Raw genomic sequence first — 137,368 nt, forward strand, 5'->3', positions numbered from 1 at the left:
AGTTCCTAAGCGAATGGTTGTTCAGTCAAGGACTACCTGTATTGTAGCCCTCTTTAAAACAGGGGCTCTCCAACCGTGGCCGCTTTAAGCCTGGCGGACTTCAACTCCCAGAATTCCCCAGCCAGCAAAGCCAACTCCCACAATTTCTCCAGCCTGGAATTCTGGGAGTTGGAAGTCCGCCAGGTTTCAAGTGGCCAAGGTTGGAGACCCCTGCTTTTAAGGGGGGGAGGGGGTCCCGATACCCAACAAGCAGCACCCCCTTTCTACCAGGGGTCTCCTTCTTTGCCTCTCATCTCCATCTTGGCCGGGGTTGGGGTGGGGGGCTTTCAATGGCCTGACGAGGGGGCAGGGGCCCGTTTTCCTCCTGCCCCACAGATCGGGCATTCGGCAGGGGAGGGAGGGAGGAGGAGGAAGAGGAGGAGGAGGAGGAGGATGAGCTGGAGGCTCCTTCCCCGGCCGCCTCCTCACCCACCTGGAAGTCTCCTCCCAGGTCCGCTTCAGCCGGTGCAAAGACGTGGACTGCAGGGCGGAGACCACGGCATAGAGCGAGGAGAAGTTGCGGTGGAGGAGACACTCCTGAGAGAGGGAGAGAAAGAGAAAGAGAGAGAAAGAGGTTGTGAGGGGTTTCCCGATCCCAGGAGGCCGTTTCCGGGAAGGGCTGAACGGGGACCCACCTCAGCCACGCAGATCCACTTCTCCAAAAGCCGGGCCCGCTGGGCGGCACGTAGCCCCGTGTCCCACAGGCAGGAAAACATGACGGCGTTGGCCACGAGGTTAAACTGAGTCACGGTGGCCCGGACGGTGGGGCAGTCTTCCTCGTGGCCCTTCTTGTCCCGCTGAGACCAGGCAGAGCCGAGGCACTCGTGGGGCACTAGGCGGAGGAAGAGGTCCTGGGAGGGTGGGGAAGAAACGGAGAGAGAGGAGTCACCGGAGACCGGAAGCGTCTCTCTCTCCACTGCAACCGCACTCGTTCTTTTTTTTTATATATATATATAAAAAAATATTTTTATTTTAACAACAAGACAACATAGACATACCACCTAAAACATAAAAATATCCTCCTTCTTCATGAATTTACAAACAGTGCATCGATTGGTTTACCACTTTTTTTGGTGTGTGCATCCATTTCCTAGTCACTGATATAATTATATTACACAATAGCTCATATTATCAATCCATAATTGTATAACCTAATGTCATCGCTAAAAAAATCATTTATCTATAATTTTGTTAATTCATATTTTAACGAGATAACTATAGTTTAGTTAGTTTATTTTGCAATAAATCGTAAGATCATACCAAATCTATCTTGGTAATGTTTTATAAAGATAATATCAAGAAAAAAAATTTTTTTTATGCTAAATCTGAATCTTCTATTATTATGTTTTATTATCTAACCATTGATAAAAAATGATCCCAAACTTCATAAAATTGTTTATCTTCTTGTTCTCTGATTTCAAATGTCAATTTACTCATTTCAGCACAATCCAATATTTCCTTAATAATTTCTTCCTCTGATGGAGTTTTCTCACTCTTCCAAACAGCACTCGTTCGGACCCAAGCCTATCAAACCAACTCAAAACGGAGATAGAAGCAAAACCTTTTTAAAGGTTTTAAAAACCTTTCTCCGTGAATTCCGTTCATTCACAGTTAAAAAAGGCTGTTAAAACGAATCGTCTCGGATGAGAACGAGCCTTGCCGAGGTTGTGCAAGGCTGCCAAGAAGGCTAGATTAAATTGCAAGATCGAAACGTGCGGTAATGGTATAATGTATTATAATGGATTCAATGGGATTGAGTAAGAAAATGAATATAATCTAAATAAAGATCAAATATATTCTTGAAAGACAATGCTTATAACGTTAATGATAATGTAACAGTTGATAAGTGTGATACAAAAATGGATTAGAACGATTACAAATATAAACCAGTAAGAAATGTACGATATTATGATTATGAGCACAAGAGATATGTACCCAACCGACACACCGTTGAATGGAATGATGGTTTTATTTGTTTGGCTTTGGCTTTGTTACAAAATAAAAAACTTTTTTTTAAAAAAAAAAACATTAAATTGCAAGGAAATACCAAGGACAACCCCACCCCCACCCCAGACAGAAGCTGAGCCACGCGGTAAGAGGCAGGACTGTGCAGTGAGCCGCGTGCAGATCTGAACGCGGGGGAAACGAAACAGCCGCTTCCCCAAAACGCCTGGCGCAAGAGAGGAGAACCAACCCATCGGGACCAGATTCATCTGCATTTAAAGGGCAAAGGACGCAATCTGGACCGAGAGGTTCGAAAGAGGCAACTGGACTTTCTGGTTCTTCATTTGAAGACCTTTCGCTTCTCATCCCAGAAGCTTCTTCGTCTCCGACAGGATAGTGCGGGGGGAGAATGGAAGGATTGATACTCCTTGCGGGCAGCTGGTCATTTGCGTCCTTTTTAGGGGGTCGTTGAGGCCACTTGGAGGAGGTCTCACTTGGAAAGGGCTGTTCAACGTTGACGTGGATGGTCTCTCTCAACAGAGGGGAGGGATACGACCTCATCAATCTCCAGCCGGCAGCGCAGCTCCTTTCCGCAGTTCCAAGGAGCCTCCACGTCTACTTGCACCACTGAGGACACAGAGGAAACCTCCGGGTGGCCTCAGCGACCCTCGAAAAGGACACAAACGACCAGCTGCCTGCAAGGAGTATCAATCCTTCCATTTCCCCGCTATCCTTTCGGAGATGAAGCCGCTTCTGGGATGAGGAATGGAAGGGGAACGGAAGCATTCATTCATCCAGTCAGAGCCGAAGAAGCTTCTTGGATGAGAAGCGAAACGTCTTAAAAAGAAAAAAAAAAAAAACCAGAAAATCCAGTCGCCTCTTGGAAACGCCGCACCTTTGGGAGAGTCCCAGGTAAGAAAAGAACCACTGAAGTCGGCGGCTAATTTTTCAATCCCCGAAGTCCCTTGGTAGGTTCTTCCAACGCAAATATAGTAACTGGAGTCTCAACACAGAGAGGGGATGTCAGTCATCCAGGAGGAAGAGACAAATAGGAAAGACTGCCTGCTACTAGTACAATTCAAGGATGTTTCGCTAGTTTAACCACGGGGGAAATCATTGACCATGCTGTTTGGGGGATACATGAAAAAGACAAACCAACAATAGGGACACCATGGTGGTGCAGGGATTACAATGCAGTATTGCAGACCGACTTTGCTCACTGCTAAGAGTTCGATGCTGACTGCATCAAGGTTGACTCGGCTCTTCATCCTTCCAAGGTCAGTAAAACGAGGACCCAAATAGTTGGGGGGAGGGCAATAGGTTGGCTCTGTAAACCGCTTAGAAAGGGCTGTCAAGCTCCGTATCATAACAGAGGCCACAATTTCTTTCGCCCAAAATTGGAAGCAGGCTATGACTCCCCCAAAAGGCACAATTATTAATAAGATACCTCAATGAGCAGAGATGGATAGATTAACAAATTATCGAAGGACAAAGGAGGAGGAGAATATCACAAAATATGGGATGTCTGGTACGAATGGATAAGAATGAGGCGCAAAGGCGTCAAATGATCTACGCAATACTATAAAACTATAAAACAGTAAGGTTTTCGTGTAAATAAATGTAAATAAAAATGTATATATGTATAAAATGCCTAGAATGATGACGAATCAAATACATGTTAATAGAAGATATTTACAAAGTAAATGCTAATATAGTAACGTTGAAGAATCAAATTCATGTTAATAGAAGATATTTACAATGTAAACGCTACTATAGTAACATTGAAGAATCAAATACATGTTAATAGAAGATATTTACAATGTAAACGCTACTATAGTAACGTTGTAAAGTGCGGAAATTTGTTTTTAAATGTTAAAATGTTGAATAAATAATTTTTTTTATTTATTTTTAAAACGGGGGGCTGTAAAGCACCATGAAGCGGTATAAAAGCGTAAGTGCTACTAACTACTATTAAAAATTTCATACTCTACATATATGACCTCTGTGATCACATCAAGAGCAACTGCGTTCTCTTCGCTGATGATGAAAACACCGCAGACAATACTGCTACCCTTCAAAAAGATCTTGACTATATGTCAGAATGGTCAATCAAATGGCAACTTCAAATCTCAACAAATAAATGTTCTCTTACATATTGGCAAAAAAAATATATCAGAAAATAAAATACAAGCTGAATAGTCAAGACCTTGTTGATGATCCAAGCTCTCTCGAGGACCTTGGAGTACTCATCTCAAATGATCTAAGTGCTAGAGCCCACTGTAACTACATAGCCCAAAAGGCATTAAGAGTTGTTAACCTAATCCTACGTAGCTTTTTCTCTGGTAATATCACACGACTAACTAGAGCATACAAAACATTTTCTAGACCAATACTCGAATACAGCTCATCGGTCTGGAACCCACATTACGTATCTGATATTAGCACAGTTGAGAAAGTCCAGAAATATTTTACAAGAAGAGTTCTCTATTCCTCTACTCGTTGTAGAAGACCTTATGCCACCAGACTCGAAATTCTAGACCTAACAAACCTTGAATTACTCCGTCTTCGGTCCGATCGAAGTATAGTATATAAAATCCTACATTGCAATGTCCTACCTGTCAATGAATGCTTCAGCTTCAACCATAACAACACAAGAGCACACAATAGATACAAACTCAGGGTTAACCGCACCAAACTTGATTGCGGGAAATACAACTTCAGCCACAAAGTGGTCAATGTCTGGAATCCTCTACCTGACTCTGAGGTTTCTTCCCCAAACCCCAAAAACTTTAACCTTAGACTGTCTACTATTGACCTCACCCCTTTCCTAAGAGGTCGGTAGGGGGTGTGCATAAGCGCACCAATGTGCCTACCGTCCCTGTCCTATTGTTTCTTTTTATTTTTCTTATATATATCCATGTATTCATAACTATGTTTATACTTATACCGACCCTGTCATATTGTTTCTTTTATTTTTCTTATATATATCCATGTATTCATAACTATGTTTATACTTATACCGACCCTGTCCTATTGTTTCTTTTATTTTTCTTATATGCATCCATGGATTCATAACTACGTTTTTTACTTATATACCTATTCTCTTGCAAGCAATTGACAAAAGTAAATAAATAAAATTAAAAAAACCCGCCAAGCCGACAGGCAGCCTCTGAGGAGCCTGCAATGGCGGCGCACAACCTCCAGGTGGCGCACTGCAGGAAAATATTGGTGCACTGCAGGAAAAAAAAATATATCACTTTCTGGTATTTATTCCATGCAGGAAAAAAATTAAAAGGGGGGCAGCTCAGCCCTCCAAGCCGGGGTGCAAACCCCATATAAGGCATTTCCCATTTGGCAGGAAGCTCCCCAAAACCGTCCCCCCAACTCCGTGGCCAGGGGAGCAGGGAGAGAAGACGCCACAGCTGGGAGGGGAGGGGGCAGGTCCCGGCCCGGCCCTCCGCACTCACCCCGTCCTGCGCCGTGAGGTGGGCGGCCACCTCCTCCGCCTGCAGCCCCAGGATGTAGTGGGGATCGGGATCTCCGTCTTGGCCGGGACTGTCCTCTTGTCCGTGCTCAACCGCCGGCGGGCCTCGGCTGCTGGGGGCGTCCGGCAGGCTCTTCTCAAGCCCCGGGCTGCTTCCGCAGGCCCAGTGCAGCCAGCTGACCAGCTGTTCGCGCAGGTGGGGCTCCAGCCCCAGGAAGTCCTGGGGGTAGCCGTCCAGCCAGGAGCAGAGGAGCGAGGCCAGGGCTCTGCAGGGCAGGGTTGGGGGGGAGAAGACGGAGATGCCATCAGGGCTGGACCGGTGTGTGTGTGTGTGTGTGTGTGTGTGTGCTATTCGACCGGTTTGGCCTGGTTCGGCCGAGCCGGTAGCGCCGACAAGAAGCAGAGATCGAACCGGTTGTCTGCCGTTGGGCGCACCTGGGCTTTTATACTCAACTCGATTCCCTGCTTTTGGAGCGCAGCTGCGTTGCGTGGTCTAGCCGATTGCCGCGCAAGGCAGCTGCTGAAGCGACAGGGAGGGTGCAGACGGGCAGCAGGGGCGTCGAAAGGCCTCTGCGCCGGTGCCGCGCCCACCAAACGGGGGAGGGTAAAAATATTTGAAGGGCACCAACTGGGCTGGAAACACCCCCTCTCTCCCATCTGCCCCAGCCAGGAGCAATGGCGCAAACTCTCCCAGGCCAGAAGCTCCTCCTCCCCCACGAGGGATGAGCTCGCTGGCCAACCAGCAGGGCCCTGGTATTTGGAGATGGACTGCTGCTGGTGCTGGAGGTTCTGCAGAGCCCTCCGACAAACAGCCCTCTCTGCTGCCTTGGTCCAGACCAGTTTGAAGGCCCATCGGATCCTGCTAAGTTTGAGTAGCTGCAAGGAAAGGGAGGGGGGGGGCAGGCTGTCTTCCCTCCCCTCCTCTCCTCCCCCCCCTCGCTCAGGCCAGGTGCCCCACCCAGGGTGGAGACCAGCAACCCCAAGGCTGACCAGCTGCAGGGGCGGGGGGAGGGATGCACGGATGTGGCTGAGGGGTCTCTGAGCATGGCAGGATGCAGCCCATCGTCCACCAAGGGAGGAGAAGGTCCCATGTCACCAGCAAGGGGGGGGGAGGGCAGTGGGGAGGGAGGGAGGGAGGGAGGAGGGGCAGACTCACCGCTGCAGGTCCTCCGTCTTTGGGGGGTTGCGAGCATTGGAGCCGGTCACTGCCTGGAGCCTTGGGGAAGAAGGGGGGGGGGAGAGAAAGGGAGCAGCTTGAAAAGCCAGAAGGATGACTCTTCCCCCCCCCCCACCACAGAAGAAAAAGTGGTCCAGTCTTAGCTTCCCAGCAGCCCTGCGAGGTGGGTCGGGCGGAGAAAGGCGGGGCCCCAAGGGAGGTGCAGGGCCGCCCAGCCTGGCTCTTTAAGGCCCACTCCCTGCAGGCAGCCCCTGGGGCAGAGGTCTCCAAACTTGGCCGCTTTAAGACTGGCGGACTTCAACTCCCAGAATTCCAGGCTGGAGAATTGTGGGAGTTGGCTTTGCTGGCTGGAGAATTCTGGGAGTTGAAGTCCGCCAGGCTTAAAGCGGCCACGTTCGCTGGCTGGTGGATTCTGGGAGTTGAAGTCCGCCGGTCTTAAAGCGGCCCAAGTTTGCTGGCTGGAGGATTCTGGGAGTTGAAGTCCGCCGGTCTTAAAGCAGCCACGTTTGCTGACTGGAGGATTCTGGGAGTTGAAGTCCGCCTGTCTTAAAAGGCCACGTTTGCTGACTGGAGGATTCTGGGAGTTGAAGTCCACCAGTCTTAAGCAGCCCAAGTTTGCTGGCTGGAGGATTCTGGGAGTTGAAGTCCACCGGTCTTAAGCGCTATGTTTGCTGGCTGGAAAAGTTGAAGCACCTATCTTTTGCCATGTTTGCTGGCTGGAGGATTCTGGGAGTTGAAGTCCGCCTGTCTTAAAGCGGCCCATGTTTGCTGGCTGGAGGATTCTGGGAGTTGAAGTCCACCGGTCTTAAAGCGGCCAAGTTTGCTGGCTGGAGGATTCTGGGAGTTGAAGTCCACCAGTCTTAAAGCAGCCACATTTGCTGGCTGGAGGATTCTGGGAGTTGAAGTCCACCGGTCTTAAAGGAGCCATATTTGCTGGCTGGAGGATTCTGGGAGTTGAAGTCCACCTCCCCCCCCCCACACACACCCCTTCCCCAGGCCTCCCGCGTCCCCCGCCCACCTCTCCAGGAGCAACCCCAGCACGACGGCCGGCCGGGCGAAGCCGCGATAGGTGGCCAGGAAGGCCGGCCTGTAGCCCGCGTCGCCGAGAGCCGGAGCGTCCAGCAGGTGCCGCACCAGGCGGGGCAGCGAGCCGGCCTTCAGCGCCCGGGACTGCGAGGAGGAGGATGCGGCGGCGGCGGCGGCGGCTCCCTCGACCTGCAAGGAGAGGAAAAAGGCGGGAAAAAGCCGCGGCCTGAGGCCCACCCACCGCCCCCTGTTCATCCTCGACGGGGCCGGCCGCCTCATTTACCTCACCGCCGGCGCCCCGCGCGCTGACCGTGTAGACGGCGCCTTCCTCCGCCTCCTCCCACGACGTCGGCGGGGCCTGTGAGGGGAAGAAGACGGTCCCTCAGCCGCCTTGGAGGCCCGCCCGCCCGGCCCCGGCCTTGCCGGGCTCCCCTCAGCCTCGACCCACCTTGGCGGGCCGGCAGTACCAGCGCGTGCGGGAAAGCGGCGGCGGCGGCGGCGGCCCCTCGGCGCCCGGCTCCAGGCAGCCCCCAGGCGGAGGAGGCCCTTCATGTGGGGAAGGGGAGAGCCGCCGGCCCTCCCTCGCCCCGACGCCGCCGCCGGGCCTCGCCAACCTGCTGCGCGCCTCAGCCTCCTCCTCAGCCGCCGCCCCGCGCCGCCACTTCCCCAAACAGGCCGGGCCGCATTCCAGCAGCTCCGGGGACGCCCAAGCCGCGGCGCCTCCTCGCCCGCCTTGAGGGGAAGGGAAAGACCCTCCTCACCGGCACCGGCACCGGCGGCGGTTCCTCCCGGACCTCGGGGCTGCGGCTGCGGACGGCCCGGAGCCTCACCCCCGCCGCCTCGGCCTCGCCTTCGCCGGGCAGCCGGAGGGAGCGAAGGGAGCGGTTGCTCAGCATCCGGACCGCCCCGTCGTCTTCGCCCGGGCGGTTCTAGCCGTCTAGGGGCATCGCGGGAGCGGGAGGAGGCTGCGGCCTGGGCCCGTCCCGACGAACGAACCAACGACAGCGGCGCTTCCTTCCTGGGCGGGCGGGCGGGGACGACGACGACGAAGCGCGGCTGGAAACGGGAAGCCGCCGCTCGGAAAGAGCTCGGAAAGGCCCCGCTTGGGCCCCGCGCCAAAGCCTACGGCGGGGAAGCGGATCCGGCTTGAAAAAAAGGCGAGGCCGGTTGGTTTATCCGGCCCGCTTCGGCTTACACAGGCGGGGCGGGCCCCGAGCGGCCGCCGGGTGAGGCGAAACGACGCCGCCGCCGCCGCCGCCTTGGCTCGCTCGGCTTTAAAGGGCCGCGGGGGATGGGAGCTGGAGTCCCGGTGCTTGGGGTGTGGGGACTTCATTGCACCCACCCGCCAAGGCCACTTAAACAGATAACCGGGCTTGGGAGGGACCTTGGAGGTCATCTAGTCGACCCACCACCACCACCCTAAGGAGGCGGCCCTTGCTGACAAAGAGGGCAGTCCGATCTCTTTCTTGGAAAGGGAGCTTCATCCCTTGAGGCTGGACTGTCAGGAACGGTGCAGGGTCTCTCCTGCTTGGGCTGGTGGGTTGGTCTAGATGACCTCCAAGGTCCACCCAAGGAGGAGGCCCTTTCTGACAAAGAGGGCAGTCCGGGTCTCTTTCTTGGAAAGGGAGCTTCATCCCTTGAGGCTGGACTGTCAGGAACGGTGCAGGGTCTCTCCTGCTTGGGCTGGTGGGTTGGTCTAGATGACCTCCGAGGTCCACCCAAGGAGGTGGCCCTTTCTGACAAAGAGGGCAGTCCGGGTCTCTTTCTTGGAAAGGGAGCTTCATCCCTTGAGGCTGGACTGTCAGGAACGGTGTGGGGTCTCTCCGGCTTGGTCTTGTGGGTTGGTCTAGATGACCTCCAAGGTCCACCCAAGGAGGAGGCCCTTTCTGACAAAGAGGGCAGTCCGGGTCTCTTTCTTGGAAAGGGAGCTTCATCCCTTGAGGCTGGACTGTCAGGAACGGTGCAGGGTCTCTCCTGCTTGGGCTGGTGGGTTGGTCTAGATGACCTCCGAGGTCCACCCTAAGGAGGAGGCCCTTTCTGACAAAGAGGGCAGTCCGGGTCTCTTTCTTGGAAAGGAGCTTCATCCCTTGAGGCTGGACTGTCAGGAACGATGCAGGGTCTCTCCTGCTTGGGCTGGTGGGTTGGTCTAGATGACCTCCGAGGTCCACCCTAAGGAGGAGGCCCTTTCTGAAAAAGAGGGCAGTCCGGGTCTCTTTCTTGGAAAGGGAGCTTCATCCCTTGAGGCTGGACTGTCAGGAACGGTGCGGGGTTTCTGCTGCTTGGGCTGGTGGGTTGGTCTAGATGACCTCCAAGGTCCACCCAAGGAGGAGGCCCTTTCTGACAAAGAGGGCAGTCCGGGTCTCTTTCTTGGAAAGGGAGCTTCATCCCTTGAGGCTGGACTGTCAGGAATGGTGCGGGGGTCTCTCCTGCTTGGGCTGGTGGGTTGGTCTAGATGCCCTCCGAGATCCACCCTAAGGAGGAGGCCCTTTCTGACAAAGAGGGCAGTCCGGGTCTCTTTCTGGAAAGGGAGCTTCATCCCTTGAGGCTGGACTGTCAGGAATGGTGCGGGGGTCTCTCCTGCTTGGGCTGGTGGGTTGGTCTAGATGCCCTCCGAGGTCCACCCTAAGGAGGAGGCCCTTTCTGACAAAGAGGGCAGTCCGGGTCTCTTTCTGGAAAGGGAGCTTCATCCCTTGAGGCTGGACTGTCAGGAACGGTGCAGGGTCTCTCCTGCTTGGGCTGGTGGGTTGGTCTACATGACCTCCGGGGTCCCTTCCAACTCTTGGTATTCTATATTCAGTGGAGGAGAAGTTGCCGTCCGAAGTTGTGGGAGCGCCATCCCTGGAGGCTTTCCAGAAGAGACTTGGACTGCCCTCGGGTCAAAAATGGTGCAGGATCTCTCTTGGGCAGGAGGGGTGGGGGGGTTGGACTAGATGACCTATAAGGTCCCTTCCAACTCTGATTATGTTCCCAAGAGGGCGACTTCTGTTCCACTTGGGAACTGGCTGCCCCTCCCCATCAGGAAAGGGTCCAAGGGGGCTGGAAGGAGGGACCTGCGGGTGGGTATCAGGTGGACCCTCCTGGTTGCCCCCTTTTGCCAATCCAACCCGCCCCCCCATGCCAGCTTCTCCCCTCCTTCCACCCCCCTCCCCAACATCTACAAACAAGCCCTGGGGGGCTCATTTGAACCCCAATCAGTCAGGCCAACCCAGCCATTTCGGGAACCAGGGCCTGGCAAGGGGTCCCACAGGTGTGGTCAAAGCCCCCACCGCCACCGGAATAGAATAGAATACAATAGAATCACCTTTATGGTCATTGCATTCCACGAATACAATGAAACTCCAAACACCCCATCTCACCAAAACATTACAGCTTTAAAAATTAAAGTAATTATAATAATAGGACTAAAATCACAAATGCACTGTTCGATTCAAGACAAAACCGAAGGATATGGCGGCGGCGGCTTTTCGCTCTGGTTCGGTATGTGTTTGGCGATATATGTGTCTGATTGTTATTATTTTAATTATTTTCATTTTTAAATACTCGTAGCGTGATGGCGATGGGGTGTTTGGGGCGCTGTGCTGGAGTGGCTTTCAAATTTCCTTGTATTTGTGGAATGCAAGGACAATAAAGGTAAAATTCAACAATTCAAATTACTGCCTCGGAAAAGAAACTTTTCTCAGCCGATTAGTCCTCATTTTAAGACACCTATAATGACAGGGCAAAGAGCCGCTTAGCCCGCAGGAACCAGAGAACAATTCCTGTCACACACCCCCCTATCCAATTGGACTTCAGCAACCCTCATCCCCATCCAGGCCACCTGCATCAGAGCCAGGCAGTTTATTTTATGGCCCCGGGCGAAGGTGACATTCGAGCTCTTTCTTGCGTCTAGTGTCCACGGGAGGCTGTCGGACATTAGAAATCGATGTAAAGTGGAATAGATAATATGTGATGTGATGTGAAACTGGATTAAGGGAGATGAAAGGGTCATTAGGGGAATTATGGAGGTAGGTTAAAATCTGGAATCAGGTGGTTTAAAGAATAAAAATAAATTTAAAAAATTTGGTTTTTTTTTTTAAAAAAAACCAATAAAATTGTTTAAAAAATAAGGGGGAGGAATTAGAAATCAATGTAAATAAACCACACACACACACACACACACACACACACACACCAGGCAACCGTGTTGGATTCCGCTCGAAAGGGACGAGATCTCAACCATGACGATGAGAAAAACCGACGAAATCGGGGATCTACCTATGAAAAGAACTAGAAGAATACGGGGCGGTAGCAGGATTAAAAAAACGAATAAGAGACAAAACGAAAATAATAAGCAACCGTTTGACAAAAAGTCAGACAGAAGAATTGGAAGAGAAACTGGGACGACAAAAGCGTTCAAAAGTGGAAATATCTAGGAATTTGGCTCACAGGAAGATAGATGCTCTTGCGTAAAAGAGGACAATGACGTGCAATATATATTTTTTTTTACAGAGAAAGATTTGATCGAATGGGAGAAATGAACAATTCGCACGATTGGGCCGGATTGCGGCTATAAAAGGGGCGGTTTTTTCTTCAATCTCTGTTGTGCGTATAAGTGTGTGTGTCTTTGTGTGTGTGTGCGCCCAAATCCCTTCACAACCCTCTTGGTTCGGCCCTCCACCACAGCCCCAGCTTCCCGTGTGGCCCCTGGGGAAAATGAATGGTCCACAACCGCCCAGGCCTCCTCTCTCCGCTCTGGATGGGAGGCCACCCGGAAGCCCCAGGCCGCTGCCCCTCTGCCCCATCCCCAAGGAGGAGAGAACGGGGAGACAGCTGGGAGTAGAAAGTTTTTATTAGCACAAAAGTGTTTGTAGTTTTTTACTTCTTCTTGGAGACGCCCACGGTTCTGCCGCGGCGGCCGGTGGTCTTGGTGTGCTGGCCCCGGACACGGAGGCTGGGGAAAGGAAGGGAGCAACGAAGACATCAGGGAGGGGAGGGGAACCCCCCGAGGCCATCCACTCTACCTTCTCCCACTCACTCCAGGAGCCTAGAGTGCGCCCCTCTCCCCGGCCGGCCTCCCTCCCTCCCTCCGACTTCTCTACTCACCCCCAGAAGTGACGCAGGCCCCGGTGGGCCCGGATCTTCTTCAGGCGCTCCAAATCCTCGCGTAGCTTGTTGTCCAGCCCGTTGGCCAAGACCTGTCGGCAGGAAAATGGACCTCAGCCCAGGCTCTGCTGCCCACTAAGTCCCCCCACCCCCAAACGTCACCCCCTAAGCCAGAGGTGGGCAAACTTTCTGGCTCGGGGGCCACGTTGACTTTCAAAATTTGACAGACGGGCCGGGTCAGCGTAAGATTTTGGAGGGAATTGCCCCCCTTCTTCTCCTCCTCCCCTTCCCACGGAGGACCCCAGAGTCAGGAGTTGCTATCGCCGGCGCGGCTCCAGTCCCGCGTTGCCTCAGGAAGGGAAAGGCAAAAAGGGAGAGCCGCGGCGGTGCTTAGCAGCGGCACCGAAGGCTCAGCGGCTCCTGGTTTCGCCTTTCCCTTCCCGAGGCAACGCGGGACTGGAGCCGCGCGGTAGCAACTCCTGACAGCCCCCGCCGGACCCCTGAGCGGAGCCCGGGCGGAGGGAAAGGAGTGGGCGTTCCCTGGGCGGCGACCTCGGCCCTGCCACCAGGGAAGCGGCTGCCCAAGCTCTGTGTTGTGTGTGTGATTTTATGGCGCGGGGTCTCTTTTGGCCGGCCCCATTTTTTTTTTTTCAGAGGCGGGCCGTATTAAAATGACCCACGGGCCAGATGTGGCCCGCGGGCTGTAGTTTGCCCACCCCTGCCCTAGGCCCTCTGGCTGCCAGTTCCAACCCCCCCAAAAAACAAGGAAAGCATCCAACCAACCCACCCCCGGCGGGACTCACCTGGCTGTACTTGCCGTCTTTGACATCTTTCTGCCTGTTGAGGAACCAGTCGGGGATCTTGTACTGTCGGGGGTTCTGCATGATGGTGATAACCCGCTCGACCTGGGGAGACCGAGAGGTCAAGTGGGGTCAGGTGGGGGGTCCCGACTGGGCAGGGTATGAGGCCAGTGGATGGTCCGGCCTGGGATGTATCTCCCACCAGATCAAGGCTCTCCAACCGTGGGCCACTTTATGACTTGTTTTTTTCTGGAAATAGCAGAAGTGATGAAACAGGCCTAGTTTTCGGCCTGCAGAAGCCGCCTGGGAGTTGGAAGTCCACAAGTCGTCAAGTGGCCAAGGTCGGAAAGCCCTGCGCCGGATGGATGCCATTTGGGTTCACTGACAACACCCCCCCAACACATCTCTCCCCGCCCCCCCAGCTGCCAACGAGCCTCTGCTCCCCCACTGGACACCCCCCTGGTGCCTGCTGGATAACCAGCCCAGTAGCTGCCCAGAAGAAAGGCCCGGGCTGGAACGATTCCCGCCTCGGTTCCCGGGGAAGAGACCAGGCCCTACTTTGTGGGCTCCAGGCCCTCACCCCTCGGGGGGGGCAGGGATTGCCAAGGAGGGGATGGGGGTAAAATCAGAGGAGGAGGACCTAAAAGGTCCTCCAATCCCCTGCACCGTTCAGGATAGAGCGTTATTCCACCTCCGGGGAGGGGGTGGAATCACGGTTCTAGGTTTCCCTGCTTGGGCCAATCCAGGGTTTTCCCAAGGACTCCCCACCCCCACTCCCAAAATCCAGACCCGCCCAGCTCTCCTCACCTCATCCTCCGTCAGCTCCCCGGCCCGCTTGGTCAGGTCGATGTCGGCTTTCCGCAACACCACGTGAGCGTAGCGCCTGCCCACCCCCTGTGGAGGCAAGGAGGAGCCGCTCAGAGGAGGGGAGGCCAGATAGAAGCCCCCTGTCCTTGGGGGCGGTCTGATCCAATTGCTCGCGCCACCAGGACCAGCACGATACACCCCGCCGCCAGCATCCCCAAGGCGCCTTGTTCTGACCCAACCGGGCTCCCAAAGAGCCGACACAGACAAAGGCGGCAGCTCCCACCTTTTAAGGTTTCATAATAACAAAATTATATTACATAATAACTCATATTATCAATCAATAATTGTATAACCCAATATCATCACTAAGAAATCGTTTATCATTTTATTAACTCATACTTTACCGAGATAACTATAATTTACTTAATTTATTTTGCAATAAATAAATAAATAAGATCATACCAAATCTATCTTAATAAAGTTTTATAAAAATAATATCAAAAAAAAAAATTATATCCTAAATCTAAGTGTTCTATTATTATGTTTTATTATCTAACCATCTAAAGGCTGCTTTCCATCGATTTGCTCGGACAAGAAAGTTTGTCAAGGCTGCCCCAAAACCCCAAGAGATAAGAACTCATTGACAAGGTTCTCCAAACACGAACTAAGATGTCCGCCAGTTGAGCTTCAGAGCTTCTTTGCTGTCTGCAAAGCACGCTTTCCCAAACCTGGCTTTGATCCGCTTGAAGGAGGGAGGGGCCATGACCTTGCAGCCTTACTCCCGCGTCGCCTGAGCTGCTGTAACTGTTCTTTCCTCCGAGCAATCCTTTGTGCGCGCGCACTTGGCACAGGCTCCTCAGGAACCTCCTCGTCGCTGCTGCCAGCCCCCACAATCCCGGAAGGCAGCAGCCCACTCCCGGATGGTCCCGGCCCCTCGTGGGAGTCCTCGCTCTCCTCAGCCATCCGCCCCTGCTGCCGGCTAACCACAACACTCCCCCCGCTCTCTTGCAGCAGATCCGGTGGTCGATGTCCTGGCGGCGGCACAGCAGAATCCCGAGGGGGTCCGGAAGACGTCGGGCTTCTGCCCGCAGAAGCGTACGGGGTCCGGGATGGGCACGGCCTTCCGGATATCCAGGCGGGCCCAGATCAGTGCCCCAACATGGCAGCTAAAGATACGGGCGAGGGGTGTGTGCGTGTGGGTCATGTTGTCAGAACAGAACAATAAAAAAAAAAGGAGGGGGGGGCTTCCATTGCTTTTCTCTCTCCCCTGCCCCTGCATTCAAAGCAAACACTGCATGGAAGTTGAGCCAATCCATCCAATAGGATAAAGCTGATTTTTAACCGATTGGTGTCGTACAGCAGTGGTCCCCAACATTTTTTGTGCCGCGGCCCGGTACCAGCATCACAAAATCATCCGCGGCCCGGTACCAGCATCAGCATGCATGGCAAGGTGAGCCGAGCGACCGACCAGCCAGCCGTCCCCCGCTTCTCCCCGCCACCTTCAACTCCTCCTTTGTACCTGTGTCAACGGCTTTGGGACGGTCGCTCAGCTAACCTTGCCTTGGGTGCTGAAAGAATCCTTGCGCCTTAGTTTTGTTCGAAGCCGCCCCCCCCCGATGAAACTAAGGCGCGAGGATTCCTTCAGCACCCAAACGCCACTTTCTACCCGGAAAAGCTCACCGGAAGCACTTTTTCATCAAAACAAGATGGCGGCACCCAGCAAAGCGGCAGCCCGGTAAAAATTGTTCCATGGACCGGTACCGGTCCCCGGACCGGTGGTTGGGGACCCCTGTCGTACAGCCCAGAATTCCAGACTCCATGGGGGATTTTTGGGGGGGCTACTGACCCAACAAGGATCTTTGTTCAGGTGGAGAGAACTGGAACACACACACAGACACACTGGAGGCCCAGGGGTGGCATTCAAGACCCTAGACCCTGGCTCGGCTCTTGGTCTCAAGGAGACCCGCCTGGCCCGAACAGAAGCGGCCTCAAGGGAAGCATCGGCCGGCTATTGTTTAGCCTTATTGGGTTTCTAAGGTTATGCAGTCAAATGCCTTTTCTGAGGCATTAAGGTTCGCTAAGTTTTGTAGTTTGCCAGCAGCAGGTGAGGACGGCTGAGGTCTCGAAGAGCGAGGACTCAGAGGAGGGGCCTTGCGTGTGATGTGGGGATGGGGCCCGGACCATCAGGGAGCGGAGTGCTGCCTTCGGAGGTTGTGGAGGCTAGCAGCACTGAGGAAGAGGCCCCCAAGGAGCCTGTGCCCAGTGCAGGGCTGCTCAAAGGAAAGAGCAACTGCACCAGAAAGGCTGCAAGGTGATGGCCCCCTCCCCTTAAGGGATAAAAGCCAGCCTGAGAGACCGGAGTTCTTGGCAGGAAGCAAAGAAGCGTTTGCACTCAAGCCTTGTGGACGTTCCGACTATCTTGCTTGGTGTTTGGAGACTCTCTTGTGTTTGAAATATTTCCTGGTAACTTTATCTCGTGTTCTTGGCAGCCTTGCCACCACCTTGGCAAAGCTCATTAGACAATTCGTTTGAACGAGAAAGAACAGCATTCGTAAAGATTCCTTAAAGATTCCTTTTATCTCTATTTAGTGGTGTTTGGAACAAGGTTTGGGTGACACCACTAAGGCAGACTCCGTAGGGACCCTGCGCATACAGGCCGTCCTCAACATACAACGCGTCACTTAGTAATGTCGGATTTTAAATTAGATCCTGTACTTGAATGCTTTCTATGAGGAATCACGTCAAAAAAATACAATTAAGGATGAGCTATATTTGATTATATCTATGATTACTGCGGCAAGGTTAGCCTTTGCCCAGAAGTGGGAAGAGACAGGCATGTCGAGCGAAAACAAAGTAATAAACAAAATCCTGATATGGCCTGAAATGGACAAGCTAAACTTTACAGGTGAGAGAGAAAGACGAGTCGGCATATATTATGCAATTTGGGATCGATTCCATCGCTGGTGGGGGCAGAGAGGAAGTTGGGAATGGAGTCACTGAGAGAGTAAATGAAAGGATGAGATGAAAAGAGGACCAATGAGGTTGGAAAATATAATATATGAGCAAACCAATTTATATATCCTTATATTTGAATAATCGTATATAGGAAAACATATATATCTACGTGATACCGACCAAAAATTATGTCAAACCGACTTCACTACGTTCAGTGTTTTTAATTGTTTTGTTCAATAAAATATTTCACTTACTGACCGCTCGAAGTTACAACAGCACTGAAAAAGGGGACTTGGGACCGTCGTTCACACTTACGACCATTGTGACACTCCTGTGGCCATGCAAACAATTTGATTGTTTGGCAAATGACTCGTGTTTACGACGGTCAAAGGGCCCCAAGGAGTCCCCTTTTGCAACCTTGCTCGAATCCGCTTAACAACCAAGATAACAAATGCGATGATTCCACTTAAACAACGGCGGCGAGAAAAAGTCGTAAAACGGGGCACAACTCATGTAGCAAATGTCTCATTTACCAACAGGAAATTGCTAAATTTCTGGCTCCGTTGGGGTTGTAACCCACAAACTACCTATACGCGCCGTTAGGGGCTCCAAAGAGACCTTGGCAAGAGCTGCAGGGAAGATGCCGGATTCTGACCAGGCCCACCGGCGCCACGCAGGGTTCGGCCCAGCAAAGGCATCACTGCTTCTCCATCCTGTTGCCCAGCTGAAGGGCCACCCCCCCACCCCCCGAGCCCCTCTGGCCATCATACAGTAGCCCCACAGCCCTCCCCTCCCCATCAGGACGGCCGCAGCTGCCCGGCGGTTTCTCACCCACCTTGATGGCGGTGATGGCGAAAGCGATCTTGCGCCGCCCATCGATATTGGTGTTCAGGACACGCAGGATGTGCTGGAACTTCTCTGGGATCACGAGAGACTTGTGGGGAGAAGGAAAGGCAGAGGGCGTGAGTCTCCTGGGACGCAGCTTGGCTCACTGGCGCGAGATGCCTGCAGCTCCCCCACCCCTTGTGTGACCGCTGCAGGACAGGAGGGCCCCCACCAGGCACCAGGACCAGATTCAATATTTATTTAGCCCAGAGGCCTCCAAACTTGGCCGCTTTAAGACTTGGGGACTTCAACTCCCAGGATTCCTCAGCTGGCAGACCAGGGGTCCCCCACCTGGGCCGCTTTAAGACTTGAGGACTTCAACTCCCAGCATTCTTCAGCTGGCATGCCAGGGGTCTCCCATCTGGGCCGCTTTAAGACTTGGGGACTTCAACTCCCAGCATTCCTCAGCTGGCAGACCACCTGGGCTGCTTTAAGACTTGGGGACTTCAACTCCCAGCATTCCTCAGCTGGCAGACCAGGGGTCCCCCACCTGGGCCACTTTTAAGACTTGGGGACTTCAACTCCCAGCATTCCTCAGCTGGCAGACCAGGGCTGAGGAATGCTGGGAGTTGAAGTCCCCAAGTCTTAAAGTGGCCAAGTTTGGGGGGAGGGGGGCTCATTTTAGCCCATGGCATCCACAGAAGTCATGCAAACACGGATACACCATGCTAATAATCTACATTACAGAGTTCTCCAGTTACAGTGACCGGTCAAAGTCACATGGGCTCCGTGGTGGCCGTAAGTCGAGGACGGCCTGCAAACGCCCCATTGCATGCGCGCATATAAGCTACGCTGGCCATGCACCACGCCAGGTAAAGCATAGGGCAGAGGTCAAAGGTCCGGGCCCCTTCGCCCAGGCAGAAGTTCAACCGGTGCGCGAGGAGCGCCCCATTCGCGCCCCATGGCGGCTCCCCCGGCGGCCCCGACGCCCCTCCTGACCCGCCCAGCGCGGCCCCCGCGGCGGATGGCTGTGGATTATTGGCCTCCCCATCGCTCACCATGGCTGCGCACCGGGTCCTCTCGCTCTCGACTCGGCCGGAAAAGGAAGCGGCGCTCCGCGAGAGGCCCCGACGTCGGTCCCGCCCCCGGAGCCGAAGGGAAACTTCCGGTATTGGCGACCATAGAGTTTCAGGAGGAGCGTCGCTCCCACAGCCGCCTTAGAAAAGCCACTTGGGCCTACATCATAGAGAGATAAAATGTAGAGAGGCGCCCTGAGGAGGCTCGAGGGCGTATCGTACAGTCAGTACACCTCTGTGAGCGAGAGATGAAGTGTGGCCTCCCTATTGTGTCCGGACGGGAAACTGGGAAGGAGAAACAAAAAGTTCCGACCCGGTTAAGCCCTTAAGAAGCGCCTTTTTTTGTTTGTTTCTTTTCCAGCCGGAAGGAAATGTCAGGGACTCCTGCCGCGGAGGATAACTTAAAACGTCGCCGCGAGGTTTCCTGGGAGCCGGAGGCTCTTTCGCCCAGGTTTTAGCGGGGGACCGGAAGTGCCCTTCCGCAACCCCGGAAGTGGTCCAGCTGGTGCGGCGATGGCGTCCGCGGTGGGTTCCGAGCCGGAGGAGATGCGGCGCCGCCCGGAGGGACAGCTCGGCCTGGGGGACCCGGAGGAGGAGGAGGTGGGCGGCGCTCGGTCTCCTTCTCTCCCGAGGCCTCGCTTCGAGGCTGGCCGTGTTCCCGGCCACGCCCCCTTTGACCCCCCAACCAGCCTTCTTACCTGGCGCCTGCGACCTTCGGGGTCCCGGAGGCGACCCACGGTGGCGTCTCGGCCTGCCTGCGGGACGGGCGGAGATGCCGCTCCCGTGCAAGGCTGCCTCCGCCGCTTCGGGCCTTCCTGAGGCGCCCCACCTTCTTCTGGGTCAGGGCTCTCCAACCTTGGTCCCTTTAAGACTTGTGGACTTCAACTCCCAGAATTCCTCAGCCAGCAAAGCTGACTGAGGAATTCTGGGAGTTGAAGTCCACAAGTCTTAAAGGGACCAAGGTTGGAGAGCTTTGTTGGGGGGGGGCTCCAAAACGGGGGAGGGAGGCCTGAGCCAGGCGTTCCCAGAATGCCCCTCTGCAGGGAGCCCGGCCTGCGCAGGGCAGCTGCCCCTGTGCCCCAGCCGCCTGCCAGGGGAGCCCTATAAGCTGAAGGGGCTGCAGGGGGGGAGTCTTTGGGGGCTCACCTGGGAGACCTGCCGTGTTTGGGGTCTGCAGGTAGGATGTGGGGGGCTTGTCCCGATGGGGGAGACACCCCCCCATCTCTCTCACACACCTACACCCGCACTACTGCCTGGCCATGGGTCCTTTGACTCCTGCCTATGGCAATTCTAGGGCTCGAACAGCGTGGCAACGTAGTAGAATATGCTTAGGGTATATATAGAATAGGATAGAGAATAGAATAAAGAATATAGAATAGATTAGAAGAGAATTGAAAATAGAATAGAGTCGAATAACAATAGAAATAGAACAGAACAGAAAAACTGAATACTTGATTGGCCAAGCGTCATTGGACACACAAGGAACTTGTCTTGGTGCAAATACTCTCAGTGTGCATAAAAGAAAAGATACATTCGTCACGAATCATAAGGTACAATACTTAGTGATAGTCATAGGGTACAAATAAGCAATCAGATAGATGGATGGATGGATGGATAGGATAGGATAGGATAGGATAGGATAGGATAGGAAGGAAAGAAGGAAGGAAGGAAAAGAGAAAGAAAGGAAGGAAAGGAAGGAAGGAAAAAGAAAGAAAAGAAAGAAAGAAAGAAAGAAAGAAAGAAAGAAAGAAAGAAAGAAAGAAAGAAAGAAAAAGAAATATATAATTCTTTATTGGCCAAGTGTTATTGGACATGAAGGGATTTGTCTTGGTGCAAATACTCTCAGTGTGCATAAAAGAAAAGATAACTTCGTCAAGAATCATAAGGTACAAAATGATAGTCATAGGGTACAAATAAGCAATCAAATCAGATAGATAAGATAAGAAAGAAAGAAAGAATATAATTCTTTGTTGGCCAAGTGTCATTGGACTCACAATGAATTTGTCTTGGTGCAAATGCTCTCAGTGTACATAAAAGAAAAAATACATTTGTCGGGAGTCCAGAATCATAAGGTACAATACTTAATGATAGTTATAGGATACAAATAAGCAATCAAATCAGGTAGGTAGGTAGGTAGGTAGGTAGATAGATAGATAGATAGATAGATAGATAGATAGATAGATAGATAGATAGATAGATAGAAAGATAGAAAGGAAAGAAAGAAAGAAAGAAAGAAAGAAAGAAAGAAAGAAAGAAAGAAAGAAAGAAAGAAAGAAAAAGAAAAAAGAAAGAAAGAAAGAAAGAAAAAGAAAGAAAGAATATAATTCTTTATTGGCCAAGTGTCATTGGACACACAAGGAATTTGTCTTGGTGCAAATGCTCTCAGTGTACATAAAAGAAATGATACATTTGCCAAGAGTCAAGAATCATAAGGTGCAACACTTAATGATAGTCATAGAGTACAATAGCCGTGAAATCATACTAGGAAACAGTCAATATAAATCGTAAGGATACAGGCAACAAAGTTACAGTCATACAGTCACAAGTGGGAGGGGATGTGTGATAAGGAGTGTTGAGAAGTAATAGTAGTGTACACTTTGTAAATAGTTGAACAGTGTTGAGGGAAATATTTGTTTAGCAGAGTGATGGCTTTCAGGGGAAAAACTGTCCTTGTGTCTAGTTGTTCTGGTGTGCAGTGCTCTATAGCGTCATTTTGAGGGAAGGAGTTGAAACAGTTTATGTCCAGGATGTGAGGGGTCTGTAGATATTTTCACAGCCCTCTTTTTGACTCCTGCAGTATATACAGGTCCTCCATGGAAGGCAGGTTGGTAGCCATTATTTTATCTTGGTTTCATCCCAGTTTAATGCTTTACCTCGTGTGTTGCCTTGCCAACGTGGTTTAATATGCGCGCCTTGTTGAAACCTACAATTGGGCTTGGACGTATGCAGGCCGTCCTTGAACTTACGACCACAACGGAATTCAAGATTTCTGTAGTTGGCCGAGACCTTAAGTGAGTTTTGCCCCATTTTACAACCCTTTCTGGTCCCAGTTGTTTAAGTTAATCACTGCAGTTTTTTTTTTTAATTGGTAACACAGGTGATATTAAGTGGCTTCCCCCAATGGGCTTTCTGGATTGGAGGGGATAAACCCCATCAAATAGAATCTTTGTAGTTGACGGTTGGGGTGAGTGGTTCTGGGTGCTGGCTGATGTTGGTTTTTTTGGTAGACATTTCATCCCCCGACTAGATAGATAGATAGATAGATAGATAGATAGATAGATAGATAGATAGATAGATAGAAAGAAAAAAAGAGAGAGAGAGAGAAAGAAAGAAAGAAAGAAAGAAAGAAAGAAAGGGAAAGGAAAGGAAAGGAAGGAAGGAAGGAAGGAAGGAAGGAAAAAGAAAGAAAGAAAGAAAGGAAGGAAGGAAGGGAAGGAAGGAAGGAAAGAAAGAAAGAAAGAAAGAAAGAAAGAAAGAAAGAGAAAGAAAGAAAGAAAGAAAGAAAGAAAGAAAGAAAGAAAGAAAGAAAGAAAGAATACTTTATTGGCCAAGTGTGATTGGCCACACAAGGAATTTGTCTTGGTGCAAATGCTCTCAGTGTACATAAAAGAAAAGATACAACACTTAATAATAGTCATAGGGTACCATCGACAATCAAATCATACTAGGAAACAGTCAATATAAAACATAAGGATACAAGCGACAGTTACAGTCCTACAATCACATGTGGAAGGATGGGTGATAAGGAGTGATGAGAAGATTAACAGTAATAGTAGTGCAGACTTAGTAGATAGTTGGACAGTATTGAGGGAATTATTTATTTAGCAGAGCGATGGCTTTCGGGGAAAAACTCCCCTTGTGTCCAGTTGTTCTGGTGTGCAGGGCTCTATAGCATCATTTTGAGGGAAGGAGTTGAAACAGTTTATATGTCCGGGATGCGAGCGGTCCGTAAATATTTTCACAGCCCTCTTTTTGACTCGTGCAGCATACAGGTCCTCGATGGAAGGCAGGCGGGTAGTAATTGTTTTTTTCTGCAGTCCTAATTCTCCTCTGAAGTCTGTGTCTCTCCTGTTGGGTTGCAGAACCAAACCAGACAGTTATAGAGGTACAGATGACGGACTCAATAATTCCTCTGTAGAACTGGATCAGCAGCTCCTTTTGGGCAGTTTGAGCTTCCTAAGTTGATGCAGAAAGAACGTTCTAGGGAATGTCATTGGGGCTAGGAAGAAATGGGATTTGCTCCCAGTGTATATTTACGACCAGGGGAGACATGATAGCGGTCTTCCAATATTTGAGGGGCTGCCACAGAGAAGAAGAGGGGGGTCACGCTATTTCCCAAGGCATCTGAAGGCCAGATAAGGAATAATGGATGGAAATTGAACAAGGAGAGATTCAACCTGGAAATAAGGAGGAACTTTCTGACAGTGAGAACAATCCACCCATGGAACAGAAGTTGCCTTCGGAAGTTGTGGGAGCTTCATCCCTTGAGACCTTCAAGAAGAGACTGGACTGCCATTTGTCAGAAACGGTGTAGGGTCTCCCGCTTGGGCAGGGGGTTGGACTAGATGACTGACAAGGTCCCTTCCAACTCTGATTCTCTGTATATTGGTGATTCCTTTGGTTGGGCTAAACGTCCGTGGGGATCCTCAGTCATCCTGATCATGGTTGTCCCAAAGGTGCGTTTTTTTCAAGAGGCAACTGGACTTTCAAAGGTCTGGAGACCAAAAAAACACAGGAAGAAGAACGGCTGTAGACTCTGGATCTGGCCAGTCTAGAGAAAAGAAGAATTAAGGGGGAGACATGACAGCAGTCTTCCAATGTTTGAGGGGCTGCCCCAGAGAGGAGGAAAGGTTCAACCTATTTTCCAAAACACCAGGAGAAGAAATACCGGATGGAAGCTTTATCAGGAAGAGAACCCATACGGAACTAAGGGGGAATTTCATGACAGTACGAACAGTGAACCAGTGGAACTCCTTGCCACCAGAGGGTTGTGGGGGCTCCATCGCTGGAAGAGTTTAAGAAGAGACTGGACACCAATCTTGTCAGAAATGGTTTAGGGCCGTGACGGCGAACCTATGGGACGCATGCCACAGGTGGCACGCGGAGCCGTTTGTGCCGGCGAGTGAGCCGCAGGCAAACTTAACCTCCCTGCGCATGTGCAGCGCCTCACTGCTGATTTTTCTTTTCTTTTTTTAAATAGATTTTATTGAATTTACAGTTTAAAAACACATCAACGGTACATTTACAAAATAGAAGGAAAACGGCTGGGCGGGAAAGAAAGAAAACACCCGGCCTAACACACCGGATAAGGGCCAGTTGGGGGGAAGAGAAAAGATATAGAGGTGTTGTGGCTCCGGGCTTGGATTCAGCTCCTGTGACTGATATGAGTTCAAGTGAGAAGGTCATGGCAGAAAAATATGAGCCGGCATGGCTCAGTGATTGGACTGGTAACCAGGATGAGGAGATGGACGTGACAAAGGACGACAGACCTGATGTATTAGAATTGTCAGGACCTTTGACCTCCTCTGGTTCCTTATCTGATCAACAACCGGGAATGGCTGACAGGGAAGTTTTGAGAGAGTCTTCTAGTGGAGATGAGAACTTGGAAAATTTGTGGTTAAATGTAAAAAACAGAAGACGGTTGAGAAGGCAAAATCAGCTGGAGAGCGAGTCAGTAAATTAGCACGTTGCCTCAATGAGTATAAAAGGACACAGCTGGGCTGGTACATTTTGCCAGGAACAAAGTGACTATTTGAGTGAGGACGTTACAGCAAGAAGCTCTGAGACTGGAGATTTATTGCCAGGACTGGTTTGCAGGGCAGAGTAAAGATTTATGCTGTGGATTGAGATTCCTGCCAGCCGTTATCTTGTAAGACTTCTTTCCGTTTGATTTAATTGTGAAGGCTGCTTTCTGTTTTGTTCGTTTGAATTTTGAAGGGGAGTCATAACATAGAGGGAGAGGGGGAAAGGGAAGAGGAGGGAGAATAAGGTAGAAAGTCCAATTAAAAACGAACGATATCTTTTTGTGACAGTCTGTAAGGATCATTTATCTTCGTCACATCCAATCTACTCCTCTTTTCCATTACGTTTAAGTTACTCTATATCACTTACATAATTTGTCTCTGTGTAAGCCAATTATACCATGAGTCCCAGTTGTTGTAAAATGTTGAGGACTCTTTGTTTTTTTAACGCTATCGTTAGTTTATCCATTTCAGCGCACTCACAAGTTTTCTGAAGAACCATTTGCTCTGAAGGTGTATGAGGTGATTTCCAACACTGAGCAAACGCTAATCTAGCCGCAGTTAGAATATGGATTATTACATATTTTGTCTTGGGTTTGAGGCCCCTTTCTGGCCTCCCAAAGTCTCGAGGAAGAAGGCTTCTGCAGGCTCTGCAGGCCGAAAACTAGCCCGTTTCGTCACTTCCGGTTTTTCTGGAAATACCAGCAGTGATGAAACGGGCCTAGTTTTCGGCCTACGAAGCCTGCCGAAGCCTTCCTCAAACCTTCAGGGAGTTGCCAAGGTTGGAGAGCCCAGGTCTATTCTACTCTAAAAGTTCCTTGAGGGAGGAGCGAAAGCACAGAGATCACTCTCTCCTTCTGCCCCCCCCCTGCACTACGGGGTCCATCCTTCCCTGCTGAATGGAACCGTCCCTGTCTGACCTTGTTGGCAAGCCCTCTGGAGCGGCCCCTGGGCCCTGCTCTCAGGCCTGGAGCCGTGAGGGAAGGCCTTGCTGGAAGGGTGGCAAGGCCCTTCCCATCAGGACAGGACTGCTTGACGTACCCCACCGCCTCCCCCCCCAAAACCAGGGGCTTAACAGGGTCCTTTGTTGTGTGTGTCCCCGCAGGGCCAGAGCGATGAGGCGCTGCCCCTCCACCTGGGGGAGCTGGACCTGACCTCCGAAGAGTTCATCCTGGATGAAGTGGACAGTAAGCTGGGCATACATTTTGTGTGTGTGTGTGTGTGTATGTGTGTCCTCTCACAACCCACCCCTGCAGCTTCTCTACAGCTGGGACTGTGACCGGGGGGAGGGCGGGCTGATGTTTTATCAAGGAAAACTTCTCCCCCCTCCCCAAAATGTAGAGTAAAAAGAGAGATTCCCACCCTCTTATGGCAGAGGTCTCCAACCTTGGCCAACACTTGTGGACTTCAACTCCCAGAATTCCCCCAGCTGGCACGTCCGGCTGAGGAATTCTGGAAATGGAAGCCCTCCAGTGGACTGGCTGAGGAATTCTGGGAGTTGAAGTCCACAAGTCTTAAACCGTGGCCACGGTTGGAGACCCCTGCTCCGTAATCACCTGACGGAGAGGGTGGAAAACTCAGGTGCCCAGGAGAAGCCACAAGCAGGTTGCGTCCATCGTAGCGTCTTTGTCATCACACACACACACACACACACACACACACACACACACACCCTAGGGGAAAGGCGTACAGAAAGTATCTATTCCCAGTTTTCCCAGGAAGGTTCTGCTGCTGGGAAGAGCCGTTCCCAGTCTCCCAGTAGGAGCTGCTGGGTCTCAACAGCCCCCCCGCTCCCCCCGTTTGACAAGAGGACATTCTTACTGGTGCAGCTGAGGGTGGGGGAGTGCTCTAGTCCCAAGGAAGCACCTCGGGAGCGAAGCCTGTTTGCTCCAGGCCTAATATTTCTTCCACCTCCCCTCTCTCTTTCAGTTCACATCCAAGCCAACCTGGAGGATGCCCTGGTGCAGGAGGCCCTGAAGACGGTACGGAAGGCCGGGGTGGGGAGAATGGGATGGAGGGGAGGGGGATCCCTTCACTCACTCACTCCCCCCCCCTTTTTCTCTCTCTGCCTTGGCAGGGGGTGGATCTCCGCCAGTACTCCAAGCAGGTGGAACAGGAGCTACAGCAGATCGAAAACGCCTCCATCAAGGACTGTATCCTCCGCCTGCTCGGGGGGGGGAAAGGCTGATTCCTGGGGGGGGGGGGGCTTTGTTCCCCCCCTCCTCCTAGTACCAGGAGGAACCCCCCCTCACCCCTTTTAGCCCACTGTTGTCCTTAACAGGCACCCTAGATATTAAGGAGAGCAAGAACATTGCCTCATTGCATACCCAGATCACGGCCTGCGATGCTGTGCTGGAGGTGAGCGCTGCACCTCTTCGGAGGGAGGGACTGGGCTTCCCTGGTTTGGGGAGGGAGGGAAGGACTGGGCGATTAGACCAGGGGTGTCAAAACTCAAGCTCTAAGCACCCCGCAAGCTGGACAAAGTGTTAGGGATACACCCTAGCAGAATCTGCACGGCAGGCAGTCAGGCAGGCAGGCAAAATATGTGAGATAAACGTTTTTTGGTAGCTTACACTCAGTAAAACAGATACACCGTGCTAGTTAAATAGTTTTATTCCAGTAATAGTTTTAGCATAGTCCAAACAGTCCATATATCGTTCGCTAATTCAGTCCGTCCGGGGATTATACAGTCGCAAAGTCCAGTGTCGAAAAAGAGAGGTCAGTAAACTTACAAGTATCAGTCCAATAATATATCTCCTCGCAGTAGAGATGTGAAGTCAAACCTCCTTTCTTCCTTCGACGTTCAAAAACTCGGCAGTAGGGAAAACACGCAGTTAGCAAAACATCAATCCAGCAAACCAGCAATCGTCAGGAATCGTCAGCAATCCAGCAGGTTCTCTTGCTCCCTCTTATGGCGGTTTCACAACCGCACCCAAAATTACATGCTTTACAGTTTAAAGTTTACAGTTTACACACACTTAAAACTTACTATCATAGTTTATATATATTATTTTACCCAAACTACGTTAGGTAACCTTGTTATTCCTAACCTACAGCCTGCGGGGTGCTTCGATCTGGCCTGCAGGCCCGCCCTGGAAACAGTGAAGGTGTCGACTATGCCTGTTTTAGTAGTTGCCATAAAAAAAATGGGAAGGCGGGGAAGGAAGGAAATCTGGAAGAGCCATTTGAAATTGAAAGTATATTCCAACTCTTGATCTTTCAAAGATTGTAACTCCAATACCAGAGCTTTTGCCTGAAAGTACATTCCACACTTAACTTTACAAAGATTGTAACTAAGCTACCGAATCTTCTGCCGGGGAAAATCCTTAGTTGGAGAATGTGATTGATGACACACCCAGCCCATGAAGGTTCTTGGTTGGGGAATCTGGTTTATGAGACACCCAGGGAGGAGGAGGGGGAGAAACAGGGTCACAGGGGACTGTGAATGAGGTAGGCCAGAGTTGGCTCCATACAGGGCAGAGCCAGTATGTCTCCTCTTTAACAAATCCTTCAAAGTTGGTTGAAGTTTGGCTCAAGTATCATGATTTAATTAGAGTGATTGCTGGAATCCTGGCAGAAGGACCAGCCTGCGATGTCTGACGACCCAAAGGGGCGTGGCACAAAAGCCAAAAGTCACAAAAAGTAGGTAGTGTCCTTTTAATTCCTCCAACTTGGCCTCCAATGTCCAGTTATCATCGGCTGGAGAAAAAAAAACTCTCCCAAGAACAGTTTTTAAAGGGAAGAAATTCCTTCCGAACTCAAATTATGTCTAAATGATAAATAAAAAGCAACACGATCCACGCTTCAGCAATTAATGAGACGAGGCAGGATAAGGAATTGCAGACTTTTAAAAGATAACGAAACACACCCCGTTGGGAGGACGCCAGAACCCAAATAAGACTTGACAAACCAAAATAATGCACGCTTTGCTTCCAGCAAGGTGCTGTCCGCAAACACTCACTTTATCCTGTTTTCCCAATTGCAGCTAATCAAGGGGATTAGGGCCTTTTCCTCCCCCGTAAGCCATGTTGCTCCCTTCTCCGTTCCTCCCTGCATGCCCTGGGATGAAGAGGGAGTGGGCCTGGGTCTTCCTCTGAATGTCCAGCCAGACGTGCCCTTCCTCAGTTTCCTCCCCAGCCACTACAGCCAAACTCCCACCCCTTGTCAGCTGCTCAGCCTCCAACAGGGGCATGACACGGTGCCTCTGCCAGCGAAAAGTCCTGGCGGGCCACACGCAGTGGCCCTGAGATCCATTTTTTCCTGGCAGAGGGCTTCAGGAGGCTAGCATGGCTGAAAACGGAGCCTCGATGTGTGACATTGAGTTGGTCATGCCTACCCTGGCCACGCCCACCCCGAGGTGAAACACAACCCTGATCTGGTCCTCAATGACATCGAATTTGACACCCCTGCATTAGAGGGTCAGTGCACTAACCCAAGGCTCCCCCCAAAGTCCCCGGCTGCAGTTATATCAGGTCAAGGTGGCTTGACTCCCAGGTGCCCTTCACACAGGACACCAACCCTATTTAGCCAATAAAGGAGAGAGGGAGGGAGGGAGGGAGTGGGAAAAAGAAAGAGAAGAGGGAAGGAATAGAGTAGAATAGAATTCTTTATTGGCCAAGTGTCATTGGACACACAAGGAATTTGTCTTGATGCAGAAGGGATGGTTTGGAACAGCTTGATCCCAGACATTGTGGGCACTCCAACCCCGGTGGAGGATTTTAAGAAGAGATGTGGACATCCTTTTGTCTGGAATGGGATCAGGTCTCCCGCTCAAGCAGGGGGTTGGACTAGAAGACCTTGAAGGACCCTTCCAGCTCTCATATTCTGCCTGCCTGCCCTCCCTTCCTCCTTTCCTTCCTCCCTCCCTCCCCCCTTTCCCTCTCTTTTTTCCTTCCTCCCTCCTTTCCTTCCTTCCTCCCTCCCTCTTTCCTCTCTCCCTCCCTCCTTCCTTCCTCCCTCCCTCCCTCTTTCCTCCCTCCCTCCTTCTTTCCTTCCTTCCTCCTCCCTCTTTCCTCTCTCACTCCCTCCTCCTCTCCTTCCTCCTTCCTTCTTTCCTTCCTCCCTCCCTCTTTCCTCCCTCCCTCCTTCTTTCCTTCCTTCTTTCCTTCCTCCCTCCCTCCCTCTTTCCTCTCTCCCTCTCTCCTTCTTTCCTCCCTCCTTTCCTTCCTTCCTCCCTCCCTCTGTTTTCCTCTCTCCCTCCTTCTTTCCTTCCTTCCTCCTCTTTTCCTTCCTCCCTCCCTCTTTCCTCCTTCCTTCCTTCCTTTCTTCCTCCTCACTGGAGTTTTTTTTTTTAAGAAGTCTGTCCTGCTCTGTGAACAAAGTCCCCAAGTAGCCTGGCAGGATCGGGGTTCTAAGGCCGGCATCCCCCTCTTCAGCAATGGCCCCCTTGTGGGGCTTCTCCTGGGGGGTCCTGAGGGAGCAAGGAGTGGGGGGCTTCTGGGTGGATGCCTCCTTCCCCTTTGGGGAGAAGGCAGGTAGGCCGCTGTGACCTGACGTTGGATAGCACCCTTTGTCTGAAGTGGTGTAGGGTTTCCTGCCTAAGCTGGGGGTTAAGCTGGACTAGAAGACCTCCAAGGTCCCTTCCAACTCTATGATTCTATGATCTAAAGGGGCTCCCATGTGCATATCTGGCCCCGTTCCCTGCACCCCCCCCCCAGAATGCTGGTTCTTGGAGGGCAGAGTAACGGGGATCTCTCCTTTTGTCTTCCCCGCAGCGCATGGAGGCCATGCTGAGCTCCTTCCAGTCCGACCTGAGCAGCATCAGCTGTGAGATCCAGACACTGCAGGAGCAGTCGGTCGCCATGAACATCCGGCTGCGCAACCGCCAGGCCGTCCGCGGCCGCCTCTCCCAGCTGGTGGATGAACTGATGGTGCCCAACGTCATGATCAGGTGCGGCCGGGTGGAGGAGAGGCCGGTCATCCTGGCGGGGGAGGGGGAGGTCTGGCAGAGAAGGGAGGGGGGCCGTAAGGGGAGCGGAGAGGATGCCCGGCTGACGTGCCTCCCCATCGCCAGCACCATCCTGGAGACGCCGGTGACTGACCAGGCCTTCCTGGAGCAGCTGAATGAGCTAAACAACAAGATCAACGCCGTCAAAGAGCAGGCCTTCCGCGAGACCATGGCCTGCACGGACGTGGCCGACATCCTGGACAAGCTGAAGGCCAAGGTGAGAAGCCAGGATCCTGGCCAGGGCCACGAGGGAATCTAAGGGCCAGAGCGGTGGAGCTCAGGTGCCGGATTCCCCTGCCCCCCCTCCCCCCCTTTGGTAGCACCGCAGGGCAACGGGCCCTTCGACTGTGCAAGGGTCACTCCTGCAGGATAGCAATAGCCCTTAGACTGATATCCCACTGTCGTGCCCCTGTCAGAATCTGACTCAGAGGAGGAAGCCGAACAGCTGACAGGGAGTGAAGGTGTGGCTCCATTGTGGAGGAAACTGGGGAAGGGCAAAGGTTGGCTGGGCAGAGCGGGGAAGAGGTAGAAAAAGGGAGAGGGAATTCGGAGGAAGACTCCGGCCCACCTCCTCTTCATTCGAGGGCAAGCAGGCAGGAATGGAGAAGGGAGCAAAATGGGTCGCATGGCTTACGGGGGAGGCAAGGGCCCTGATTCCCTCCATTAGCTGCAGCTGGGAAGACAGTGTATAAAAAAGGGAAACTGCACGCAGCAAGCTGTTAGGAGCCAACGTGACTTTATTCTGTGCTGTCGTGGCTTATCTGTGTTCCTGGTGGAAAAAAAAATCCCGCATGTCTTCCCCAAAGAGGATTTTTCCCAGAGGCAACCAGACTTGGTTTTTTTCTGTTGAAGACGTTTCGCTTCTCATCCCAAGAAGCTTCTTCCACTCCGACCGGATGGTGGGGAATGGAAGGATTGATACTCCTTGCAGACTGCTTGGTCTTTTGCATCCTTTTAGAGAGTCGTTGAGACCACTTGGAGGTGACCCGGAGGACACAGAGAAACCTCCAAGTGGCCTCAACGACCCTCTAAAAAGGACGCAAATGACCAGCTGTCTGCAAGGAGTTATCAATCCTTCCATTCCCCACCATCCGGTCTGAGCTGAAGAAGCTTCTTGGATGAGGAGTGAAATATCTTCAGAAAAAAACAACAACAATGTCCAATTGCCTCCTGAAAAAGCTCCTTGGAGTAACTATGATCTGGAGGACTAAGAATCTCCGTAGATTCTGCATGTCTGAATGCCCTTCCTCTACCCTTCCTCTATCTTTGTGAGAACCAGGGAGGGTTACGTCTGAAGGGCTTTCTCAGGTTACTTTTCTCGCCCAGACTCAGGTTTCCTTTACCTGTTGTCTCAGTTTTGACTCTTCCTTCCACCCCTCAAGGTTGCCCCATCCTCCCCTTAGAGCAGGGGGTCCCACCGATGTGTTCATGCATCACTTTTCCGGCCTTGGCTGCAAAGCTCTGGCTGCAGCATTGCCAGAGGAGTTGGCAGGTGGGGGCAGACTTGGGGGCCCCTGGTGCCCAGGCTTGGGCTAGAAGTGCCACGTGGTTGGTTCTCCTTCCTCCCCCAGGCGGTGGCCAAGATCCGAGAGTTCATCCTGCAGAAAGTCGTCTCCTTCCGCAAACCCATGACCAACTACCAGATCCCCCAGAATGCCCTGCTCAAGTACAGGTAGGAGGTGCGGCCAGGCGGCTGCGAGGTCTCCCGGCATGTCCCAGGGCTCCTGGGGAGCAGCCTGAAGGGTCTCCCGTAATGCTTTGCGCGTGATCCCAACCCACTCCGTTGGGGGACCAAGGAGCCCCGGGCAGACGTTCGTGCTAGGTTTAGGGACAGCAAAATTGGGATGGCCCCCTCCCCTTTTGATGGGGTGGGGGAACAAGTGAAGTTCATCTTCTTTTTGGGGGGTGGGGTGTCAGGTTTTTCTACCAGTTCCTGCTGGGCCATGAGAGGGTCATCGCCAAGGAGGTGCGGGACGACTACGTGGACACCATGAGTAAGATCTACCTCAGCTACTTCAAGTCCTACACCAACCGCCTGATGAAGCTCCAGGTGAGCTCCCTGGGCGGCGGGGGGGCTGGTCTCCTCCTTCCCCCGCTCCGGATGCGGGGGGCCCCTCCCCCTCCAGCTCCATGGTCCGCTGTGCCAAATGTGGGCCCCGTTTTCTGTCTCCCGAACCTGCAGTACGAGGAGGTGGCTGAGAAGGATGACCTGATGGGGGTGGAAGACACCGGCAAGAAGGATATCCTTCCCGAAGGGGCTGGACCAACAAGTGAGGGAGGTTTGCGGGCCGCTTGGCTGTGTCCCCACCCCTCCCACTCCATCTGCCCCCCCCCTCCTGGTTCATGTTTGGGGTTGGGGGGAAGGGGAGGAAGGGTCCTGACCTGGGCACGGACAGCACTTATGCCACCCGGCTGCCCTTGACTCCGGCCACCTACACGCTTCTTCTCTAAGCCGTCCCTCCGCAGCCGGAACACCATCTTCACCTTGGGGAACCGGGGGAATGTGATCAGCAGCGCTGAGCTGGAAGGGCCTATCATCGTCCCCCACTCGGCGCAGAAGAGCGATGTCCGAGTAAGTCTGGCCATGCCCCGCTCCCTGGGAAAGGCGGGTTGTGGGGGGGCAGCGGCCGGAGGGCTTGGCGGGTTAAGATGGGAGTGTCAGGATTCCAGCGATCGCCCTAATGAAATCAGGAGCCTCGAGCCAAACTTCAAAACACTTCAAAGAATTTATTAGGAGCGACATACTGGCATGACCTGTATGGAGCCAACTCTGGCATATATAATTTACGGTCGCCTGTGACGCTGTTCCCCCCCCCCCAACCTGGGTGTGTCATAAATCAGATTCTCCAATTAAGCACTTCACAGCCTGGGTGTGTCGTCAATCACGTTCTCCAATTAAGGAATTTCCCTCCGGTAACTTAAGCTACAATCTTTTTGAGTTAAGGTTGGAATGTGCTCCTGAATTCATTTGCCATATGCTCCTCCAGGTTCCCGCCCCCCGTCCTCTTTCTTATGGCAAGTTGGAAACAGGCACGGAAATGTTTTACCGGGAGGCTCCTAGGAGAGCCCAAAGCATTTGCTAAGTGTGCCCCCCCCCTTGCTCCCCGCCCCCCGGTCAGTGACAGTGGCTCACTTCCCAGAATGCAATAGGGCCGCCTTCCGGCTTTGTGGGGATGGTTCCACGCAAGGGGCGGGTGAATGCATAAGCACATGCAGCTGCCCTTGGCTTCCGCGGCCTGGTTCCTTCTACGGTTGTACGTAGAAGAATCCAGATCGGCAAGTTTTCGGCTCATAAGTCGAACCTGGCTGGGAACGAGGGTAGTTGTAATCCAAAGCGGGGGGTCTCCAACCTTGGCAACCTTTTAAGACCTGTACATTTCAACGGCCAGAATTCCCCGTGGGCCAAAGTTGGAGACCCCTGGTCCAGAGCACGGGAGCACCTGGCTGGGAGGTCCTTCCATTTGGGGTTTGCTTGGTTTTTGTGGGGGAGGGAGGTGGTGGGAGCCGGGGAGGGTTAGTGGGGGGAGGGTCCTGAAGACCCTGCCCCTTTGGCCCTGACAGTGTTGCCTTCCCCTCCCCTTCCCCTGCACAGTATCCCTTTGAGTCTCTCTTCCGGAGCCAGCACTATGCCCTGCTGGACAACAGCTGCCGCGAGTACCTCTTCCTCTGCGACTTCTTCCTGGTGGCCGGCAGCCCCGCCCTGGACCTCTTCAACGCCGTCATGGGCAAGACCCTCGCCATGTTCCTCGTGAGCATCTGCGGCTGCGGCGGGTGGGGCGGGGCGGGGGTGGGTTAGACCAGGGGGAAATCGAAGCTCTTTAATAAAATTTAACGAGCGGGAGGAGTGGGCACAGGATAGCAGGATTCCGGTATTTGAGGGGCTGCCCCAAAGAGGAAAGGGGTCCACCTATTTTCCGTGCACCTGAAGGCGGGATGTGAAGCAATGGGTGGGAACTAACCAAGGAGAGAAACAACGTGGAACTAAGGAGAAACTTCCTAGCAGAGAGGACAATTAAACCAGTGGAACTGCTTGCCACCGGAAGTTGTGGCTGCTCCGTCCCTGGAGGTTTTTAAGAAGAGATTGGACGGTCATTGGTCTGGAATGGTATCGGGTCTCCCGGTTGAGCAGGGGGTTAGACTGGAACTGTGACGACGAACCTACAGCACGCATGCCGGAAGTGGCACACTGAGCCATCTCTGCGGGCAAGCAAGCTGTCGCCGCAGCTCAGTATCACTTTCCATGTGCGCACATGCCTCCCACCAGTCAGCTGGGTTTTCGGGTATCTGCATGAGGGGCAGGATGCACGTGGGAGACGCGTACACGGGGGGGCACGCAGGGGAGCACGGTGGGGTTGCGCGTGCATTGCATTATGGGCAACGGTGGGATTCAAATACGTGAACAACCGGTTCTTTTCGCTAATGATTTCTTTTAACAACCAGTTCACCAAACTGCTCAGAAAGTTAACAACTGGTTCACCTGAACCAGTGCGAACCGGCTAAATCCCATTGACAGCTGAATTTTAAAGCTGACTGTAAATGTTAAGGCATCCAGAAAGTATCCATGATATCAATTACTCCAAGACATTTTTTTCTCCCAATTGATTTATTTAGAAACAGATCTGGTATGTCTAAGGCAATTTCCCAAAGTGAAATTATTTTTTTTAAAAAAAAATTTTTTTATTGATTTTAACAACAAACAAAACCACATAAACTATACAACATAACACATAAAAACATCATCCTCCTTCATAAATTTACAAACAGAGTATCGGTTGGTTTACCACTTTTTTTTGTGCATCCGTTTCCTAGATGCCATTATAGTTATATTACATAATAACTCATATTATCAATCAACAATTGTATAACCTAGTATCATTACTGAAAATCATTTAACTATAATTTTGTTAATCCATACTTTAACAAGACAACTATAATTTACTTAATTTATTTTACAACAAATCATAAGATCATACCAAATCTATCTTAATAAAGTTTTATAAAAATAATATCAAAGAAAAAAAAGTATATATTCATTATATCCTAAATTTCTAAATATTCTATTATTATGTTTTATTATCTAACCATTGATAAAAAAAAGATCCCAAACTTCATAAAATTGTTTATCTTCTTGTTCTCTAATTTCAAATTATTTTGGGGCGTTACACAGAATCCACCTTCTCTCCTCCCACTTCGACACTTCACAAATCACGAGAACCAATGAACTGCAACTGGAATTTCTTAATAGAACATACAGAATAACCTTGAATTTTTCAACTCCTCCAACCCCCTTCCAATAAAATGTGGCAGCTAAATTTTTAAGCTGACAGGTGTCCCCCCTTAAAAACTCCTCCTCCTCAAAAGAAAAATAAATCCAGATAGAGGGGTTAACACATTGTCCCCCTTTTCCCCTTCCACGATTATGGGTGCAGGCACGCATGTGCAACCGTACACCTTTGGCGCGCGATGACAAAAAGGTTAGCCGTCACTGGACTAGAAGACCCCCGAGGTCCCTTCCTACTCTTATTATTTTCTTAGACTTCTCATTTTTTGTTGACGCGGAGCTCAAAAAGAATCGAAATTTCAGGCATGAGCTGGAGACACCCCTTATCCACCTCTTTCCAGATCTTCCAGCCATGGGATCTTAACGCCTGGCCCCAGAAGTCATAGAACGCTTTGGGAGGGGTGGGGTCCGAGAGACGAGGGAGGGTCCTTCCCATGTATCTCATCTCTCATCCCCCTCCCCTTTCCTCCCTCCCTCCCCGCAGAAGCACATGGATGCCTACGTGAGTGACTGCTACGACAGCATTGCCGTCTTCCTCTGCATCCACATCGTCCTTCGCTTCAAGGCTCTCGTGGCCAAGCGCAACGTCCCGGCTATCGACAAGTGAGCCCCCTTTTGCTCCCCCCCACCCCTCTCCCCATCTGTCCCTCCCTCTTGGCCAACTGGGTCAGTTGGGGGAGGTCTTCTGTCTGGGTGACACTCCCCCGTCTGCAGTGGTGGGATTTGTCAGCCTTCGAAGACTCCTTTCTTTTGCTATCTTTTTTGGCTGTCGTAGTAAACGGGGGGGTGGGGTGAATCAATTGGGCTTTGTCGGGTGGGAAGCGTGCTGGAGGCTTTAGAGAATGAACTGGAAAACCTGGAGAAAACTTTCTTGTTTTCTTGCTTACTTGCTTACTGCGCAGCCGCAGCATCCTCTCTTACCAGGCCAAGTTCAACGTCCAGATGTCTGCATCGCCACCTGAAGAGGCCCCACAGGACATGAGGCACATCTTCGATATTGGATGGGCCGCTTGAACTAGGGTGGGCGGGAACGTTGCCACCACTTCGTATATGTGATTTCCACGTGTAAATCCTCCGGTCTAGAATCCTTTTGACGCTACCGCTTGGATTTCCAGCCAAAGCTCCTTTTCTCTCTTAACAGTGGAGTCTCGCGGTGCCTTTCTTGGATTTTGAATGGAGCCTCACCTGTGACGTTACTCAAAATCCAAGAAAAGAGACCCTTAGATTCCATTGGTACGGAGAAAAGGAACTGGGAATCCAGTGGGAGCATCGAAAGGATTCTGGATCTGGGGATTTACGCGCAAAAAAAACACACATCTAAAGCGATGGCAACGTTCCCACCCACAATAGCGAGGGACCGGATTCTAAATTTTGTACTACCGGTTCTGTGGGCGTGGCGTGGCTTGGTGGGTGTGACAGGAAGGATACTGCAAAATCCCCCTCTAACCTGCTTTCCAGCTCCGTTGTAAGCGTTGGACTTTTTTCCCCTTCAACTGAAACGAATGAACTGTGGAAAACCAGGCGTTTCAAAAGGAATCCTTTACTGAACGGGATTTTATCCCAACACTGGTCAAAGCAAGAGTCTTAAGATATCCACAGGCCTACAGTCATAGATAAAGGGTGTTAGAATCCCCTCCCCTTATTCAGGTGTGGATTTAGTCGAACAAAGAACCAAGATGTTAATTTCCCCCGTTCCCCTTCCCTGGGAACGTATCTTAGCAGAGTTCCCAGGATCGTCTTCCAGAGCTGGAATTTTTATAGTCCCTTCTCATCTTGTTATCTCTTCAAGAGGTGACAAGTTTCTGGACATCTGGCTCCAATCCTCCAGTTGTATATCGCATGCAAGTTATACAGAATCAATGTAGGGTTTAATATATTCAGGTTACATCAAAAAGGGTTTACTTGTACCGACTCTCCCCCCGCTGCTTCTTCCCTTGAAGAATGGCAGATACACGGATCACCTCTGCAGGGCAACCAAAGAAGACCCAGCTGATCAGCTGGGACTCGATAGGAGGCAGAGAATAGATGGGGTTGGCGGGGCCAGTCAAGAGGCGGCATTGGCTGCGTATCTGAACTCCTCAAAAATTTCCGTTACCGATCCGAACCGGCTGAATCCCACCTCTGACCCATATCCCCTTTCAAGGTACTGGGACACATTGCTGGAGCTGCTCTGGCCGCGATTTGAGTACATCCTGGAGCTGAATATCCATAGCATCCAGAGCACGGACCCCCAGAAGCTGGGCTTCCTGGACACGCGGCCCCACTACGTACGTGCGCGCGCGGGGGAGTGGCGCTCCCTGTCGGGAAGGGAGGGGTGGGCACCTACCACCCCACCCCGCTCAGAGGGGAGGGCAGAATGTGAAGGCTGGAAAGGCGCGGTTGGGCTTATGGCCAAACGGCTCCCCACAGTTGCTGGAGATGCGCCAGGAGGGGCTGGCAGTGGATTGGACCATAGCCGGGAGGATTCTGGGAGGGATGGCCAGGACGCTCGCCTGCCTGTGGTCCAGCCAGGAAGGAGCAGGTTTCATAGGGCTGGGTCTGGAGAGGCCGGAGACCCCTCATCCTGCTTCTCTGCTCCCCTGACCCCCCATCCACCCACAGATCACCCGGCGCTACGCAGAGTTCTCCTCGGCCATCGTCAGCATCAACCAGACCTTCCCCCACGAGAGGACTTTGGCCCTGTTGGGGCAGCTTCAGGTGGGCTTTTATCTCTTGTAGGGCAGGAGAGATCTTCCTTGCAAGCGGGGAGCTGCTGAAGACCCAGAGAATGTGGGGAGGGGGGCTTCCCCTCCCCAGATAGGTGCCTCAAGGGGACCTTTCATCCCCCCCGGCTGTTTGCATGGGGCATCGCCCACGGTGCAACAAACGTTTGTTGAACTGTCTTGTTTCCTGGTTCTCTACAGCAGGGTCGCCAACCTTTTGGACCTCAGGGACCACCAAACTCATAATTTTAGATCCCAGGGACCACTAACCGGTTCTGTGGGCAGGGCCTAATTTGTTGGGTGTGGCTTGGTGGTCCTGGGACTGGCTGGGCATGGCTTGTATGTAAATATTATAAATATGTATATAAACATTGAATTTTTTTATTTAAAAAAAGAGCAACTTTTTACCCAAAATCAGGCAAAGCGGGCAGGCAGATTTGAGTTGCTCACAGAATCATTCAGAGATCAATCTATCTGCCATCGGCTAGCTCAGTCTGTCACATAAAATTTGCTTGCAAGCAAACTCACTAAATTTGCTAGCAAGTGAACTCACAAAGTTAACTCACACCGTGTATGTAAATATTGAATTTTTATATATATATATATATAAGAGCAACTTATACCCAAAATCAGGCAAAGCAGGCAGGCAGATTGAGTTGCTCCAGAATCACAGATTCATTCAGAGATCTATCTATCTGCCATCGGCTAGCTCAGTCTGTCCCATAAAATTTGCTTGCAAGCAAACTCACAAAATTAACTCACAACACACCATGTATGTAAATATTGATTTTCTTTTATATAAAAATAGAGCAACTTTTACCCCAAAGCAGGCAAGCAGATTGAGTTGCTCCCAGATTCATTCAGTGATCTATCTATCTGCCATCGGCTAGCTCAGTCTGTCACATAAAATTTGCTTGCAAGCAAACTCACAAAATTAACTCACAACACGCCATGTATGTAAATATTGATTTTTTTTTTTATAAAAATCGAGCAACTTTTACCCCAAAGCAGGCAAGCAGATTGAGTTGCTCACAGAATCATTAATGAACTATCTGCCATCAGCTAGCTCAGTCTGTCCCATAAAATTTGCTTGCAAGCAAACTCACAAAATTAACTCACAACACGCCATGTATGTAAATATTGATTATTTTTTTTATAAAAATCGAGCAACTTTTACCCCAAAGCAGGCAAGCAGATTGAGTTGCTCCCAGATTCATTCAGTGATCTATCTATCTGCCATCGGCTAGCTCAGTCTGTCACATAAAATTTGCTTGCAAGCAAACTCACAAAATTAACTCACAACACGCCATGTATGTAAATATTGATTTTTTTTATAAAAATCGAGCAACTTTTACCCCAAAGCAGGCAAGCAGATTGAGTTGCTCACAGAATCATTAAGTGAACTATCTATCTGCCATCAGCTAGCTCAGTCTGTCCCATAAAATTTGCTTGCCGTGAGTCTGCACTGAATAATAGAAGCTTCAGTCCTAAGCTGTGCTTAAAAGCAGAGCCGAAGATCTAAAGACTAGCTAGAAAGCAAGAAATCCAACCATTTCCTGCTTCCTAGCTAATCTAAATCTCCCAGCACAGGTCCAAAAAATAGCAATTTAGCAGGCAAGTTTGCCGGGTAAGGAGTGAGTGGGCGGGGAGGGTTCCTGCATGGCCATGTGGGCGGCACAGCCTTGTTTCTGCGCAGCCTGGATTAATTGCTTTTGGGGGTGGTCTCTGGGGGTGAGATTTCTCTGCAGCCCACCAAAATTTTCTCACTGCCCACCAGTGGGGCGTAGCCCACTGATTGATGACCGTTGCTCTGCATGCCAGATGCGGCCAGGGATTGAAGTGGAGGAGGGGTCTCTGGGAGGGGGAGGTCGAGGGGCTGGGCAGATATTCCCCCGCATCCTGCCTCTCCTTGGCCCATCTTGCTAACCGCTGGCCTCAGCCTGGCCTTTGAGGGCAGGGTAGTCTCTTGCACCTCCTAGAAGTGCATGTGGGGGGGGGGGTCTTGCATCTCCTAATATTGGTGTGGCCTGGGCTGGAGATTGGGGCTGGGCCTTCCTCTGATGCGGCCTGCTTCTCTCCCCACACACCATCCCGCCAGACCGAAGTGGAGAACTTTGTCCTGCGTGTGGCGGCCGAATTCTCCTCCCGCACCGAGCAGCTCATCTTCCTCATCAACAACTACGACATGATGCTCGGCGTCCTGATGGTAGGCGGGTGACCGGCGAGAGGAGGGAGGGAGAGAAAGACAAAATCTCACATGCACACACGCATCCAACTTTCTCCCCCTTGGCTTCCCCAGGAGCGAGCGGTGGAGGAGAGCAAAGAAGTGGAAGGATTCCAACAGCTGCTGAATGCCCGGACACAGGTGCGTCAGGGTGGCGGGGTGTTGCAGCTTCCATTTTCAGGCCCTCCCCCACCCCACTCCAAGAAACTGGGTGGTAGGGGGGTGCCTGCAGCCACATTTGGGAGGTGAGAGTCCTGCCTTTCCCTCCCTTGGGGTAACGGGGGAGAGGTGTCTGTGGTAGACCCCAGGCGCTGATGTGGAGCTGGCTCAGGCGCACGACTGACGCATCCTCCCTGTGTAGAACCAGTTGATGTGCTCAACAGGTAGAATGGAGGGGTGACCCCACGCCCACAGATGGGGATGGGCCTCAGCTGAACCCATCCTCCCCCTCTTCCTTCCCTGGCAGGAGTTCATTGAAGAGCTCCTGGCCCCGGGGTTCGGGGGCATGATCGCCTTCGTGAAGGAGGTAGAGGGGCTGGCTGAGCGGGGCCAGCTGGAGCGCCTGCGAGGAGAGGAAGGTGAGTGGGGCACGGACTCTGGGGGGGGGGGGAGCAGGAGGAGGGGCTCTTGGTGCCGCTCACTGTTAGGGATACACCCTAGCAGAATCTGCACGGCAGTCAGGCAGTCAGGCAAAAATATGTGAGCTAAACGTTTTTTGTAGCTTACACTCAGTAAAACAGATACACCATGCTAGTTAAGTAGTTTTATTCCAGCAAGAGTTATAGCATAGTCAAAAACAGTCCATATATCGTTCACTAGTTCAGTCCGTCCGGGATTATTCAGTTGCAAAGTCCAGTGTCGAAAAGAGAGGTCAGTAAACTTACAAATATCAGTCCAGTAATATATCTCCTCGCAGGAGAGATATGAAGAAGTCAAACCTCCTTTCTTCCTTCGACGTTCAAAAACTCAGCAGCAGGGAACACGCAGTTAGCAAAACATCAATCCATCAAACCAGCAATCGTCAGGAATCGTCAGCAGGTTCTCTTGCTCCCTCTTATGGCGGTTTCACAACCGCACCCAAAATTACATGCTTTGCAGTTTAAAGTGACACACACTTAAACTTACTATCATAGTTTATATATATTATTTTACCCAAACTACGTTAGATAACCTTGTTATTCCTAACACTCACTCTCCCTCCCTCCTTGATCCCGCAGCCCGGGTGACGCAGCTGGTGCGTGGCTTTGCCGCCACCTGGAAGGCCTCAGTGGAGACTCTCAGCCAGGACGTGATGCGCTCCTTCACCAACTTCAAGAACGGGACCACCATCATCCAGGTGAAGGAGGTGGGGGCCCTGGGGGGGAGGTGGGGCCCAGGAAGGGGTGGGGTCCGGGAAGAGGCAGGCCCAAGCTCCTCCTCACTTCCCCCTCTTCGCCTGCAGGGGGCGCTGACGCAGCTGATCCAGTACTACCACCGCTTCCACAAGGTCCTCGCACTGCCCCCCCTCAAGTCGCTGCCCATCCGCTCAGAGCTGATCAACATCCACCACCTGATGGTTGAGGTGAAGAAGCACCGGCCCAACTTCTGAGGGTGGAGCCCCCATCCTCAGCCTCCCCTCCCCTTGTACAGTCCCGTGAATAAATTATCTTTTGACTCAAGCGGCCTCCCTGGAACCGAGTGGGGAGTGGGGGCAACTGGAATTGGAGGCCACTGGAATTGGAGGCCACTGGAATTGGAGGCCAGACTCACACACACACACACACACACCACACCCCCTTCCGTACCATCACCAAGGGAACAGCTTGCTGGTCGCTTCTCTTGTGCAGGAATTCTGAGTGTGTTTCACACTAGCTGGAGCAGAAGTAGACCTCGAATTGAGCCCAACGCCTCTGTTGCTAAGTGAGATGCTTGTTAAGTGAGTTTTGTCCCATTGGATGACTTTTCCTGCCACGTTTCTTAAGTGAATCACTGCCATTATTAAAATCAGTAATATGGTTGTAAACGGAATCTGATTTCCCCATTGACGATGCTTGTCAGAAGGTTACAAAAGGGGATCAGGCGACCCTGGGACACTCCAGCTGTCATAAATAAGAATCGCCCAGTGGCTGAATTTGGATTGCGTGACCATGGGGAGGCCGTAACAGTTGGAAGCGTCAAAAACAGACGTGTTCCTTGTTTCAACGGTCGCTAAATGAACTGCAGTTAAATTGAAGACTGCCTACCGTTCTCTAAAGAAGTAAACAGGTGTTTGTCCCTGTCTTTGTGCGTGAATGCAGTGACTGACAAAACTGACCCAGGTTAGCATGCTGCAGATGTGTGACATTACAATTTTTGGGTACCAGATGCAGGCAATCCTCAATGTACAATCACAATTGGGACTGGCAAATTCATTGTCAGGCCATGCTGTGAGGTATCACACACCACCATTTGCCATCTTTTCCACTGGGTTTCCTCCAGCTTCCCCACTGCGTTACCCTCCGGCTTCCCCACTGGGTTTTCCTCCGACTTCCCACTGGGTTTCCCTCCGGCTTCCCCACTGCGTTTCCCTCCGGCTTCCCCACCGGGTTTCCTCCGGCTTCCCCACTGCGTTTCCTCCGGCTTCCCCACTGCGTTTCCCTCCGGCTTCCCCACTGCGTTTCCCTCCGGCTTCCCCACTGGGTTTCTCCGGCTTCCCACTGCGTTTCCCTCCGGCTTCCCCACTGGATTTCCCTCCGGCTTCCCCACTGTGTTTCCCTCCGGCTTCCCCACTGGGTTTCCCTCCGGCTTCCCCACTGCGTTTCCCTCCGGCTTCCCCACTGGGTTTCCTCCGGCTTCCCCACTGCGTTTCCTCCGGCTTCCCCACTGGATTTCCTCCGGCTCCCCACTGGGTTTCCTCCGGCTTCCCACTGGGTTTCCCTCTGGCTTCCCTCCAGCTTCCCCACTGCATTTCCTCCAGCTTCCCCACTGCGTTTCCCTCTGGCTTTCCCACTGGGTTTCCCTCTGGCTTCCCCACTGCGTTTCCTCCGGCTTCCCACTGCGTTTCCCTCCGGCTTCCCACTGGGTTTCCCTCTGGCTTCCTCCGGCTTCCCCACTGCGTTTCCCTCCGGCTTCCCCACTGCGTTTCCCTCCGGCTTCCCCACTGGGTTTCCCTCCGGCTTCCCCACTGGGTTTCCTCCGGCTTCCCCACTGCGTTTCCCTCCGGCTTCCCCACTGGGTTTCCTCTGGCTTCCCTCCAGCTTCCCCACTGCATTTCCCTCCAGCTTCCCCACTGCGTTTCCCTCCGGCTTCCCCACTGGGTTTCCCTCTGGCTTCCCCACTGCGTTTCCCTCTGGCTTCCCCACTGCGTTTCCCTCCGGCTTCCCCACTGGGTTTCCCTCTGGCTTCCCCACTGCGTTTCCTCTGGTTTCCCCACTGCGTTTCTCTCTGGCTTCCCCTCTGCGTTTCTCTCTGGCTTCCCCACTGCGTTTACCTCTGGCTTCCCCATTGTGGAAAGTCAGCTGAGAAAGCTGCAAATGGCGATCAGGAGACACAGTGCTCACAAATGCCAAGCTAGGCACCCAGATTGTGATCACACAACTGCGATGAGGGTGTTTCAATGGTCATAACTCTGAGAACTGGTTGTAAGTCACTCTTTTCAGCACCGTCACGTCAGTCGCTAAACAAACGGCCATAAGTTAGGACCAACTGCATTCCTAACCAGAGAGATTTTGAGAAGACCCTGAATACAACATGGAGCTAGAACTTCCCGCCCCAGATACGATACTGGCTTCCTTTTGCTGGCTTTGCCTCCCTCCCTTCTCCCACAACAACAGCTGTGGTCCGACAACCACACAACCTGCAAGCAGAAACTCTGCTGCTAAAACTCTGGGGATGCAACCTACGTCCCACAAAGTACCCACAACTGTTTTTCCCGGAGTTCGACAGCCTGCAGGGAGGAAGGATGCCATATTGGCTCAGGAAGGTAGTTTGTGTGCTCACACAAATGTTTGTGGTATGTTCCTCCCTATGTTTGTGGTGCATTCCAAGCCAGGGAAGACAACCCTACATTTTGAGTCGTTCCAGCCCTAACTGGGTGCTAAGACCTTGAGACTAACTCCCAATTCCCCCTCCCCAAGTCTTGTGACGAGGTTCAACACCCAGAATTGCTCTTGTCTTCAGAACTGTCTTTAAGAGACCAAGGGGCGGCGCACCTGTCATTGAGGGACCCTCCCTTTAAAGCGGGGAAAGAGGAGGTGGGATCACAAGACAGACAACCCCCCCCCCCCAAAAAAATCAGCAAAACGATCTGTTCCAACGTGCCCCATGTCCTCCCACAGCTCCTTCCGTCCGGTCGTTGCCGTACGGACACGCACTTCCTGGCCAAGAGAAAATTCAATCGCGTTCTTTAAATTTCCCGCACCCAGAAGTGAGATCTCAAACTTAACCTACCCCCCCGCCGCCCCGACACACAGCCATTTCCAAGATTTCAAATTTGCAGCAAGGGGAGGGAAAAAAAAAACGTTCATTTTAATATGGATTCCATTAAATAATAGAATTAATTTATTATTATTCTTTTTTTGTATAAAAACAAAATAAAATATACGTTTCCTCTTCTTCGGATTTTCTTAACTTTGGTGCAAGGGATAAAGGGGGGAGGGATAGGGAGAGGAAGAAGAGGGAAACGGCGGGGGGGTAGGCGCTCCTCGGACGATGCGGAAGACCACCCCCAATTTCCAAGCCTTCCCGCCCCCCCGCCCCGAATTCAAGGGGAGGGAGGCAAGACTGGAGTTGCTATCAGTGGGGCTGGAAAGGGCTGGAGTAGGTGGGGCTCAGGCTGGCCAGGGACTCTGCTATTTGGAGGGAGGGGCCTCCATCAGCAAGGTAGGAAGCACTGAAGCAGGATGGGGGCCACCTGGGCAGGTGGGGAATTCGGCAAGGAGGGAGGGGGGGTTCAGCAGCACTGAGGAGGGGCGCAGAGAGGAGAGAATTTGGAAGGAGAACATTTCTATGGGGGGGCTTGGCGAGTCCCTGGAGGTGGGTCTCTGCGCCCCTTAGATCTTTCAGTTGCTGGGCCTCTGGCGGATGCTCCCCCCATGGTCTCCGTTGTTTGTTGGGCACCAGGAAGGGGTTTCCCTCCTCCTGCCGGCTGCGCTGGGGGGGGTCTCCGCTCTAGCCAAGGAAGCAGGCAGCCCCCACCTCAAAGCCAAAGCGCTGCCCGGGCTCCCCAAAGTCTGCCAGGCGCACGTCCAGCAAGGGCAGGTGCTCCACCTGTGGGGTGTTGACTTCCAGGAGTGTCTCGCTGGATCCTTTCCGTGCCTGGGGTGGGGGACGGGGGACGGGGAGGAAGACAAGGGTCAAAGTTGGAGGTGGATCACTGCCCTCCACCCCAAAGAGAAGCCGGGAGCCCTACTTTCCAACAGCCGTCCACCGGTCAGGAAGGTGTGGGAACCGGGAACGCCGGGACCTCCATTTGGGGGGACTATTTTGTCCCGAACCTGGAAGCCCCCTGCATCTGCCGTGTCCCCCCACACCTGCCCTCTGCTGAGCCAAGGAGGGCCCCTGAACCCCCAAAGGGGAGAGGAGCAGCACCGGCAGCCGATAGCGGGAGAAAAGGAAGTATCTGAGGACACATACCCCCCCGAATCCATCCATGTGGGGACGGAAAGTACAACGCCTTTCGTTCTGCCCTCTCTTGACTAGGGGTCCCATTCCTCCACCCACCCCACCCTTGTGGTTGTTGTTCTCCCCCCCCATCCCAGTCCCCTCCCGGGCGCTCACCGCACAGCCGTCCACCAGGGCCTTGACATAGGGGCTGTTGTCGTAGCTCAGGTCGTCCTCGTTGGCCCCCCGGAAGCGTAGGGCCTGTTGGTAGCCCCCCAAGGCGGGGGACCCCGAGCTGTGCCAGGCGACCGAGTGCTGGCAGTGGTAGGTGAAGTTCTGGCGGGCAGAGGTGCTCAGCAGGCGCAGGAAGGAAAGCTGCACCACGCCCAGCGGGTGGCTGTCTGCGTCCACGTAGGAGAACTGGGGAGGGACCAGGGATGAGGGAGAGATGAGGATCTGGGGGGGTTGGGGTGACTGCTCTAAAGCAGAGGATGCCGAACCCTAAGGTGGAGGGTGGGCTGGATGGCCTTAAGGGTTCTGTCCCTCCTCCATGGGAGGTTCCCCTCCACACCTCCCTGCACGGATCCTTTCACACGGCAAGCCTCCTGCACTGAGGGACCCAATGTACTGTGTTGGTGTCCCTATCCAAAATCAACCCAACGGGGCTGTGTTCAGACAACCCACCAAGTTCCAAGAAAAAGGAAGTCAACTGCCCCAACATACACACACAATACACACACCACACACAAGTTCACCCCTCCCAGCTTGGCAAGTTTCACAAAGGTCGCTTCCGGTCCTTTGGAATGAAATTTGGTGTGTTGTGTGAAAGCAACACAAAGACCGACCCACTGAGTGGCCACCAGGATTGGCGGTCCATGACAGAAGGAGGATTTCCCGGTGGAGACCCCTGTTCCTCGGCTTTCCCCAGAGTCCACCCCCCACCCCAAGTAAGAAGTCCCCTCCCCATCACAAGCTTTGTGGTGAGGTGCGCCTCCAGCCCAGGAACCCTGTCTGCATCCTGGGATCCCCAACAAGCCACCAGGAGGAAGGATTCGGGTGCAGGAAAGGGGGCCTCCCTTTCCGAGAGACCGAGGGGGAGAACCCACCATTCCCCACCCCCAGACAGTGGACTCACCCGATGGCCCTTCTGGAACTGGCTGAACCACCTGGGCGGCGTCTCCTCCTCCCAGGCATCCATTGACACCTGCAAAGGGAAACCATCAGAGGGCCGGCCTTCCCAGAGAAAGACGCGGAGGGTGGATTTGGGGGGTGAGGGGTGGCAGGAGACCCGGGCCTTTCTTGAGCTAGGAGGGGCCAAAGCAAGCAGTGCCAGGGCTGGCTTGGTTTTCTGACCCAGAGAGAGAGAGAGAGAGAGAGAGAGAGGGAGGGAGGGAGGGAGGGAGGGAGGGAGGGGGGAGAGAGAGAGAGAGCACGCCCCCAAAAGCAGCAGGTCCTTGTGTGGCTGGCCCCAAATTCTGCCCCTCGGCTTTCTGAAGGGATCCATCTCCTCCCCGCTCCCAGAGGGCTTGATCCATGGGGCTGGGATCCACAGCCCTCCTGCCCCATTCAAAGGCTTTCTCGCCTTCACAGGGCCAGGCCTGTTTAGTCCCTGGATGGGAGACCACAAGGCGACCATGGAATTGCAGCCTCGGCCAGAAGAGGCTGGCGGCAAAGCCCTTCACCCCGAAACCCAGCTGTCAATTTCGGAGTTAAAATGTGTCTTGTATGATTGTGTTTAACCTTAATTGTATTTTATGTCATTGCAGGGGTTTCTTTTCAAATGAGGGAGGGCAGCCTGTCAAGCGTGAAATGGACCTCTGTGTAGCCATTTTAGTTAGGCTTTTTCTTTTTCTTATTTTCTCTGTGGCAGTCATGGGAAGGAAGGGTTTCGACTTGCCACATTCCTAAGCGGGGGCGGGAGGAGTGGAGATAGAGAGAGTTGTTTGGGCTAAGAGATTCTTCTTCCCGTGAGAAAACGATCTGTCCACATTGAGGCCCCTGATTTATGACGTCAAGCAATGTCGAATTACTTCTATTTGAGAAAGTGACCTTTGGGGATTGTTTCTAACTTCTAATATCGTGGGGTAATTCTGGGTTGGGTCAGATCCGGTATTACTGCGGACTTTGCCAATTTGATGCTTTCCTAAATAAAAGAATTTGTCTCGGAAGATGGACTTTGCTCTTTTTCTTTTAAAATGGATTTCATCACTTGGAAACCTGACGCCAGACTTTGCCCCGCTGCCTGGACAGGCTGTGCCCACCACAGGCCTTTGGAGCAATGCAGGGGTGCCCAGACTGGGTGCTCTCCCCCTCCCCCCTCCCAAACATTGCCAGGGGGTGCCACCTCCCCTATTTCATGGGCCCACGCTCGTTTTTCCTAAACTACCCTCCCAAATGGCAGAAACGGGGCCGTCGGCTTTCAGGGTTTGCTTGGGGGGGGCAGCGGGCTCCCCAAGAACCTCCAGTAGGGCCAACCCTCCACCCTTGACCCCTGCCGAGGGGCCCCCTCCTCACCTCTCGAGATTCCCAGCTGGGGAAGACGCAGGTCTCGCCCCCCGCCGTGAAGTTGCAGTAGACTTTGAAGGAGTCGCGGGAACAGCCCTGATTGGGGTCAATCCAGTATTCACCTGGAGAGAAGAAAGGGCCAAAGTTCCCCACCAAGCTTCCAGTTTTGGGGGGGGGGTGTCCCACAACTCCAGCGGCCCCTTTGCAAACTCATCCCTCACCCTCAACCCCCCCAAAAAAGACAGGGTGTAGTCGGCTGGGGAAGGGGATTTGGAGAGTAAATATTACCCCAGGATTTCACGTTTGGCTTCCAAAGCAGGGGTGAGGTGTAAATGTTACTACTGGTTCTGTGGGCGTGGCTAGATGGGCGTGGCCATTGCACTGGTGGGCATGGCTTCTTCTTCTATTTTTTTTTTTGCAGCAACCCTCCCCGCGCCTCAATTTTTTGCCTCCTGGGTGAAGCAGTAAGACAGCAAAGGGGATCCCAGAACAGCTGATAGCCAGAACAGCTGATAGCCAGAACAGCTGATAGCCAGAACAGCTGATAGTCAGAACAGCTGATAGCCAGAACAGCTGATAGCCAGAACAGCTGATCGTCAGAACAGCTGATCGTCAGAACAGCTGATTGTCAGCAGGGGGGAAAATACCACTTCAGCCGAACCAGTAGCTGGTTTTTTTTTTACTGACAGTTCAGATAAATGGTAGCATTTTTTTACTACCGGCTTGCTCGAACCGGACCGAACCGGTAGAATACCACCGCTGTTCCAAAGGTTCCCCAAAGGGCTTTTAGGGAGAACCCCGGTCAGAAGCCAGGAACAGGTTGGAGGGAGTAACAGATCTGAGGACCTGGGGCTGCCCCCCCCTCCTACAATGGCAAGGCTGTTGGGTGTTGTTGTCCAGAAGCTTGTGGGTTTGACGAAGGCACCACCGGCTCAACGGCGTCCATGGGACACCTCCCTTTGCCAAGAGTGTTGCATCGCATGCCCTCCGGGAAAGAAGCCCCCTGGGTCCCAGGTGGGAGGGCCCGGGAATAGCCCTGGGGGAGGCAAGCAGGCCTCTTGACAGTCTGAAAGGGTCTAGGGTTTCTGGCTCATGGGGGAGGGTTGGACTAGAAGACCTCTGAGGTTCCTTCCCGCTCTGTTATTCCGTTACACCCACCATCAGGCAATTCGGGCTGGCTCAAGTGGAGGTCCTGGCAGGTGCGGGCAGGGCTGTCCCGAGTGCCCAGCGGCTTCTGCATCCCCTCGATCTCCTGGCGGAGAGACTCCAGCGAGCCGTAGATCTCCTCCACGCCGGGAGGCTGGCTGATCCGCCGCCCCATCAGCCGCCATCTCCTCATGCTCCTCCACCAGCTGGCTGCCGTCCACCGAGCGCCGGCTCTTCTTGGAACGCTGAATGGGCAGCGGCTGGATGGTCTCACCTGGCGGACCCTGCCCAAGAAGTTGCACCTCTTCATACAACGCCCAGGATGCCTGTGGGGGTTCAGCCCCTTTGGGGGCCACCTCAAGCAGGTTGGGCAATGCAGGGAGTCCTCACTTTACAAACACAATAGCCCCAAGAAAATCGCCTTCGCCCGCTCAAGCCCGATCCTACCCTACACCATTTCTGACCGATGGCAGTCCGGTCTCTTCTTGAAAGTCTCCAGGGATGAAGCTCCCACAACTTCCAAAGGCAACTTCTGTTCCATCCGGTTGATTATTCTGTCGGAAAATTCCTCCTTATTTCTAGATTGAATCTCTCCTTGTTCAGTTTCCATCCATTGTTCCTTCTCTGGCCTTCAGGTGTCTTGGAGAATAGCTTGACCCCTTCCTCCTCTCTGGGGCAGCCCCTCAAATACTGGAAGATGCTCTCCTGTCTCCCCTGGTCCTCCTCTTCCCTAGACTAGCCAGGCCCAATTCCTGCAACCGTTCTTTGCATGTTTTAGTCTCCAGTCCCCTCATCCTCCTGGTTGCTCTTCTCTGTACTTTCTCTAGAGTCTCAACCTCTTTTTTATAATGTGGTGACCAAAACTGGATGCAGTACTCTAGGTGTGGCCTTACTAAGGTTAATAGAGTGGTATGAGTACTTCCCTTGATCTTGACTGTATCCCTCTGTTAATACAATTTAGGATTGCATTAGTTTTTTGGGCTGCTGCACACGGCTGGCTCATATTTAACTGGTTGTCCACTGAGACTCCAAGATCCCCCTCCCAGTTCCTGCTATTGAGCCTGGTTTCACCCAATCTATGCGTGTATTTTTGGTTTTTCTTGCCTAAGTGTAGGACTTTACTTTTTTCTACGCTGAATTTCATTTTGTTGCATATGGCCCAGGGTTCGATTCTGTCAAAATTCCTCTGGATCTTGAGCCTATCTTCTTGGGTGTTAGTTATTCCTGCCAGCTTAGTATCATCTGCAAATTTGGTAAGTTCCCTTTCTATTCCCTCATCTAATTCGTTAATGAAGATATTGAAGAGTAGTTATGATGGCCGCAGAGATCCCCTTCTACGACCTTCTTACCAGCAGAGTCAATGAGGAAGGCAGATTTACTTAACGACCGTGTGACTCGCTTAACAACTGCAGTGATTTGCTTAAGGAGGGTGGTGAGGAAGATCGTTAAACGGGTCAAAACTCACTTAACATCTATCTCCGCTAGCAATGGACATTTGAGGCTGGATTGTGGTGGTAAGTCGAGGAGTATCCCATATGTACATTTAAAAAAATAAAATAATAAGATAATCAAATAATCATAAGATAATTACTGAAAAAATAAATAATAAAAATAATACTAAGATAATAATGTCAACTAAAAATATACTCCTTTGGTCTTTTTAGCTGTCAGCAGAAAGGAAACAGTGCATTCCTTAAGTGCCTAGATAATCACCCTGGCAGCCCAAAGTTGTCGGAGTGCAAGGTTGTTACTGGAGAACATGATGGATGCCTCTTGGCTATGGATGTGTCCCATTGGAGAATATACATCCAGGGGTCAGGGGAAGACCAGGGTCACAAGGGGGAAATGAAGGATTTATTTTAGTATCGGCTGCACCCAACTAACGCCGACGTGGCCGCTTCTCATAAATCAATTTTCTTTTCTCCGAGAGATGCGGCAAGAGACTTAGGATGTGAACGGGGGTGGATTGGTTGGAGTCCTGACAAATATGATAATCAAATGAAATATGGCTACAATCAATTCTTAGCCTTCAAAGTGCTCGCATCATTATTGTTGTTCTGGTTTTATCTTTTAAATATTTTGGGAAATTGGATTTTTTTAAAGCCAGATTTGGAAAAATAAAATCTGCCGGCCTTCTCCCACCCCCCCCCAAGGCCTCTCCTGGGTCTTCTCCACCAAGGGGGAAACCGAGGCAGGGCGGAGTGAGTCTGGGGTCTTACCGGCCTCCCCGGGGGCCCGGGGACACCTCTCTGTCCTTTGGGTCCGGCTTCACCCTGGAATCAAATCGCCAAGAGGTTAGTCCTCAAGGAGAGACTTTCCTATTTCTCTCCCCACACCCCTTGCTCATCCTCCCACCACCCCACCACCCCCAAGCGCTATGGGGCAGGGCTGTGTTCCTCACCGTGGCTCCTTTGGCACCCTGAGGACCGGGACCACCCTGAAAGAGAAGGAGAGAATTGGGGTCTCCATCTAGGAGGTGTAGGAGGGCTCAGGGGGGATTAGGTGCTACTCACAGGAAGTCCAGGGGGCCCCACGGGGCCAAGAGGGCCCATTGGTCCAGGGATGCCCTGCAGGGAGAGAGCCAGGGGGTGTTAAGTTGGTCCTTAAGTCCCTTAAGCCCCCTCTCAAGCCCCCTCCCCAGGCACTTACAGTCTCTCCTTTGGGACCCCCACTCCCTGGGGGGCCAGGGCTCCCCCGGTCCCCTTTATCTCCTTGTTCTCCGGCCGGTCCAATCAAGCCGATGAGTCCCGGGTGGCCCTGTGGAGAGACAGGGTGTGATGACCCAAAGGGACGCGGCACAAAAGCAATGAAGTCCCCAAAGTAGGTAAAGTCCCTTTAACGCCTCCAACCTGCCCCCCCAATATCCAGTTATCATCAGCTGGAGAAAAAAAAACTCTCCCAAGAACAGTTTTTAAAGTGAAGAAATTGCATCCAAATCCAAACATATAAATTTACATCTAAATTATATATAAAAACCAACACAAACCACGCTGCGGCAATTATCGAGACGAGGCAGGATAAGGAATTGCAGACTTCAAACAATAATGAAACACACCCAGTTAGGAGGACACCAGAACCCAGGTAAGACTTGACAAACAAAGATAATGCACGCTTTGCTTCCAGCAAGGTGCTGTGCGCAAACGCCCTTTTTAAATCCTGTTTTTCCAGCTGTGGCTAATGAAACCCTAAACCCAAAACCCTAAACCCTAATCCCAAAAGCCTAAACCCTAAACAACCCTAAACCCTAAACCCAAAACCCTAAACAACCCTAAACCCTAAACCCAAACCCTAAACAACCCTAAACCCTAAACCCAAAACCCTAAACCCTAAACAACCCTAAACCCTAAACCCTAATCCCAAAACCCTAAACCCCAAACCCTAAACCCTAAACAACCCTAAACCCCAAACCCTAAACCCTAAACAACCCTAAACCCTAAACAACCCTAAACCCTAAACCCAAAACCCTAAACCCTAAACAACACTAAACCCTAAACCCAAAACCCTAAACCCTAAACAACACTAAACCTTAAATCCAGGGCCTTTTTCTCCCCGTAACCCTCATTGCTCCCACTCCCTGTCAGCTGCTCAACCTCCCCCCCCGAATCAGACTCCAACCAGGTGCATGACACAGGAGGGGGGATCAGCAGGTGGGGAGGGCTTCCTCCCAGGGGTGCAATTTAACCGGTGTACCAACCGGTTCAGTGAGAGAACGCTTCACACTCATGCAGAGTGTTTGCTACTGACCTCCTCCAGCAATCCCTGGGTGTTAAACAGCTAATGCGCAGTAATGCAATGTGCCGCACGAATCGGCTCAGCTTGAAAACCAGGATATAAAGCACAGGCTAGAGCCCGGGCTAGTGAGTGGGCCCAACACCTGATCGTTGGAGCGAACCAAAGTGGTTTGCGCTCAGCTGATCGTCAGAGCTACTGGTTCACCCAAACCAGGCCGAACTGGTAGAATGCCACCCCTGCTTCCTCCCCTGCCCTAGAGGAAGGCTGTTTCCCCGGACCGAGCACCAAACCCAGCTCATCTGGCTCCCTCCTACCTTCTCTCCTTTGGGGCCCGTCTCACCCTTCAGGCCAGGCAGTCCGGGGGGGCCCTGCAGGAAGAAACACCCCAAGGAAGCTTAAGCACCCCCTGTGGTTGACAGCCCCCCTACTCACTCATTTGGTCTCTCCCCCAAAGGTTGGCTACTCACCGCAGGTCCTGGGGGCCCAGCCTGGCCCGTGGCCCCCGGTTTGCCTTGGGCCCCCTACAAAAGAGACCAAAGGCCCAAACATGAATGTCAGCCCCCCTGCAGGGAGGGGTACCCCACTTTTCCCTTTCCAGAAAGTTGGAAATGGGGACCTCTAAGAACTCTAAGTACCCCACCCTCCAAGGATCCACAATTCTAGAACGTGACTGTGTTTCTCCCCCCAGACCCTCCCAGCATCTTACCCTGGAGAGACCCCCGCCCCCCAAGCAATGAGGCAGCTGCCCCCTCCCCTCTTACCACAGATCCCGGGACGCCTCTCAAGCCCTCCAGGCCAGGTTTTCCAGGGGTCCCCTGGGGTCCCACAGCCCCGGTTTTGCCAGGGGGGCCGAGGACCCCTGATTCTCCCTGGAGAGGGGAGAGTTAGGGTGGAATAATGGTCAGACCGAGGGAAGAAAGCACCTATAAGAGATGGCTCCGCTCCTTCCAGCTTTGATGGGGTGGGATTGGATGACCTCTAAGGTCCCTCCCCCACTCTCACGCCCTGCGATGCTCCCTCAGGATGGTGTCCCCTTCAGCTTCTGCTCCGGAACCACCAGAGCAAGCACTGAAGGGCCCCCCCACCCCCAATTTCTCTCTTCTGGGGCCCAAGAGGAGGGCTGGGGGCTCCTGCCCAATAGCAGCCCTGCCCCCTTCTCTGCAGTTGGGACCCCCACCCACCCTTCCTAATCTCTCCTATCCCCCCACCCTTCCTTTTCTGCCTGGAAAAAGACCCATTCAGTGGGGATCGAAGGCCCCTTGAGGGGAGGGGAAGGGTGTCTGGCGTTTCAGCTGCCATCTGGAATCTTCCATGGAGCCTGGTGACCTCCTCCCCTCAGAAGCAGCCCCACTCACCTTCTTGCCCTTCGCCCCCTGCCGTCCCTCGGGGCCAGGCGTTCCAGCGGGGCCCTGGAGAATGAGACAAGGTCACGGTGGGCCGGGGATCTTTCTCCCTCTGGAGATGGAGGGGCTGGGTGGAAACAGGGGCCAATGCAGTCCAGAGACCTTCCTTTCTCTCTTCCTTAAGAAAGGGGGGCTTTTCTTGCCCCCTGCAGTGGAAGGAGTGGGGGGAGGAGACTAAAAGCATTTAGTCCCCGACTCCGGATTTTGGGGGGTGTTCTTTTGCTGGGGGTCTTGGATAGCCCCTGGCTGCCTTTCTCTCCCCCGTGTCCTGTGATTCCCTGTGGGTGTTGGGAGGGGGGCATCTCCTGCCCTCCCCAATGGGGTGGAGCCCAACTTACCCTCTTCCCAAGTGGCCCAGGGGGACCAGCCTCACCCGATGGTCCCGGAGACCCCTGGAAATGAAGGGGAGAGGTTAGGGAGCCGCCGACTGAAGCTCCAGGGCGTAAGTAGAACGTGGCGGTCTCTCATGGAAAAGATGAGACACAAGCGAGTGTTCTCGGGATGAGAGCCCAGAGCAAATTCCAGCGCTCCCTTTTATTGAGATTTTTAGCATAGCAAGTATAGTCACATTGTGGATTACAATAATTAGATATAGTACAGACTTGTTTACAGTTGTCTGAGCTGCTTGATTGTTTCTAGTGTTTGTTTTTAATTTCCTTAAGCTATCTCAGTGACCTTTAGGCAAGCATGTATATATAAGGTCTTAGACTAATCATTACCCAATACCCAAGTCAAAGTTTATTCCCACAGTAGAAGGCCATCGAGGGGGGGTGTAAGTGGGAGTCCACGGGGCAGACATGGCCCGCTTCCTGCTGGAAAGTGGGCGGGGGGCTTCGACCCAGCCACATCCCACTTAGGGTCTAAACCTCCCACCCCCACCCCCCAAAATGCTCACCGCCTCTCCGGGTTGTCCATTTTCTCCTTGCTCGCCTTTGGCTCCATCTTGGCCCTGTGGGGAGAGGCACATGGGTCCGGGGGTCTTTTTTTTTTTTGGCCTTAGCGGAGGGCAGGCTCAGAGGGGGAGGGCCCAGCCAAGAGGGAAGGGTCATACTCACCCGGGGTCCGATTCCTCCAGGGGGTCCGGGGTCTCCAGGGAAGCCAACCGGGCCCTGTGCCCAGAGATAAGTCAAAGTTCACCAGAGTCCGGCTTCCCATTTCTCCCTCCCCCCAAAAATAAATATTCAATTTCGCACTTTTTAGTCTCATCTAACCCTTAGATGCCCCTTCCCCCAAAAACCCCTACAAATTTTTTTTGAACAGTTGGACAAAACAGGCCATAATGTCGGCTTTATTTACCCATAGAATGGCTACACCGGTTTCCCCAACCCTACACTACAAATCCCATCTCTTATCTGGTTCTGGGATTACCGGGGCTTGTAGTCTACAGGAGTTGAGTGGGGAAGGCAGTCCTAGACTTCCTGCCTCCCCCCACCCCACCCCTCTCATTTCTGCAGCTTCCCTTACCGGGTTCCCTTGGGCCCATCGTCCCCAACGGGGCCTCTCCCTCCGGGGGGTCCGGCCACACCAGCGCTTCCGGCTTCCCCTTTCTCTCCTTGCTCACCCCGCGGGCCCTTAGGAGAGAGGAGGGGCTATTAGAGTGGAGGGGATGACACAGAGCCTCCAGAGGCAGAGGCAGTATATACCTCTCCACACGCAGGACGTGGAAAACAGGGCACCCTGCTGCCCCAAAGCCCCTTCTTAAGCCTTTGAGTAGGCGGAGACAACCAGGACATATTGAGGGGGTCTGTGGCACCCAGGGGCACAGGGTGGCACACTTTTCCACCCCTGATGTGCAGGAGGGTGTGTGAAGCCTGCTCCACATGGGACCCGGGGCCACAGAGCTCTGCTCTGGCGCTGAAGGGCAGGAGGAGGGAAAGACGAGTCTAGGGTGGCACAGCAGGTAACAGCGACACAATCGTGGGGCCAGAAGAAAGAGACGCACCTTCGGACCGGACTCTCCGGGGACTCCGGGTCCACCCTGCTCTCCTGGTTCGCCCTGGGATGGGAGAAAGGAGGTTAGTGGATCGGGCCCACGTTGGGTTCCTCGGCTACGTTTTGCCTCCTGACCCTCCAAAGTCCCGTGGAGTCAGCTGGTTGTGGACAACCGCTTGGGTTCCCGGGACACGGCGGTCCCAACGATGCGCTTGATACATCTAAGGAAAGCCGTCTTTGACCCCAAAGTGGCCTTCCCAGGAGGGCGGGAACTGTCCCTCCTCTGGTTGGGGATGATGGGTGGGATGGTCCAGCCCGGCTGGACAAGCAAAGGTTGCGAGAGCCGATCCGTCTAAGACAGTGGATCTGCAAACTTTCCGGCTTTGCGAACCAGCGGGGTGGCACAGAGGGGATGGTTCCACGTGATCGGCGGATGAGCGTGAACGTGCATAGCTCTATTTGTGTGAGTGGTGTGTACGTGTGCCCACCGCCCGCACAAATGGGGCTCTGTGTGTGTGCGCACTTGCAAGCCCACCCGTTCCACACGAAAATAAAAATGCAGCTGTACACGCCCGACACTTCTGCAACCCGATTCTGAACGGACTGTGGCCCCTGGATTGGGGACCCCTGGTCTAAGAGGTCTCAGTGTCCCCCACGGGACAGGAAGGATTCTGTGCAGAGAGAGCCACAAGGATCATGGTCAAGATCCACCTCTGATGTTGGATCCTCCCCAAGGAGCCTGGAAAACCCCTACCTGTGAGCCTCCCCCCAAAATACCACACCCAGCACCCCCCAGAATTCACCTACCTTTTGTCCTGGTGGCCCCTCGTTTCCGATTCCTCCTGGGGGGCCTTGCGGACCCTGTGGGAAAAAGAGATACAACCGGGCTCAGCCCTGGGAATCCATTAAGGGAAGGAATCCGGTGGAGAGGAGGGCGGGAGACACACTCACACTAGCTCCGGGGGGCCCAGCTGGGCCTCGTGGTCCTGGGGGTCCCGGGGGTCCCTGCAAGAAAATACTGATGAGCGTCCAGACATCTCATTTCCTGACAACAGAGCTGGGCAGGAACCACATTTGGGGGGGGGCGTGTCTGGGGGTCTGGGAGGGATTCCCCTCGAGGAAGGCAGTGGCACTTACCAGGGGTCCCCCGTCACCAGTCTCCCCCTTCTCCCCAGATGGTCCGGGCAGTCCCTGTCGAGAAAGAGCGCGTGAGCGGTGTCCAGCTCAACAGTGGGCAGCGGAGTGACCCTCGCCACGGCCGTTTGTTACCTGCAAGCCAATCGGTCCTGGTGGCCCATTGAATCCTCGGATGCCGTCATCCCCCTTCGTCCCAAAATTGCCCTGGGAGCCCCTCGCCCCAGGCTCACCATCCGCTCCCTAAAGGCAGCACGGAAAGAGACAATCTGAGACCTGGGACCCAAAGGAGAGCCCAAACCCGCTTCTCCTGCTGCCCATTTCAAGAGGGGTCTCCCCAGAAACCAAGGGGTGATGCCCGGGGTGAAGCCAAGGGTGGCAACTCTCTGCAGAGTCGCCCAAGGGGTGGCACCCAGAGGACCTGAGGTACAACCGCGAGACCCACAGGAAACGAGGTTATGCCACCCGTGGAATCCCACCGATACTTACCACAGCACCCGGCTGCCCAAGAGAACCGAGAGCGCCCGGGGGCCCTGGGGGACCCTGCAGGAGGAAGAGAAGCTTATCAGCTGCACAACAAGCGGAGTCGCAGCTGCAGACCCCGGCTCCCTCTGCCCCGCTGCGATTCCAGCGCAGGGGCTCAGCTTACCTGCTCGCCTTTGCTACCTTTGGGCCCTTTGCGACCCGGGTCCCCCACTTCTCCCTGCAGAGACAGACAGAGAGGAGGAAGGCTTGGTCCAGGGAATTGGGGGAAGGGGGCCAGGACAGGGATGCGCCCACCTGGGTCAACCCACCAACCACTCACCTTATCACCATCCTCACCCGGGCCACCATGTGGTCCCGCAGGGCCGGGCAGCCCAATGGGACCCTGGGCACCATCACGGCCAGCAGGGCCAAGGGGCCCTTTTTCACCCTGGGGGGGGAGGAGAAGAGAGAAACTGAGGCTGAGAGGATGGAGTGCCCCGCTCTGCTAGCCCACTGCTCCTCGTCCCCTTCCTCTTCACGCATAGGCCCCACCCCGCTTCCTCATGTCTTCTTCCCATCTCCCCACCACCAGAAGGCATCTGCCTCCACTCACCGGCACGCCCTTTTCTCCAGCCGGTCCAGGTGGCCCCTGGGGGCCGGGTCTGCCCGGGGGCCCGATGGGGCCTCCTGATCCTGAGGGACCCTTCTCACCAGGAGATCCCTGGAAAAAGGAAAGAGGTGGTCAGCCCCAGCCCGGACATGATGAGCACAAATGCAGATTTTTTCATGCTGATCCTATCTCTCACTCCGAAGCCCATCGTCCCCAGCCAGCGAAGGAGGATGAAAGCAGTCAGGGGGACAGTGGGGACCAAAGGCTTGGAAATCTTCTCCTGGGAGGGTTCAAGACGTGTGTGTGGGGGGGGAAATCTCCCTATTTCCTTTGGGCCTGTCACGCCCCCGTTGGATTCTGACTCTGAGGAAGAGGAGGAACAGCCGACAGGGAGTGGAAGTGTGGCTCCGGAGGTTGTGGAGGAAACTGGAGTAAGGCAGAGGGGTGGCTGGGCAGTCAGAGGAAGACCCAGGCCCATCCCCTCTTCATCCTAGGGCACGCAAGGAGGAGAGGATAAGGGAAAAACGTAAATGGTGTGGTCTGCGGGGGAGGAAAGGGCCCCGATCCCCTTCATGGGCTGCAGCTGTGAGGACTGTTTATAAGGACAAACTGCGCATGGCAAAGTTGCTGGAAGCAAAGCGTGAAAATACGTCTAGTTTGTCGGTTCTTATCTCAGTTCTGGCGTCCTTCCCAGTGTGTGTATTTCAATATCCGTGGACGTCTTCAAGCCCTTATCCTGCCTGGTCTCCTTAATTGCTTCAGTGTGCTTTGCGTTGCTGTTTTTTTATCTATTTATCATTGATATGTATTTTGAGCCTGAACGGCATTTCTTCCTTTTCACAACTGTTTGTGGGGGAGTTTTTTTTTTTTCTCCAGTCAATGATAATCGGACCTTTGAAGCCAGAAATTAAAGGCACTTCACCTGTTTTTATGACTTGGTTGTTTTTGTATCCTATCTTGGGTCAACACAGGGTCCATTGTGTGTGTGGGGGGCTGAGGCTGGATCCCTCCCTCCTTCCCACCACAGTCCCTTGGCCTTGGGGGAAGTGGGGGGGGGTAGAGGGGGGGCGGTCTGCAAAGAAGCTGCCCAGCGCAGGTACAAGAAGGATCTGGAGATTTGCAATGTTGGATTGTATCCCGGAGGTCAAACCACAGATCGCGATCCAGTAAGAGGGACCTGGCTGCCGGATCCCTCTGTGGCCGAAAGGGAGGGGCCCCTGAAATACTCACCGCTGGTCCTGGGGGGCCGGCAGGTCCCTCGTTGCCTTTCAGTCCAGGGCCACCCTGCTCAGGAAGAGAAGAGGCTGAGTTGGCCCACCTGCCTTCGATGGCTCTCTCCCAGATGAAGGATGGGGGGGGCAGACCAAAATCCCCCCCCCGAGTCCTCAAGACCTCCTCTCTTCCACGGATGGGGGCTCTAAGAGGGGCCCCTGAGCCAATTGCTGATAGGCCCCAACTCAGAAGAGAGTGCCCTTTTGAGCACCACCCAGACAGATGGGTAGCTGTTGACCCCAACTGAAGCCGGCCATATGGCGGATCTGGATTTTGGCTCTCCAGGAGGAGGGGTCAGCAGGACACCCTTCCCCGCCAAAGGCCCCCCTGCTGGTCGCTGGCCTTGTGGGAAAAGGGTCCCTCCAGGGGTGGGATTCTACAGGTTCGCCCCTATTCGCTAGAACCAGTTGTTAACCTTCTAAGCAGTTCGGAGAACCGGTTGTTAGAAGAAATTACAGGGCTAATCCTGTAAGGAAGGCAGGAAGGAAACATTCTGGGGTTGCTTACAGAAACTGCCTCTCCGTTAACCCTTATTACATTCTTGGCAGGACTAGACTTCCTGTCTCAGGAACTTCTCTGGAGTTTTTTTCCCCCTCCTTTGCTGGTCCTTTGCTTGTGTGGAGTGAGCATTCAAAGTTACAATGGCACTGATAAAAGTGACTTATGACTGTTTTTCACCCTTACGACTGTTGCAGCATCCCCACAGTCACGAGAGGCCAGGCGAGGAGAGACGTGCCTCAATGTGAGTGATGTTGAGTTGGCCATGCCCAGCCAGTCACATGACCACCAAGCCACGCCCACCAACTTAGCCACGCCCATAGAACCGGTTGTTAAAAAAAATTGAATCCCACCCCTGGGGGTCCTCTTCCCCTCAGCCCCCCCCTTTATTGCCTGCAAGCCCTCCCTCTGCCCCACTGCCTGGGGGAGGAGGGGGCCCTGGAGCCCAACCAGGTTGAGGGGGAGAAGGGAGAGGAAGGAGGGGGGGGCTTTGCGGGGGTCAGACCTGAGAAATGGGGGGCAGAGAGAGATTCCTTCTTCCCACACCCTCTTAATCCAACAGTACGCCGTGGCGTACTGATGAAACCTCCAGCTCAGTAGCAGTATAGCCCTGAGCTACTTGGATGCCGGGAGGCTCTCTCTCTCTCTCTCTCTCTCTCAGCTTGGACCAGGGGCTCAACTAGATGGTCTCTAAAGGGCCTCCAGCTCTGCAAATGCAGGGTCCGAGTCCATCGCTGACGTCTCAGAGAGGGCCTTTTAGCTGGGAAAGCAGCTCAACTACCTCTGTTTTCCAGACAGCCCTGGTAACATTTCCAGGGGGGCCAAGGACCCCTTTAGACCTGAGTGGGATGGTCAGAGGTGCCTCCCTCCTCTCTCCCCCTGCCCAGCCATGTCTGGTCATGCCAGACCCATCCCCTTCTAGGAATTGTCTGGCTCTCCCTGGGGGGGTCCCTCTTGGCCCCAGGGATACCCAAAGGGGAAGAGAGGGGCAGAAGGGATAAGAGGAAAGAAAGAAAGAGAGAGAGAGAGAGAGAGAGAGAGAGAGAGAGAGAGAGAGAAAGAAAGAAAGAAAGAAAGAAAGAAAGAAAGAAAGAAAGAAAGAAAGAAAGAAAGAAAGAAAGAAAGAAAGAAGAAAAAGAGAAAGAGAAAGGAAGGAAGGAAGGAAGGGAGAGGGAGAGAGAGAAAGAGAGAGGGGGAGGAAAGAAGGAGACAGAAGGAGAGAGGAAAGAGGGTTGAAACAAAAGAAAGGACAAAGAAAGAAAGAAAGAAAGAGAGAAAGAAAGAGAGAAAGAAAGAAAGAAAAAAGAAAAAGAAAGAAAAAAGAAAGAAAGAGAGAGAAAGAAAGAAAGAGAAAGAAAGAAAAAAGAAAAAGAGAGAAAGAAAGAAAGAAAGAAAGAGAGAGAGAGAAAGAGAGAGGGGGAGGAAAGAAGGAGACAGAAGGAGAGAGGAAAGGGAAAGAGGGATGTAACAAAAGAAAGGAAAAAGAAAGAAAAAAGAGAGAAGAAAGAAAAAAGAGAGAAGAGAAAAAGAACAAAAGAAAGAAAGAAAAAGACAAAGAGAAAAAGGAGAGAAAGAAGAAAGAAAACAAGTGAAGGAAGGAAGGAAAAGAAAGAAAGAAAAGAGAGAAATAGAGGAAAGGAAAAGAGGGATGAAACAAAGAAAGAAAAGAAAGAAAAAACAAAGAAAGAAAGAAAGAAAGAAGAAAGAAAAAAGAAGAAAAAGGAAGAACAAAAGAAAGAAAGGGAGAGAAAGACAAGAAAGGAAGGAAGGCAAAGAAAAGAAGGAAGGAAGGAAGGAAGGAAGGAAGGAAGGAAGGAAGGAAGGAAAGAAAGAAAGAAAGAAAGAAAGAAAGAAAGAAAGAAAGAAAGAAAGAAAGAAAGAAAAAGAGAAAGAGAGAGGGGGCAGAAAGAAGGAGAGAGAAAGAGAGGAAAGGGAAAGAGGGATGGAACAAAAGAAAGGAAAAAGAAAGAAAAAAGAGAGAAGAAAGAAAAAAGAGAGAAGAGAAAAAGAACAAGAGAAAGAAAGAAAAGACAAAGAGAGAAAGGAGAGAAAGAAGAAAGAAAACAAGAAGGAAGGAAGGAAGGAAAAGAAGAAAGAAAGAAAGAAAGAAAGAAAGAAAGAAAGAAAGAAATAGAGGAAAGGGAAAGAGGGATGAAACAAAGAAAGAAAAGAAAGAAAAAACAAAGAAAGAAAGAAGAAAGAGAGAAGAAAGAAAAAAGAGAAAAAGGAAGAACAAAAGAAAGAAAGGGAGAGAAAGACAAGGAAAGAAAGGAGAGAAAGAAACCAAAGGAAGGAAGGAAGGAAGGAAAAGAAAGGAAGGAAGGAAAAGAAAGGAAGGAAGGAAGGAAGGAAAAGAAAGGAAGAAAGGAAGGAAGGAAGAAAGGAAGGAAGGAAGGAAAAGAAAGAGAGCGAGAGAGTCTCTGTAGGGACTTCCTCTTCCTGCTCCCTCCCCCGATGGAGACCCCCCCCAACAACCGTCCCCTGCGGAGGGAGGCCAGGGACCTACAGCCGTGCCGGGAAGGCCTCGCTCTCCGGGGAAGCCCCGCAAGCCTGGGGGTCCGTCCTTTCCGGGGCTTCCGCTGGTTCCTGGGTCGCCCTGAAAGACACACCGGAATGTCACAAGGTTCCCCGCCCTCCCGGGACCCCAGCTTCTCCCCCTCCCCCGATCTTCTGCACAGCCAAACCTCCCCTCACAGGAGGGCCCCGTGGATGAGGGACAGCAGCCACAAAAAAGGGGGGGAGAGGGGATTCCCATGCGTGGAGCCCCCTGGGGACCACCCTCTGCGGGGGCCACGGCAAAGGAGGGGAGTGAGGATGGAGGGGTGACAAGAAGCATCTGGCCGGCCGGCCACCATGTGTTACCTTGGTCCCTTCCTTCCCGGGGGGCCCTGGCAGGCCTTGTTCTCCCGGAGGCCCTGGGGGCCCCGAGTGGCCCCTCTCCCCCATCTGGCCCGTTTCCCCTGCAGACCCCTGTTGGAAAAAGCAGCAGGGATTGGAGAGAGTTTGAAGGGATCTTTCCCCTCCCTTCCCCTCCCTCCCTCCCTCCCTCCCACCCCTGTCCCCTTTCCGGGAGCATCCGTTACCTGTGGCCCCACGACGCCGGGCCCGCCTGGGGAGCCCGCCTTGCCTTGCAGCCCCTGGAAGACAGAAGAGGAGAGAGTGGCGGGGGAGCATGGTGGGTGGGGGCAGTGAAAACCCCCTTCCTCCCCCCCTTAACTGGGCCCAACCAGGGCTGAGCCTCTTCAAAGACTGGTTGGCAGTGTTTGACCCGGGCCTAGACTGGAATTTGCACCCGGAACCCTCTCAAAGCCACACCAGAGTCTTCCCTGCTAGTCTCCAAACCCAGGAGTAGATTGGGGGTGGGCATGGGGAAGAAGAGGTCCCTTGAGCATGTGCCGAGTGCACTGAACCGTTCTGAATACAGACCTCTTGCTAGTAATTTATTAGATGGATTGGCTGGTTCGATCTACATCAGGGGTCTCCAACCGTGGCCCCTTTAAGACCGGGGGGACTTCAACTCCCAGAATGCCTCAGCCAGCAGAGCTAGTCTCCAAAGCCAGGAGGAATTCTGGGAGTTGAAGTCCTCCAGCCTTAAAGGGGCCCAGGTTGGGGACCCCTGATATAGATCAAACGAGCCAATCAATGTAATAAATTACAACAAGAGGCCTGTATTCAGAACTCAGCACGTGCTCAAGGGACCTCTTCTTTCCCATGCCCCTGGTTTTGGAGACTAGCTTTGTTGGCTGAGGAACTCTGGGAGTTGAAGTCCACCAGTCTTCGAGGGGCCCGGGGTGGAGACCCCTGATTCTAGCTCACACTTCCATCCTGCACAGCTGAAGGTGGCTTGTTTAATGCTCCCACATCCTAGCCCCTCTCCCCCCAAAAATCCAACCCTGTGAGGCGGGCTTGAGTTCACAAACAGTCCTAAATAAAACCTCCAGGAAATTGGCTTTGAAAAAAACACACGCACAACGATTGCATCAATCTCAAACGTTGGATGCTGGAGGAAAAGAACCATTTTGATTCAGACATCAATATCAATCTAAAAAGTCAATCTCAGGCACGGATGGGATTGTCGAGTTGTCATTGCAGGAAGGTTCCCATCTCGGATGGCAAAACCTCAGATAAAAGAATGTTTCCAAGCAAATACAACTCAGGTAAACAAAGTCACTAATCTAAAGGAGGATTAGAGAGACGAAGTAAACGTATGTTAGACTTTAACTAGAGATAATTCATTGTATGGATTGCTGTGCTAAACAGTAACCAAAGTTAAGCAGTAGCCAAAGTCAAACAGCGATGGAGGATAACTAAAAATGTGTATAAATGCAAGACTAGACTCCAATAAAGTTCATCATGATTCAGTTGTTCGTGATGAAACAACTCGACTGCCTCGTCATTACAACATGGGATTCAGCCAGTTCGGACCGGTTTGAATGAACCGGTAGTGCCGGCGATGGGTTGGCCCTGTCCACCCACCCCTGCAGTAGTCTGTCCTATATTTCCTTTGTTTGAAGCCCGGCTGATCGACGCGGCCAAGTGGATTGCCATGCCTCCACTCTTTTAGTCACCGGGACTGAAGATAAGCTACGTTTTAGAGCTGATTTTAAATGCACTGTGCACGTGCGCACCAAAGCGGTTGTTATACCGGTTGATTCCCACCACTGATCTCAGGCTTTCCAAATTTAAAATAAAGACTGATTTTTATTTTTATTTTAGGAAAAAGGCAGAGTGGAAATTGAAATTCTGAAATGTTGAGGGAGGGGGCAGGGTTTGGGAGAGGCTCCTGGCCCCCCATCGTCCCATGGGGGGGAAAGCAGCTGCCTGGGGACCTTCGCTCACCACTTCTCGCGCTGTCCTGGGTGGCCGGGCATCCCATCTTTGCCAGCGGGGCCCTGTGGACAAAGAAAGGGGACAGAGTCAGTGGTGTGTGGGGGAGAGAGTGTGGGGGAAGGACAGAGGAGATGAGGGGTTTGTGACTTACCGGGGGCCTTTTGGTCCGGGGAATCCATTCGGCCCCTGAGTTCCTGGTTGCCCCTGCAGGAGGAGGAAGAGGAGGAGAGACCCCTATTAGGGGTCATGCCCGGGTGCCTATTGTGGTTTGCAGGCAGCAGGTGTGGACGGCTGAGATCTCGGAGAGCGAGGACTCAGATGAAGGGCCCGAGTGTGAGGCAGGGATGGGGCCAGGACTATCGGAGAGTGGGGTGCTGCCTTCGGAGATTGTGGAGGCTGGCAGCAGTGACGAAAAGGACCCTGAGGAGCCTGTGCCCAGTGCACATGCGCACAGGGCCACTCGAAGGAAAGAGTAGCTGCAGCAGCACGGACCACTCGGGAGTAAGGCTGCAAAGTAATGGCCCCTCCCTTAAGAGATAAAAGCCAGCTGAGAAACCGGAGCTCTTTGCAGGAAGCAAAGAAGTTCTTGCACTCAAGCCTTGTGGATGTTCGGACTCTCTTAGTTTGTGTTTGGAGTCTCTTTCTGTTTGAAATATTTCTTAGCGACTTTATCTCGTGTTCTTGGCAGCCTTGTACCACCTTGGCAAGGCTCCTTCTTATCAGAGACAATGAGTTTGAAACAGCCTTTTAACCGGGAAAGAACGGAATTTGTAACGAATCATTAAAAGGTTTTGCTGTTACTTCTGTTGTGGTGTTGGTTTCATTGGAACTAGGTTGGGGTCAGGACAGTGCCCGCCACAAAGCTAGACCCAAATTGGAAGTCAGAACCTCCAGACGGAGCTCAGCAGCCCTGGCTTGGAAAGGATTATGGTCTCTGGGGCTCTTGAACCCACTCAGCCTCTTCCAGACAGACCCCCTCCCCAATCCTCCTCCAGCCCAGAGCCCCCCACCATGGTGGAGCATGGAGGGCCAGGGGAGCTATCTTTTCACCAGGTGTTTTACGGCCAGGTGTCCATGTCAGAGTATTAATGAACTGAAACAGAGCATAGTAACAGCCAATGAATAGGCATCGCAACTAAGTCAGCCAATGAGGACTGCTTGGAAACTGAAACTGGAAGGAGCCTAGGCGTGACTCTATATATTAAGCTCTGAAGCTGCAGCTTTGTTTGCAACTCTGAATCGAAACCGAAACTGGTCTCTGTTCTGAGTTCTGAAACTGCGGCCTGTGGCTTTGCTTGTGCTGCGTGGGAAGAATCTGCTATTGGTATTGTACATTTTATTCGTATTATGATGTACATAAACAAGTAAATGAATCCTGCTGAATCAGTCATCTGGGTGGGCTTCCTGGATTTGAATTTCTGCTGCAAAATCTAACCGTCCCGTCTCCTGGACCCGCCCAAATCAGGAGCCTTGGCTTACCCGTTCGCCTGGGGGACCCGGGGGACCTTCGCCACCAGAGGTGCCCTGGGGGGGAAGAAGAGAGACAGGTGAGGAGGCAGGGCAGGGACGCCTGTGCCCACAGTCCACCCACCAGACGCCCGAGCTTCTCGGCATCGCCGTAAGAGAGAACCACATGGGAGGATTTGCACCCATCACTAAGCGTGAAAACCGTCCCTCTCCTTGCACCAAGGCTGAGTGGTGTGGTGGAAGGAAGAAACGGCCTGTCCGTGCAGAAGAAATCCGGATGTTGCGGTTTCCACGTGCGGAGAATGGTTTGGGCAAATGTGCCGGTTTCACATACACAAATACACGAGCCGGACGCGCAATCGACTTCCTTTCTCCTCCAGATTTTTCTTTCGCATTTCCAAAAAAAATCGATCGCTTTCCTCTCCCTCCTTCCCTCCCGCTCTCCCTTTCAACGTGGAACCTCCCGATTCAGGAGCAGTCTACCTCCAAGTCTCCCATCATCATCGGGCTCACCTTGGCTCCCAATTTCCCAGTGGCTCCTCGTGGCCCTCGCTGCCCTCTGGGGCCCTGAAAGACAGAGAGCATGCGTCCATCCAGGGGCCACAGCCCTGCACCCCCAGGGCCATCCCACCCCACCACCACCCTTCAGAGCCCCCCGGCAGGAGACAAATGCCGCCAGAATGTCCACCTGTCATCCGCACTAGGCGCCGGAAGGGAAAGGGGTAGGGAAGAGGGGGAACAATCCCCTGGCGGATCCCTCCCCCCCAAAAAAACGTATCCCTGTCACTCACAGAGGGTCCTCGTTCACCTCGTGGTCCCATTTTCCCAGCGAGGCCCTGCGCGGGGAGGAACAAAGGCCAGTCTGAGAAGCAGCCCCCTCCCCAGAATACCCACACACACACACCTTGCGCCCGACCGTCCCAGGAGGGGCTATTCCGGGGGCCACAAACTGATATCCTGAACATGGAAGGAACCCCAGCTCCACTAACACAAATGGAAGCCTTCCTCCCAGATGCCGCACAAGGGCCGCCCTCTCTTGCACCAGAAAGGACCCTGAGCAGAGTTCTTAGGGAAAGCGTCCAAGAGAGACTTTGCAGGTGGTTTCTTTGACATCGACTTTAGTGAAAGAAAGAGAAAAAGAGAGAGAGGGAGAGAGAAAGGAAGGAAGGAAGAGAGAAAGAGAGAAAGAAGGAAAAAGGGTAAAGAAAGAACAAAAGAAAGAAAAAAGAAAGGATAAAGAAAGAAAGAAGGAAGAGAAAGAAAGAAGGAAAGAGAAAGAGAAGCAGAAGAAAGAGAAAGAAGGAAAAAGAGAGAAAGAAAGAACAAAATAAAGGAGAAAGGAGAAAGAAAGAGAAAGGAGAAAGAAAAAGAGAACGAACAAAATAAAGAAAAAAGAAAGGAAAACGAAAGAAAGAGAAAGGATAAAAAGAAAGGGAGAAACAAAGAAAGAAAGAAAGAAAGACAAAGAGAGAAAGAATGAACAAAATAAAGAAAAAGAAGAAAGAAGAAAGAAGGAAGGAAGAGAAAGAAAGAAGAAAGAGAAAGAGAAGCAGAAAGAAGAGAAAGAAAGAAAAAGAGAGAAAGAAAGAACAAAATAAAGAAAGGAGAAAGGAGAAAGAAAGAGAAAGAAAGAAAGAGAAAGGATAAAGAGAAGAGAAAGAACAAACAAAACAAAGAAAAAAGAAAGGAGAACGAAAGAAAGAGAAAGGATAAAGAGAAAGGGAGAAAGAAAGAAAGAAAGAAAGAAAGAAAGACAAAGAGAGAAAGAATGAACAAAATAAAGAAAAAGAAAGAAGGAAGGAAGGAAGAGAAAAAAAGAAGGAAAGAGAAGAGAAGCAGAAGAAAGAGAAAGAAAGAAAAAAGAGAAAGAAAAAAATAAAGAAAAGAAAGAAAGAGAAAGAAAGATAAGAAAAAGAAAGAGAAGGAGAACAGAACAAAACAAAAGAAAAAGAAAGGAGAAAGAGGATGAAAGAAAGAGAAAGGATAAAGAGAAAGGGAGAAAGAAAGAAAGAAAGAAAGAAAGAAAGAAAGACAGACAGACAGACAGACAAAGAGAAAGAATGAACAAAATAAAGAAAAAAGAAACGAGAAAGAAAGATGGATGGAAGGAAGGAAGGAAGGAAGGAAGGAAGGAAGGAAGGAAGGAAGGAAGGAAGGAAGGAAGGAAAGGAGAAAAAGGCCAAGCCTTTGTAGGGTCAAAAGACAGGGTTCAACACAAACACACCTCAGCTGGAACTGCAACCAACAACAGACACACTATGCAGAAGAAGTTGATAAAAGGGAAGCTGGCACCCTTTTGGGGGAGGCGGGTTTGAGGGATTCCTGGGCTGGGGGACCCTCTGCACCCTACCTGCTTCCGTGCAGGTGCTCAGGCCCTCCTCTTGGCTCCATTGAGGGCCCTTCCGGGTCTCTGTGTGGCCTCAGGAGCCCCCCCAAAAAAGAAGGGGGTGCTACTTACCCGAAGCCCCTTCTCTCCGTTCAACCCAGGAAAACCAGGGAAACCCTGTGATCCCTGGGGAGGAAAAGAGGACGGCGGGGTCAGAAAGGAGGGGGGGGCGCCATTGGGGGACCAGCCCCCTCCTCCAACTCACTCCGCTGCTTTGACCCCCCCAATGGGGAGCCCCAGATTTCCCTCCTGCCCCCCCCCCGGACTCTTCTCCCACCCACGGGCCCAGAGCCCCGCTCGCTCCACTCCGACTCACCTTCAGGCCTTGTCGGCCGGGATATCCGGGGAGTCCCGGCACCCCAAGTTTGCCCTGCCAGAAGGGGAAGAAAAGGTCAGCCGAGGTGGAGGAGGTCCACTTCCAAAGCCCCCTCCCCTCCCCCCCCGATCCCATTACCCACCTTCTCGCCCGGGAGTCCAGAAGGGCCAAGTTCGCCAGGGGGCCCCGTCCGTCCCTTCGGGCCTTCGGGTCCGTCTTCCCCACGGGATCCCGGGACCCCCAATTCTCCCTGTGAAGAGAAGGCGGGGGGTTGTCCAAGGGGCCCGGCCAGCCAGCCCACATCCACATCCACCCCCCCTCCCCCCAAACCCTCCACCTGTGGTAGGACTTACCCTGTCGCCTTTCGGCCCCACGTCCCCCTTGATGCCCGGGAAACCTTCTTCGCCCTATAAGGAGAAAAGAAGGGAGGGTAGCGTTCCGCAAGCGGGGAGGGGAAAGGAAAAGTGGGACCAGGGCTGGGATTCTACCAGTTTGCACCTATTCGCTAGAACCGGTTGTTAACCTTCTAAGCAGTTCGGAGAACCGGTTGTTAGAAGGAATTACAGGGCTAATCCTGTAAGGAAGGCAGGAAGGAAACATTCTGGGGTTGCTTACAGAAACTGCCTCTCCATTAACCCTTATTACACTCTCAGCAGGACTACACTTCCTGTCTCAGGAATTTCTCTGGAGTTTCCCCCCCCCCCCCTCCTTTGCTGGTCCTTTGCTTGTGTGGAATGGACCCTTCCAAGTTACAACGGCGCTGAAAAAATGGACTTATGACCGTTTTTCACCCTTACGACTGTTGCAGCATCCCCACAGTCACGAGAGGCCAGGCGAGGAAAGGCGTGCCTCGATGTGAGCGATGTTGAGTTGGCCACGCCCAGCCAGTCACATGACCCCCCAAGCCACGCCCACCAACTTAGCCACGCCCACCAAACCGGTTGTTAAAAAAAATTCGAATCCCACCCCCCCGGACTCATCCTATATTATTATTTGCATTTCCTGAGTGAAATGTCTTAATTTCAATCTCATCCATAGGTGATATTTCAGCAGGTTCTGACCGGTTCTGGAGAACCGGTAGCAGAAATTTCGAGTAGTTTGGAGAACCGGCAAATACCACCTCTGACTGGCCCCGCCCCCATCTATTCTCCGCCTCCCGAGTCCCAGGTGATTGGCTGGGTCTTCTTTGGTTGTCATGCACGGGAGAAAGGAGCTGGAAAGCAGGTTATGCGTGGGGAGGGAATGGGATTTTACGGTATCCTTCCCCTGCCGTGCCCACCAAGCCACACCTACCAAGCCACATCACGCCCACCAAGCCACGCCCACAGAACTGGCAGTAAAACAATTTGAATCCCCACCACTAGGGGGGATCCCAAAACACCCACATTGGCACCCCCGAACCCCAACCTGCCACCGGAGATAGAATCGCATAGCAAAAGGAAATACTTAGGGAGGGGGCTTCAAATCAGCCCCCCCCAATTACATTCAGAGACTCTGATGGGGGGGGTTGGTGGAGGGGAAGAGCTCAGAGTTGGGGTGCCCCAGCTGTTCTCCAGGGGGGGGTCATCAAGGTGATTCACAGGAGGGTCACTTCAGAGCAAGAGGTGGAATGGCGCACCCCCCACACGAAAGTACTGGGACCCCCCAAAGATCTACCTTCCCTGAGGGTGACGGGGTACCCTAAGAAGGGGGCGGGTATGTAAAAGAGGGGAGGCCCCACTGGAACCCCCAAATGTCTCCCACAGCATCAGGTCCATCAGCCACAACTGCAGGAAAACAGAGTCTGGGGCAAGCGGGGAGAGCTGGATGACCTCAAGCAACCCTGGCTGCGTGTGGGGGGGTGGGGTTTGCAGTTAGTCCCTTATCAAATCTGAAGGGGGACCTGGCTGGGGCCATTTTGGAGGCTTCAGGGTTGCCCCAGTGTGAAGAAGGGGCAGGGAAGGGACAGCATAGTTAGACTGAGGGGGAGTTTGTAGTCAAAGCAAAATAATTTCTTGTGGGAACCAAGGTCATTCCAACAAGTGGCTGGAGAGAGGTGGGTTGTGGGGAGGGGTGGGGCAGAGCCTTAAGCAAAAGGGAAGCTCTCACCTTCTCGCCCTTTTGCCCTTTCAAGCCACGGACGCCGTCGGTACCCTGGAAAAGGAACGTGGAATCATCGACACGGGTCAGACTACAAGCCCCATGCTTCTGAGCAGTGACCTCAGGACAAGGGAAGAAGTTCTCCCCGAGTACCCGAACAATATGCCACACTGGGTGTGCAGAGAGGGGCCTGTTTTCTGGGTTGGGGGGTGGAAGATGGGCTCCGGAGCCTTGGGCTCCCCTTTCTCTCTCCGGAGCTCTCCCTCCGCAAGTTCTCAGGAGTTCAGCCCCTCCTCAAGGGGGGGGGAGACTCAGCATGACCCCCCCTTCCCACCCTGCTCCTCTCCTGAGTCCCCCCCCACCAGCTCCTGGGGAGGCGGAGGGGGGTTACAGCACACACTCACCTTTCCTCCGCGAGGGCCCGGATAGCCCACCAAGCCTTGGGGGCCAGAGGGGCCCTGCAAAGGAAGGAAGAGAGAGGCAGGATCAGGCCCCATAACAAGGCTCCTCCCCATCTCACTCTCCCCCCTCTCAAAAAAAATTATGCCTCCCCTCTCTCTTTCCTTGCAATCCCTCCCCACCTGCCCCCCAAAGAAACCTGCCCTGTCCTGCCTGGACTTAGTGGAACTCTGGGGTTGTTGCAGGTCTGCCCCCTGCTGGAGAATTGAGGAGGCAAATGGCTGCTTCTCCCCCCACCCCCACCCCTGGTGGCTGAAAGGGGGAACTGCACCTCCAAAAAGGGCCCCACGGAAAAAGCCCAACCAAAGAAGAGTCTGGGGCTCCTAATCCAGTGGTGGTATTGCTAACGGTTTGGACCGGTTTGACCGAACTGGTAGCAAAAACAACGACAATGACAAAACACCTTATTGGTACGGCAGAACCGGTTCCTCCGACGACCCGCCGAGAGGATAAAAGACGCGAGAAGCGCCCGTGGGTGGGTGGGACGGTTGCTCATCCTCTCAGCGGATTGCCGTGTTGGGGGCTTGAACGTGCGCGCGCAATCGCCCGCCAAAGCGGTAGCAACCAAGACAGGAACTCACTACTGCGCTAATCGTCTCCGTCCCCACCTAGCGGGGCTTTCTCAGCTGCCCCCGCCCCCCGCAGTTATATGATGCATGGCACCCAGGGCCACCCGTTGAGATGGGCAGCTATGCAAATCAATCAATCAATCAATCAATCAATCAATCAATCAATCAAAAAGGAACAAATGCTCAAGAGAACAAGGGGCCTCTTACAGCCTTTCAATGCTCCCAGGCAGGGAGACCCTCCCTCCCCCCTCCCCCCTCCCCAACCCCTTCCTCCTCTTCCACTCTAAGCTCGAAGACCCCCTCCCCCCCAAAGGCCCCTCCCCTCCTGCTACTTCCCCTCCCTCCCTCCCTCCCCCAGGCAGGCTGCACGGGAGGCTCCCCTGCCTGGCACCGCACGCCAGGACGGTGCCCTTGGCAGCTGTGGAGCTGCCCTTTTCATGCCCCGCCATTCACCCCCAGGGGTTACCCTTCCCCCCCCCCAAAGCCCCCCCAAAGCCCCCCCGCCCGAGGGGAGCTTGGAGAGGCTCAGCGGAGGCATCCACAGAGGCCGTGCCCGTCCACTCACCGGGTTGCCTTTGGTGCCGGAAGCTCCCTCTTTGCCCGGGTGACCCTGTAGGGAGAGGAGGGCAAGGGGGGGTGTCAGAGGGTCCCCCCAAAATCTCAGGGAAGCCCCGACTTGGGGAGGGGGCAGAGGCCACCGTGGGGTTTCAGACAACTGGCTCCTTATGGGGGGGGTCTGCCAAGACATTCCGGGCAGGGCGGCTCTTCCCTACGGTGGCCCTTCACCCCCCGTTACTTCTTCCCCGCCACTTTTCGGGGCACAGACTCGGGAGGGTGGGAGGTTGCTCCCCTCCCCGCAAGGCCAAAGGTGGGGGTGACAGTGGGGGGCACTCACCGGGGGTCCATCGGAGCCGGGCATCCCAGGAAGGCCGGGTTTCCCTTGGGGTCCCTGCAAAAGAAGGGGGGGAGACCCCGTCGGATCCAGTAAAGGCAGGAAGCCCTTCCCCGGCCCTGGGCTCTGGGAATAGAGAGCCCCCCTCCCCTCCCCCGCCCAGCGATCCCCTCTCACCTTTCCCCCAGGGGGTCCCATGGCTCCTTGCGGTCCTGGAAGACCCTGGAAGCAGAGGCGGGAAAAAAAAGGGGTGTGTGTGAGGGGCTTCCTGGTGCAGAGGGTGAGGACTGGGGGGGGCGGAGCCAAGTTCCAGTCCTCCCGCCTTGCGGAAACAGGGTCCCCTTCCTTCCCGCCCCCGGCCCTACACCCGGAGGGACGGCCTCGCCGTTTCCGGCGAGCCCGACTAACGGAGAGGAACCAGAAACCAAACCGGGAATCGGGGTTCACCCCGACGGCAGAAAAGCGGTTGTCGTGTCCTGCCCCTCAACCTGCCTACCTCGCGGGGCTGTGGTTCGGGAGGCAAACCTGGAGGGGGAACCTAGCAAACCAGCCCACCCCACCCACACCCCCTCTCCCCGGACCGCCCTGGTGGGGAGAGGAGTTGGGGTTACCCCTCGCCCCTCCCCCATGTTCTTCTAGGCAAGTGGGGGAGGGGGGCAGGTATTTTGAGGGCTAATGAAGGGCCCTGGTGGTGGTGGGGGTTTTTTTGGGGGGGGTGGCAGGGAACCTGCTTCCCTGCAGAGGCCTTTGATCGATGCCCCGGGGGGGGGGCGGCGGTGGCAGGGGGGTGTCTCAGGGAAGGCTGCAGAGCTACCAAGAGCTCCGCCGAAACTCCCTCATCAAATGCAGTCTACCTTAAGGCACAGACAGCTGGGAAGCCACGAAGCCCAGGACCCACCCGCTCCGCTCGTTCTCCACCCACCTTGGACTTACCTGAGTCCCAGGTGTCCCCTGCTGACCGGGGGGGCCTGGTTCCCCTTGCGGTCCCTGGTTCAGACAAACGGGGGAGAGAGGTCAGATCAAGGCAGAGCCCGTGGGGGGGGCTTCTTGGAAGCCCCCCCAGATACCTGGTGGTGTCCCTCCCTTCCATTTCACCTTCCCAAATCGGTCCCCTGAGGTAACTGGAGATCATCCAGCCCAACCCCTTCTCCCAAGAAGCCCCCCCTAGATATTTCCCCAGCAGCCTCAATGAAGTGGGTTCCTTGGTGTGTGTTTGGGTGGGAGGGGACATTTGGGATCTCCTGGTGGTGTCCCTCCCTTCCATTTCACCTTCCCAAATCGGTCCCCTGAGGTAACTGGAGATCATCCAGCCCAACCCCTTCTCACTACTCCTGCCCTATGTCCTTTGGCCGGTCTAATCGCTGTCTGCGAACGTGCAAAGAGCCCCCTCTCCTCGGTGTCATTCCTAACCCTAACCCTGACACCCCCCGCTCCCCATGCCAGTCCTGGACTCCAGCTCCCATCGTCCTTGGCAGCCCCTATGGCACTACAACTGCCTTCACCACCAAACCGCCGCAAAGGGCCCAGTTGGAGCATTACGGGCCCTGCCCTCTCCGGCTGCAGGCGTGGGAAGGGGCTGCATCTTCTTTTGGGGAGAGGGGCTTTTGGGGACCACCCAGGACCTGCTTCCTCTGAGCTCCAACCCCCTTGAGGCTGGTGGTCGAAGGCACTCTGTGCATGCTCAGAAGGTCTTCCACATGCCCTGGCCGGCCCTCCTAAACCCGCACGGCCACCGCTCCACTTACCAGACCCCCCTTCGGTCCGTGGGGGCCGTCCACGCCACGCACGCCCTGCCGAGGGAGAGAGAGAGAGGCCAGGGTCAGGGGTCAGGGGTCAGGGGTCAGCAGCATGGTTGGGGGCACGGCGGTCCCTCCTCCCCAACACTTACCTGGGGCCCTGGGATGCCCGGGGGCCCTTTGGGGCCAAGCAACCCTCTCGGTCCCTGCGAAGGAAAGGCAGGATGGGCGGGTGGAGGCTTTGGGGGGGCTGACCGTGCCCCCCCAATCGTTGCCTCTGGGGAACCCCAAAGAACCCAGGTGTGTGTGGGGGGGTCTTTAAACGCCCCCTCTCCAGGCAAACCCCCGGAGAGACCACGACCGGCTGCCTCCTCCCCTCCCACGTCGGGGACGCTACACACCGTTTCTCCTGGGAGTCCGCGGGGACCGATCTCTCCATCGTCTCCCTGCGGTGGGTGGGAAGGGGGGAGAAGAGAAGAGCGTCTGCAAGGGGGGAGATCGGCTTCCATTTTTTTAAAATCTCCCCCTCCCCCCCCTTGTTTCTGTTCATGGAGGCAGGTGGAACCCCCTCCCCCCTTGAGGACCACCCCCGGGTCTGCCTGAAAGCTCAAAAGTGGCTAGTCCTCAAGGTGGGGGGCGTTTTCTTTAGCACTCCCTCCCGCTCCTCCCTCCGCTCCCCTCACGGGCCTTACCTGCTCGCCGTCTTCACCGGGGGGTCCAGGGACACCTTGTGCTCCGGGATCCCCCTGCCGAGGACGGAAACAGCACAGTGACGGGTCCGCCAAGGTGGGAGGGCCTCAGGCAATGTGCCCCCCGACCCACCCTCCTCCCGCCAACCCTCCTCCCCAGTCATTTATTTTTAGTTATTTATTTGATTTGTCAGTCGCTTACAAGATAACAGGTATAAGTATATACATAGTTATGAATACATGAAATGGGTGCATGTAAGAAATTTACACGGCGCAGGACGGGGTGAGTGCGGAGGGCCGGGCCGGGACCTGCCCCGTCCCCTCCCAGCTGTGGCGTCTTCTCTCCCTGCTCCCCTGGCCACGGAGTTGGGGGGGGGGACGGTTTTGGGGAGCTTCCTGCCAAATGGGAAATGCCTTATATGGGGTTTGCACCCCGGCTTGGAGGGCTGAGCTGCCCCCCTTTTTATTTTTTTCCTGCATGGAATAAATACCAGAAAGTGATATATTTTTTTTTCCTGCAGCGCACCAATATTTTCCTGCAGTGCGCCACCTGGAGGTTGTGCGCCGCCATTGCAGGCTCCTCAGAGGCTGCCTGTCGGCTTGGTGGGGTTTTTTAATTTTATTTATTTACTTTTGTCAATTGTCAATCTCTTACAAGAGAATAGGTATAAGTAAAAAACATAGTTATGAATACATGGATGCATATAAGAAAAATCAAAGAAACAATAGGACAGGGATGGTAGGCACATTGGTGCGCTTATGCACACCCCCTACGGACCTCTTAAGAAAGGCGTGAGGTCAATAGTAGACAGTCTAAGGTTAAAGTTTTTGGGGTTTGGGGAAGAAACCACAGAGTCAGGTAGAGTATTCCAGATATTGACCACTCTGTTGATAAAGTCGTATTTCCTGCTATCAAGTTTGCTGTGGTTAACCTTGAGTTTGTATCTATTGTGTGCTCTTGTGTTGTTATGGTTGAAGCTGAACTATTCATTGACAGGTAGGACATTGCAATGTATGATTTTATATACTATACTTAGATCGGACCGAAGGTGGCGTAGTTGTAGGTTTTCTAGGTCTAGAATTTCAAGTCTGGTGGCATAAGGTATTCTACAACGAGTAGAGGAGTGGAGAACTCTTCTTGTGAAATATTCCTGGACTTTCTCAACTGTGTTAATATCAGATATCTAATGTGGGTTCCAGACTGATGAGCTGTATTCGAGTGTTGGTCTAGCAAATGTTTTGTATGCTCTAGTTAGTAGTGCGATATTACCAGAGGAAAAGCTATGCAGGATTAGGTTAACAATTCTTAATGCCTTTTGGGCTATGTAGTTACAGTGGGCTCTAGCACTTTGGTCATTAGAGATGAGTATTCCAAGGTCCTTGACGGAGTTTGGATCATCAACAAGGTCTTGACTATTGAGCTTGTATTTTATTTTCTGATTTTTTTTTTGCCAAGATGTAAGACAGAGCATTTATTAGTTGAGATTTGAAGTTGCCATTTGATTGACTCACCCGGTATCCTTTGTCCCCCGGGAGGCCGGGCAGCCCGTCGAAACCCCGGTCGCCCTGCAGGAGGAGAGCGTGAGAAAAGTAGGGGGAAAGCCAGCAGATGTGGGGCTCAGAGGCCCCAGGGACCCCCAAGGGGGACACACACAAAGAGACACACCCCAGATGCCCCACTGTGTGGGGCATGGGGGGAGGATCCCCACCATTCTGCATCGGGGCAGGGCCACCGAGTACGGGGAGGGGTCCCCCAAGGGAAGCCCCCACCCACCCACAGATGGCAGTGAGGAGGGGTGGGAAGGCCAGAGTGCTTGGCTGCAAGGCCAGCACTGTCTTTGTGCAGAAGATGGGGACCGGGGGAGCTGGGTTCAAGTCCTACTCCCCCCCACCCTTGTGGAAGCGGAGCCCTTACCTTGAGGCCGGATTCCCCAGGCATCCCCCGTGCGCCATCTGCACCAGCCCTGCCCTGGAGACACACAGAGGGGGGGTCAGAAGGAAGGGGGGGTCCTCCCCTTCCACTACGCAACTCCCCCTCCTCCCTGTTATGTCGTGATTGTTAACAAATTTTGTTCCCCTTAAGCAAAACAACAAAAAGGTGGACTTACACGACGGCCGGGCTTCCCTGGGGGGCCACTCAGTCCCTGTTGTCCCTGGGGCCCCTGGAGAGGGAAAGAGAGAGAGTCCAGGATTTAGTGGCGCAAAAAATAGGGTGAGCTACTGGGGGGCTGGCAAAGCCATCTAACCCAGGGGGTCGCCAACCTTTTGGACCTCAGGGACCACCAAACTCATAATTTTAAATCCCAGGGACCACTAACCGGTTCTACGGGTGTGGCCTAATTTGTGGGTGTGGCTTGGTGGCCATGTGACTGGCTGGGCATGGCTTGTATGTAAATATTTTAAGTATTTATATAAATATTGAATTTTTTTATTTAAAAAAAGAGCAACTTTTACCCAAAAGCAGGCAAAGCGGGCAGGCAGATTGAGTTGCTCCCAGAATCATTCAGTGATCTATTTATCTGCCATCGGCTAGCTCAGTTTGTCACATAAAAATTGCTTGCAAGCAAACTCACAAAATTAACTCACACCATGTATGTAAATATTGAATTTTTATATATATATAAAAAAGAGCAACTTATACCCAAAATCAGGCAAAGCAGGCAGGCAGATTGAGTTGCTCACAGAATCACAGATTCATTCAGTGATCTATCTATCTGCCATCGGCTAGCTCAGTCTGTCCCATAAAATTTGCTTGAAAGCAAACTCACTAAATTTGCTAGCAAGTGAACTCACAAAATTAACTCACACCATGTACGTAAATATTGAATTTATATATGTATGTATGTATGTATGTATTTTTGTATGTATGTATGTATGTAAAAGAGCAACTTACACCCAAAATCAGGCAAAGCAGGCAGGCAGATTGAGTTGCTCACAGAATCACAGATTCATTCAGTGATCTATCTATCTGCCATCGGCTAGCTCAGTCTGTCACATAAAATTTGCTTGCAAGCAAACTCACAAAATTAGCTCACACCATGTATGTAAATATTAATTTTTTTTATAAAAATAGAGCAACTTTTACCCCGAAGCAGGCAAGCAGATTGAGTTGCTCCCAGAATCGTTCAGTGATCTATCTATCTGCCATCGGCTAGCTCAGTCTCTCAAATTTGCCTGCCACGAGTTTGCACTGAATAATAGAAGCTTCAGTCCTAAGGGAGGTTTGGCTGTGCTTAAAAGCAGAGGCGAAGATCTAAAGACTAGCTAGAAAGAATCATTCAGTGATCTATCTATCTGCCATCGGCTAGCTCAGTCTGTCCCATAAAATTTGATTGCCCTGAGTCTGCACTGAATAACAGGACCTTCAGTCCTAAGGGAGGTTCGGCTGTGCTTAAAAGCAGAGCCAAAGATCTAAAGACTAGCTAGAAAGCAAGAAATCCAACCGTTTCCTGCTTCCTAGCTAATCTAAATCTCCCAGCACAGCAGAACAGCTGATGGTCCAAAAAATAGCAATTTAGCGGGCAAGTTTGCCGGGTAAGGAGTGAGTGGGCGGGGAGGGTTCCCGGGGCCATGTGGGCGTCACAGCCTGTGTTTCTGCGCAGCCTGGATTAATTGCTTTTTTTGGGGGGGCTTCTCTGGGGGTGAGATTTCTCTGCGGCCCACCAAAATTTTCTCACGGCCCACCAGTTGGCGACCGCTGATCTAGCCCCCCACTTCCAGGAGCTGAACCAGAATGGGGGGGGCCGCATTGACAGCTGCACAGGGGCCCTAACAGAGTGGGGAGCAGAACACGATTGGTTGCTCCAGAGACCAAGGGGGCGTGGGGGGGGGATGCGACCCATAAGTCAACCCAACTTACCTGGGGGCCAAAATCTCCGGCTTCCCCCTTCACGCCGGGGCTTCCAGCTTGGCCCTAGGAGAGAGGAAGCATGAGGGTGGTGGTGGCAGGCGGGCCCCTGGGTAGGGAAGGGCCCAACCCAGCAAGCAGCCTTCGCCAGCCAGGGGCCCTCCAGAGGCCAAAACGCCGAAAGGACCCCAAAGGCCCCTGTCCCCATATCCAGCCCCCCCATCACACTTACCACGGCTCCTGGGTGGCCGGTGTAGCCCATCGGTCCTGGGGGGCCACGCAAGGCCAGCTGTGGCAAGGAAGGAAAGGGGTCACCCCAAGCAGAGACCCCTCCCCAGAGACCCTGGAGCATCAGGCATTGGGCTTGAAGGGGGGGGCGCTTCTGTCACCCCATCCCCTTCACACAACACCGTTAACTAGGTTCCTTGCACAACCCACCAATCCAGGTTAGTTCGAACCTTGGCTGGTTTCGGGCTTCCCTGTCTGATCCCCCCCTCCAAAAGACAAGAAAAAAGGGGGTTGCCCACTTCCCCCAGGTACAACACCTGGCTGGCCAGAGACCCCACAGATCCTCTCGGCTGCTCACCCATCCTCCAGAAAAGGGGAGCCCGGCTGTGTTTACATCGGGTGGGGCATCCAGAGGCTCAAAAGCGGGGCCCCAGATCGTGGGGGTTCCCCAATAACAGATACTTGTTTTGCTGTCCCGAATTCTTCTGGTTCCCGTCTCCCCCTCCCAGCCCCTACCCCAAAAAGGCAGGAAGGAGGCCGGCTGGACTCACCCGGGCCTGCTGCAGGAACGCCTGGGCCTGGGCCTCCTGGGCCATCGCGACGGGCCCCTTCTGGCCCCCCGCGGGGCTCCCAAAACGGAACTGCGGTCAGGAGGGGAGAGAATCAAGCGAGTCTCGCAGGAGGAGAGACCCAAAAGGGCCAACAGCTGCTTCCTCCCGGATTCAGGGACAGAACCGGGGGGCCCCGCCGGACACCCCTAACCCTCCCGGCATGTCCCAGCTCCAGCCACCAGATTTTCCTGACTCACCGGAAGCATCATGGAGGTTCCAGGGGGGCCCGGACGTCCGTCGGATCCCGGGAATCCGGCCCGTCCAGGGGGACCCTGCGAAGGAGGCAAGAGAAGCTTCCGGAACATGCAAACACACAGCATCCCCTTCCCCCACACCTCCGGGCCCAACTTCGCTCCGATCCCTGGCCGTGACCCATGGGGGAAAGAGTCCTCCTTGAGCAGGAGTGTCAATTCTAGCCTTCCTTCGGCAACACAGAGCCCTCCGTGTTAGCCGGACTACAACTCCCATCATCCCCCCTGAAGCCTGGAATTCAGCACCGCTGGAAGTCAGCCGGGGGGGGGATGTCGGGGAGCAGGCAGCTCTTCACCCATACAGAAAAGTCCTCAGGCTCCTTCCAGGTGACCTACTCGCGGGGGGGAGGGAAGCCCCATACAACCTTATTGAATTACTGGACTGGGAAAAGGCTGCCTTGGTCCATGCGCAGAGCGCTGCCTTCCCCTCTGACTCGGGAACGATTGGCGTTGCAGCAGCGGGGGTGCGATTCAACCAGCGTAACAGCCGGTTCGGTGAGCGCGTGCTTCGCCCAAACTGATAAAAATCCCACCGCTGCATTGCAGTGATGCCAAGAGACGGAATCAGGGAGGCCTGGTGAGCCGCGGCAGGAGAACTCTGCACGTGCTCCGGAGCAGCAGAGGCACCTGCCCAGCAGAACATGCACAGGCCCCCAGCCCATCCTGACTCCCTGCCTGCCCCTTTCGAGAGACCCTCCCCTCCCCCAACAGAGAGGCTGCCCCACTCACCCGCTCTCCGGGGTCGCCGGGAGGTCCGGGCGTCCCCTGGGCACCGGGCGGCCCGCTCATGCCCTGCAGAGGAGAAGGCATCTCTTCAGCCATTTCTATTCTGACTGGGCTTCTCCCATCAGCACAAGGCCGAACCCTCCTCCCGATAAACCCCTTTTATTGGATTTACAACAAATTTCCTCTCCAGCAAAGTCCTGGCCAACGGTCTTTCACGAGATAATTCCCAATTACAGACCTTTATCAGGCTTGGAGAATTGCCAGGCCGACGTCTTTCAGACGCCGCACTACTTGGTAAGCGTGCCGGAGTGAACTAATTGTCTCCTGCAAAGCCCCGCTCCCCCTTCGCTCCTCTTTTATACTCTAGGGCAGGGGTCCCCAACCACCGGGCCGCGGACCGGTACCGGTCCGTGGAACATTTTTTACCGGGCCGCCGGTTTGCTGGGTGCCGCCATCTTGTTTTGATGAGAAAGTGCTTCCGGGTGAGCTTTTCCGGTTGGAAAGCGGCGTTTGGGTCCTGAAGGAATCCTCGCGCCTTAGTTTCATCGAAGGGGGTAGGCGGCTTCGAACGAAACTAAGGCGCAAGGATTCTTTTAGCACCCAAGGCAAGGCGAGCCGAGCGACCATCGCGAAGCCGTCGCGAAGCCGTCGCGAAGCCCATTGACACGGGTACAAAGGAGGAGTTGAAGGTGGCGGGGAGAAGCGGGGGACGGCTGGCTGGCTGGCCGGTCGCTCGGCTCGCCTTGCCTTGGTCGTGGGTCCTGATGCCGGTACCGGGCCGCGGATCATTTTGTGATGCCGGTACCGGGCCATGGCACAAAAAAGGTTGGGGGCCACTGCTCTAGGGGAGGGAGCCCTTCACCGTCCACCTCTGCCTTTACTCCCGAGTCGGCCCTTGTTCCTTAGCTGTTCCCTTCTTCTGGCAGCTCTGTGCATGCGCGCACTGGGAACAGGCTCCAGCTGTTCTTCTTCCCCACTGATTTCCTGATAAACGTCGGATGGCCCTGGCCCCATCTCTGCCTCTGACACAGAGCCCTCTTCAGAGCCTTCCAAAGACTCCAGGACCCATGTTCCCCCCCCCACGACCTCCTCACTGTCTGAGTCTGCTGGCAGCTTTGCTGACCACCGTCGGCCCACAACAGTCTCTGCCCCACCTGTGCCAGCCCGCCCAGCACCGGGCGCCAGCCGCTCTTACCCGGGGTCCTTCGGGGCCAGGGCGGCCCGGCACAATCATCCCCTATGGAAGAAAAAGGAGGTCAGGTGGGTGAAAAAAATGACACCCCCCCCTTGTTGTCCAGGAAGGTGGGCACAGGGAGCCAATTGCCAGAGGTTGGCATGGCTCAGGACAAAACAGGCCATTGGGGATGATTTAGAGTGGGCCCTGATCTCACCAGGAAGAGAGGGAGGGAAACCCAGAATTAGGGAGAGGGGCAGGAAGGGATGTTGATCTTGACCTTTGACCCCCCCCTGCAGTGACCGGGCACAATTAGACACTAACCTCTCCCCTCCCCGCATGGCTTGGACTTCATTTAGCAATGGTGGTATGCTCCCCGGTTTGGACCGGTTGGGCCGAACCGATAGTTAAAAACAGCTGAGAGGATAAAAGACCGAAAAGCGCCTGGGTGGGCGGAGGGTTTCTTAATCCTCTCAGCTGATTGGCTTGTCAGGGGTGCATGTATTAGGGGTGTGTGCATGCCTACACGTGCACACATGATCACCCACCGTACTGGTAGCAACTAAGATAGGTTCCCACTACCGTCATTCAGTACTGTCTTCCACAACATTGGGTGCTGGAAGATGGGTGGACTTCAACTCCCAGAATTCCCCAGTCATCTGGCTGGGGAATTCTGGGAGTTGAAGTCCACCCATCTTCCAGCACCCAACGTTGAGAAATATCAATTGTCAGAGGATTCCAGCAGTTACTCCAATGAGCCTCGAGCCACCCTCCCAAAACTAAAAATGATTTATTTGACGTTAACATTCTACGTCCGGCACTAACCTGGGCGCAGCCAACTCTGAGATACGTAATTCACTGTCACCCTCGATCCTGCTTTTCCCCCCCTCACCCCTCTGGGTGTATCATCCAATGAAAAAAAAAAACATCCAGAGCCCAGAGTCATCAATCATGTTCGCCAATTAGATTTTTACGGGGCAGAAACTTCGGTCATCTAATCAGTCTTTGAAGAAAATATGAACGGAATGTACTTTCGATTCCACACTGCCACCTGCTCGTCTTTCTGTTGTCAACTATAAAACGTGTATACAAAATGTTGTATGACTCGACATTGCTTTTGAGTGCACGGAAGCCAATTTGCTCGGTGTCTCCTGAGCGCAATCCCCCCCAAAACTCCCACCAGCCCAGCACTGGGATCGCCTGATGGCCGCTCATCCCGGCCCCCTAAAGCCCAGGATTTGCAGGATCTCCTTTCTCATCAGCCCCGGCTGCCATATGGGGGGGGCGGGTTGTCCAGACAACATCCAGACTGCTGGTCACTTTTGTCCCTCTCCCAGGTGTGTGTGTGTGGGGGGGGCTTTTGTGGGGAAGGGGGAGAAACTGGCCTTTCTGGGGTCACAAAACGGGACAGGGGAAAAAAAAGGGACAAAGCTGGAATTGTGGACGTGGAAGGGAGCGGAGCCAACGTTTCGGGACGTCCACCCCACAACCCCCTTCCTTCCCTCCCCTCCCCTCCACCCCACACACAAACAAACCGACAACCACAGAAACTTACAGGTTCAAAGACGGCCGCTTCCCCTTTCTCTCCCTTCAGGCCTCGGGCTCCGAGCACCGCCTGGGGGTTGCACACATGTAGCCACAAGAAGGAGATTGTCAGCATTGCGCTGGCTGTAGTAGCACGCGCACCCAAAGAGACAGCACCACCCAAACAGACAACACGCACGACGAATGCCAAGGCAATGCCCCTCCTTCTGCCACGGGCGAAGCCATCTCAGTGGCACAGGGAATGGGGTTTCAATCGTCAGAAGCTCAACTCCTGGGCAGGGAGGGTGGAGTAGATGGTCTCCAGGGCCCCTGCTAGCCCTTGCCTTCTAGGGTTCTTTATAAGGAGCAAGGTGTATGACCTCTGTCTTATTTAAACTTCCCGTTGAGGCTTATTTTAACCCCCCTTGGCTTTGGGGAAGCTGCCAAAATGGACTAGAATAACAGAGCTGGAAGGGACCTTGGAGGTCTTCTAGTCCAACCCCCTGCCTAGGCAGGAAGCCCTACACCCCTTCAGACAAAGGGTTATCCAACATCTGCTTAAAAGCTTCCAGTGTTGGAGTATTCACAACTTCTGGAGTCAAGTTGTTCCACTGTCCTGACTGCCGGAAAATTCCTCCGTAGTCCTAAATTGTTTTTCTCCTTGATGAGTTTCCACCCATTGCTTCTTGTCCTTCAGGGGCTTCGGAGAGTAGCTTGACTCCCTCTTCTTTGGGGCAGCCCCTGAAGTCCCTACGTTCACGGAGATAGCGAAAGGCAGCTGATAAAAGCTACGGGTCCCTGGAAAGGCCCTTTGAGCCAAGGGACTGGATTCAGTGGACAAGTCATTCACGACCAACGTGAGAATGGCAACCCGTTGGGCGTTCGGATGTAGAAAACTGGGAGGCAGTGAGTTCTAGTTCTGCCTTGGGCACCCAAGCCAGCTGGGAAACCTTGGGCCAGTCACTCCCTCGTGGCCCGAGGAAGGAGGCAATGTCAAAGCTCTTCTGGGGGATTAGGGAGGGGAAAGCTTGCCCCACAAAAAAACCCCGCAGGGGTTATAAAAGAAGGTTATGACATCATGCCAAGTGCCATCGGACATTTCCTGAGCCGTGGTTTGACATCCACTTCAACAAGGGCTCTTTTCTCTAAATATATCCCAGATTTTTCCAGTCGAGGCGGGAGCTCTGAATATTTAAGAACGATTCAGAACTTTTCAAGTACGTTAAAAGGGCCATCATGGTTGAAGGCAGCAAGGAATCCGGTAAGGATGTATTTATCAATGGGTCCCACATTGTCTACATTTGAATTTTAAAAGAAAAATCTGCCCAAATACACAGAATTTCTCCGATTTTAAGGGGAAAAAAAAATACGTGGAACCAAATCTTATTAAGAAAAGAAAAAAAAAAAGACTCTGGAAAATGTTGAAATTCTCTGGGTTTCAGGGATCGGGGCAGGAAGGAACGGGGGCTGGAATTACTGGGTGCTAATTGGGGGTGTCTTTTCCAGTATAGCAGGATTGGGACCAGTGGCATTGTTATACTGGGGGAAAGGCCTGCCCGCGTTTCCATGGAAATCAGCTTTGTGGTTAAAGAGATGGAGGCGTAAGGATGGGCAGGTCACATCCTCATAGGAAATGATGTCATCAGAAGCATGATATGACAGAGGGGGCGGGTCATTAATTCGTAGGAAATGACATCATCAAACAAGCAACGTGACAGGGTATGCCTTCCTAGGAAAGGACATCCTCAATGGGGTGATGTCACTTGATATAACTTCCCAGGAAGTGACATCATCAAAAGGGAGGGATGTCACTGGATATAACTTCAGAGGAAGTGACATCATCAAAAGGGAGGGATGTCACAGGATATAACTTCACAGGAAGTGACATCATCAAAAGGGAGGGATGTCACTGGATATAAGTTCAGAGGAAGTGACATCATCAAAAGGGAGTGTTGTCACTTGATATAACTTCCCAGGAAGTGACATCATCAAAAGGGAGTGATATCACTGGATATAAGTTCAGAGGAAGTGACATCATCAAAAGGGAGTGCTGTCACTGGATATAAGTTCACAGGAAGTGACATCATCAAAAGGGGAGTGATATCACTGGATATAAGTTCACAGGAAGTGACATCATCAAAAGGGGTGATGTCACATATGACTTCAGAGGAAGTGACATCATCAATAGGGGTGATGTTTCAGAGGAAGTGACATCATCAAAAGGGGTGATGTCACTTGATATAAGTTCACAGGAAGTGACATCATCAAAAGGGAGTGATATCACGATATAAGTTCACAGGAAGTGACATCATCAAAAGGGGTGATGTCACATATGACTTCAGAGGAAGTGACATCATCAAAAGGGGGTGGTGGTTCAGAGGAAGTGACATCATCAAAAGGGGTGATGTCACTTGACATAACTTCACGGGAAGTGACATCATCACAAGGGGTGATGTCACTTGATATAACTTCACAGGAAGTGACATCATCAAAGGGGAGTGATGTCACTGGATATACCAGTGACTGGTGATGTCACTGACATCATCAAAAGGGGGTGATGTCATATATGACTTAATAGGAAGTGACATCATTCAAAAGGGGGGTGATGTCACAGACCTAAGAGGAAGGAGAGACGGGGGGGCGGAGGCATGCAAACGAGGCCCCTGGGAGCAAGTGGAGGAGAAGCCAGAGCAGGTCGAACCATAGACGGTGGAGCCTAGAGAGGGGCTCAGCGCAGGGCAAAATAGGGCAAGGGGTAGGTGGTGCTGCCGCCACCCAGTGGTGGGTTGGTGGGAAAGGCAGGAGGGAAGCCAACCCAGAAGGGACCCCAAAACCAGACGGAAATCCGCAGCCACCCACCAGGACAGGACACACAAACACACACAGGAAACACAAAAGTGCCCACAGCAACACACGGTTCAGCCAAAGACCCGCAAAAGAAGGGAAACCGCCCGCCCCCCACCCACTAAAGCCAGCCTGCAGCCCAGCCTGAATCATGGCACCCGCCGAGCTGGTCAGCAACAGGCAACGGACGGACGGACGGACACAGAGACAGTGACACAGGATGCACGGGAGGCTCCCACTTACGACGGCATCGTAGGGGGCCTGGGCTGAGAGCCGGGGGCCCATCTCGCCGGGGTTGGGATCGCCGTCTCCATAATCCAGAGCCATGCCGGGCACGAGGCCTTCCTTCTCCACCTCCTCGGCCGCCGCCTCCTGGCCCAGGCAGGATGGGAACCCAACGGGGGGTTAGCCCAAGAATGGGAGAGGCCTGCAGCCCCTGCCAGGCCCCCACCAGTGGTGGGACTGCCTTGCCCGGCAGCAAGGGATGCCCTGCCGCGCCCCGTCCCTCCTGCTGTCTGGACCGAGAGTCCCTCCGTACCAGCATGCTTGGCCACGCGGGGTGGGGGGGTGTCATTTACCTCCACCCAAGGCGACGAGAGGGCAGGAGGAGAGGCCTCCCCTGTGGGGCCCCTCTTCTGGGAAGTAGCCTCAGGAGGTTGGGGGCGGCTGGGGTGCTGGTGGGCCCCCCGGGGCTGCTCGGTGGGAAGAGGACCCCGGTCCTTGGAGGGAGGAAGGGAGGGAGGGAAAACCAGGGTCGGCGTGAAACGGAAGGCAGGCGGCGAAGTCAAAGGAAAGAAGCGAGAGAGGAGACCGACGGAAGGGAGGATTAGTTGGTTAATGCCGATGTCCCTGTCGGGCTCCGGGAACCCAATTTCTACAACGGGGATCGTTTCAACCCAGAGGAATCAATGGGTCGGGGAAGTGGAGACTCTCACGCCCAGCTGGGCTCGGAAAACGGGGCTGATTGAAGAGAAATGCACACCTGTAGCTGGAAGGGGGCCGATGGAGTAGTTGGGCCCCCCCCAAATGAACTCCAGACCAGACCAAGGAAGGTGCTCAGGGCTCCCCTTCTCCCCCATTGCCGACCCCAGCCCCTCCCTCTGGCTCTACCTGCTGGTAGCTGCTTCGTGGGCCCCGGGCTGCCTGGGCGGGGCCCCCTCCTGCCTTCTTCCCCACAGAGGCCTTGCTGGCGGCTTTGGCACTGGGGCTGTTGGCCTTGGGGGTCTTTCCAGTGGCTGAGACCTTCCCGTTGCGGGGCTCCTTGGGGCCGCCGGGCCGCTTCCCTTCCAGGCCGTCGGTCTTGAGTTTGGTGGGTGAGGGGCCAGGCAGTTGGCGCTTCTGGGGCCTCTTCGCCTCGGCGTTGGTGGCGGGCTTCGTCTTAGCCGGCGTCTAGTGGGGGGGGTCGCAAAGGCAGCGATGGAGGAAGGTGGCCGGAGAAAGAGCCGGTCCGGCAGAAAGCAGAGCCCTCTCCCCCCCCAGACAGCCCCTCCGCAGGACAGACCCACCCCGGGCCCCAGGTCTCCCCCTCTGGGGAGTTTCCACCCATTGCTTCCTGTCCTGCCTTCGGTGCTACGGGGAGTAAATGGACCCCCTTCCTCTCTGGAGTAGCCCCTCAAGTATTGGAAGATTGCTATCCTGTCTCCCCTGGTCCTTCTCTTCACCAGACTAGCCACGCGACGGCATTAGAACTGCGATGGCGAACCTTTTTGCTGTAATGCGACAAAAGAGCTCACATGGGTCGGCACCCACAATGCAATGCTCCCCACCCTCCCTGTGCAGGCGTGTGCAACAACCCCTCCTTACCTGCCCGCTTGAGGCTGTTTTTGCCCTCCTGAGGATCGAAGGAAGCCTCTGCAGCCTCGGGAGGCTGAAAAACAGGCCCGTTTTGTCATTTCTGGTATTTCCGAAGGCCCATTTTTCGGGCCTTCCGGAAATACCAGAAGTGCGAAACGGCCTGTTTTTCGGGCCTTCCGGAAATACCAGAAGTGCAACGGGCCTGTTTTTCGGGCCTTCCGGAAATACCAGAAGTGCCAAACGGGCCTGTTTTTCGGGCCTTCCGGAAATACCAGAAGTGCCGAACGGGCCTGTTTTTCGGGCCTTCCGGAAATACCAGAAGTGCCGAAAGCGGGCCTGTTTTTCGGGCCTTCCGGAAATACCAGAAGTGCCGAAACGGGCCTGTTTTTCAGGCCTTCCGGAAATACCAGAAGTGCCAAAGCGGGCCTGTTTATCGGGCCTTCCGGAAATACCAGAAGTGCTAAACGGGCCTGTTTTTCAGGCCTTCCGGAAATACCAGAAGTGCCAAACGGGCCTGTTTTTCGGGCCTTCCGGAAATACCAGAAGTGCGAACGGGCCTGTTTTTCAGGCCTTCCGGAAATACCAGAAGTGCCAAACGGGCCTGTTTATCGGGCCTTCCGGAAATACCAAGTGCCGAACGGGCCTGTTTTTCGGGCCTTCCGGAAATACCAGAAGTGCCGAAACGGGCCTGTTTTCCGGGCCTTCTGGAAATACCAGAAGTGCCGAAACGGGCCTGTTTTTGGGCCTTCCGGAAATACCAGAAGTGCCGAAAGCGGGCCTGTTTTCCGGCCTTCCAGAAATACCAAGTGCCGAAACAGGCCTGTTTTTCGGGCCTTCCGGAAATACCAGAAGTGCCGAACGGGCCTGTTTTTCGGGCCTTCGGAAATACCAGAAGTGCCGAAACGGGCCTGTTTTTCGGGCCTTCCGGAAATACCAGCAGTGCGGAAACGGGCCTGTTTTTCGGCCTCCCGAGGCTACAGAGGCTTCCTTCGATCCTCCAGGAGGCGAAAATGGCCTCAAATGAGCTGAAAATCAGCTGGGAGGTATGCGCATGTGCGGTGCAGGAGGTAAGTTTGGTTGGGGCTCATGGGCCCACACAAATGCATGCCACAGGTTTGCCATCATGGGTATGGAATAACAGAGTTGGGGGGGAACCTTGGAGGTCATCTAGTCCAACCCCTGCTCGAGCAGGAGAGTCTACTCCAAAATATTAGCATCTCCCTAGGATCGAACTCACAAACCTCCTGATTGTGAGGCGAAAGCTCCACCTCTAGGCCCCCAGAATGACCCCCTGTTTTAGTCTCAAGTCCCCTAATTGTTTCTGTCACTCTTCTCTGTACGGGTTAGTCCTCGACTTACGGCGCTGCACTTAGTGACTGTCCAAAGTTACAACGGCACTGGAAAAAAAGGGACTTGTGTCTCATTTGTCACAGTTACGACCTGTCCAGCAGGCCCACGATCGCGCGATCCAAATTTGGACGCTTGGCCACCGGTTCATATTTATGACGTCATCCTCTTTTGTGACCTTTTGGCAAGGAAAGTCAATGGGGAGGAGCCAGATTGACCTAACGACCAGGTTACTCACTGAACCCACTGGCAATGATTCGCTTAGCAACCACGGCCAGGAAGGTCGTAAAATGGGACAAAAATTCACCGAAATGTCTCGTTTAGCGATGGACATTTTCGGCACAGTTGTGGTTTTAAACCTGAGGATTATCTCTGTTCCCTCCAGAGCTGGCTGGAGAATTCTGGGAGTTGAAGTCCACCAGGCTTAAAGTGGCTGAGTTTGGGGACCTCCGCTCTAGAGTCTCAATATCCTTTTTATATCACGGTGACCGGAACGGGACGCCGAATACCAAATCTTTCGACTCCATCTGAGTTGGAGCGGCTTGGCAAAGCTGAGCTCTCGCGCTGGACTTCAAAAGGCTCAGCTCTGCGGGCGGCTCCACAGCGGAGAACAATCCACAAAGGGCTCAGGGTGGGAGGGGGAGAATGAAACCCCCCCCCAAGCCCCCCCTTTGAACCCTGGGGAGAAGATCCATTACAGCCACTCACGAAACGTTCAGGGACAAAAATGCAATATTGTTGTTGGGGTTTTTTTTTTTTGCAAAGTTCGAAGCGAAGTTCTTTTCATCCGTTCCAGCAACTGTGGCGAGGGTTTAATCCCGGTTTAAAATCTTGCAGATTTGGTAGGTGGACCCCTTCCTTTTTTGGGGGGGGGGGTCTGTGATTTTCCTTGATCCTTTTCAGAAAAGCCCAGCCTGCACCCCCTTTCCTCCCCCCCCCCTTTATTAAAATTTTCTAGGCCTCCGAATCTGCATGCAAATTGTTTCAGTTCCACAAAACCTCCTTTGGACCTTCAGCAAATAAATAGATAACACACACACACATACACACACCCCAGATTGTCTCCCCCTCCTCACCTCAGGCCTGGGGGGCCTCTGCTGAACTTCCTGGGCTTGGGGCTTCTGGGGGGCCCTCCCACAATCCGGGCAGTAGTCCTGGGCAGCCTGGGGGCTGGAGCTGATCAGTAGCTGCTGGATGTCTCCCTGAAGGGGGGAAGGTGGAAGAGGCACAGGGGGGGGAGTGAGGAGGGGCTCAGACCCACAACAGCAGGAGGGAGATGGGGTGGGTGGTCTCTCTACCTCAAAGACCCCCTCGTCCAGGATCCGGGCCCCAAACACGGTGATGCCTTTGACGTCCAGCATGGGGCTGTTCCCTCGCGGGAGGGCCACGGTGGCTTCCTTTTTGCAATCCACGAACAACGTCGCCTGTTTCTTCTTCACGCTGAGTGCCAGCCGATGCCATCTGCGGGAGCAAAGCAGGGACCCCCCCCTCAGTTCCCGCAGGCCACACGGACCCTCCCCCCGTCAGCCCCCGCAGGCCACACGGGCCGGGTATCCAGAGAAGGGCTGGCAGAATGGCGCCTGGAGCCTGCCAGGCGCCGGCTTATCTGCCCGTCCGTTGTGCCAGGAAAACAGCTTCTGGCCTCCTGGGTGGGTGTTTTGGGGGAGGCTCAGGAGCCTCTCCCGCCTTCCTCCCTGGGGAGGTCTCGGGTCTTCCTGCCCCTCCTCTGCCCTCCCCCCCCCCAGATCTTAAATATAAGGAAGAGCGTAAAGCCAGCAGGGACCACGCCTGAGGAGCCGAAAGGCGGACTTCCGTTAGCCGTTGCGGTGGACACAAAGGGCCCAAGAGCCCCGAATTTCCTTCCCCGTCTCCCGTCCTGGTTTTGACAACTCAGCCAGGGCAAAAGGGCCCCTGGGGGGGGGGGGGGGGGGGGAGGAGGGAACGGGAACCCCAAGACCGAATGCTCCCCCGGCAGCGTCAGAAGGCCCCCGAGGGCCTCTCGCAGCCCAGGAACATAAGCTGGGGAAATCCCAAAGCCACGGGGCTCCGTGAGGTCAGGCAGTCCACTTCCCGGCCCAAGCACCGAGCCGAAGTCAAGGCCCATTGAGGGGAGGGTTTCCAGCTTCCACTTGGGGCATCTAGCCAAAAAGCCGGGGGGTGGGGAGAAACCACCCCCACCTTCACTATAGGCAAGACACCAGGGACTGTCTTGAGCCAGCTGGGATAGGGAGGAGGCTGGTGGGCGAGGAAGGAGACCCCCGAGAGCCTTGGAACCGGGGGACCCTTCCACCTGCCCCCCCATCTCCCCCTATTTCTCCTTCCTCGCCCCCAACAGAAGCAGAATAGTCCCGTGGGCTATTCTGCACCCCAAGGAGAGCCCTCCAGCCGCTTGAAGGCCACGCCCGCCTCCCTAGGGACCAGGGAGAGATGGGCTGTCATGCCCTTGTTGGAGTCTGATTCTGAGGGGGAGGTCGAGCAGCTGACAGGGAGTGGGAGTGTGGCGCTGGTGGCTGTGGAAGAAACTGGGGAAGGGCACAGTCTGGCTGGGCATTCAGAGGAAGACCCACCCCGTCTTCGTCCTAGGACATGTAGGGAGGAATGGAAAAGGGAGCAACATGGCTTATGGGAGAGGAAAAGACCCCGATCCCTTTCGTTAGTTTGCAGCTGGGAGAAACAGGATATAAGAATTCTCTTTGTTTGAGGCTTATCTGGGTTTTGGCATCCTCGCAACTGTTGTATCACATCCCCAGGTCATCACACGGGCTTAGATTATAGATCATAGAGTAACCGTCGGAAGGGACCTTGGAGTTCATCTAGTCCAACCCCCCTGCTCAAGCAGGAGAATCAATTCCAAATATCAGCCTCTACCTAGGATCCAACTCACAGCGTCCCGATTGGGACTGGCCGGCTGGTGTTGCTCGCTCGTGGGGTTCCCCCCACCCCCCCAGGAGGACCCCCCCATTTTTCCCTGGAGCCGACATGGTGGAGCTTCCTGGGGTCCCCCCACCCACCCCGAGGGCAGAGGGGACTTACCTGCCGTCGGTCAGGTTGGCCCCGCGGAAGACCGGGTAGTCCTCGGGGGCGGGGCGGCCACTCTGGTCACGGTAGAGGAAACGCGGGGAGCGGCCGAGCTCTATGCCCAGTTGCTGCACACCGTGCCGGTCATAGAGGGAGAGCAGGAAGACTGGACGGCCCGGCTTGGCCTTCAGCAGTGCCATCACGGAGAAGTCCGCGGGGAACTCACCTGGGGGATGAGGGGGAGAGAGCTGGGGAGGGGGCTCAGCTGCAGGTGGGATCCGTGGCCAGGAGGGAAGGGTCTCCAAGGCCAGTTGGGGAAAAGGGATGCCCACCCTGGACAGCGCTGCAGGCCGGAGCTCCCCGGGTGAGGCTTTGCTTGCCGCATTGATGATGGGGGTTGCCGCGTCTCAGTGTTTCTGGCTAAGCGCCTTTTCTAGACTTGGGCAAAAGACCCCGAACTCCCTCTGTCCCACCCGCAGCCTGGGGGGGGAGGAAAGGATACCTGGGAAGAGCTGCCATGTTGGGGCACTGATCTGGGCCCGCCTGGATATCCGGAAGGCCGTGCCCATCCCGGACCCCGCACGCTTCTGCGGGCAGAAGCCTGGCGTCTTGCGGACCCCCTCGGGCTCCTTCTGCAGCTGCAGCGCCGCCAGGACATCGACCACCGGATCTGCTGCAAGAGAGGGGGGGGAGTGTTGTGGTTAGCCGGCAACAGGGGCGGATGGCTGAGGACAGCGAGGACTCCAACAAGGGGCCGGGACCATCCGGGAGTGAGCTGCTTCCTTCCGGGATTGTGGGGGCTGGCAGCGGCGACGAGGAGGTTCCCGAGGAGCCTGTGCCAAGTACGCACGCACGAAGGATTGCTCGGAGGAAAGAACAGTTACAGCAGCCCAGGCGACGCGGGAGTAAGGCTGCAAGGTCATGGCCCCTCCCTCCTTCAAGCGGATCAAAGCCAGGTTTGGGAAAGCGTGCTTTGCAGACAGCAAAGAAGCTCTGAAGCTCAACTGGCGGACATCTTAGTTCGTGTTTGGAGAACCTTGTCAATGAGTTCTTATCTCTTGGGGTTTTGGGGCAGCCTTGACAAACTCTTTCTTGTCCGAGCTAATTGATGGAAAGCAGCCTTTAGATGGTTAGATAATAAAACATAATAATAGAACATTTAGATTTAGGATATAATATTTTTTTTTTGGATATTATTTTTATAAAACTTTATTAAGATAGATTTGGTATGATCTTATGATTTATTGCAAAATAAATTAAGTAAATTATAGGTATCTCGTTAAAGTATGAGTTAATAAACTTATAGATAAACGATTTCTTAGTGATGATATTGGGTTATACAATTATTGATTGATAATATGAGTTATTATGTAATATAATTATATTAGCGTTTAGGAAATGGATGCACACACACACAAAAAGTGGTAAACCAACCGATACACTGTTTGTAAATTTATAAAGGAGGATGATGTTTTTATGTTTTATGTTGTATGTCTTATGTTGTTTTGTTTGTTGTTAAAATAAAATAAAATAAAAATTTAAAAAGAGAGAGACAGAATTTGTTATTATTAATCCTTAAATGATGGGGGCTGCTGACTTTGTCTGTGTCGGCTCTTTGGGAGCCCGGTTGGGTCAGAACAGGGAGGGGCAGGCTGGCTGAGGACAGAGACCCCCTCCCCAAATCACCTCCCCTTGGTGTAGCTGCCCTCCCGGACCCTGAGCCCAACAAAGGATGCCAGCTTGCCCTCACCCCCGCAGGCCGCCTGTGCCCGGGAACTGCCTCAGTGCCCGGATCCTGAGCGTGGCGGGGCTGAAGAGGTCCTCCAGCCCCGCCCCCACCCCCCACGCCCCCTGGGACCCTCCTGAGACCCTGTTTTGAGCCTTCGCTCCCCTGCCTGGCACAGCTGGGGAGAGTGCACGGAAAGGCAGCAGCCCCATGGCCGGTCAATGAGACCTCTGAGCGGGGTCAGTATGGATGATCTCTGGAAACCCCCACCGGGAGACTCATCTTATTCCTTGAGGGACCATTTGAAGGTTATGAGGGCACTGAAGGAAGTGACTTGCGACCGTGTTTCAGACTTTATGACCGTTGCAGCAGCCACCCCGGTCAGACGATTTTACATTCGGACCCTCGGCAACCGGTTCCCATTTACGACGGGTGCGTGTGTGTGTGTGTGTGTCGCATGATCCCCTTTTGTGACCGTCTGACAAAGGAAGGCCATGGAGAAGCCAGATTCCCTTAAGAACCGCAGTAGAGAATTGAAATATTGGATTGTGAATGTATTCGCGGCAGCCAGAAATTGTCTTTGCAAAAAATTGGAAAAAATGAGAAAATAGCAGCGCAGGAGGAAATCATTAAGAAAAGAATGGAACATGCTGAAATGAGTAAATTGACATTTGAAATTAGAGAAAAAGAGGATAAACAATATCCCAAGATATGGGATTTATTTTATCAATGGTTAGAGAGAAAAAATATGGAAACGATATATCTTAGATGACTTTGTTATTTAAAGATACTAGAACTATAGAGAATATAACGTAAGGATGTATTACTATTGGATGATGAGGTAATGAATGTTATAATATAAAATAATCCAAAAGGTTGAATATCTTGCATAAAATGATGGAATAAAGAGTTATAGTCAAATAAATGATTAATGATGATAATATATATATATATATATATATGGAATTGTTGGTAGGAATGGTTAAATAAAAAGCAATATTTGATAACTGGATAAGTTATGAAATTATGGAAGACGGGCGTTTAATCATAATGTATTCTGTGAAATTAAAACATTAAAAGAACGAGGAAGGTATTGTAACAAGGCATATCATGTCAATGTTAGGGGGTGAAGAAAAAAAATGTAACCCATGCTCAACACCTGCTGCAAAAGGTATATATGTATACATATATATGTTTTCTTAAGTTTTCGCGGGTATTTATATGTATGGTATTCAGCTTTGTTCGGGTATTTTCCCACATCATTATAGTTGTGCTTTTAAAGTTGTAGTTGTAGCTAGCACAACTATAATGACACAAACAAAGCTGAATACCATACATATATATGTGTGTGTGTGTATGTATGTATATATGTATATGTTTATATGTTTGTTTGTTGTTAAATTTTTTAAATATATGAATCTTAAACAACCTTTATTTAATAAATTTATATATATATATATGTATGTATGTATGTATATGTATATGTATGGTATTCAGCTTTGTTCAGGTATTTTCTCACGTCATCATAGTTGTGCTTTTAAAGTTGTAGCAACGTTTCGGCAGAATCTCATCTGCCAACATCAGGCTTCTATATTGTGTTCATATTCTGTATTGTGTATTCTGTAATTCTGTATTCTGACAAACACAATTACGAAGCCTGATGATGGCAGATGAGATTCTGTCGAAACATTGCTACAACTTTAAAAGCACAACTATAATGATGTGAGAAAATACCCGAACAAAGCTGAACAAAGCAAGAGCCGGAGACAGAAGCCTGAAGATGATGAATGAGACTTCATCAAAACGTTGAAGATATAATCTTACGTGGGAGAAAACCCAAATAACCAAAGATCCACATACAAATATACGCGAGAACCTCAGAGAGAGAGAGAGAGAGAGAGAGAGAGAGAGAGATATGGATGGATGGATAATATGAGAATTTATACACTTCTTTAAGTGAGGACTACGTCGATGAAGCCCGAAAGAGTTGTAACCGACCGACATGCTGTGTGTAACTGGAAAGTGGTTTTAGGTTTTGTATAAAAATAAAAAATTGTTTACAAAAACAAAAAAGAACCGAGGGACAAACTTAACGGCCGCGGTGATTTGTGGCAAGAAGCGTCGTAAAAATGGGTCCTCGCTCCCTTAAGCGACGTCTCCCTTAGCGACGTAAATCCTCCGCCGTGGTCGTTAAGTCCGAGGACCGCACTGCAGGGAAAAGCCCCTCCATCGGCAGCTCCACGGAAACCCACCCACCCGTGCCCAGCCTGGCTAGGAGCAGACGGGGGGGGGGTAAGGGCAGGGCGATGGTCGGGGGTCAGATAGACTTTGCCTGCTGGCTCCGGGCGGGGGGTGGGGGTGAGGATCTGCTTAAGAGGGGAGGGTGAAGGCTGCCTCCTCTGTGGGGAGGGGGTCTCCATGTGAGGTAGATCCCCCTCCCTCCTTTTCGGGCATCGTCCGATGCCCACCTTCCCTCTTGCCAGGCCCAAAGGTTTAATGGCCATGAAAAGGCTCTTTGTTCACGCTACACACACACACCGACACACCGACACACACACACACATGGTGCACGGATACACACAGAGGCACCTACAGTGGGAAGGGAGGGAGGGAGGGGGCACCTCTGGGTTGCAGCTGGAAGCGAAGGGGGCTGCCACACCCACCTGCCCACCCGCCGTGGGGGTCCCTCGGGATGCAGGAAGCCCCCTCTTGCAAAATGGCTTCTCCCACACAGGGGCCAAGCAGGGAAGGGGAGTCCCCTGTCCTCCCCCCCAGGCACAGGGGGCCCCATAGGGCCCCGAAGCCCCTCCCTCACTTGCACCCCACTCAGAGCCTGGGGGGGCCACCGCTCCACCCTCCACACCCCCAGGGGTGCCGAGGTGGGAAGCAGATTTTGGGGTGCACCTCCCCTTCCTTTGGGCCAGTGGGGCGGGGGGGGGCTTCTCGGGCTGGTGTTGAAGACCATCCTGCAACGCCCACCCCCCCACGTCCTCCCTGGCCTCAGGAGGGCTGAGCTGGGGTCTTCCCCAGAGCCCCCCCCCCCAAAAAAACCTCCCCCCTGCCTGGGGCCTCCCTGAGGTAAGGCGAGCGGCCTACCTGCCCGGAAGGGGGGGGGCTTCTTCACGGCAGCCCCCTTTCGTGGGGAGAATGGGGGGGGGGAGATTTGGCTGAGGAGGAGTCTGCCTCTTGGTCCCCTTTTCATGGAGACAGAGAAGAGAGAGAGATGATTGATAGATGATAGATAGATAGATAGATAGATAGACAGATAGATGATTGATAGATGATAGATTGATAGATAGATAGATAGATAGATAGATAGATAGATAGATAGATAGATAGATAGATAGATAGATAGATAGATAAGTAGGTAGGTAGGTGGGTGGATGGATGGATGGATGGATGGATGGATGGATGGATAGATAGATAGATTGATAGATAGATAGATAGATAGATAGATAGATAGATAGATAGATAGATAGATAGATAGATAGATAGATAGACAGACAGACATATAGATAGATAAGTAGGTAGGTAGGTGGGTGGGTGGATGGATGGATGGATGGATGGATAGATAGATAGATAGATAGATAGATAGATAGATAGATAGATAGATAGATAGATAAGTAGGTAGGTAGGTAGGTAGGTGGATGGGTGGGTGGGTGGGTGGATGGATGGATGGATGGATGGATGGATGGATGGATGGATGGATGGATAGATAGATAGATAGATAGATAGATAGATAGATAGATAGATAGATAGATAGATAGATAGATAGATAGATGATAGATGATTGATAGATGATAGATAGATAGGTGGATGGATGGATGGATGGATGGATGGATGGATAGATAGATAAATAGATAGATAGATAGATAGATAGATAGATAGATAGATAGATAGAGATACATGATCGATAGATAGATGATTGATAGATGATAGATAGATAGATAGATAGATGACTGATAGATGGATAGATAGATAGAAAGATAGATAGATAGATAGATAGATGATTGATAGATGATTGATAGATAGATGATTGATAGATAGATGATTGATAGATAGATATGGATAGAGAGAGATGATAGATGATAAATAGATAGATATGTGATGGATGAATAGATAGATAGATAGATAGATGCTGGACTGATAGATATAGATATATAAATAGACAGATAATGATAGATAGATTGGTAGATAAGTAGGTAGGTAGGTAGGTAGACAGATGATTGATAGATGATTGATAGATATGGATAGAGAGATTATAGAGTGCACAACAGGCAGCAGCCCAACAGGGAAGGCCCCCTAAACCTCAGCCAGACAGAAGCCTTCCTGCAGAAAGTCACTGGGGAACTTGGAGCCCAGCCGTGGGGGGTGGGGGGGTCACCGGGCATACAGGCGGAAGTCCCACTGATCATCTGACTTTCATCTGATTTTAAGGAACAAAAGGACCAGGGGAGACAGGAGAGCAGCTTTCCAATATTTGAGGGTGGGGGAGGGGTTGGCCTAGATGACCTCCAAGGTCCCTTCCAACTCATCATCTGATTTTAAGGAACAAAAGGACCAGGGAGACAGGAGAACAGCCTTCCAATATTTGAGGGGGTAGGGGTTGGACTAGATGACCTACAGGGTCCCTTCCAACTAATAATCTGATCTTAAGGAACAAAAGGACCAGGGGAGACAGGAGAGCAGCCTTCCAGTATTTGAGGGCGGCGGGGTGGGGGTTGGACTAGATGACCTACAAGGTCCCTTCCCACTCTGACAAATCTGTTACGTCCACCCTCTTTATAACCTCCTTGACTTATTTCTTTACGTATTCGTCGACTCCGTTTTCGTTGCGCAAAATTGGAGACACGGAAAAAAAAAAAATCCCCGACCGAGGAGAAAATAATTAAGGCGCAGAAATGAATCGATGGACAACGGCGATCGGAGAAGAAGAAGAAGAAAAAGGCCGATTATCAAATGTGGGATCTCTTTGATGAACGGCGGGACGGAAGAGCCAAAAACGGAATTATCTAAGTCTAGCGTCACGGATGAGCTACACAATGAGTAAGGAAATGAACTTGAAACGCAAGTAGTGAAAGTCCATAACGGCAAAGCTAAGGAGGCTACAATAAGTGATATACGCGATATCAAATAGTAATTAGAAAACACATACAAGTTAAATATGGACGACAACATAATTTGATGCGCGAAGAAATAGGGACCCAACTGACACCCTGTGGAATTGTATGTTTGTTTCAATTTTGTTTGTTTAATTTTAATTAAATACATTTAATTGTTTGATCTTTGTTTAATTCGTGTTGTAGACGTTTGCTTTTCGTTGTTATAAAAATATTTTTTTAAAAAAAATAAAATAAAAATAAAATCCGTTGGTTTTATTTTCCCCGGCCATCGCTAAAATACCGTGGAATATTTTTGCCCTTCGCTGACTATCCTAGGACTATCCTCCTCCCATTCCTTTAATCTGATGAAAGTCAGATGAACGGAGTTGGAAGGGACCTTGGAGGTCATCTAGTCCAACCCCTCTGCCCTCAAATATTGGAAGGCTGCTCTCCTGTCTCCCCTGGCCCTTTTTGTTCCTTAAAATCAGATTATGAGTTGGAAGGGACCCTGTAGGTCATCTAGTCCAACCACCCCACCCCCCCCTCAAATACTGGAAGGCTGCTCTCCTGTCTCCCTGGTCCTTTTGTTCCTTAAAATCAGATTATGACTTGGAAGGGTCCTGTAGGTCATCTAGTCCAACCCCCACCCACCCCCGCCCTCAAATATTGGAAGGCTGCTCTCCTGTCTCTCCTGGTCGTTTTGTTCCTTAAAATCAGATTATGAGTTGGAAGGAACCTGTAGGTCATCTAGTCCAACCCCCACCCCACCCCTGCCCTCAAATATTGGAAGGCTGCTCTCCTGTCTCTCCTGGTCATTTTGTTCCTTAAAATCAGATTATGAGTTGGAAGGGAACCTGTAGGTCATCTAGTCCAACCCCACCCCACCCCTGCCCTCAAATATTGGAAGGCTGCTCTCCTGTCTCCCTGGTCCTTTCATTCCTTAAAATCAGATGAAAGTCAGATGAACGGAGTTGGAAGGGAACCTGTAGGTCATCTAGTCCAACCCCCACCCCCCCTGCCCTCAAATATTGGAAGGCTGATCTCCCATCTCCCCTGGTCCTTTTGTTCCTTAAAATCAGATGAAAGTCAGATGAACGGAGTTGGAAGGGACCTTATAGGTCATCTAGTCCAACCCCCCTGCTCGCCCCTTGTCCAACCTCATCCTGCTCGCCCCTTGGGGTGGGGCGGATGCTTGAGGATGCCAGCCATCCGTGGGGGCCAAGCAGCTGATATTTTTTTAATCCCAATTTTTATTTCTTTATTCGTCAAGCGATTCTAAGATCACAGGTCTAAGTAGAAACACAGTTATGAATGTGTGAAATGGATACAGATCAGGAAAAATAAAAAGAAATACGATTATTCTCTATTCATGATCTAGCCCTCCCATGGGGTGGGGGGTGGGGTCAAAGCAAATGCTCCAATCCTGGAAGTTTTTCAAGAAAAGGTTGGAGAAGCAACGGCCTGAGATGATAGAGCGGGGTTGGGCTAGACGACCTCTTAGGGTCCCTTCCGACTCAGCTGGTCTAAATTCTAAAGGGAACAGCGAAGAAGTGGGTGGGGCTTTTTTTTAGGGGGCGGCAGGAAGGAGCTCGAGAGACGGCAGGTAGGGTTGGGGGAAAGGAGGGAGGGGTTCGCTGCCACGAGGGATCCCCAGAGGACATCTAGCGGGCATCAACCCGCGCAGGAAGGAAAGGGAGACGCGGCAGGGCGGAGGAAGCGCCCCACGCGGGAAGAAGCCTTTGGGAGGCGCAGGTGCCACGAGGATCCCAGAGGACATCTAGCGGCCATCCAACCGCGCAGGAAGGAAAAGAGACGCGGCGGGACGGAGGGAAGGCGTCCCACGCGGGAAGAAGCCTTTGGGAGGCGCAGGTGCCACGAGGGACCCCCAGAGGACATCTAGCGGGCATCCAACCCGCGCAGGAAGGGAAAGGGAGACGCGGCAGGGCGGAGGGAAGGCGCCCCACGCGGGAAGAAGCCTCGGGAGGCGCAGGTGCCACGAGGGGCCCCCAGAGGACATCTAGCGGCCATCCAACCCGCGCAGGAAGGAAAGAGAGACGCCGCAGGGCGGAAGGCGCCCACGCGGAAGAAGCCTCGGGAGGCGCAGGTGCCACGAGGGACCCCAGAGGACATCTAGCGGGTGCGGGACGGGCAGGGCGGGGAGGAGGGCCTTGCTTGGCTGGCCTGGGCAGGGAGGGGAGGGTGGGGGAGAGGCCGCCACGGAGTGATTTCGGGCCGCCGCCCAAAAGGCAAACAAGCCCCGCCCGGGCGGCCCCGCACCGCACACTCGTCCTCTGTTCCCGCCGCACAAAGGCCGCCCTGTCTGGGGCAGCGCCGGGCCGCAGCGGGGAGGGCAAGGCGGGGCGAGGCTCCCCAGCTCTCCCGTCTGCCTCGCCGCTCCGTCCTTTCCCCCCCACCACTCCTTTTCCCCGTCGGGGGCTGGCAGCTTCGGCTAAGCAAGGGCGGGGGAAGGGGGGCTGGACTAGAAGACCTCTAGGGTGCCCCCCAACTCCCGTTCGGCGATGCGATGCCTCCAAAGCGTTGGCGTCCCCTTATCCCCCCGTCCCCCCCCACCGCCACAAGCCCAAGTGGGAGCGGAGGGAGCCCCTCCCTGCCCGCCGGACCCAAACGGTGTGAGGAGGGCGGGGGGGAAACCTCACCACGTGGCGATCAGCCCCGTCGGAGACGCGCCCGCCACCTGCCGGGCCACGAAGCAGCTTCGCCTTCCGAAGTCATCCCTGGGGAGGGGGTGGTGGTGGAGGGGGGGCTTGAAGAAGAGACTGGACCAGGGGACCCCCCCAAAAAACTCGGCCCCTTTGAGACGGGGGGAAACCTCAGCGGCGGCCGGAATTCTCCAGCCAGCTCTGGACGAGTCTGGAGTCCAGCAGTCTTCAAGGCGCCGAGGTTTTTTTGGGGGGCGCTCGGCTGCAGAGGGAGGGAGGGAGGATAGATGGATGGATGGATGGATAGATAGATGGATGGATGGATGGACGGACGGACGGACAGACAGACAGACAATCGATGGATGGATGGATGGATAGACAAATAGATGATAGATAGAGAGATAGATGATAGATACGGTAGATAGATAGAGAAATAGATAGATAGCGATACTGTAGATAGATGGATAGATGATAGAGAGAGAGAGAGAGAGAGAGATGGATAGATGAGAGAGAGAGAGAGAGAGAGAGAGAGAGAGATGGATAGATGATAGAGAGATGAGATGATAGACGAGAGAGAGAGAGAGAGAGAGAGAGATGGATAGATGATAGAGAGAGAGAGAGATAGAGAGAGAGAGAGAGAGAGAGAGAGATAGATGGATAGATGATAGAGAGAGAGAGATAATAGACGAGAGAGAGAGAGAGAGAGAGAAGATGAGAGAGAGAGAGAGAGATGGATGATAGATGAGAGAGAGAGAGAGATGAGAGAGAGAAATGGAGAGTTTATAGAGAGATAGAGAGATGATAGATGAGAGAGAGAGAGAGAGAGAGAGAGAGATGGATAGATGATAGAGAGAGATAGATAGGAGAGAGAGAGAGAGGTAGAGAGAGAGAGGGATAGATGATAGAGAGGTAGAGATAGATAGGATAGGATGAGAGAGAGAGGTAGAGAGAGATGGATAGATGAGAGAGAGGTAGATGAGAGATGAGAGAGAGAGAGAGAGTAGATGATAGAGATGAGAGAGATAGATGAGAGAGAGAAGAGAGATATGGATAGATGATGATAGATAGAGATAGAGAGATGATAGATCAGAGACAGAGACAGAGAGAGAGAGAGAGAGAGAGATGGATAGATGATAGATAGATAGATAGATAGAGATGATAGATGAGAGAGAGAGATGAGAGAAAGTTCTGCTGGCTGGGGCATTCTGGGAGCGGAAGCCCACCAGTCTTCAAGTGGCCACTTTGGGGCCCCTGGACAGTCGCCCGCCTGGAATGGGAAACGCTCTCCTGCTTTGAGCCGAGGGGGCTGGGCTAGACGACCTCGCCAGGTCCCTTTCCACCTCCGTCCCACTCTATATTCCAAGCTCCCCCAGCCCCGCACCGCGCCTGGCCCCTCGACGGGCAGCAGCCCCCCCCCACCCACCAGCCGGGATTCTGGCTTGGCAGACCCCCCCCCTTCTCCCCCCTACCCCCCCAAAAAGTGCCCATCTCTTCCCCCCCCCACCCCGAGGGCGCGTCCGCCGCGCTTACCTGCCCGAGCGGCCAGGAGGGAGGAAAGTGCCAGCAGCGCCAGCGGCAGCCGCCGGCCGAGCTCCATGGTCCTGGGAGTGGGGGGTGTCCGGCTAAGGCAGAGGTGGTGGCGCTGGAGCTCCAGGCAGCCTGGCTCGCCGTCCGGTCCTTCTGCCTCTCCGGCCGGCCTGGACGGCCCCCCGGCCCCGCCCCAACCCTCAGGGCCGCCCTGCCCTGGCCTGACCGCCCCCGCCCTCCGCCCTGCCCGCTGCGTCTCCCTTTCCCCTCCTGCGCGGGGTTGGAGGACCGCTAGATGTCCTCTGGGGGTCCCTCGGGGCAGCGAAAGGACCTCCCTAAAAAAAAACACCCACTTCTTCGCCGTTCCCTTTAGAATTTAGAATAGCAAGAGTCGGAAGGGACCCTAAGTGGTCCTCTAGCCCAACCCCCTCTCCCGTCTTCAGGCCGTTGGTTGTCCAACCTCTTCTTTTGATTTCTTTGATTTGTCCATCGCTTACAAGATCATAGATTATAGGACATAGTTATGAGGACATGGAATGGACGCAGATAAGAAAACATATCAAATATGTCGAATTTAGCCGTTATTTAGTAAGAGGAGACAATTCAGGTATTTGATTCAGAAGGCTTCTTGCATTGAGTAGCTTGCAATTAAGGCCAGTTGTGGTTGGAATAGAGGTGGTTAAGGGGTGTTGTGTGCCTGGTTTTGAGTAATGGTGGGTTGGGTGAGGTAGGGTTGGATGTGGAGTTGTGGGTTGTGTGACTTACTTTTGAGACATCTATAAAGTGGCATTTTTAAACTATCTAATTTAATACATGCTTTAAATAGGTTTTAGACTAGGTATTATTATTATTGTTGTTGTTGTTATTATGCTTTTTAAATTCTGTGTAGTCTGATTGTGATGTGGTGTTTGCGGCATTGCGCTGGAGTAGTTTTCAAATTTCATTGTACTTTGAATATTCTATTCTATTCCTTTGGATACACCTTGAAAACATTTGGGATTTAGTTCTGTATATAAAGTGGTATTTTTAAACTATCTCATTTAATACATGTTTTAAATAGGTTTTAGACTAGGTATTATTATTATTATTATTGTTATTATTATTATTTTACTTTTTAAATTCTGTGTAGTCTGATTGTGATGTGGTGTTTGCGGCATTGCGCTGGAGTAGTTTTCAAATTTCATTGTACTTTGAATATTCTATTACTTTTGATACACCTTGAAAACATTTGGGATTTAGTTCTATGTATAAAGTGGCCTTTTTAAACTATCTCATTTAATACATGTTTTAAATAGGTTTTAGACTAGGTATTATTATTTATTATTATTATTATTATTATTATTATTATTATTATTATTATTATTATTATAATTTACTTTTTAAATACTGTGTAGTGTGATTGTGATGTGGTGTTTGGGGCACTGCTGTTGTAGCTTCCCAATTTCACTGTATTTTGAATGCAACGACAATAAAGGTATTCTATATTCTATTCTATTCTATTCCTTTGGATACATCTTGAAAACTTCCAGTATTGGAGCATTCGCTTTGAGGCCCCCACCCCATGGGAGGGCTAGATAAACCAGCTGCTTGGCCCCCATAGATGCCCCCCCTCAGACCCAGGCTGCCCCACACCCCTGAAGGGGTACAAAGATGATCCAGGCAGACCTAGGGTCCCCCAAGGTGGGACCCCCAAGTGAGGACAGAGAGCAGCCTCCTGCTCCCCCCAAACCCATCCCATTTCAGGGAGAAGTGGGTGTGGCTTCCTTGATTGACACCCCACTTTCTGCCCCGAGGGGGGGTGAGTGCTGGGGAGCCCATCGAAGGAGAGGCCTCTTCACAGATGCTGGGCGCAGAAGCCCCGCCCTCACATCTGCACCCCCCTCCCGGCCGCGCCCAGCTCAGGGAAGTGAGCCCAGCCGCGGGCAAGCTGCAAGGTCCCCTCAGACGTTTCCTGCTAGGCCAGCAACGCTGCCTCCCCCCCACCTCCAAACCCCCAGAGTCCCTCAGAATCAGAATTAGGGGGGTGCATAAGAACACCAACGTGCCTGCCATCCCTGTCCTATTGTTTCTTTTATTATGATTTTTTATTTTTTATTTTTTTATTTTTTATATATATATATATATTATTTTTTATTTTTCTTATAGGTACCTGTTATGTCTCCCCTTTAATTACAGGTGAGCAAAACGAAAGATAGCAGTTCCAGAAATATCACAAACCAAAAAAGCAAACCCCCACAAGAGAACTGCTGAGGTATATTCAGTCCTCAGCAGTAAATCCAAACTCCGTCCGGCAATCCTGACGTGGCTATAAATTCTCAATGCCTCGAAGTGTTCTCTTCGTGTTTTCACTCCCATAAATCACGTTTGCTTCTGGCGAATTTCACCAGCCAAGCCGTTTCCTTTTATCCTCTACGAGGGCGTGTTCATCTCCTTAATTAGTCCCCGGCTCGACGCCTCCTTCCCAATTGAGATTGACGTCTCAATCTCCGTCTATTTCTCACATCAAGCCAGGATCTCTCCAAGTTCTCTTCTTCGCTGGAAAACTCTCGCCTGTTTTCCCGGTTAGCTATTCCTGGCTGCTGCTCGGCCAGAGGGAAAGAATCGGAGGAGGTCGAAGGTCCTGTCAACTCTACTAAATCAGGTTCGTCTCTCCTAGTTAAATCCATTTCCTCATCCTGGCTACCATCCAAATCACTCAGCAATGCAGGTTCAAATTCCACTGCCAGATCCTCTTCATTCGAACGCACATCTGCCAACGGAGCAGATTCCAATCCCGGAGTCAAAACAGGTACCCATGTATTGATAACCATGTTTTTACATATACCTATTATTGTTATTGTTTATTGTTATATTATTGTTGTTGTTGTTATTGTTGTTTTGTTATTATTGTTATTATTATTATTATTATTGTTGTTATTATTGTTATTATTATTAAGCAATTGACAAACGGAATAAAGGAATAAAGGAATGACGGAATAAAGAAATAAAGGAATAAAGAAATAAAGGAGTAAAGGAATAAAGAAATAAAGGAATAAAGAAATAAAGGAATAAAGGAATAAAGAAATAAAGAAATAAAGGAATAAAGGAATAAGGAATAAGGAAATAAAGGAATAAAGGAATAAAGAAATAAACGAATAAAGAAATAAAGGAATAAAGGAATAAAGGAATAAAGAAATAAAGGAATAAAGGAATAAATTTTTTTAAAAATGAATCCTTTCCATGCCCAGCCCCTCCCCCACCAGCAAGCAGCCCCACCTGGGCTGCTGATCTGAAAGGGCTGCACGGCCGGGAATTATGAGAACTGTAGTCTGACCCGGCTAAGATCCCTGGGGGGGTGTCTGGTGGGAGGAGATACCGCCCCCCCAAAGAAAGGGCAACTGCTCCCCTTGTGAAGGAAGACCCTCCCCCTTGCTATTCCACCCCCTCCCCCCGCCCCCCGCCCCACACAGACATACACCTTGGCCCAAAGGATGGGAGCAGGTGCCGCTAGTCCTTGCCGAGGCCCAAGACTCTCGGTCCCCAAGGCCCGTCTGGGCAACCCCAACCCCAGGGCAGAGCTGGGTGCAGGGATGGCAGGGAGAGAAGAAACTATCCGACAGGGAGGACCATTAGCCGGTGGAACCGCCTGCCACCAGAAACCGTGGGTGTCCGTTCCGTCACTGGAGGTGTTTTAAAGAAGAAATGGGACATCCGCTGGTCGGGAATCGTATAAGATCTCCTGCCTGAGCAGGGGGTTGGACTAGATGACCTCCCAGTTTGCCCCCCTCCCCCATTGCGTTACTCTGTTACCGTCATTGTTTCTGTTACAGAAAGGGGTGGGGCGAGGGAAGGGCCGAGGTTTCCCCGGGGCGGGGGGGACAGGATCCGGGGACGGCCTGGTGCGCGGGGTGCATCTCACCTTGGGAAGAGAGGCTCCTGTTGGGGAGCCCCCCCGGCCAGGTGACGGCGGGGGGGGGGAACTGCCTGAGCACTGAATTAGCCTCCCTGCACAGATGCCGGGGTACAGAACCCAACATTCCCCCGACCCCCCCATTATAGAAGCTTTGTCTGTCTGTTCCCAGGCTGGCAGTCCAGGGAGATTCCTGTACGACAGGCAGAAGGCAATAAAGTAGGAAGCTTGAACGCTACCCGGGTGACTCTGGAAGCTCGTTGTGATGACCCAAAGGGGCGTGGCACAACGGCAAGACGCACAGATCGTCCACAAGAGTACCTTTATTCGCTCCAACTTCGCCCCCCCCCTCAAGGTCCTGGTTACCTTCTGGGCTGGAGAAAAAAAACTCTCCCAGGACCCGCCTTTGGCTGCAGAGAATCAAGTCCAAAACAGGGTCAACACAAACTGTAACTTAAAGGCCAAACAAGCCAGGCTGAAGTAATCACTTCGGCAGGGCAGGCGCCAGAATCTCAGGCTTGAAGGCACGGTTGGGAAAGCGCCAGGATATAAGCCACTATAACACAGGATAAACTCATGTTTGTGCCCAGAAACTGCGGCACCCACAGCACGCGTCTCCTTTAAACTCTCATTCCCAGCTGTGGCTAATGAAGGGAATCGGGGCCCTTTCCTTCCCCGTAAGCCATGCCACCCACGTTGCTCCCTTCTCCGTTCTTCCCTGCGTGCCCTAGAATGAAGAGGGGGTGGGGTGGGCCTGGGTCTTTCTCTGAACTCCCTTCTCCCTTGTTCTGCCTCTCCCCCGCTCTGCCCTGCCGGGCTGTGCCCTTCCCCAGTTTCCTCCACAGCCGACGGAGCCACACTCCCTGTCAGCTGCTCAGTTTTCCCCCCTCCGAGTCAGATTCCGACAGGGGAAGTGCCCGAAACTTCCCCACAGATTCTGGACTGGCGGTCCCAAGGCCCTGGCACTGGGGTGTGGCTGTTTCACAGGAACCACCCCCGCCCCCCATGGGCCGTGAACCCAATTCCTGCCCCATTTGGAGTCTGTGAAGGTAAAAAGCGGCCGAAGGGAGTCGGGGACCCCCACTCGGCTGAAAGGAAAATGGCCTGCAGCCTGGCCCCCCTCCTGGCATGGGGGCCCTCCCCTGGGCACTGGAGGGCTCCCCCCTCCCTTCTTCCTCTGAGTCTTCATTGGTGGCCCAGCAGCCCCCGAACAGGAAGGGACTCCGGGCTTTGAAAACCCCGCCCCCAGGAGTTTTCACTCTGTTTTAAACCTGAGCCCTTGTAGCCATGAGTTCCACAGGCCACCATGGTGCCACCTTGCTCAGAGTGGCTGGGCTAGTGTGGGCAGCTATGCTGGCTGAAGGATTCTGGGAGTTGAAGTCTGCCGGTCTTAAAGCAGCCATGTTTGCTGGCTGGAGGATTCTGAAGTTGAAGTCTGCCGGTCTTAAAACAGCCATGTTCGCTGGCTGGAGGATTCTGGGAGTTGAAGTCCACCGGTCTTAAAGCAGCCACGTTTGCTGGCTGGAGGATTGTGGGAGTTGAAGTCCGCCGGTCTTAAAGCGGCCATGTTTGCTGGCTGGAGAATTCTGGGAATTGAAGTCCGATGGTCTTAAAGCAGCCACGTTTGCTGGCTGGAGGATTCTGGGAGTTGAAGTCCGCCGGTCTTAAAGCGGCCATGTTTGCTGGCTGAAGGATTCTGGGAGTTGAAGTCTGCCGGTCTTAAAACAGCCACGTTTGTTGGCCGGAGGATTCTGGGAGTTGAAGTCCGCCGGTCTTAAAGCAGCCACGTTTGCTGGCTGGAGGATTCTGGGAGTTGAAGTCCGCCGGTCTTAAAGCAGCCATGTTTGCTGGCTGAAGGATTCTGGGAGTTGAAGTCTGCCGGTCTTAAAGTGGCCACGTTTGTTGGCCCTCCGGCAGATGTTGGTCCGGCTTCCCAGCGCTCTCCTTGGCCGGCTGGCAGGGGCCTCCCTCCCTCCCTCCCCCCACCTCTGGCTGAGCCAGGAGAGTCCAGAAGAGACACTGCAATTAGGAGTCCGAAATTAGCCGGCTGCTTTCCTGTCCTTCTGTGGGGCCGGTGCAGGAGGGAGAAGGGGGAGGGGGAGGGGGTGGGGGGGGAGGAGGGGGGAGGGCTGAGCCGAGAGATCCTCCCAGGCTCTGTGAGAGCAGGGTGGGGGAGGGCTGGCAAGGAGCCGACCTCGCCCTCAGCCTCCTCCCGACACACTATGGGGATAGTTGGAAAATTCCCATTGGCTTGCACAGGGGAAGCTAACGGATCATCAGAGTGGGAAGGGGCCTTTGAGGTCATCTAGTCCAACCCCCCCAAGAGGGAGACCCTACACCGTGTCTTGACAGAAAGGCCACAGGTGTGACACCACCACCCCCTTCCAACTTTCTCAAAAAGATGCTAGCAGGTGCCGGGCCCGGAGGAGGGGGAACCCCAGCTGTGCCCGGGGGGGGCAGAAAATGGCAGGGGGGCCTCTGGCTGCAGGCCTTGCTCTGGGGAGCAGCCTTGGGTTGGGTGGAGTGCCGCTGCTGCCGCGGTCCCACTCCGCCCTGCCTAATTGTAGCTTTCGTTTTGGGATCCGGCCGGGGCGGAGAGCCCAGCGCCCGCCCTTCCCCTCTGGGGCCTGGCTGAGTCTTCCTTCCCATTTAATCTCAGCGGGAGCTGCCTCTCCGTGTCGGCGCATTCATGGCTTTTTTTTTTTGAATTAATAATACGTCTTACCTGGTTTGGGATAAAATACCCAGTACAGCTGGGTAGAGCGCAAGGAAAAAAAGAGCGTATAGAATAAATGAACCCGGGAAAACATATTATATAGAGCCAGCAGTATATATATATTGAATGTACAATAACAATAACTCACGCTCCTCTTCTCATACATCAACATTAGGAAGCTTTCATGGATCAAATAATACAGTTAACATCCAGTAGAGATAGTCGAGTAACGTGTATGACTTATGAATTAACATGTCACCTATAAGAGATCAGGAATCCTTGCCAATTCTTATTATTTCTTATTATGAACTATCAAACCTATTATCAAATGTAATTAAAAAAATAATACATTTATTGTTCTATTGGCACGTTCTTTACTTCTGTATAATTGCGTTTTTTAATTTTTTTTGTAAATGAAGTTTATTTTGAAAACTAGTAACAATGGTCTCATGCTCCTCTTCTCATACATCAACATTACAAAGGTTTCATTGATCAAATAATAGTTATAATCCAATAGAAACAGTAGAGTAACGTGTATGACTTATGAATTAATATGTCACCTATAAGAGATCAGGAATATTTGCCAATTCTTATTGATTCTTGTTGATTATGAACTATCAAACCTATTATCAAATGTAATTTAAAAAATAATACGTTTATTGTTCTATTGACACACACTTTACTTCTGTATAATTGTATGTGTTTTTTTTTTAAAAAAATTGTAAATGAAGTTTATTTTGAAAACTAGTAACAATGGTCTCATGCTCCTCTTCTAATACATCGACATTACGAAGGTTTCATGGATCAAATAATAGTTATAATCCAATAGAGATAGTAAGGTGTAAGAGTAAGGTGTAGAGTAAGGTGTATGACTTATGAATTAATATGTCACCTATAAGAGATCAGGAATACTTGCCAATTCTTATTGATTCTTGTTGATTATGAACTATCAAACCTATTATCAAATGTAATTAAAAAAGAAATATCTTTATTGTTCTATTTACATTCTTTACTTCTGTATAATTGTATGTTTTTTTAAAAATTTTGTAAATGAAGTTTATTTTGAAGACTAAAAAAGGGGGCGGTGGCTGGGCTGTTTCCTGGCTCTGCAGGTGGAGGGGGGCAGGAGGGAGGAGCCACACCCTCCCCCCACCAGAAGGCACTTTTCCTCTGCCCCTTCAGCCTCCACCGGCCAAATGCCCACCTCCCCCATTTCTCAGCTTTTTGGTAAAAGCCCCTCCCCTCTCCCTGTTGGGCCCTCCTGGGTTCACCCACCTCCTGCCAAGGGGGGTGTGCAGCCCCACAGCTTCCCCCCCTTGCAGAGGCAGGCGAGGCCGGTTTTGGCTCCACAAGGAGGCAGAGGGGGATTTTGGGGCGGGGGGGGTGGTGTCCGCCCTTCAAGTCCACAGGCCGCTCCAGCGCTTCTGAGCATACGCAGAGGGCTCTTCCCAGCCCCCCAAAGGCTGGCATGGGGAGCCCTGTGGCATCCCTAGGCAACCCCCCCCCTAAGAACCCTGGGCAACAGGGCCTGGGGTGGTGGTGGTGCCCAGAGCCCTCCCCCACCCTCCGCCCGGTGCCCTGGGTGGAGTCCGGCTGGACGGCGAGGAATGCGCGGCCGGCGGCTATTCTGGGCTGCGGGTGTGGTGGCTCTGGCCACAGAAGGCTTGCCATGCCCGGGTGGAGAAGCCGCTCCGGGGGACCCCAGCAGCCACTGGAGTACTGGGGGGGGGGGTAGAGGAGGAGAGACTACCTCGGCCCCCCTCCCGCCCTTGCTCTCCAAGGGCCTGCCCTTTGCACATGCTTAAGAGGCCCCGGAGCTCTGGGCTGCCATCTGTCAGAAAGGGTGGGAGGGTCTAGAAAGGGGTTGGACTAGATGACCCTCTCAGGTGCCTTCCAAACTCTTTTGAGGATCTGTTTGTCTGGTCCTGGGCTTCCCAGCTGGGGCGGAGGGGAGGGGAGGGGCAGAGGCAAGGCGGACAAGGCCCTTCTGTGCACCTCTGGGCCGAAAAGGAGCCGCGGCGGGCGGGCGGGTCAGCCCAGGCCAAGGTATGCGGGGAATTTCCTGGAGGGGGGGGTGGCGGGCGGAGAAAGAGGCTCCTTTGCGAGAAGAAACCCAACCTGTGTCCTGCCCGGGGGGGTTGGAAGGGCACCCCCCACCACCACCCTGAATCCTTGGAGCCCCCCCGCTGCCCGCCCCAACAGGAAGGGAGCCCCCCTCCTAGAATTGGCCTCCACCCCAATTCCAGCATCGCAGAACCAGGAGGAAGTAGGGGCCAGTCCGGTGGGAAGGGAGAAGAGGGGGGGCCTGCCCCATAGGCGCAGTGGGGAAAAGTAAGCAAAGCGGCCAGCTGCACCCCCCAGTGGTCGAAAGAAGAAATGCAGGGAGAACTCTGGCTCCTCCTCCTCCTGACTGAGGGGGACTCAGCTTTCTGAGAAGGGGGAGGGGATCGGCCAGCTGCACCCCCCAGTGGCTGAAAGAAGAACTGCAGGGAGAACAACTCTGGCTCCTCCTCCTCCTGACTGAGGGGGACTCAGCTTTCTGAGAATGGGGGGGAGGGATCAGCCAGCTGCACCCCCCAGTGGCCGAAAGAAGAACTGCAGGGAGAACTCTGGTTCCTCCTCCTCCTCCTCCTGACTGTGGGGGACGACTCAGCTTTCTGAGACGGTGGGGGGAGGGATCGACTGCGGGAGGGGAGGGGGAAATCTTTGCACCCAGCCGAGAAACCAGACTTGCTACCTTGAAACCACAATACATGGTTTATTGGCGTGGTATGGAGGATGCAAACACAACAGCTGTGTTTTCGTAACCAGGTCAAGCACAAGCCAGAGAGAAACCTAACTAGGATTCCAAACCAATGAAACTTGAGTCCGTTTGTGTGGCAGAGAGGCGGCCGTCGGACGTCCCGAGGATCCGGTTTGCAGGCGGTGGAAAGGCCGGGGGGTGGAGTGGGGGGGTCTCCCCTGGGCTGGGGAAGCCGCAACCGCCACGTCCAGCCGCCTGTGGCCGCCGCCGTTGTCCGGGCTGCTGTGGGGGGGGGCAGCCCCGTCCACGTCACCTGAAAGGGGGGCGGGGCACCCCCACAAGAGTTCCATGCTCTTTCCCCCCCCCCCCCCTCAAAAAGGCCGAGGTCCGTCTCTTGCGCGATAGCCGGGCAGCACCCTGGCGACGTCGCCCGACGCTCTGCACACGCTCAGAAGTTCCGCATTCCTGATTCAGGGGGAAGAGCGAAGAGGGAGGGGGCCCCGGACGCCCAAATCAATTAAAATTGGGGGGAAGGAGGAGAAACAGAAAGCAGGAAGGGAGTCCAGCTGAGGGGTTGCAAAGGATTTGCCCTTTGGGGAAAAACAGGTTGGTTAAACCTGCTGGTGGTTATTTAGGGGGTGGGGAATCTTCTCATAAATGGGGGTGGGGAAGGAAGCGGCAAGACGCATATGGGCCTGTGGGCGGGGAGGGGAGAGACTGAGGGACACCCCTCCCCGTCCAACCCCCTCCCCTCTCAGGCCTCCTTGCAAAGCTGGTGCTCAGAGCGACGGGGAGGAGGAAAGGCAGGGAGGGGGCTTCCTATCCGGCCCCAGTCAGGGCAGCCCCTCCCCTTTCAGCGGGTGGGGGGAGGGGAGCTCAGCCCCTGGGCACACCCCAGGAGGTGGGGCGGTGGGCTCCTCTGCCCCTCCCCCAAGCCCCCCAGGCCGTACCCCTTGCATAGATGAGGGCCGATACAGTCAAAGTGCTAAGCCGGGCGAGGGAGGGGACTCCCTCGAAAGAAACTGGAGAACCATGATGGGGAGGAGGGGGCTGCCAAAAAGGGGTGGGGAGGGGAAGCAGGGCAGGGCTTCCCAATCTGCAAGGGGGGAGAGAAGGAGCCTTCCTGCCCCCCACCCCCAGAAAGAGGCCTCCCACGCAGCTCCGGGAGCCAGGCAAGACCTCGCCCCCTCCAGCAGTCAAGAGCCCAAGGGGGCTGGGAAGTGCAGCCCCTCCCCTCCCTCAACTGCAGAGCGCTGGGGGAAATTGAAGCTTCGTGGCAGCCATCGCTTCCGGTCCTTTGGGGTGTGGGGGTGAGGGGTGGGGGGAGATTGAGGGGGTGGAGGGAGGTGTGTGGGGGGTGTCAGGACATCTGGTGGGGGGCTTCCAGCATCTCCATCAGGAAGGTGTCGATGGGGGTATCCCCAATCAGCTTAAAGAAGAAAAGGTGCTCCAGGCACTTCAGGCCGATGGACCGCAAGGCCGGCAGGCGCAGCAGCAGTTTGGCAAACCTGTGGGGGGTGGGGGGAGGGGAGAGGGGAGGGAGGGGAGAAAGAGTGGAGGGGAGGTCAGGCCCCCTAGGTGGAGGAGGGTTGGGGGAGAGAACCCTCTACGAGCCAGGAAGGCTCCCAATATGAGAGACTAGGCGGGGAGACGGGGAGGGATTGGGAGTCTCCCCTCCACCCAGCACAGCCAGGATTTCCCCTCCCTCTCCCCCGTTGGGAGGGGAGAAAGAGTGGGGAGGTCAGGCCCCCTAGGTGGAGGAGGGTGGGGAGAACCCTCTACGAGCCAGGAAGGCGAAGGCAATCCCCTCCCCAATATGAGAGACTAGGCGGGAGACGGGAGGGATTGGGAGTCTCCCTCCACCCAGCACAGCCAGGATTTCCCCTCCCTCCCCCGTTGGGAGGGGCCAGGCGGGTCTCTGTCCCCCCACCTCCACCAGCCTTACCTTCCCTGCTGATCCGGGTATTTCTGCTTGCAGTAGGACTCCAACGAGGCGTAGACTTTCTCGCGCAACAACTCGACCTCCCCAGGGTTGGAGAGGCCCTTAGCGTCTGTCGGGGTGGGGGTGGGGTAGGAGGAAAGAGAGCAAGATGTGAGGGTGGGGGTAGGGGAAGAGGAGGGGAGGTGATGCTCCTGGAGGGGTGGGGGGGCGTTGTTCCGACCCAAGCTTCGTAAACCGTAACGATTCCCCAATTGTCATCGCTTTCGTTCCCAGCCAGAATGAAGCTAGTTCCCCGAGATAAGCACTCACCTTTCGCTTCTGCGAACGATTACAGTTTACAAAGCCCGAGTCGGAAGAGTTTGCTTCCTGCAAAGGTTTTCTCAGCTTGGCCTGGCTTTTATTCCCTTAGGGAGGGACGTCCCTTACTCCCGAGTCGCCCCTTTTGTCTTAGCTGCTCCTGCCATCCAGCAGCTCTGAGCGTACGCACACGCCGGGAACAGGCTCCCCTAGGTCCTCTTCCTTGCCGGAAGACTCCAAAGGCTCTGGAGTTTAGCACCCCATTCCCAAACGGTCCTGGCTCCTCCCTCCTCTCTGCACCGGACCCTCGTCCAAGTCCTCCCCAGATTCCCGGACTCATCCCCGTCCTTCCCCAATGTCCGATTCCACTGTCCTCTGCACCGGCCAACCGCGACAGGGGGCATCGCGGCGGGGGGGTTGAGGGAAAGGCCCACCTGGATTGAAGAGGATGATGGCCCTCAGGCACCCCAGCTCCGTCTTGTCCATCCGCATGTCGCGCATCTTGGACACCAGCTCGGTCAGTACCCTGGAAGGGGGGGGGGTGGTTGGACAGAACAGCCGGCCTTGGCGGGGGAGAACCTCGGCGGAGGGGGGGGAAGGGGCGGAGGGAGAGAGAGAGCCAGGGGGATCCCCTACAGGCCATGCCCTACGGCAATGGGGGTCTCTCTGGCCTTTAGGAGGGGCACCTCTTCGCATACACACGCACACGGGGCCACCTCGCCGCACCTGTCAAAGATGGCCCCCACACCGGCGCTGTGGGCACTGTTGCGGTGGACATGCAGGCCCGTGGCCAGGAGGATTCCGTCCTTCACCGAAATGGACCGGTGGGAGAAAGAGGCGATCAGCAGCTCGTTCCAACCTGCACGGGGAGGGCGGAGAGGGAGACGTGAGGAGGGCTGCCGTGAGACTGGGCCTGCGTGTGTCCCCCACCACCACCAGGGGCGCCCTCCCGCATGGGCCGAGGTCCAGGCCAGCGGGGGCAGCGGAACGACAGGACGACGACTCACCAGCCCGGAGCAGGATGACCTGGTCATCCAGGGGCAGCTCCGAAAAGTGGGGGATGCGCTTGGCCCACTCCACCAGGGTGAAGAGCTGCCTGTCGGCCGCCTGGCAGATGTTGGTCACGGGGTCGTTGGGCTGCAGGTTACGAAAAAGGGGGGAGGAGGGGGAGACAGGCAGGCGGAGGGTGGGACGGCGGGACACGGGCGCCGTCACGGGACCCCCGACTGGCGGCTCCCCCGAACCCTCCCAGCTCCCTCCTCCACCCTCCCCGTGTCCCCCCCCCCTTACCTCATCGGTGTCGGTGGGGTGGTGGAGGGACCGCTCCGGTCCCGTGGCTGCTCCCCTTCCCCAACTCACCGAGCTGCCCCCCGTGCCGGCTCCGTCGATGCCTTGGTCCGACTTCTGCTCCACGGCCAGCTCGGCTTCCAGAATCTTCTCAACCGGCATGTCTTCGTTGGCCCCGGTGCCGGCTAGCTCCCCCTCCCCGTCCTTCTCCTTGCCCCGTTGACGCTCCTCCTGCACGGCTGCATTGGGGAGGCAAAGCGGAGGGGGAGGGCGGGGGGATGTTGGTGGGGGCTGGGAGGCAGTCCCCTCCCCTCAACCCAGAACGAAGCGGGGAGGGGTGCTGCTCTCCCTCCCCCCCCCGCAGTGCCCGGCCCTGGAAGGCTCCCTGCCTGCCGCCCTCCCTCCTCCCCCTCCTGCGCTACCTTCCCGCTTCATGCCGGTAGCCAGGCACTTCTGGTAGCGGCAGTACTGGCACCGGTTGCGCTGCCGCTTGTCCACGATGCAGTCCTTGTTGTCACGACAGGTGTAGGTCAGGTCCTTCCGGATGGTGCGCTTGAAGAAACCCTTGCAGCCCTCGCAGCTGTAGACGCCGTAGTGCTTCCCTGGGGCGGGGAGGGGCAGAGGAGGGCTCACCCTGGGCCCGGCTCGGCCTCCCCCACCCTCCCCATGTCTACTCATCAAAGATTCCTACGTGCATCAGGATTCTGGCGGTTACTCCAATGTAAATCATGAGCCTCTCTCAAAACTAAAAAGCGTTAGAAATTAACGTTCTACATCCGGCACTAATTTGGGCATAGCCGACTCTGAGATACCTAATTCACTGTCACCTTTGATCCAGATTTCACCCCCTCCCCCCTCCCCCCAGGGTGTATCATCCAACGAACAAATGTCCATAACGCAGAGTCATCAATCATGCTCTCCAGCTAGATTTTTTTCGCGGCAGAAGCTTCAGTCATCGAATCGGTCTTTGAAGAAAACATGAGTGGAACGTACTTTCGATTCCACGCTGCCGACTACTCTTTGAAACTCCCCTTTTTTCTGTCGACAACTATACAAAATGTCTTATGAGTTGACATTCGGCTCCCCTCACTTCTTGAAGGTGGCCTATACCAGGGGTCCCCAACCACCGGGCTGCGGACCAGGGAACATTTCCTACCGGGCCGCCGGTTTGCTGGGTGCCGCCATCTTGTTTTGATGAGAAAGTGCTTCCGGGTGAGCTTTTCCGGCTGGAAAGCGGCGTTTGGGTCCTGAAGGAATCCTCGCACCTTAGTTTCATCGAAGGGGGGGCGGCTTCGAACGAAACTAAGGCGCGAGGGTTCTTTCAGCACCCAAGGCAAGGCGAGCCGAGCGACCCGTCCCGAAGCGAACCCCATCGACAAAGGTACAAAAGGAGGAGTTGAAGGTGGTGGGGAGAAGTGGGGGACGGCTGGCTGGCCGGTCGCTCGGCTCGCCTTGCCTTGTCATGCGTGCCGATGCCGGTACCGGGCCGCGGATCATTTTGTGATGCCGGTAACCGGGCCGTGGCACAAAAAAGGTCGGGGGGCCACCGACCTATACAACACACGCACAAACAAATCGTTCGCAGGCCTGGAAGCTTAGGCTCGCGAACCCCTCCCCCAGCTTGGTTGGATTTTCTGCATGTTTTTATGAGTTGACATAGTTCCCATTAAAAAAAAAAGGGATGGAGGGGGGGAGAAAGAGGAAGGAAATTTGGAAGAGCGGCGCAGCAGTTTGAAAGCGAAAGTACAACTCCGACGCTTTATCTTTCAAAGATTGTAACAGCAAATACCGGAGCTTTTGCCCGAAAGCGCATTCCACGCTTATTTTACAAAGATCGTCACTAAGCTACCGAATCTTCTGCCGGGAAAATCCTCCGTTGGAGAATTTGATTTATGACACACCCAGGGGAGGGAGGGGGGAGAACAGGGTCATAGGGGCCTGGGAATGACGTAGGCCAGAGTTGGCTTCATACAGGGCGGGGCCAGGAGGTCGCCTCTAAGGAATCCTTTCAAGTTTTTGAAGTTTGGCTCGAGAATCAGGATTGGGGCGATCGCTGGAATCCTGACAGCCGGCCCATCCGAAGACCCAGCGCCCTCTCTCTCCTCAAAGGACCCTCCCTCGTTCTGGCAGCCCTCTGCCTCACCTACCTGAGGACCGGTCCCCACAGATGGCGCAGAGCCTCTTCCCGGGCACCAAGCCGCTGTGGGGGTGGCCTGGCAGGACCCTCATGCCCACCGGAGGCTTCACGTCTTCCGAGCTGCTGACCGAGTGGAGGCCGGACAGGTTGACCGTGGAGTTGATCTGGGAGTAGTAAAGGGGACGTCAGAGATGGGGGGGGGTCCCGGTTGCCCCGCCCCGCCCGACTCCGGCCCCCTGCTTACTTGGGGGCTGCTGACGGGTCCGTAGCCGATGGAGGGGGTAGCCGGGAGCCCCGGCGAGCCCATCGAGGAGCTGATGACGGAGAAGGGGGAGCCCAGCCCGCCAACGGAGCTGGTCATGGCCGAGCCGATCATGGAGGGGTGCAGAGGGGGGGGAGGCTCAGCGGGGGAGGAAGGTCCCGGGCCCCGCAAAGGGGGAGAGCTGCTGACCAAAGAGCTGTCCGGACTCCTGCAGTCTTCGGGGGGGGCGGGGGAGGGAGAGGGAGAGGGAGGAGGACAAAGCAAAGGGGAGGGTGTCACGTTAATATAAGAGTCGGATTCCCCCCCCCTCTCCCAGATGCCAGCTTGCAGAGTCTCTCCCTGGAGACTTCCTCCTTAGCCCCCACCCACAGTTTCCTGCCCCTCCGGATATTGTGCAAGGCAAACGGCAGTCAAACCCGACGGGCTGGCGCTCTCGGGAGGAGGAAGAGCGGTGGAGAGGGGAGGGGGGGCTGCCCTTTGGCCCCTCCCCTTTCAGACCCCCCCCCCCACCGTTTTTCCTGCACCGATTGGCTGCCGGCAGTCCTTGTAGCACAGCCCTCTTTTGGGTGGGGGTCGGGGGGCATTGCAAGGAAAGGTCCAAGCAGATCGTGGGGAGGGGGTCCTCAAACGCTTTAAGACCGCTGGACTTCAACTCCCAGAATCCTCCGGCCAGCAAAGCTGTTTGGGGACCCCTGCCTTTGGGGGGGGGGAATCAGCCAACCCTTCCTCCTTTCTCCCCCCAAACTTGGGTGGGCCTGGGCTAAGCAAGGAAGGGGCCGCCTGGCAGCCTCCACAGCGACCCCCCCCCCGTCTGCGAGAAGCCAGGCCCATGGAGGGCTGGGATAGTTTCTCCCCCTTTCTCTCTTCTGCCTGGACAGGAAGGGAGGGGACCCTGGGCAGCCCCCCTCCCACAGGATCCCCGGAGCCTCTCTGCTACCCCCCCACGATCAGCTAGGTATCCAGGTGGGCACAGGTGGCGAATTCTGCCTCTGGCCAGCTCCCGGCCCACCTAATCGGCCTGTGAGGGGGTGGGTGGGAGGGAGGGGGGGTCACTCCTTCCTTTGGGGCCAAAGGGGCCTGGATTCTGCACTGCCCCCCCACCTCCCCCAGGCAGCTCCAGACAGAGCTGGACGAGGCCTGGGCCTTAAAAGTCTACCCATCGATTGGTACCCGTCAGACCGGACGAGAGGGACCGGCCTGGCTGAAGTTTGGATCCTCTCTGGATCCAAATGGTTAGGAGGCCAGAATGGCACACAAACACACACACACACACACCCAAAAATAAATCAAGGAAGGGACTACTCGGCGCTGAGCCGAGGCGACAAAATAAATGCCCTTGAGGACACTTCTCCCCCCCGCCAAAAATTGGCACCAACGTCCATCGTCACTGGAGGCTTCCAGGAAGAGGCTGTCGGAATTGGGGTAGGGTCTCCCGCTTGGGTGGGGGGGGGGGGGTTGGACTAGATGACCTCCCAGGCCCCTTGTCTGTCCTCCGTCAAGCAAGCTAAGAGGGGCGTCCCGGGTGAGCTCCGGGGGAGACGCCCCAAGTGAAGAAGAGGAGGAGGGAGGGAGGGAGGGGAGGAGGCTGGGGGGCTCAAAGGAAGGAAGGCCGAGGGGTGGGGAGGGGGCTGCCCAGCTGACAGCGGAAAGGCCTAAAGCTCCCCGGAGGGTCTCCTTCTTCTGACTGTCCCAAAGAGGCTTTCTTTCTCCCCCCCCCCCCACTTTGAAAACAAAGCAACCGGAATGTTTTTGAGTTTTTTAAAAGAAACATTTCTTGGGAAAAACTCCGCTGCCCCTTTGAAGAAGCTTTTTCGGTCCACAAGAAGCTTCTTGGACGAGAAGCAAAATGTTTTGAAAGACAGAAAGAAAGAAAGAAAGAAAGAAAGAAAGAAAGAAAGAAAGAAAGAAAGAAAGAAAGAAAGAGGCAAGCAAGGAAAGAAAAAAATAAAGGAAAGAAAAAAGGAAGCAAGGAAGGAAAGAAAGAAAGAAGGATAGAAAAAATAGGGAAAGAAAGGAAGGAAAAAAGAAAGAAAGATAGAAAAAAAACAAGGAAAAAAGGAAAGAAGGAAAGAAAGAAAGGAGGAAGCAAGTAAGGAAAAAAAGAAAGGATAGAAAAATAAGGAAAGAAAGAAGAAAGGAAGGAAGGAAATGAAGGAAAAAGAAAGGATAGAAAAAACAAAGAAAGAAAGGAAAGAAGGAAGGAAAGAAAGCAAAGAAAGAAACAAGTAAGGAAGTTAAGAAAAGAAGGAAAGAAGGAAAAGAAGAAGAAAGCAAGGAAAGAAGGAAAGGAAGGAAAAAGAAAGGATAGAAAAAAACAAAGAAAGGAAGGGAAGAAGGAAAGAAGGAAAGGAATGAAAAGCAAGTAAGGAAGGGAAGAAAAGAAGGAAGGAAGGAAAGAAAGAAAGAAGAAAGCAAGGAAGGAAGGAAAGGAAGGAAAAAACAAAGGATAGAAAAAAAACAAAGAAGGAAGGGAAAGAATGAAGGAAAGGAAGGAAAGAAGGGATAGAAAAACAAGGGAAGAAAGGAAAGGAAGAAGAAAGCAAGGAAGGGAGGAAAGGAAGGAAAGAAAGGATAGGAAAAAACAAGGAAAAAAGGAAGGAAAGAAAGAAAGAAGGAAAGAAGCAAGGAAGGAAAGAAAGGAAAAAGGAAGGAAGGAAAGAAAAGAAAGAAGGAAAGAAAGAAGAAAGCAAGGAAGGAAGGAAAAGAAGGAAAGAAAGGACAGGAAAACAAGGAAAGAAAGGGAAGGAAGAAGGATAGAAAAAAACAAGGAAAAAGGAAAAAAGGAAAGAAAGAAAGAAGGAAGCAAGGAAGGAAAGAAAACAAGGAAGGAAAGAAGAAAGCAACGAAGGAAAAAGGAAGGAAAGAAGCAAAGAAAAAGGAAAGAAGAGAGAAAAGAAAGAAGGAAGGAAAGGAAAGCAAACAAGCCCTTTGGGGAGAAAGGTTGGAGGCGACCCTCTCCCCCCTCCGAGAGAAACTGGGGGCTACAACCGGAGAGGGGAGGGGACGGGGGCAGGAGAAGGGACCAGGGACCCCCTCCCGCCCTTGACCTCACGGGGGAGGGGCAGGAGGCCTTTCCAGCCGCTGTCTGCCTGCGGGGGGCGGGGCTCTTTCCGGGGATCGGCCACCCACCGAATCACGGGAGATCCCTCCCCTCCCCCCAAAAGCAACCAAACCCTCCGGGTGGGGGTGGGACGACGATCGGGGCCGCTCAGCGAGGCTCCCAAGCCCGGGAGGCCGAGGCCGCTTCTCCGGGAAGCGGATCCGGTGCTCGGGGCCGGCCGGGAGAAGCGCCGATCCGGGGCTCCGGCACCGGGATCGGTGTGGGGGCAACTGGCGGGGTTCCGTCCCCGGGAAGAGGAGCCTCTCTCGGGTCGGGGCGTCCCGGGAAGAGCTTCCGCTCGGCCCGCCCCAGGAGGCTCCGCTCGGGGCCCGGGAGGAGGGAGGGAAGCCCCGGGACGCCGCCCGTCTTGCTCCCCCTCCCTCCCGCCCCGCCGCCCTCCCGAGGAACCTCCGCCGGACCGCCGCCGCCCTCCGCCGCCCCCTCCCCCCCGTCCCGCGGGGCCCGTACCTGCTCCTCCTCCTCCTCCTCCCCCTCCCCGTCCCGCGTCCCCCATGGCCGCGCTCGGTCCCGCCGGGCGCCCGGACTCCGCGCCCCCGCCCCCGCCGGGCGCCGCCGCCGCCGCCTACCCACCATGCACCGCGGGCCTCTCGGCGCGGCTCCCCGGCCTTGGCCAGACTCCCGGCATGCCCCGCGTCCGCGCCCTCCGATTGGCCCCGGCCGGGCTTTTCCCGTCGTGCCCCGCGGCAGGCCTGAGTGATCCCACCAACCCCACCAGACGCGGCTCCGCGCTTTCCTCTCCCCTCTTGGCTCGGGCGGCGGCCTGTCTGGAGTTCCCGTCACCACCACCACCACCACAACCCCCAGGCCGAGCGGCCTTCCGGTGCCGCCCAGAGCGGAGTGGCCGGAACTGGGAAGGCTCACGAGGGAAAAAAAAGTCCACTTCGGCCTCGTAAAGGCCGAGCGGCGGCCATCTTTGCTGAGGGCGAGACTTCACTTTCCACCGGGGCGCAGCCGCAGACCTCGCCCGCCATGATGGTGGCGGGCGGGGGCGCTCCGAGGCGCCATGTCGGAGGCTGGCGGGACAGAAAACCCGCGGTGTGTGTACGGCAGAGGTGGGCAACTGTGGCCCCTTTATGACTTGTGGACTTCAACTCCCCAAATTCCTGAGCTAGCATGGCTTGCTCAGGAATTCTGGGAGTTGAAGTTCATAATTCATTAAAGGGCCATAGTTGCCCGCCCCTGGTGTACGGGGTGGGGGTGGGGTTCTCGCGAGGGTTTGCCGCGGTGGGCGGGGCCTGGGTGCCACGTCTGTTCTTAAACCCGGCGCGTCTCTCGGAGCCGGGTGAGCCTGAGGGTCCCGCGGGGGCCATAGAGTGCGGGCGCAGAGGGGACCCCCCCACCGGGGGCGCTCGGCCATAGAGTTCCGGGCGGAGCGGAGGCGGGAGCGGCGCGGGGGGGGGGGGAGGCCGGGGCGAAGCTGGCCTCCCCCGGGCGCCGCAGCGGGGAAACGGCTCCCCGGAGCCCCGCTAAGGTGCCTTTCCACCCCGGTAGGGCGATGGCGATGAGCGGCGGCGGAAGGCTCCGAAGCCGGACGGCGGCGACCCTGGCGGTCTGCGCGGCCTTAGTCTGGGCCGCCTTCGGCCAGGACGGGCACGCGCACGCGCACTCGCACCCGGGAGGCCACGGCGGCGGCTGCCACGGACACAGCCACGAGCACATCTGGCACGGGCCCGGCCCGGGAGACCCCCGGGGTCACTCCCACGCCCACGCCCACGGGGGGCTGCCCGGCCACGGGGGCCCCGGAGCCTCCGCCGGGAGGAGGGAGAAGCTGGAGCCCCTCTGGCTGTGGAGCTACGTGAGTCCATGGGGCTTGGGAGGTCATCTAGTCCGGCCCCCTAGGCCAAAGCTTAGCCTCTGCCTGGGATCGAACGAGAAAGGGGAAGGGACCTTGGGAGGTCATCTAGTCCGCCCCCTAGGCCAAACCTTAGCCTTTACCCAGGATCGAACGAGATGGGGAAGGGATCTTGGGAGGTCATCTAGTCCAACCCCCTAGGCCAAACCTTAGCCTCTGCCTAGGATCGAACGGGAGGGGGAAGGGACCTTGGGAGGTCATCTGGTCCAGCCCCCAGGCCAAACAGCCTTTACCCAGGATCGAACGAGATGGGGGAAGGGACCTTGGGAGGTCATCTAGTCCAGCCCCCAGGCCAAACCTTAGCCTTTACCCAGGATCGAACGGGAGGGGGAAGGGACCTTGGGAGGTCATCTAGTCCAGCCCCCAGGCCAAACCTTAGCCTCTGCCTGGGATCGAATGAGAGGGGGGAAAGGACCTTGGGTGGTCATCTAGTCCAGCCCCCTAAACCAAACCTTAGCCTCTCCCTAGGATGGGACGAGAGGGGGAAGGGACCTTGGGAGGTCATCTAGTCCAGCCCCCCTCGGCCAAACCTTAGCCTCTTCCTGGGATCGAACGGGAAGGGGGAAGGGACCTTTGGAGGTCATCTAGTCCAACCCCCTAGGCCAAACAGCCTCTGCCTGGAATCAACAAAAGGGGGAGGGACCTGGGAGGTCATCCAGTCCAACCCCCTAGGCCAAACCTTAGCCTCTGCCCAGGATCGAACGAGAAGGGGGAAGGGACTTTGCGAGGTCATCTAGTCTAGCCCCCCTTGGCCAAACCTTAGCCTCTGCCTAGGATCGAACGAGGTGGGGGAAGGGACCTTGGAAGGTCATCTAGTCCAACCCCCTAAGCCAAACTCTAGCCTCTGCCTGGGATCGAACTTGCAGCCTCCTGATGGGGAGAGGCACCACCTGTAGGCTGTCTGGCAACACCCCCGTACCCCCCACCCCTCTGCAGTGGGAGGGGGAGGGACCCCGGTGTGGGGCGGAGGGCCGAGCCCGGCAGGGGATGAAGGGGTGGGGCTTCACTGCACAGCCTCCCAGGCCCTTTCGGGGTGTGTGTGTGTGTGTGTGTGTGTGTGTGTGTGTGAAACCGCCCTCCTGGTTGCCTCCAGTGTGTGTGTGTGTCTGTGAGAGAGAGAGAGAGACCTGGGGGGGCATTCCCCCCTTTGCTTGCTCCCAAAGGGGGCGGGGCTGCCCTCCCTGACTGACACCTGCCCCGCTCTCCTCCCCCCCCCCTCCCTTCCCCCCGCAGGCCCTGGGGGCGACCCTCCTCATCAGCGCCGCCCCTTACTTCATCCTCTTCCTCATCCCGGTGGAGTCCAACAGCCCCCAGCACCAGGCCCTGCTCAAGCTGCTGCTCAGCTTCGCCTCGGGGGGCCTCCTGGGGGACGCCTTCCTCCACCTCATCCCCCACGCCCTGGGTGAGTCCCCCTCCCCAGACCCTCCCCAGACCCTAACCCTCACCCCTGGCAGGGAGGGAGGGAAGGAGGCTGCCCAAGTGAGCCACAAGGGCTTTGGGTGGGGTGGGGGGTCAGCCCCTCCCCAGGCGGAGAGGTCCCCCTCCCACACTGGGTGCTTCTCTTCCTCTTCCTCCCCCCACCCCGCGCAGAGCACCATGCTCCTCACGGAGAAGGCGGCGGTGGCAGCCACGGCCATTCCCACGCCAGGCCCTCCGGCCACGGCCACTCCCACCAAGGTAGGGGGGTCCATGCAAGGTCCAGGCGGCCGGAGAGGGGTAGACTTCCCCCTCCCCTTTGCCGAAAGGGGGCGCTGGGGGGACAAGCGGGCGGGATCATTCCTTTTACGGGGAGGGAGAGAATCCTTGAAAGAGACCCCTCCCCCGGTGATTGACACCCCTCGCCCTCCTTCCAGGCCGGAGCACCAGCACACGATGGCCGTCGGCCTCTGGGTCCTGAGCGGCCTGGTGGCCTTTCTGGTGGTGGAGAAGTTCGTCAGGGCACGTCAAAGGGGGACACAGCCACACCCACGGCCACGCTCACGGTGGGTTAAGGGTTCCTGGCGGCCTCCCCCCTGGCAACCCCTCCCCAGGGCTGCTCGGGCGCTGTGCCCCATGGGACAGGTGGGGGGAGAGATGGGTCCCTGGGGAATCTCTGCTCCCAGCTCTGGAGGCGGGAAGGTATCCATCCTGACCGGCTCCCGGTTGACTCAGCCTTCCGCCCTACGGACGTCGGTAAAGGAGAAGCCCAGATTGTTGGGGAGGCAAGATGGCGGACTCCGCCCGCCGCTTAAAAGAGGACCGTGAAGCAGGATGTGAGGCTAAGGCCGTGAGGGCAAACCTGTGGCAGAGGCCCGGGCCAAGACTGCACGCGCAGGGCCTCTGACCTGATTTCCGGGCCTTTTCGGCCTTCCAGAGGCTCGAGGAAGCTTGCGGCCTTGCAGGCCGAAAAAACAGGCCCGTTTCATCACTTCCGGTATTTCCGGAAATACCAGAAAGGATGAAACGGGCCTGTTTTTCGGCCTGCGAAGGCTCCTCGAGCCTCTGGGAGGCCGAAAACAGCCCGGAAATCAGGTTGGGAGGCGCACAGGTGTACAGTGCAGGTAAGAGGGAGGTGGGAGAGGATGTGTGCACGTGCGCAGGGGGCTTGCGGGCGCAGCGCATTACCTTCTGGGGGTCGGCATGGGAGCGCCCGCGCAATTTTCAGCACGGAAGCCCCCAAGGTTAGCCACCCCCAGTCTAAGGGCTCTTGCTCCAGCAGCTCTGGGGACTCGGCCTCGTCCGGGTGGGTGAAACCCTCCGGCCTCTTCCTATCCCTGGGAGATTTGGGGCGGGGGTCTGCCCCCGCCCCGAAGGCTTCACACTCTTCCTCCTCTTACTCTGCTCGTCCGGCAGCCACCAAGGCCAAAAGCAGCGATGACGAAGGGGAGAAGGAGCGGGACGGAGAGCCCACCGGGAAAGCGGTCGCTCCCACGGCCCGGAAGACGGAGGCGCTCCGCAGTCAGGTGAGGCGGGGGGGGAGCGAATCCGGAGATTGGGCTGGGTTCGCCCGCGCTGACCCGTTGCTCCGCGTTGACCCCCGCCTCCGCTCCTCTAGCCATGCGGTGGCCGGTTACCTCAACCTAGCCGCCGACTTCGCGCACAACTTCACGGACGGGCTGGCCCTGGGCGCCTCTTTCGTGGCCGGCAGCGCCGTCGGCGCCGTCACCACCCTGACCGTCCTGCTCCACGAGGTGCCCCACGAAGTGGGCGACTTCGCCATCCTCGTCCAGTCCGGCTGCACGAAGCGGAAGGTGGGTGACGGGGTGAGGGGCTTCACCTGGAGGACCCCGGCCCAAAGGCCCGGCGGGGGAGTGGGGGTGGTGGCCACGAGAGCCCTTGGTTCAAAGAGGGGAGGGGGGGAAGGGGTCCTTGGCTGACGGGCCTGTTCTCCCTCCCCCACCCCACCCCCTTCAGGCCATGAAGCTGCAACTGGTGACGGCGCTGGGGGCGCTGGCGGGCACCGTCTGCTCCCTGCTGGCCGAGGGCGTGGGCGAGGCGGCCACCGCCTGGATCCTGCCCTTCACGGCCGGCGGCTTCATCTACGTGGCTACCGTCTCCGTCATCCCGGAGCTCCTGCAGGAAGCCGGGCCGGTCCAATCCTTGCTGCAAGTGCTCAGCCTGCTGGGCGGCGTAGTCATGATGGTCTTCATCGCCCAATACGAGTAGAGGAGGCGGCGGTGGCGGGCAGGCAAAGGCCGCTGTAAGGAAAGCCCCGCCCCCTCTGCCCAGGTGGGTGACAAACCCCCCTCCCCGCACGCTTCTCCAGCGGATTCCACCAAAGGCCCGTCTGTTCCGGTCCTCCAGGGCAGCGACGGGAGCAGGAAAATGGGTCTGGCCGTCCAGAGGGACCAACTTGTCTCTCCCACGGGGCACCTTGTACTGTACACGCGTGTGTGTGTGTGTGTGTGTGTGAGAGAGAGAGAGAGAGAGAGAGAGAAGGGGGTTGTGGGCACTTCCAGGGGGAGGATTTGCACAGGCCACCCCCTCCCTCTGTCTTCCTGCCGGACGGTACAAACGCAGGTGTTGCCCTCTTGTCTCTTCCTCTCCACACCTGGCCTGCTGGGGGGTGGCAGGGAGGACGGGCGCAAACGAAAATCATGCTTTGGGGGCAGCTAGTGTGACTGTGTGTGTGTGTGTGTGTGTGTGTGTGTGAGGAGAGAGAGAGAGAGAGAGAGAGAGAGAGAGAGAGATGAACGGGAAGAGAGGTTCCGCCATCCACTTCTTTGATAATTTTTTTATATAAGGGTGGGGGTCGAATGGGGCAAGATTTGTAACCTGAAGAAACGTGGGGGGATGGCAGGACGGGCTTCCCCCTCCCCCCTCCAGAAGGCTCCGGGCCTCCTCTTTAAGGAGACGTGGCTCTCCGTGGTCGGCCAACCGGTTGCACTTCCGGGAGGTGGAGGGAGGAGATCATAACTTCAATAAAGACGTCCTGACTCCAAAACAAAGAAAAAGAAAAAAAGATTCTCCTGTGGTTCTTGGGCTTCAGATGGCGGCCCTCGGCTCCAGGCGGGGGCTGGACTAGAAGGCCTCCGAGACCCCTTCCAGCTCCTTCGTTCTGCTCCTTCCACGGATCCCACGAGGGGTCCTCCCCCTCTTCTCAGGTTGGGAAGGAGCCAACGGGCCTCAGAAGGAAGGAAAAGGGGGAAAAGGGGCTCCTTCTGCAAGACAGCCCGTCCTTGACTTCTGTCCGTTCTTTTAGCTGCATGGGCACCGATTTTTGAGCCATTTTTTTTCCACGCTCAGCGACCGTTGCAACCTCCCCAATGGTTGAAATGCAGGTGCTTGGCGGGTTTACGGCTGTCTGTGTGTGTCCCTTCTTCCGCCTTGGGGGAAGCCAGATTCACTTAACAACCAGGTTGCTAACTTTTTTTTTTTTAATCCATTGCAGCTTAGTAACCGTGGCGGGGAAGGTCAGAAAACAGGGCAAATACTTGGTGTGTCCGTTAACGGGAAGTTTGGGGTTCAATTCCCGTGAATTCGAGGGCTGCCGGTCAACCCAGCCAGGCTGGGAGTCAGTCCTGCACAGCTTCTCCCGTCCCTCCCTCTGGGCCCCAAGCCCACCATGGTTATGGACAGTAGGGCTGGACTTTGGGGTCTCCAAAATGGGCCCCTTTAAGACTGGCGGACTTCAACTCCCAGAATCCCCTCAGCCAGCAAAGCTAATCTCCAAACCCAGGAGCAGATTGGGAGGGGAAGAAAAAGTCCGTTGAGCATGTGCTGAGTGCACTGAAGAGTTCTGAAGACAGGCCTGTTGGTAGTAATAGATTAGATTGATTGGCTTGTTTGATCTATATCAGGGGTCTCCAACTGTGGCCCCTTTAAGACTGGGGGGACTTCAATTCCCAGAATGCCTCAGCCAGCAGAGCTAGTCTCCAAGGCTAGGAGGAATTCTGGGAGTTGAAGTCCCCCCCCCCCAGTCTTCAAGGGGCCCAGTTTGGAGGCCCCTGTGACCATAGGTGCCCTCTCGGCAAGGCCTAGCCTGGAAAGGGGGTGTGTGTGCCCCGGGGGGGCTACAAGCAGCTGCGCCAGGTGTTCTTCCCTCTCCTCCCCCTTCCCAGCGCTAGGCGCGGGATTGGCACCAAAGAAAGGCGAGAAATCTCGGGACGGGAGAAGTTTGCTCGCTCTGCGCCTGCGCGTCCCTCCGCTCCCTCTGGAAGACCGAGAGCGCCGCCTAGATCGCCGCCCACTTCCGGGAAGAGGCTTCCGGCCATGGCGGCGCACCTGAGGCTCCGCGGGTGCTGGCGCTGGTCACCGGTGCGGGGGGCCGGGGGGGCTGTCGGTGTAGCGGGAGTGGGGAGGGGAGAAAGTCCCGGGCCGGGCCTGACGGGTCTCCCTCCCTGCCGTCTCTTCAGGGGCCGGCAGCGGGATCGGGCGGGCGGTGAGCCTCCGCCTGGCCCGCGAAGGCGCCACGGTGGCGGCGGCGGACGTGGACGAGGCGGCGGCGGGCGAGACGCTGCGGGCGATGCCGCCGGGGACCACCGGGCCGCCCGGGTGGACGTGAGCTGCGCCGAGAGCGTGGCGGAGCTGCTGCGGGGTTGCAGGTGCGGCGGGGGCGGGGCTCCGGGCGAGGGGGCGTGGCCCGAACACACCCACCACCACCGGGCTCCTCCTCCTCCTGACCCCGCCCTCCTTTCTGCGCAGGCGCGCTTCTCCCGGCCGCCCACGGTCTGCGTGAACTGCGCGGGGATCACGCGCGACGAGTTCCTGCTGCGGCAGAGCGAGGCCGCCTTCCAGGCCGTCCTGAGCGTCAACCTGAAGGTGCCGCCTCCCCTCCCCGTCTCCCTCGGAGAGAGGCCGGGCGCCTGGGCTGGGGTTGGGCTAGATGGCCTCTGGGGTCCCTTCCGGATTCTATCCCTGTTCCTCGTTCTCTCTCTCCTCTCCTGCCCTCTGCTCCGTCCCGATCTCCTCCTCTGGCTTTCTGGCCTCCGCCGCTCCCCTTGCGACTCCGCTTGTCTCTTTTCTTTTACGGGCCACGAGAGCGAATCCCTCCGGTGGCCCAAACCCTTCAATCCTATATCCTCTTCTGTTCTGTCCCGTTGTACATTCTATTCTTTATTCGACATTCTATTCTTTATTCTACATTCTATTCTGTTTTCGATTCTATATATACATTCTATAGATTGCTCTATAGATTGAAGACTTCTTCCACCTTGAAGACTGGGGGGACTTCAACTCCCAGAATTCCTCCTGGCTTTGGAGACTAGCTCTGCTGGCTGAGAGCATTCTGGGAGTTGAAGTCCGCCGGTCTTAAAGGGGCCACGGTTGGAGACCCCTGCTATAAGACCAAACAAGCCAATCAATCTATTACTACCAACAGGCCTGTATTCAGAACTATATAGATTATATATTGCTATATACATTCTATGTTTTATATTCTGTATTCTGTTCTGCATTCTATTCTATAGTCTTTATTCTACATTCTGTTCTGTTTTCTATTCTAATCTATTCTGTTTTCTATTCTATATTCTATTCTATATTCTATTCTAATCTATTCTGTTTTATATTCTATATTCTATTCTAATCTATTCTGTTTTATATTCTATATTCTATCCTATTCTATATTCTATTCTAATCTATTCTGTTTCTATATTCTATATTCTATTCTATTCTATATTCTATTCTAATCTATTCTGTTTTATATTATATTCTATATTCTATTCTAATCTATTCTGTTTTATATTCTATATTCTATTCTATTCTATTCTATATTCTATTCGATTCTAATCTATTCCAGGGGTGTCCAACCTTGGCAACTTTAAGACTTGGGGACTTCAACTCCTGCTGGCTGAGGAATTCTGGGAGTTGAAGTCCCCAAGTCTTAAAAGTTGCCAAGGTTGGACACTCCTGGAATATTCTATTCCGTTCTGTTCTACATTCTATTCTTTATTCTACATTCTATTCTATTTTCTAATCTATTCTGTTTTCTATTCTATATATTTTCTATTTCTGTTTTCTATTCTATATATACTATATATTTCTATTCTAATCTATTCTGTTTTATATTCTATATTCTATATTCTGTTCTATTCTGCATTCTATTCTATATTCTTTATTCTACATTCTATTCTGTTTTCTATTCTATTTGCTATTCTATATTCTATTCTATATTCTATTCTATTTGATTCTGTTTTCCATTTTATATTCTATTTTCTATCCTATTCTAATCTATTCTGTTTTCTACTCTATATTCTATATTCTATTCTGTTCTGTTCTACATTCTATTCTGTTTTCTATTCTATTTGCTATTCTATATTCTATTCTATATTCTATTTTCTATTCTAATCTATTCTGTTTTCTATTCTATATTCTATTCTATTTTCTGTTCTATTCTATTTTCTATTCTATTCTGTTTTCTTTTCTATTTGCTATTCTATATTCTGTTTTCTATTCTATATTCTCTTCTATATTCTCTTCTATATTCTATTCTGTTTTCTATTTTCTATTCTATATTCTATTCTATATTCTATTTTCTATTCTATTCTAATCTATTGTTTTCTATTCTATATTTTATTCTGTTTTCTATTCTATATTCTATATCCTATCCTATTGTATTTTCTATTCTATATTCTATTCTGTTTTCTATTCTACTATTCTATTCTATTTGCTATTCTATATTCTGTTTTCTATTCTATGGTATTCTATTTTCTATTCTATTCTATATTCTATTCTATTCTGTTTTCTATTCTATGTTCCATTCTATATTCTATTCTGTTTTCTATTCTATATTCTATTCTGTTTTCTATATTCTATTCTATCCTAATGGTATTCTATTTTCTATTCTATTCTATATTCTATTCTATTCTGTTTTCTATGTTCTATTCTATATTCTATATTCTATTCTGTTTTCTATTCTATATTCTATTCTATCTACCTACCATTCTAATTCTATCCTATTCTACATTCTGTTCGATTCTCTCTCTTCTAGCCTCCCCCTATCCTGATCTCATCTTCTCCTATTCTCCATCCCATCCCATCCCAATCCCTAGGAAGTCAGGAAGCCCAGAGCCCACCAAGGACCTCCCTCTCTCTCTCTCTCTCTCTCTCTCTCCTTCCCTCCTGGCAGGGCGCCTTCCTGGTGACGCAGGCCGTGGCAAAGGCGCTGGTGGAGAGCGGGCTCAGCGGGGGCTCCATCGTCCACCTGGGCAGCGTGGTGGGGAAGGTACGGCCGCCGTCGCTTCCTATGTGGGGAGGGGGAGGCTGGGCCCCCCTCTCTCTCTCTCTGCCAGGCGGCCCCCTCCCCACCTTCTCTCTCTCCCCCCGTGCAGGTGGGGAATTTGGGCCAGGTGAACTACGCAGCTTCCAAGGCCGGGGTGGAGGCCCTGGCCAAGACGGCGGCCAAGGAGCTGGCCAGGTGAGCTTCCCTCACCTGGGGGGTGGGGGAGGGGTATTGGGGGCCCCCTCCCCCTTGAGCTTGGTGGGTCTCCCCTCCTCCTCCTCCTCCGTTGCCGAGCTAAGCAGGTGGAAAATGATCCTAAGGCGGGGTTTTTTTTCAGGGCCGTTGTAACTTTGGCCACTAAACCAACCCGTCGTAACGTTGAGGACTGCCCAAACTCCCAACGGGGCCCTGTTTGTAGAGCGGGGGTCCCCCCCCAAACCGTGGCCCCTTGAAAACCGGGGGGGGACTTCAACTCCCAGAATTCCTCCTGGCTTTGGAGAGACTAGCTGTGCTGGCTGAGGCATTCTGGGAGTTGAAGTCCCCCCCCGGTCTTCAAGGGGCCACGGTTTGGGGGGGACCCCTGATAATAGATCGAACCAGCCAATCGATCTAATCAATGACTAGCCAGAGGCCTGTATTCAGAAGTCTTCAGTGCACTCGGCACATGCTCAAGGGACCTCTTCTTCCCCATGCCCCTGGCTTTGGAGACTAGTTGAAGTCCCCCAGTCTTCAAGGGGCCACGGTTGGAGACCCCTGCATTAGGGGGACAGCTCGAAACCCCACTGCCCCAACGAAGACGAAGGCTTGGATTCACACCGGTGCTGTTGTCCCTCCTCTTCCTCTTCCTCTCCTCCTCCTCTTCCTCTCCTCCTCCTCTTCCTCCTCCTCCTCCTCGGCCCAGGTACGGCATCCGCTGCAACACCGTTGTGCCCGGGTTCATCCGCACCCCCATGACGGACAAGGTCCCCCCCAAAGTCCTGGATAAGGTCAGCGCCTCGGCCGGGGGAGGGGTGGTGGTATGTGGGCGGGGCCTGTACAAGAGGCGGGGCCCATTTCCTTTCTTTTTTTTCCCCCTCCCGATCCAGTTCGCTGCGATGGTGCCAATGGGACGCCTGGGAGAGCCCGAAGGTGAGGCCTTGGTCCAGCATTGATTCGGGGGGGGGTGGGGGTGCGAAACTGGAGGGGAAAAGGGTGCCTCTGCTCATACACAGAGTGTCGCTCAGGAGAAGCTCTCCCCCCCCCCTTGTGATCTGTGTTGAGGTAATTCCCCGTTAGGAGAATGAGCGCGTACAGGGAGACGTATTTGAGAGGAGTGTTTGAATAATACACACACACACAGCGCACGGATACACTGTACAGTCAATGTGGGTTTTTACTTCCAATAAAGGTTTAAGCAAAAGTTCAAAAACAAGCAGTCCAAAGTCATTCACAGGTAAGTCAGTCAGTTTTCAGTCCAGGAATAATCCAATAACGAAGTCCAGTGTCCAAAAAAATATTCAGTATCAGACTGACATTAAATCCAGAAATATCCGTCAATTCGGAAAAAATGGAGGAACGGCGATACTTTCCAACAGAAGGAAACAGAGACCGAGACAGGCTCTCTTCTGAGATTAAAGACTAAGACTAAAACAACCCAGGTCTCTGCCTCCATCTTGTGGCCGTTTGAGTAACTACACCCAATTGCGGTTTTTAAGCATGCTCTTAAAAGAGGCAGCGTTAATATGTCTATCCTGGTTTATATATATTTCTAACCCAAATACCCGTTAGGTGACTCGTATTCCTAACAATCTGGGCCTGGGGAGGCCCTCGGCCGCCCCCCTCAGCCTCGGCCACCCCCCTCAACCTCCCTTTCCCCCGCCCCCACAAAGGAGGGCTGGAATGGTCCATAGGGCCCAGCAAGGAGAAGAGTCCCAAAGGCCTGGCGCCCTTCCCTCTCGGTCCACCCAGGGTGCTGAACTCTGAACCGAAGAAAATCGGGAGTTGGGAGGAGACCTTGGAGGTCATCTAGTCCAGGGGGTCTCCAACCTTGACCGCTTTGAAGACCTGTGGACTTCAACTCCTAGAATTCCTCAGCCAGCAATGGCCACTTTAAGAAGGGTGGACTTCAACTCCCAGAATTCTCCCCTCCTCCTCCTCCTCTTCCCCCCCTCCCCCAGATGTGGCCGACGTCTGTGCCTTCCTCGCTTCCGACGAGAGCCGATATATCACGGGAGCCAGCCTGGAAGTGACAGGTAGGGCCGGCTTGGGGGTGGGGATGGGGGGTATATGGGGAGGTGATCCAGCACGTTGATCTTCCCTCCCCTGATCTTCCCTCCTCTTCCTCCACCAGGGGGCCTTTTCATCTGAGCCTCTGCTGCCCCCTGCTGGGGGAGAGCCCCCTCCGCGAACACACACTTCCCGGAAGGACTCCCGGCCGTCTTTCGGTAAAACACTGCACTCCATGGACAGACCTGGTGCTCCGCTGATGCCTGTCGCTGCCGGGGACGTGGAGGATGGGCCCTGGACTTTTATGGAAGGGAGGGGGGCCTCTTCCTGCCAAGGCTCACCTGCCTCCCCCCCAACCCTCCCCGCCAAGGGGTGCAATTGCTGTTTCGGGCTGCTGGTGGCGAGGAGGAGTTTGATATTCACCTGTGGATTGATCGAGCAATCCGTGGAATTTAAATAAAGGTGTTTTTTTTTTTCCACTCTGAATAATCAAGACTTCAGCTGAAGAAAAAAAAGGGGGGAAATTCCCGCAGTGACCCCCCCTATTTAAAATCACCGAGCAAAACTTCCAAAGGATTTATGGGTAGTTAACATGCTAGCACTGCCTAGGGTGGGAGGGCGGAGCTGACGTCGAGACGCTACGGCATGCAATCCTGGAGCTCTGAAATTGCAGCTGATATCTTTGCCTCTGGACGGTCCCGACGGACCTAAACCGTCCCGAAGAGACGGGGATAGGGTGCAGCCAACTCTGAGGCGCAATAGTTCAATTGTCACCCTTGACCCTGGCTTTCCCTTCACCCTCTTGAGTGTATCGTAATTCCTATTCTCCAATGGGATACCTCCATAGCCCAGAGTCATCCATCAGGGCTCTCCTGTTCGAATCTTTGCACGGCAGAAACTTCCGTCTCTTAGTTACTATCTTTGAAAAACTATTCACTTTCGGTTTCCATGCTGCCGCATTGCTCCCCTCTCCCTTTCTGTTACGGCAACTCTCAAAAAAGACCCGAGAAATATTTTATGAGTTGACCAGCGGGTTGGTGTCCGACGGAAGGCTTCGGAGAGGACGCCGTCTCCTTGGCCAGTCCGGGGGAGCCACGAATGAGTTACCCAC

General features: G+C 53.8%; 7 protein-coding genes and 1 long non-coding RNA gene across 12 annotated transcripts in view; 3 read left to right on the forward strand and 5 right to left on the reverse strand.

The window, feature by feature from the left end:
- Positions 1–8,926, reverse strand: part of RGL2 (ral guanine nucleotide dissociation stimulator like 2) — a gene marked incomplete at its 3' end in the record, with an annotated part of 10,671 nt that extends 1,745 nt beyond the window's left edge. The window contains exons 1-7 of the mRNA XM_087922945.1: positions 8,432–8,926; positions 7,954–8,028; positions 7,663–7,859; positions 6,624–6,683; positions 5,451–5,733; positions 675–890; positions 473–576 (exon numbers count right to left, since the gene is read on the reverse strand). Coding sequence (XP_087779071.1) covers positions 473–576; positions 675–890; positions 5,451–5,733; positions 6,624–6,683; positions 7,663–7,859; positions 7,954–8,028; positions 8,432–8,566 — 1,070 coding nt within the window. The remainder of the gene's footprint in view (positions 1–472; positions 577–674; positions 891–5,450; positions 5,734–6,623; positions 6,684–7,662; positions 7,860–7,953; positions 8,029–8,431) is intronic.
- Positions 8,927–12,480: 3,554 nt separating this feature from the next.
- RPS18 (ribosomal protein S18) lies at positions 12,481–19,425 on the reverse strand. Its single transcript, XM_026724371.2, has 6 exons — positions 19,198–19,425; positions 18,150–18,248; positions 14,360–14,446; positions 13,556–13,657; positions 12,753–12,844; positions 12,481–12,600 (listed from the first exon to the last, which is right to left on the reverse strand). The coding sequence occupies exons 1-6, from the start codon at positions 19,198–19,200 to the stop codon at positions 12,525–12,527; spliced, it is 459 nt and encodes a 152-aa protein (XP_026580156.1). The 5' UTR covers positions 19,201–19,425; the 3' UTR covers positions 12,481–12,524.
- A 261-nt stretch (positions 19,426–19,686) lies between these two features.
- On the forward strand, positions 19,687–42,768 carry VPS52 (VPS52 subunit of GARP complex). Its single transcript, XM_087923238.1, has 20 exons — positions 19,687–19,815; positions 26,062–26,143; positions 26,886–26,938; positions 27,034–27,109; positions 27,247–27,314; positions 30,671–30,846; positions 30,970–31,120; positions 32,475–32,575; positions 32,821–32,953; positions 33,086–33,143; positions 33,342–33,475; positions 34,496–34,651; positions 36,669–36,787; positions 38,328–38,451; positions 38,786–38,881; positions 40,985–41,092; positions 41,186–41,251; positions 41,577–41,688; positions 42,328–42,446; positions 42,552–42,768. The coding sequence occupies exons 1-20, from the start codon at positions 19,729–19,731 to the stop codon at positions 42,696–42,698; spliced, it is 2,166 nt and encodes a 721-aa protein (XP_087779364.1). The 5' UTR covers positions 19,687–19,728; the 3' UTR covers positions 42,699–42,768.
- A 3,341-nt stretch (positions 42,769–46,109) lies between these two features.
- On the reverse strand, positions 46,110–105,318 carry COL11A2 (collagen type XI alpha 2 chain). Its single transcript, XM_087922946.1, is given in 70 exon segments — positions 46,110–46,384; positions 46,847–47,089; positions 47,805–47,873; positions 49,184–49,296; positions 50,333–50,481; positions 50,483–50,604; positions 52,540–52,593; positions 52,722–52,757; positions 52,834–52,887; positions 52,970–53,077; positions 54,367–54,420; positions 54,520–54,573; positions 54,814–54,921; positions 55,408–55,461; positions 55,794–55,847; positions 56,351–56,404; positions 56,511–56,564; positions 56,824–56,836; positions 56,920–57,026; positions 57,398–57,451; positions 58,195–58,248; positions 58,339–58,392; positions 58,525–58,578; positions 58,657–58,764; positions 59,011–59,064; positions 59,171–59,224; positions 59,327–59,434; positions 59,600–59,707; positions 60,827–60,880; positions 63,873–63,962; positions 64,229–64,336; positions 64,450–64,503; positions 65,287–65,290; positions 66,209–66,258; positions 66,344–66,400; positions 67,676–67,720; positions 68,177–68,230; positions 68,455–68,499; positions 70,122–70,175; positions 70,366–70,419; positions 70,508–70,615; positions 70,719–70,772; positions 72,454–72,498; positions 72,849–72,902; positions 74,038–74,082; positions 74,368–74,421; positions 74,542–74,586; positions 75,298–75,351; positions 76,110–76,154; positions 76,253–76,306; positions 76,502–76,546; positions 76,793–76,846; positions 78,302–78,355; positions 78,705–78,758; positions 78,898–78,951; positions 80,649–80,702; positions 80,869–80,925; positions 81,416–81,505; positions 81,673–81,747; positions 82,456–82,518; positions 83,648–83,689; positions 85,182–85,241; positions 88,238–88,366; positions 88,483–88,713; positions 89,105–89,383; positions 92,212–92,337; positions 92,434–92,596; positions 94,169–94,379; positions 94,656–94,826; positions 105,172–105,318. Coding segments are annotated over 70 exon segments (5,601 nt in total). The 5' UTR covers positions 105,239–105,318; the 3' UTR covers positions 46,110–46,237.
- Positions 105,319–114,511: 9,193 nt separating this feature from the next.
- Positions 114,512–124,375, reverse strand: RXRB (retinoid X receptor beta). Of its 5 annotated transcripts, none has more exons than XM_087923240.1 (10): positions 124,133–124,375; positions 120,424–120,656; positions 120,190–120,343; positions 118,465–118,644; positions 118,115–118,281; positions 117,763–117,892; positions 117,482–117,614; positions 117,190–117,281; positions 116,462–116,567; positions 114,512–116,024 (listed from the first exon to the last, which is right to left on the reverse strand). In XM_087923240.1, exons 1-10 carry the CDS (start codon positions 124,185–124,187, stop codon positions 115,877–115,879), a joined length of 1,398 nt encoding a protein of 465 aa, XP_087779366.1. In that variant the 5' UTR covers positions 124,188–124,375; the 3' UTR covers positions 114,512–115,876. The 5 variants fall into 5 exon arrangements, with proteins under 5 accessions (XP_087779366.1, XP_087779369.1, XP_087779368.1 ...); XM_087923243.1 differs by having other exon boundaries at positions 120,424–120,649; positions 124,133–124,355; XM_087923242.1 differs by having other exon boundaries at positions 118,046–118,281; positions 120,424–120,649; positions 124,133–124,355.
- A 329-nt stretch (positions 124,376–124,704) lies between these two features.
- On the forward strand, positions 124,705–129,869 carry SLC39A7 (solute carrier family 39 member 7). Its single transcript, XM_087923244.1, is given in 8 exon segments — positions 124,705–124,844; positions 125,054–125,357; positions 126,648–126,816; positions 127,005–127,099; positions 127,275–127,352; positions 127,354–127,396; positions 128,247–128,644; positions 128,808–129,869. Coding segments are annotated over 7 exon segments (1,335 nt in total). The 5' UTR covers positions 124,705–124,844; positions 125,054–125,057; the 3' UTR covers positions 129,060–129,869.
- On the reverse strand, positions 125,316–125,629 carry LOC148126510 (uncharacterized). The gene is made up of 2 exons (XR_015741553.1): positions 125,549–125,629; positions 125,316–125,474 (listed from the first exon to the last, which is right to left on the reverse strand). It is a non-coding gene; the product is annotated as an uncharacterized LOC148126510 (long non-coding RNA).
- Positions 129,870–131,090: 1,221 nt separating the features above from the next.
- On the forward strand, positions 131,091–136,743 carry HSD17B8 (hydroxysteroid 17-beta dehydrogenase 8). The gene is given in 11 exon segments (XM_087923245.1): positions 131,091–131,130; positions 131,133–131,150; positions 131,249–131,365; positions 131,368–131,422; positions 131,522–131,654; positions 133,960–134,055; positions 134,162–134,247; positions 134,954–135,038; positions 135,138–135,180; positions 136,209–136,283; positions 136,382–136,743. Coding segments are annotated over 11 exon segments (750 nt in total). The 5' UTR covers positions 131,091–131,105; the 3' UTR covers positions 136,399–136,743.
- The last annotated feature ends 625 nt before the right edge of the window (positions 136,744–137,368 follow it).

The sequence above is a fragment of the Pseudonaja textilis genome, chromosome 2, assembly GCF_049901715.1.
Source record: "Pseudonaja textilis isolate UNSWEBS1 chromosome 2, rPseTex1.2, whole genome shotgun sequence".
In the NCBI taxonomy this organism is placed as follows: domain Eukaryota; kingdom Metazoa; phylum Chordata; class Lepidosauria; order Squamata; family Elapidae; genus Pseudonaja; species Pseudonaja textilis.

What these genes read in the sequence shown, in the direction of transcription:
- VPS52 (XM_087923238.1), top strand. Translation starts at nt 19,729, where the DNA reads ATGGCGTCCGCGGTGGGTTCCGAGCCGGAGGAGATGCGGCGCCGCCCG. An exon ending in GCGCCTGCGAGGAGAGGAAG is followed by an intron (nt 41,689 to 42,327) that starts GTGAGTGGGGCA and finishes TTGATCCCGCAG; the next exon opens with CCCGGGTGACGCAGCTGGTG. An exon ending in ACGGGACCACCATCATCCAG is followed by an intron (nt 42,447 to 42,551) that starts GTGAAGGAGGTG and finishes CTTCGCCTGCAG; the next exon opens with GGGGCGCTGACGCAGCTGAT.
- RXRB (XM_087923239.1), bottom strand. Translation starts at nt 124,055, where the DNA reads ATGGGGGACGCGGGACGGGGAGGGGGAGGAGGAGGAGGAGGAGCAG. An exon ending in CTGTGGGGACCGGTCCTCAG is followed by an intron (nt 118,645 to 120,189) that starts GTAGGTGAGGCA and finishes TCCCCGCCCCAG; the next exon opens with GGAAGCACTACGGCGTCTAC. An exon ending in ACCCCACCGACACCGATGAG is followed by an intron (nt 117,893 to 118,045) that starts GTAAGGGGGGGG and finishes CGTAACCTGCAG; the next exon opens with CCCAACGACCCCGTGACCAA.
- RPS18 (XM_026724371.2), bottom strand. An exon ending in TCGCCATCACCGCCATCAAG is followed by an intron (nt 14,447 to 18,149) that starts GTGGGTGAGAAA and finishes TTGCCTCCACAG; the next exon opens with GGGGTGGGCAGGCGCTACGC. An exon ending in GGGAGCTGACGGAGGATGAG is followed by an intron (nt 13,658 to 14,359) that starts GTGAGGAGAGCT and finishes CGGTCTCCCCAG; the next exon opens with GTCGAGCGGGTTATCACCAT.